The 144,179-nt window shown below is 42.6% G+C and overlaps 2 protein-coding genes across 10 annotated transcripts in view; both read right to left on the reverse strand.

Moving 5' to 3' along the window:
- Window positions 1-2,268: 2,268 nt before the first annotated feature.
- On the reverse strand, window positions 2,269-71,986 carry DEPDC1B (DEP domain containing 1B). 4 transcript variants are annotated; one of them, XR_005600409.1, is made up of 12 exons: window positions 71,709-71,856; window positions 58,181-58,449; window positions 36,928-37,063; window positions 33,520-33,647; window positions 32,056-32,186; window positions 30,702-30,749; window positions 23,450-23,590; window positions 12,690-12,856; window positions 10,576-10,752; window positions 5,697-5,882; window positions 4,361-4,999; window positions 2,269-3,555 (listed from the first exon to the last, which is right to left on the reverse strand). XR_005600409.1 is itself a non-coding variant. In XM_039544602.1 (11 exons), exons 1-11 carry the CDS (start codon window positions 71,823-71,825, stop codon window positions 4,838-4,840), a joined length of 1,590 nt encoding a protein of 529 aa, XP_039400536.1. In that variant the 5' UTR covers window positions 71,826-71,934; the 3' UTR covers window positions 3,669-4,837. The 4 variants fall into 4 exon arrangements, 3 of the variants coding, with proteins under 3 accessions (XP_039400536.1, XP_039400535.1, XP_039400537.1); XM_039544602.1 differs by lacking the exon at window positions 2,269-3,555 and having other exon boundaries at window positions 3,669-4,999; window positions 58,181-58,446; window positions 71,778-71,934; XM_039544601.1 differs by lacking the exon at window positions 2,269-3,555 and having other exon boundaries at window positions 3,669-4,999.
- An 18,684-nt stretch (window positions 71,987-90,670) lies between these two features.
- The window catches only part of ELOVL7 (ELOVL fatty acid elongase 7), a 61,245-nt gene continuing 7,736 nt past the window's right edge, over window positions 90,671-144,179 (reverse strand). Inside the window, exons 1-10 of one of the 6 annotated variants that reach the window (XM_039544609.1) lie at window positions 140,010-140,360; window positions 135,980-136,088; window positions 113,482-113,577; window positions 109,447-109,543; window positions 104,714-104,904; window positions 101,595-101,675; window positions 100,744-100,800; window positions 97,449-97,554; window positions 93,928-94,064; window positions 90,671-92,625 (exon numbers count right to left, since the gene is read on the reverse strand). In XM_039544609.1, coding sequence (XP_039400543.1) covers window positions 92,416-92,625; window positions 93,928-94,064; window positions 97,449-97,554; window positions 100,744-100,800; window positions 101,595-101,675; window positions 104,714-104,904; window positions 109,447-109,516 — 852 coding nt within the window. In that variant the 5' untranslated portion in view covers window positions 109,517-109,543; window positions 113,482-113,577; window positions 135,980-136,088; window positions 140,010-140,360 and the 3' untranslated portion in view covers window positions 90,671-92,415. Of the gene's footprint in view, window positions 92,626-93,927; window positions 94,065-95,338; window positions 95,416-97,448; window positions 97,555-100,743; window positions 100,801-101,594; window positions 101,676-104,713; window positions 104,905-109,446; window positions 109,546-113,481; window positions 113,578-135,159; window positions 135,267-135,979; window positions 136,089-139,613; window positions 139,750-140,009; window positions 140,361-144,179 lie in introns of those variants that run through there. The other 5 variants (XM_039544608.1, XM_039544604.1, XM_039544607.1 and 2 more) reach the window with 5 other exon arrangements.

Consider the following 144,179-nt stretch of genomic DNA (forward strand, 5'->3'; position numbering starts at 1 on the left):
TTTACAAATGTCCTAGTAGATTACATCTCTACAGGCACCTTTTATCAGCTTGTATGGTTTTCCATAAAGCCATCTTGACTGGCATTAATTATATTCCTATCCTTTAATTCATTCCCACATCAGGTTTTTCATTATTTTGCCCAGGATTGATGTCAGTGATCTGGCTCATCCCCCTTTACCCATTTTGAATAGTGGCATAACTTTAGTGCTCATCTAGTCTCCTGAAATTTCCCTAGTATTCCAAAATGTATTAAAAATTAACATTAGCAAGCCCCAGGTCTCCGCAGTCAGCTCCTTTAAGACTCTTGGGTGCAAGTTATCCAGGCCTGCTCTTTTTAAAACATTTGTTTATCCCTAGTAGACATTTAACATCCTTCCTGATTACAAATGGAATGAAAAATACTTCATCATCCTTGGGTGATACAAGCACATGATCCTGCTCCTTTCTCATGACAGACGGTTAAGGGGGGCCTTGTCTGTGTTATTTAATTTTCACAACAAAGCTTTATTTTGAATAGACACTCACTTCTTTTGTCAGAATCAAAAAAGCAGCAAGAGTTCATTTTAAAAATTCATGTGAAATAAGTGAATGGCAAGTACTTGAGTATGAGGTTCAGAAGCAGGTTCCCTAGGATTCTCATCCCATCTCCATCACTTTGCATTGTGGAAAGTGCACACTCCTGCTTCCCTATCTTCATATCCAAATTGACCGATAGTAACATACTGGCATACATTGCAAGGACCGTAAAGCACTTTAGCTGTTCAGTACAAAATATTTTAATTTGGCAAATGCATGTGCATTCACACCCCTGGAGGGGTTGCCTGTGGGGATTAAACTAACCATCTGAATTGAAGGACCAGTGCCATAAACTTGGAGGCAATAGCAGATAAATCTCTGTGATCTACTCACTAGGTGGGAGAATGAGCCCAGTGTGTTAGCATGGGTTACAGATAGAAAAAAAGATGACCTGTAATAAAAAGGAGTTTATACTTTATGGTAAAATTGATCTTTAGAAGAAAGATGAAGACCACTGCCAATCTATCTCAGCAACAATTTCTTTTTTTTTTTTAATGGCCAGTTAGGCTGTTGACACTCCCTTCTTTAAGATGGAAAAAAGAGAAAAGCCAGTAAAAACTGGGAAAGGAGTGGGAAGTGGTGCTTTGCCCAAGCCTTGTTGTTAAGACTATTGTGAGATTAAAAAGCAAAATTGTTTCTGAAACAAGTTTCAGAAAACAAGTCCTAAGTGTCTCAGTAACTGAACCTCTGACTGATCTGTGGTTTCCTTGGGGGTACCTCACATCTCAGATCTTGAGCAGTCACCCTGCCTGGGATGGAATCATACAATCCACTCCTGCCTGACCAGGGATTTAGGGCAGGCTACACTTGCATATGTAGAGCGCTTTGAGTTAAACCAGCCTTCGTAGAGCATAGTAGGGAAAGAGCTGCAATCTGTCCACACTGACAGCTGCAAGCGCACTGGCGTGGCCACATTAGCAGCTCTTGCAACGGCCACAGAGAGCAGTGCATTGTGGTACCTATCCCCACATGCAAGTGGCTGCAACATGCTTTTCAAATGAGGGGGTGGAGTGGAGTGTGTATGTGGGGGGAGAGAGAAAGTGGGTTTTGGGGGAGCTGAGAGCATGTCAGCATGCTGTCTTGTAAGTTCCGACAGCAACAGACCTCTCTCTTACACACAGCATTCCACAGTAATGGTTGCTTTGTCTCAGAGCAGATAAGCATGCCGGCTGTCAGAAACAGAGCTTCCAAAGGGCATATATCGGCATGCAGTGATTCCAAAACAATGACAGGAGTGGCCACTTGACTTAAGGGCATTATGGGACATTTCCAGAGGCTGATCAGAGTGCAGTAATGCAACACCTCGTTCACACTGACACCTAGGTGTTTCATCCAAAGCGCACCAAGTGTTAATCTTCTCACCGAGGTGGAGTGCCAGGAGCGCTCTAGCCATGGAGTCAGAGTGCTCTATGTGCCTTGCCAGTGTGGACGGACGCCCTAGTGAGCTAGGGCGCCCAGGGCTGCTTTAATGCGCTGTAACTCGCAAGTGTAGCCAAGCCCTTATGCTGCAGACTCCTACAATTCACAGGGAACACCCTCAGGTCTGGTTATAGTTCACCAGCTACAGCTCTGCTCTCTCAGGAGCAATGACAAGATTAGCGAATGACCAGCCAGCCTTCATAAAGCAAAGTACTATTTATTCAGAACAAAAGCATTACAGAGAAAATATTTCTTGAAACCAGCTTATATGCAGGTCTTATTTAACAGGCAATCATCTTTCATGGATAGAGAGGCAGGCTTAAAAGTATTTCAGGTTGTCTTGCAGGCTAAGTCCCTCTGGATCACAGTCTCATGTCAGTTTGTGAATTAGGTGAGAGTAACCTCCCTTCCTCTGGCAGGCTGGTCACATCATACGATTCTTAGTTCTTTGTTTGCTATGCTTTTTTAAACCACATCATACCTCTCTGTGCAATTTTCCCTAAGGTGAGAGGCTTCTCCAGGCTTGCTACCAGTCTACAGATTTGCATTAATTGCCTCCAGTGATTTTAGTTCCTGCAGGAAACCCATAAAACTTTCCTGTGGAACCATAACACAATCCCTTAGCCCATAAAGAGGCATATAACATTTACCAAGTAGATGAAATTGTCTTTGAATATTCTTTGTGTCCATCATACCTCTCAAATAATAGCACTCTGCATTCAGGATAAATGAAAGAACTAGTACATGTTCCTTTGTACAGGGATAAATGAAACAGAAACCACCGTGCCACGGTACTGGCCACCATAGCAAAGCATGAGCTGAAGTTTAAGCTATATAAAGTTTAACCTCATTTTCTTTTTCTAATGGAAACAACCTGACAGGCCCTCAATATTGGCTGACTGCTCATGCCAAGGGGAAAATCAGGGCAATACACAGCTCTATAAGAAAACCCATAGGACAATGGCACAGAGCTATCCCTGCTGCCAAGGGAATAAGGCATCTACATTACATATGGAATGATTTCTGCTCCGCCAAGGTTACCCACAAACCCTTATAATGTGTTTCTACTATCCCTGAAAAGTATTCTGTCCAACTGGATAAGTGGAATAATCACCTGGGCTTGGGCCTTATACTTAGTGGATTACTCAGTATTTGAAGAGGGAAGAACAGACCAATGGAAATTTTATAGAAGACTATAGTTGTATCTTCCAAGTTCATCATTTGCATGTAAGCTTTAGAGAATATGGCAAATTAAAAACGTTACATGTTAATCTGTCCAAGTTTATGGGGAAGGAGAAGAAATTACTCCAAGATGCTTGAATAGTAAAACGAGATTAACTACAGCTAAAATTGATACATTTTTGTTTCAGACAGGGAAAGTCCACTCTCTAAATAACCTTGATTGATCGGGCCTTCAGCCCTCATATAGATTGTGCCAATCATAACATGTCTTCCATTCTTCTCTTATCCTGGCCTTTCTCCTCCATGTGTGACCATGCCTTTTCATGATAAAAATCTTCCTATCTCTTTGGAAGTCAGCTGAGTGGTTGTTTCAGTTCCTGTCCAAGAATGATTAATGCATGAGACAAAGGAGAAAGGAAAGAGAGCTTGTGGGATCACATAGTGTTGAAGCAAAAACACAAAGCCAGAAAAAAAAATGTTTTTGACTCTGTTAAACCAATAACCTTTTAATGCACATCCTGGTATGAATTTGATTAATTAGCACATTTGCAAAGCAAGAGAGTGTTGTGAAGGCTAGATTACAGCCAACCATTTTATATTCCTTGTAACTTCAAAGTGGGAAATTGATCAAGGTTTTTAAACCACCCTCAAACCTGCAATAGAGTCCACTGTGGAGATTCAGACTCAACTCTTTCACTTTGAAATGTTTCAGAACTGTGGCTCATTACAGATATGAAGGCTATGATGAAACCCACTGCCTCCAGAGAATTACCTTAAAAAGTTTTGTTTTAATAACTGAAAACATTAGAAGTGCTGCAGTTCAAGTACAACCAAAATGTATACAGTAGAACAGTAGAATTCATTACTGAGAACAAATGCATCCTCATTAAAAATAAAATCTATACTTATTTAATTTTTGACCTTGCCATAAATACCTCCCTTTTCACAGAAAATATAAGGCATTTGATTTTCATATAAAAATGTGTAACTTCCATCCTGTTAGTAACTAATTTTGTACAGCTATATTTAGCAAGATCATGCGAGTTTTCAAAGGTCTGGCCACGCATCAATGAAGTCAATGGAACTTCAATAGGAGCTGGATCAGGCCCCAGTGCAGCATGTGAATGAGGAAACAAAGGGAACTGTTGAAATCAGCATTATAAAATATATCAAGGCAACTACCTGAGACAGAGTCAGCAATTCAGTACAAGATCCAGTGTTTCAAGTTCATTCAAGTATGTACAATGTTTTAATCCCTCCGGCATGCCAGCTATAAACAAATATAATACTCCTTTTCAGAAAAAATGCTGTTGACCAGTGACAAACAAGACAGTGAAATATACACATAAAAATACATCTAAGACTTGAAATGACAACTAGAAGTATGAAAGCAAAGAATTTTTTCCGTATCAATCATTATGAATGATTACCCATCTTGTACTTAAAAATAACAAAATCATTAAAAATAGCCAATGACAAAAATACTGATAATGGTTCAATATAACATCCCCTCCAAAATGTTTTGCCATTACAACCTTTTCCCGCTGTTTCAGTAGTTAAAGTTTTTCCAGTAGTTAAATGCTGTTTAGGTTCCATTTGCACAAGATCTATCCTATCACTAATATACTGAGATACAGTTCACTAATGACTCTGGAAATGTTACATTCGAAAACTTCTGGTTCTTTGAAATGGTTGAAAAGGCTTTTTCAATGCCCACATCAGCAGTTGTGGTTTCTGTTTATTTTTTTCCGGAAACAGCACTGCCTCGCTTTCAGGAGTAGGAAATCGTTCTTTATACACTTCAGGGTAGGATTTCTGAAACTAAAAAAAGAAATACAGTTTAAACAAAACTTCACAGCAAAAGCTTGACATTACTAATTCAACTACTTACAAAACAAACAAAGCAAATCTCAGCTATACAAGTCAGTAAAAATATGCTTTCCTGTGTCACGCAGTCTAGAACTATGCATTTAAAACTTGGTAGTCTTTTCCAATAGGATGTGTTTTACTGTAAAGCCCCTACTGTGAGAAATTAAAGTAAAAATAAACTACAATTATTCCATCTACAAGAGAGTGTCTACAGTTTAAGTCTTAATGCCAGCCTCCTTTTCCTTTTGAGAACCGGAAGCTTAAAATTCGATACTTTTTTTTATGAAAACGCCTCAAAATCTCAAACTACACAGAAAAACATTTCCATCTTTTAACTTCATTAATCTAAAGCCATGTCTACCCAGGGACACTCAGAAAAGTAAAAGGAAATCAACCGAAAGTGCAAAGTCAATTTGCATACATAAAAGTATGTTGACGCCCTTTCCTCCTCTCCCTCCCCGCCATAAGGATGTTCTCAGTCAGGATTTAATGTGTCTTTAGTTCACTGTGACTTAATCCTCAAGGATTAAACAACTATGAAACTGATCTTTATACAGATGTAAAAGATGAGAAGCAAATATATCAAATCCTTCACATACGCAAGGTTGAAAAGAAACCACGAGCAATGATTTTTGAGAATTTTCTTTACCTGCTTCAGCTTCTTCTTCTTGTCTTTGACAGATATTTCTTTATTCATTGTAATTTCTTCCAACAGAGCTGCCAGTGGTTCTTGAGAGCCATTTACTCTTTGGTATTCAAATTCATCTGTACTGATTTGGCGACAAAATGATGGAGCAGGAAGAGTTGTATCAGTATCAGTGTCTGCATATTTTATCTGAAGGAGAAAGAGGGTGAAAGAAAGGACTAATTTCAAGAATAAATTTGGAAAAATTGGCTTGATTAAAGAGAGGGCCTGTGTGATTCACTGACCACTGTGTGACCTTGATCAAATCAAGAAACATGTTGATGCTTCAGTTCACCCAGGCCATTTCTTGTAGAAATACAGAATCACTAAAGCACTTCATCATAAGTTAAGGACAGGAGGAGGAGGAGGAGAGAGAACCCTGGCACCTGTGGAAAGAAGGTAAATAAACAGAGGTGTTAGGAAACAGACAGACAGTGTGGAGGAGAGGCTGGGAGAGTGCAGTGATAGGATCTGGGTAAGTGAGGATGGCACCAAGAAGCAGCTAGCTGGCAGAAGGAGAATGACCAGCTATTATTTGGCTTCTCCCTCTCCCCTCCATACTGCCCCAGGGATACAAGACCACCCTCCATGGGGAAATTGCAAAGTCTGCCAAAAGGGGGGAGAGAGAGAGAGTGTGCGCGTGCACACAGAAATCCACAACCCTTTGATTGGTCCTCTACTGTTTCCAACACCACTTTATTGGTGGGGAGGGGTGGATTATATTTCCCAAAATCCCTGTAAAGCAAAGATTAGAAAGTTGACTGAGATCCTTGGTTGAAAGATGTCAGAGAGGGGCAGAGTACTATTATGACCACTAAAAAAAAAAAACCCTTGAAACCATGCAAAACATGTCCCAGAATCTTAACATGGACAGTTTCATAGATAGGACACCCTGCAATCTTAACTCAGTTGCAGAACACCACAATAGAATTTGCTGTGCTGATTTAGATAAACAAGCATTTACTCCAAATTAATGAATTTAATCTTACACTTTTTCCTTGTTACTCAGTTCTACATTATTACAGAATAATTGGGAGCAAGATGATAACCTTCACGTGATGCTTCTGTTAAGTGCTGGTGTTTTTTGTGCTCTGCGTTTTGTGCAAATCCACCAGCACACCAATGTCATCAATTGGCCACTGGACGTTGTTTTACCGATCTCCCAGTGAACATAGCAATGATTATACTTGCCCAAATCACCCTTTTCAGGACCAATAAAGAACAGTTGGGCCAGTCCTCCGAATATACCAATTTAATGTAGACGGGATGTCCAGGGGAAAGTGGATTACCTCTCAAGGACCATCAAAAGACCATCACATTGATACTGTGGCCCTCCAAGAAACACACGTGAAAGAAGAAGATAAAGCTGCCAGACATAAAATCTATGGCTACACCAAAATCGCTGCCATCAACCATCCAAAACATGGACTAGCAGTGTATATGTGAAACGGATTAGAGGATGTGGAAGTTTGGAAGATTTATTGACCATGATCCGAAGCAACCTGGATCTTTTTGGTCTGCGAGGTGGACATCGGATCACACCCTGACCTGTGTTTTGTGACCTAGCTGTTCAGCATACAAGCTGTTCAGCTGCACCCTAACCCGAGATCGTAGCACAATGGTTGATTATTTCCAATGCTGGAAACTTAGGCCTAATGCAAAAAAACCCATGGTAACTGCTTTTCATCTGAACAATAAAATAGCTAATACCAAACTTGATGTACAGTTCTGCGGTGAGAGCATCAGCCACGAAGCTAATCCAAAGTATCTTGGCGTTACACTGGACCAGAGTTTGACCTTTTGACAACATCTCAAGATAAGGTCAGGTCCCGTGTTGCACTTGTCAGAAAACTGGCCGGAACATCCTGGGGCTCCAGTCAGGGACTTTACGAACCACAACAATTGCCTTGGTATATTCTGCAGCTGAATATTGTGCACCAGTGTGGTCTCATAGCACTCACACTAAACTCCTTGACAATCAACTCAATAATGCTATGCGCATAGTGTCGGGGATGCTCAAATCTACTCCAGTTGACTGGCCCCTGATCCTATCGCACATCCAGCCTCCACAGATTAGAAGAGCTGCTCAGACATCTCACTTTCTTAATCATGTCAATGCAAATATGAGGATCCCACTGCACCATGACTTGCAGAACCCACCAAAGACTAGATTAAAATTCCGCAACCCTCTATGGAACCGTATTAAGATCCTTACACCCAACTTTGATGCGGAGGCTCAATGGAGAGTCACATGGAGCACTTTGACAGCTCAAAACAAATAGCTTGTCATTGCTCTGTTGAGGAACCATCAGGTTTTGATTTATGTCGGAAAGACTGGTGCAGATTGAATCACATCAGGACATCTCATGGGAGATGTGGACAAACCCTCTTTAAATGGAAAATGAGGCAAGCACCTGTATGCAACTGCAGTCAGCAGGCACATCGTATGAATGTCTCCTTCATTCTTTTGCCAGGGGCCTGAAGGACATTCACCAGCTTACTGCTGTGGCAATGTGCTGGCTATCAAACTTAGATCTAAATTTGTAGTTGTTGCTACCTACCCAAGCCATACAAAAGAAAAAGAAGACGACATAGTAATTGATTATTCAAACAATCTAAGGCACTATAGGCATAGTAAACACACCTAACTGTATTGGTATGGGGGAGGGAGGAAGATTTGCATGTAGTCCAAATGACTGACAATAAAACATTCAACCACTCATTTATGAAACAGAGTAAACAAAACCATAATCCAAACTAATCTAACAGCAGCCGGCATGTTACAGTGTTATAAAATAGCAAACTTCACAGCTCAACAGGGACACCAAAGCTTTGAAAGGCAGAGCAGAAAAGTATTAGAAAGTATGACACTTAAGGCTGCAGTTCCACATGTGTGTTACTGTGAAGATTTTACAAGATAATTCTATCTCTGGCTAAATCAGTCACAAAAAGGACTCGAACTTTGAAGTCATGATTTTAAATTTAGTCACAAAATCAGTCAGAAAATATAAGTAAAGCAGAGAGTGGACTACATTAAACTCCCTCCTATCCTACCTTCAAATAATCCGTGAATGACTTGGGTAAAACACAAACAAACCTCAAACAGTTGAGCGGTTCTGCTAAGTCAGAGCAACACAGTGTCAGCTAATGGTTTATAAAACAGCCCCAGGAAGGAGTTGACCTTGCTTCTCCCCATTGTTCTAGCCTTCTGATCCTTTATGTACTTTCGGTATGAATAAATTGTCCTGATGGTTTTGGGGCAAATGACTCACAAAGGTTTGCCTAACTGAACATGCCCCTACAGATATTCTCAGAAGCTGCACTGGGAGTTATCAGGGGAACTAAATCCTCTCTCACAAAGGCTAATGAAGGATCATTAAGACTCATGTCTATACATGCAGAATTGGAAGAAGGCAAAGAGGATATTGTCCACCGTCCATACCTGGGGAGGGCTGGGGTAAAGGGTGAGGTTGGGAACATGGCAGAGTGGGTAATGCAAATCTTTTAGTGCAAGGGGCACGGTTATTAAGGGAAGGTGGAGGTCTTGAGACAAAGAATCTCATTTTTCTATATTGCAAAATAATTTTCCTGAATTGCAGGAAACACCAATAACCAGGACTGATGGGAAAGTGAAGTTAGGATTATGAAGAACTATTGAACGTAAAAAGGTTGAGTGATGCTAAGTCACTGTGAAGCTTGACTTCCCTTAACAGATTTAACAAAGAGTCAAACACCTTCTCTCTGGGAGGGACTAAAAAAAAGAATTAAAAATAATTTCCTGCACAAGATTACAAGGGTGACACTGTGATTATGGCATCTAATATCCAGATATTTTAAATATAAATATCCTGGCAGACATGTTAGAAGAGAAGACATCCCTTGAAATTCCACAAGGCTTTCCTTTTATATGATATTTTTAGCCCATAATTCTGAAGCAGAACCAGCCCAGGAGGCGAAAAAGGAAATAATTGTTTCCTCTTTAAACTTCAAAATTTGTGAGCCAGCAAATTAAGATCATCTGCTAGAGTTGCTGAATGAGGATCTGTGTTGACCTCTGTCCTGCCAAACTGGAAAAAATACTTCCTGGCTCTAGGTGAACAAGATAGCAATTAGTATTGTAGGTTAGGTATGACTGAATACATTCTGAGAGTTCACTTGCAGTAAGTGGGTAGGGATTTTAATCCCTGACAGAAGAAGCAGTTAAGGATTCATTTAATTGACTGAGTGCCTTCTCGAGAAGGTTCATCTTAGTACAACTGAAAATAGCTTACATGCTATCTATAACTATGGTTCATATTTCTCTGATTTTTTTCTATATGTTTTCCTCTTCATCCTTTTAGAATTGGGATCTCCATGGAGATGAGGGAGAACATTTTATTCTTCTTGAAGTCATGAATCACTAGCTCAGCCACTGCTACAACCCCCAGCCTTCCCCATGTGCAGGTTGGTGTTTTGTCACTGAAAAACTTTCTTTAATGCAACTGGGATTTAGGAATTCAAGTAAGTTAGGAGCTTTTGAAAATTTTACCTTAAGTCAGGTCGCAAATCCCCACCCCGACCATGTTTCATTAGTCAGCCACAAAAAAGCAATGCTTCATGACATGCAGTGGGTATATAGTCTCCCCCTGCACTATTACTTTGCCTTAACTACCCGATATCTACTTAGTGTTTGTATAAATATTCAATGTCTATAACGTGTTGCTGACAGCAGCAATTCATTCATGCTATATGCAACGCCTAAGATATCAGACACACAGCAAAAGCTATAAGACTTGTCTTATTTTTAGGAACAGAAGGGAGAAATTTCATGTGATGACAGAAGAAACACTTCTATTAGCCCCACCTGGACTCTTCGGAGATGTACTACATGCTCCTCTATGACAGTCTGTAAGGAGGAAGGAACATTCAAGATCTCTTGACAATTGTCCATCAGGAATGTTACTAGTTTAGCAGCAAGCAGTTCATCCAAATCCACTTCATCTCTAGAGCAGAGGATGCAATGAGAAAACGCTTGAACCATCTGGAATAAAAATCAGGAAACAACATTGTATACATTTTTCCCTGTTTGCAGGAAAAATTGTAAATAGTGTTGAAGTGCAGACTTCAACAGCAGCAACATGTTTCCAATACACAATACTTCTTTAAATAGTGGTGTAAGTGAAACTGTTAAACCAGACTGACGACTGTATTGTTTGCACTATGTTAGATTCCAGTGGTGCAGTTACATAGTCTAGCCTTTAGTTCAGACCTAAACTATTGGAAATAAATTCTGTTATTCTTAAGACTTGAAAAGATAGCCATTGCACGTGGGATATCAAACCAAATAGAAAATAAAAGTAGTACTTCATTATAATAAATCATGGATTATTATGTAGTGCAAAGTCACAAGGTTATCTGGATTTTCTTATTATTAAATAAAGAAAATGTTTCTGTAATTCTAACTAGATTTCAGAAAGCTGTCCAGCTCATTTTCATGCAGCTCTGGACCCAAACTACCACAGCTGGTTAGACACAGGTGCAAGCTACATTAGTTGTAATAATTGTAGTAATTAATTGCAATAATCTTTTGTCTATTTTCCAGTCATTACTTGCCATTGTTAGCACAGCAGACAAATGGAGTTCTACTTCTTTGCCACATGCAACAGACTAACTTGTCGTCTGCTACATTAAAACACTGTATAGAGTACACACATAGGATAGATTACACTGCTAAAAATAATGGCACTTAGGAGGTTTTAATCAAGTTATCATGTATAGTTAAATTAAATTCTTAATGGCTAAAAAACAAATAGGTGCATGCACTCTGGTTTCATTTTACAGTGAAAGGGACTTGATTAATTTTCTTTTGTGCTTTTATTTGCAATATACTCTTAAAGGCAAGAAAGCCACATTTTCACTATCCTCTTGGTTCTCTGTCACATGGAATCTGCCATTTATATCTAATGGAACAAATGGCAACGTGACTTTGCACTGCCTACTGTACTTCCTTGTTTGCCCTCTACTGTCATTGGTATTAGCAGCAACAAAACACGGGAAACAAGGTTGGAGAGAGGGTCTGAGCATAAACCATGGCTTTGTCAAAATCTAATAAAAATGGCACTAAAACCAACATTTTTATAGCAGAGTGGTGAACAAAAATATTGAGAGTCTGGCAGACATTTTCCAATGGATGAGTACTAAGGAAATCAAATTCTGGGCTCAGTATATACAACAACCTCTCTTTAACCTTTAATCTATGTCTGAAAAAGGCAGTGTCTGAAGCATCTCCCATCACACACCATCCCCCCCAGATGCAATTTCTGTGAAGGAGAGGAAGGAAAGCAGATTACTAGAGGCACCATCCCTCCCACACACACTACCTCCCTCTAGAGCAGCCCATCCAAAATCCTGCTATCTGGGGAAGTGGGAAACTAGCCATTCCTTCCCTTCCCTGAAGAACTCTGCTGCAGTAAAGCCTCATGGCCAAAACTATCATCTTCTATGTATCTGATACTCTATATTAAAACCATAATAATCTTTAAATGGCCCCTAATTGTTCTTTCAAACAGCAGTAACATAGCCATGGAGTTTTTCCTCAACTGTTAGAATACAAAAATTATATATCACTAGAATCTTTTACAAATAAATTGTTTGTCAACATTTCACCCTGAAGGCACCAAAGGTTCTCAAAGTACAGCAGCCTATTCAGTTTAAACAAATTTGATACTGTGGGAGACCAAGTATTTAGGCTACAACTCACAACTGTTATCCATTTCTATGAAAACAGGGAGAACTTCCAACTTCTAAATGGTGCTCTCATCAATCAGTATCTACACGGTTGAAATAATCAACTGAACTTTGTTTGCTATCATCTCCAAAATGTACTATATTTTGTATGTATTAACAAGAATCTTTCATCTATGCTGTTTCAAGGTTTCATAAGCCTTGCTAAGTTTTTCATATTAGAAATATGCATACCAGTGTTCTGGTCCCAGCTGTGTCACAAAGAGGTGGTAGATCTTTGTTGAGGCTAATCCTTGCCATCATCTTCATCAGTAATTGCAGCTTTTTCCGATTTTCCGGAGGCAGCAGAAGACAGGAAACCCGAAGTGCTTCAATGGCCTTTTTGTTTTTCTGCAGCAGACCTGGTTTAAACAAGATTTACATAAGAATAGCCATATTGGGTCAGACCAAAGGTCCATCCAGCCCAGTATCCTGTCTACCCACAGTGGCCAATGCCAGGTGCCCCAGAGGGAGTTAACCTAACAGGTAACGATCAAGTGATCTCTCTCCTGCCATCCATCTCCACCCTCTGACAGATAAAGGCTAGGGACACCACTCCTTACCCATCCTGGCTAATAGCCATTAATGGACTTAACCTCCATGAATGTATCTAGTTTTCTTTTAAACCCTGTTATAGTCCTAGCCTTCACAACCTCCTCAGGCAGGGAGTTCCACAGGTTGACACTGTGCTGTGTGAAGAACTTCCTTTTATTTGTTTTACACCTGCTGCCCATTAATTTCATTTGGTGGCCTCTAGTTCTTATATTATGGGAACAAGTAAATAATTTTTCCTTATTCACTTTCTCCACACCACTCATGATTTTATATACCTCTATCATATCCCCCCTTAGTCTCCTCTTTTCCAAGCTGAAAAGTTCTAGCCTCTTTATCTCTCCTCATATGGGACCCATTCCAAACCCCTAATCATTTTAGTTGCCCTTTTCTGAACTTTTTTCTAATGCCAGTATATCTTTTTTGAGATGAGGAGACCACATCTGTACAATTGAGAGATTTAAAATTAATTACCTTTCCTAGTTACAGTTTTCCCCAAAAAATCTTCACACATCTAAAACCTATTTTCCAAATTTTCCTACCTACTCCTCTGACCCCCTAGCAGAATTCCATCACAAAGTTGGGCAATAATACAATTTAAACTTATATATTTCCCCCTTGTGAATTAGTTCAGGAATTTATGTAACTTCCTTCCAGTAAATTTGAAAATGAAAAAATGTAAACATTATCACAGCCTGGTTATGTGAGAGAGGGGAAAAGTCACTTCATGGTATTTGTGTCTATGAAAGGAGCAGTCACAGTACATCTAATACTTTGCCTCTTCATAGCCATCAGCCCCAGGCATGTTTGCGATTTAACAACAGCAGCCATCAAATGAAAAAGTGAAGATTGGAGCAATATCTGGAAAACCTTACCAAAACAGCATGCCCAAATCAACTGATAACAGCTATAAGAGTCAGCACTGAAACATGGATTATACCCTCTAAAACTATAGACAAACCGATTTGTCAGTCCAGCCAGAGTAAAAAACTCCTGAAAGACAAGGAGTGCAAGGATAAAACATTCATTATTGAGACAACTTGGCAAGAAATATTTTGGGAAAAGCCATTCGTAGGGTATGTCTACACATAAACTGCTGCAGTTATGCCGCTGTAGTGCTGCAGCTGCACTGCTTCAGTGTAGCCACTACCTATGCAGAAAGGAGAGGTTCTCCCATTGGAATTGATAATCCACTTCCCATGAGGCAGTAGCTAGGTCAACAGAAGACTTCTTCTGTCAACCTAGTGCTGCCTACACTGGGGGTCAGGTCAGCATAACTATGTCTCTTGGGGTGTGCATTTTTCACATCCCTGAGATCCATAGCTAGGATCATGTAAGTTCCCAGAGTAGACCAGCTCTGACTCACGTCAACAATTTTAGATATGTTGAATAAACTGCCACTTAGCATGGAGAACATTAGGCTACATGTTGTGTTTATATTATGTCAGGTATGAGCTATGTGGGAGGTGAAATGTGTGGGTGGAAGTGAGTTAGTGATTTGAAACCTCAGGACTCTGTGAGGGCCCATTGGATTGCTAGAAGCCACCCTGGAATGCTTATTTGAAAGTCAGCAATCAGAGGGGGACCACTGAGGCAGAAGTGTGGAGAGTGGCCAGCTGGAGGTGGTTTGGTGCAGGCTTGCTGAAGTTGCCAATAAAAGTCTCCTCAAACTCCAGAGACTGGTTCATCAGCGATGATAGAGGGTCGGACTGCTGAGACTATAGCGGTGAGATCAGATTGGGAGAATGTCAAACTCTATTGCTTACGAAAAGGAAGCCTGAACTGGGGTATGAAATAATATTTTCCAAGGCTTGAAAAGGACACTGGGCACTGAGAGATGTTCAGTACCAGAGTTCATTCATAGGTTTTAATTGCAAGTTTGCTAATTCAGTCTGGAGTGGAGCTGTGGTGAATGGGGATTTCTGCAGCAGCTATGAAGAACATCTACTATACCTATCGAGGTGCCACCACTCCTGAGGACATGGTCCTTGTTACAAGCAAGCAGAGGGAGAGGTACCCTGAGGTAAAATTTCCCAGTGAAAGGCTGGTGGCAGCAGGTATCCGAGACTCACTTGGAGGAAACCTAGGGTTATGACATCTAGCCTGTTCAAAGACAGTTATAGAGTTCTAAAAACCAAAATTAGAAAGTCTAATCTTTTGGAAAGATAATATATGTGCATTTCATCTTCATTCTAAAAATATCATTTAGTATAATAATCAGGCTGCTTTCTGACCAAACTTTCAATGCATTTCTCAATAGCTGTAACAGAACAATGTGTGACAAGAAATAATTTTCACCCTTAATGAGCCGTCAACAAGATAGTGGAATATCCATAGAAAGGTTTACTTTAACGTATGCTACCTCATTAAATAAAATGTTACTTTATCTCCTTATACCCACATTCCTTCATATAACTTCTTGCTTTATTATACCACATAAATTTTTTTTGACTGACAGTGAATCTACATGCAATTGTATCTGATAGCAACGTGATTAAAGAGCCACCATAACAAAGCAATTAAGAGTCTACAGAAGACAATCTATTCTTATGTATAGCTTGAAATATTTTTGTAATATATTGGCAACACTTTTTAGTTAGCTACTATAAACCCAGCTTGACAAATTCAGCGAACAGCTACAAAAAGGTTAGATAGCAGCAGTGTAAGAGTGAATGAAAACAAAGAAATGGTGATAGAAACAAAATAGCAAGTAGCTTGAACTCTCTCATTATGAAATCTTAACGTATTGGTACAGATACCACGCAAGAGTGTTTGAAATTCAATAACCTTGGCTGCATCATCTCACCTTGCCGCACCATGCAGCTTCCCCCGCATTCCTCATAACGTTGCTTTCCATAAAGAAATGGGAGATCAGACACCCCTGCCAAGAGCAGGGTAATGTGAAGTTAGGCATTCTCTCTGACAAGGAATGATTACAGACCCACAAAGGTCCTCACCCTATACATCCAAGTGAACATATGATGTCCATACAAAGGCCCTGGCCTCTGGCACATCCCCAGAGCTTTCCTTCTGCCTTGCACTACCCACAAGTTCCAATTATAGGAGGCAATATTTGCCTGTCAGAAGCTGAGACTCAGATACTTCCTGGAGGGAATTGCTAACAAAAAAAAACAGATGTGGTAGATCCCAGACAGGAAGGTATGACAGCATCACTAGATTCAGTTTCAGGTATTCTGTGATGAATATTGGTGCAACCACACAGACTAAATTCTTAAAAGGTGAGAACAAGCTGGCTTCTCAAGCTGCCAAGGCCCAAATAATGGACACAAAACATAACAAACACAAAACGCTATTAATACAAAAAGGGCCTTTAAATGCTGTGGATTATTTTTAGTATAAATAACCTTATAACTTCCATTTTATGATTCTTTATTTCTGATGCAAATAATTTTCAAATAATAAAAATGAGGTAACTCACTTGTGTGCCACAGTTAATTCTGGGACTAAAATAAATGATGTCCTTTGAAATCAGGGTGTAAGCTTTCTGGACCTCTGGGTTAGGGCACCCTCTGTAGCAGCAGCAGTGGGGGATTGGTATGCCTGCCAGGTGAAGCAGTCGCCGGCCTGGCTTGAGGTTGCACAACTGTGCAATTCCCAGTTCAACCTGCTGGGTGCGGGTTCAGAACATTAAGAGGTAGTCTAATATCTCGGGGCTCCTAGGGTGGGGCTGAGAACTTAAGCAGTTTTGGGTTCTGGCCTCCTGGCTGGAGCAACCAACAAGAGTCTATTGTCCAGGCCTCCTAAAGTAAGGGCTGAGCAAACAGCCAACATTTCTGGCCTAAAGTTTAGCAGGTAACCAGCCCTGCATATGGGGCCAGAGATAGGGAGACCCAGGTCCCTAGAAGTGACTGGCAATCCTGCCACAGGGTCACTAAGGAAACATGCAGTCGCTGCTTCATGTCCCAGCAGCAGAACTGGACCAAAGTCTTGCTTCCCTGGGCTACTTCCTAACAGCTACTACTGGCACTGCTGTGTCGCTGCTGGGACCTGGTTCGCAGTCTCACAGTCATGTGACCCTTCCTCCAGTCTCTCCCTGGGGTCTTCCATCTCCTGGGACAGTCAGGGGCGGCTCTAGGCACCAGCAAAACAAGCTGGTGCCCTAGGCGGCAAAAATAAAATCTAGGGGCTGGCTGGGCTGGGCCCGCCCCCCCGTCCCCTGCTGCCGGGGGGCGGCAGGCTGGGCGCCGGACCTGCGCGTCGGGAGGTCCACGGAGTCCGGGACGCGACTGGACCTGCGACAGGCACACCGCGAGGGGGCGCGCGCCGCGCTCTCGGCTGGCTGGACCCCAGGCATGCATGCGCAGCTCAGCTCAGCGGCCCGCGCGCCCGGCCGAACCCGCCGCGCCGCCGCCGGAGCCGGCAGCCGCGCGCGCCAGCGAGCCTCCCTCCCCTCTGCAGTCATGCCGGTCTGCTACTCGCGCTCGCGCGGCTCCGCCGCGCCGCGGGCGAAGGCCCAGGTAAAAGGGCCCTGGGGACAGTGGTTTGCCTTTTCTCCCCGCTGCCATTTTCAGGAGCAGGCAAGGGCTCGGCTCTCTGGGAGGGACATCTGCCTCCTTCCCTGGTCCAGCCCCAACTGAGCTTCAGGGCCCGGCTCTTATACTTCCTGCCTTGCCCTGCCCTGCATCCCTGCACTTCCTGCAAGGGGGGGTGGGGCGGGTTAGCTGTTCCCACCAGGGGGAGTTAACCCCCTCTGTACTGGAGGAAAGCCACTCTGCTTTACTACATGGGGATAGTTAACAGGTTTAGGAACAAGAATTAGGGAACTCGCAGAAGAGAACAGACTATAGGTGAAATCCTGCCCCTACTGAAGTCAATCCTTGGATTCTGACAATTTAACTCAAGCTTGAAAACCCAGAGCATGTAGGTAATACCATTTGAACTGAGAAAACTAAGTTGATCATGGGGGGAGTTCTTGGATACTATGAAAGAGAACCCAGAAATGGAATAAATGTTTCCTGGAAATGAGGCTGTTAAACAGTTTAGGGAAATCTTTCTAAAATCCTGTAATATAGTGACAAGCTCTACCCATTCTGGAATTTTCCAGGTTATGTATTCCCTGTTATGCATCTATATGCAGATGACAAAAAGGGTCTATACTCTGGTGCATTGGAATAAGTGATACAGTGCTTGTATAAGACAGGGACATGAATGAGGGCTAGTTGTTTGAGACTAAAGGCAAATAAGACTGAGAACATTAGCAGATATGGGATGCAGTTAAAAGACAAGTTCTTAGACTGAAAAACCATTAGGGCAGAGACCATGCCTCATCTATGTTTGTAAAGCACCTAACATAAACAAAGTCCAAGTGTAAGTGGCACAAAAAGAGAGAAGCAGAGAAGGTGCTCTAACCTAACATTTGGGGTCAAATTAAGAGGAGCTCTTCACACAGAGCCAATTTGGAAATTTAAATTGCCGTACCAGAGATATGCGTAGTACTACCAAATTAATAATACTTACAAAAAGAATCGAATAGTCTACATCTTCTCTCCTTAGGTATATCTTCATTGCAGAGTTATTCTGGACTCTTACTTGGGAGTTACCCTAATCCCACACGCAAAAGCCTCTCACCCAGGTTTACTGATCCTTTCAATCCCATAGCTTGCATAGGACTATGGGCTAGAGCTTGGGTGCCACTTTCATATGAGCTGGTAACCCATAGGGTGACCAGATGTCCCAATTTTATAGGGACAGTCCCGATTTTGGGGTCTTTTTTTAAATATAGGCTCCTATTACCCCCATCCTGATTTTTCACATTTGCTGTCTGGTCACCCTAGTAACCCACCACCTTTGCAGTGAGATGCAGGCTAAATCACTTGATTGCTGATAGTCCCCCAATATCTTCCCACAATTCCCCCCTCCATATGACCAGAAGGATAGACAAGATCTTCTACAATTCACTGAGAAAGAATTAGTGGGTCGTCTTACTGCAGCAGTAAGAAGCATGAGACATGCTCCCAGAAGTCTTAGCGCACCCCCCTCCACAGACACACACTTAATCACAGTATCAACAAGGATCCATTAACTCAAGTATGGCTTTGCAGACTAGGATAACCCAGATGTTCAGACCTTGGTGATGTTTACCCAGTTAACTCTGCAGTGAATCAGACCTTTTTATATTATATTTCTAAGGTTCAAAGAAGGGAAATAAAAAACAATTAAACACTCACCTAATTAAGAGAGGTATAAGAACTGAAGGGACAACTCAATAGCCACAAATATATTGCCTGGCAAGATGATTTTCTGATAGTCCTCCTGAACTTATTTAAGAATTTCTTTTAGAAGGAAGAATCAGAAAGAAGAGAACACATGCACTCCAAATTTGCATTGAAAAACTCTGCACACTGCATTACGTGAAAGTTATTTGCTAATAAAACAAAGACAACCAAAGAAATCTACTATTACATTACTCCTAGTCCAAGCATAGCACCCAAAATTGACACCAGAATATTCAAGATAAATTACAGTACTGATCACCCAATTTCACTTTACTGAAAATAGTTTTTGCTAAGCTCAATGGCAAATGTATTCATGCAACACCAAAACTACCCTCTTCCCCCCACCTTTAAATATGATTCCAAGTTAACACATCAAAGATAAATCTTTAAAGCACAAGAATTGCTTATTTGGCACATTGTTACATTGGTACGCACACAACTCAAAAAGTGTCTCGCTGGGTTAAGTCACAGCATGCTTTTATCACTGGTGATTAAATAATACCAACTAGGTAGAGAAGAATCCCTATGAAAACAATCACTGAATTAGGCAGAATGTAAATTTAAGCAATGCATAAAGATCACTGTAGCTTGGGACCTTAGCTCCTCTGTAGTTTGAAAATTATCCTGCACAACATCTTCAAGTTTAGCCACATCTTTCTTCCTAATAAAAGAAAATCCCACAAAAACAAAGGAATAATTTCTGGATAATGTTCATCTTTTCAGGAATTGCAATGAGTGAACCTCCTGTCTCTCTGTGGTTGTAATGGCTAACTGCAAACTGATTTTTCCATGTGTTTCTGCAAATGCAATTTTCCTTATTTTCTGTTCAACTGAAACATTATCAACTGAAGAGGAAAAAAAGGTTATCTTTTCAAGTTACAAGCAACGTACTTGCTTTCTACAGAACAATAAGAATAGAGACCCCAAGGGCAGTGGGCCCACCTTCTTTCCTTCTGCACAGATTGGAACCCGCAATTCCAGCTCCTGAGGATCAGTACTGGGCTCAGTACAGAAGTCTGGGTTGGGCACTGCTTGGTATGACAGAGGAGTCATTCTGACACCACAGAGTAGGAATAGCTAGAAGGAGGGCCAGGCCTTGGCAGAAAACCCCAAGGGTTCCAAAAAGGCCATTGCATTTGCACGGGCCACTGCCCACTGGTCTGGTAGGAATCCCCACTCTGTGATCCACCACCACGTAGGGCAGTCTGGTGAGGCACTGGTAATGGCCCCTCTGCTGGGTGCACAACTCCGCCTCAGACGCTGATGATGAGTCATCTTCGGGAACCACGGAGGTGCGGTACGCATCAGCTCCAAGGGCCAGTGCAGAGTATCCAGGGATTGGTGCTGAAGCAGGGAAGCCCATGTCGACATCAGCAGGGCCAGCTTCTCTCTAGATCAGGGGTCGGCAACCTTTCAGAAGTGGTGTGCTGAGTCTTCACTAATTCACTTTAACTTAAGGTTTCGTGTGCCAGTAATACATTTTAACGTTTTTTAGGAGGTCTCTCTCTGTAAGTCTATAATATATAACTAAACTATTGTTGTATGTAAAGTAAACAAGGTTTTCAAAATGTTTAAGAAGCTTCATTTAAAATTAAATTAAAAAGCTGATCTTATGCCACTGGCCTGCTCAGCCCACTGCTGGTCTGGGGTTCTGTCTGCCGGCTCCTGCCAGCTGGGGTCCCGGCTGCCAGCCCCGCTCAGCCCACTGCTGGTCTGGGGTCCTGGCCCTGCCCACATAGAGAGGGTACCTACCTTCTCCCTGGTTCGAGCCCATTCTCTTCCTCTCTCTCTCTCTCTCTGCACTGAGCTGAGGGTGGGAGTGCACTGAGCACAGGGTTGGGGATGAAGGAGCAGTCTAGGGGGCGTGTCTGGCCAGGAGCTAGAATGAGGGAGGAGGCTCAGGGTTGGGGCAGGAGGTTTGGGTGTGGAGCGCTTACCAGGGACAGCTCCCATTTGGTGTGAGGGCTGCAGGTGGGAATGTGGGGCGGTGTGTGCAGGAGCTCCCGTTTGATGCTCAGGGTGGGGGTGGGGATGTGGAGGGGTGCAAGAGTCAGGACATGGGGTGTGGGATGGCTGGGTATGTGGGGGGTGCAGAAGTCAGGGCTGGGGTTGTGGGGAGGTGCAGGGGTCAAGGCAGAGGGCTGGGGAACTCAGCTCTGGGAGGTGCTCCCAACCCCTTGCCATGAGCAGCTGGAGAGGGATATGCCCTGATTCCCCCCCTTTCTCCAAGGCCCCATCCCCGCCTCTTCTCTGCCTCCTCTCCAGAACAGCAAGCACACTGCGGCTCTGCTTCTCCTCCTCCCCAGGGCGATCAGCTGATCAGCACAGGGAAGAGAGGAGGGGGGGGGCAGGAAAGCAGCACGCTGGGGGAAGAGCGGGGGAGGGGGGAGCTTGGCTGCCGACAGAACCAAACTTCTGCCTCCTGCCCCCGCAGGAGAGAGCTGTGGGTGGGGGGACTGAGTGGTGCTGAGACCCCAGCAGGCGGCAGCGTGCCATTAAAAAAATTGTGCCGCAGATTGCCAACCCCTGCTCTAGATGGTAACAAGGGCTCCAGTATTGAATGAGGGCTCAAGGCAGCATGCTTCCTTCTGTTCACCCTCACCACTGGTGCCGACTCTTGCACTGCCAGCGATGGTGGTACCGAAAGTGCCAGTAAGTCCTTGACCACAATGAATGCCTCCACAGTGGATGGCACCACGATCCTGCTGGTGCCACAATGTTCCCTAGTGCCAACAGCTGGTCCCACAGCAGACTCAATGGAGCCTGCCAACCGGGCAGAGTTGACGGTGCAATCTGCAGAGCAGGAGCAGAAGAGTGGCCAGACCCAGGTTGCACTCCACTCCCTGTGCTTGTCCTCTCTTAGATACAGGGAATGCCCTCTCTTGCACCACTGCTTCTTATGCTTCTTTCTCAGCACCGGTGATAGGGAATGGTGCCAAGAGTCCCATGCAGCAAGAGAAGCACCCTGTATCGACACCAAAGGTACTGTGCCAAGTCCGACCAGCTTAGCTCCGAAGCCAGTCTGAGCACCACTTCCATCAGGAGGGACTTGAAACTGGCCTCCCAGTCCTCCTTCATATGCAGGCTGAACTGGCGGCAGATCTGACAGTGATCTCATATGCAAGTCTCACCCAAGCATTTTAGACAGCTGGAGTGCGGGTCACTCACAGGCATGGGCTTTCTGCAGGAGGCATAAGGTTTGAAGCCTATTTATTCAGATATCCTTAGTAATAACAAGCTTTAAGATTGGCTCCAGTACCATTATTTGTAGAAAACAATATTCCTAATAAACTTTTAAAAACCACACTATAAATTTCTGCCACAAGACAGCATTTTACTTATGCTACATAATCAGTGTGTTTTACTACGGATCAGGTTCTCTTTAGAAGATGGAAATGAAACCTCCTCAATGTTACATATAGGACACAGATTCACCAAAGGCCAGCTACTAATGTTTATGCTCTTGGAGTAAAAATTTTCAGTACTGCCTAAATCTTATTTTCAAAAATGCATAAGCCACTTTTAACTGAAAGTGTGCAAAACTTTTTTCATTTTCACATAAACATTGCTATAGGTGAAGTGGGGGTTTTTTTTGTATTCTATTTGTGAAGATTACTGCAGCTGTGAAATAAAACCCTGTCAATGCCGTGTGAAGTGAAATGCAATGTACAATGGAAAGTAACATGCAAATAAAAAGTATGTGAAAGAACAGGGAAAGATTTTAATTGAATAGGATTTTTTAAACAGATAATTTAATACTAGCTAGTAAAAGCATGCAAGAATAAAACGTATACAGAGTGCACAGAGAGAAAGTCAATAATAGAACTTAAGAGCTGAGTCCCTTTTGAAAATAAGATTTAGCTATCTAAGTCATTCAGGCCTTGCAATGCTGACTGGAGCTACACCTCAATGCCTTTAAAAACCTGGTCCAAGACCTTCAGCCTCATAACACGACTTAAGGTATGCAACAATTGTACTGTATTGTCTTAGTTATCAAAATATATTTACATATTAGAATATTCTATTTATAGTTACAGTGGAAGGAACAGGTAAAAAAACTGAGAGACTTGTTAAATCCTTATAAAAGTTAGATAATTTGTGGCAATGTGGGGGAAGAGTCACAATTGTTCACAATTCTTCCATTTATTATATTACAAGCCAACTTACCTAACACACTGACGAAAACATCAAAAAGATGAAATGTGAGTAGAGGTTCCTTCATCTGGCCATAGTAGTCTGCTATCGTTTTGAAGACATCTCTTTCAAATCCAATGTATGTAGGTTGCTTCAAATCTGAACAACTGGGCCCTAAGAGAAGAAATGAAATCACAAACAGGGTTATCTATTTTCATTTCTAGCCAATACAAGGAAAGTTTCAAAAGGGAAAAATGTAAACTAATTATTCAAAGTAGTAGTTACACACATTGCAACTAATCTAGTGAAAACAGACATAATACACGATAAAAATACCCACACAGTTCTTACTGTCCTTAAAATGAGTCCACTCCTTGCTATTTACTGCTGTACACCAGGCGTTTAAGATTTTTCCAACACACTATAAAAAACTCCATAGCCCACCTGTGCCACAACTAGTTTTCTGCACATAAAAGCCACTGCCAGCATTAGGGGGTAGCAAGCAGTGCAATTGCCTGGGGCCCCCAGGAAGCTAAGTTGCTCAGGCTTCGACTTCAGTCCTAGGTGGGAGGGCTCAGGGCCCCGGGCTTCAGCCCCATGCAGTGGGACTTCGGCTTTCTGCACTGGGCCCCAGCGAGTTTAACACCAGCCCTGCTTGGTGGACCACCTAAAACCTGCTTGCAGCCCCCCAGTGGGCCTCAGACCCCTAGTTGAGAACCACTGCTCTACACAATACCTTCTTTTAATCAAAATATTACTCAAGTTTTACACCCCTTGTTTGAAATGCAGTAGTACTAGAATGCTATGCAATGAGAGATGAATGTTTGAAGTTGTTACTTAATTAGGTTTCAGATAGTATAAGCATTTATCTCCAAATACTAGATGTTCATAGGAATACTAACTATGGCCAATGCAGCTGTGCCCCTGTAAAATCACCCATGTAACTGCTCTATGCCATCAAGAGAGAGCTCTCCCGTTGACATAACTAAACCACCTCCAACAAGCAGCGGTAGCTATGTTGGCAGGAGACGCTCTCCCTTCGACATAGCACTGTCCAAATCAGCGTGTTCTTCAGTGTAACTTATGTCGCTCGGGGTGTGTTTTTTTCACACCTCTGAACAACGTAAGCATGATTAATGTGCATAAGCCTTGTCAAGTAGTGTCAGGCTAAGTACTGTTAGGCCTCAAACTTCCGGAAGCTGTAAGAAGCAAGTACAGTATAATCCTGCAAGCATAAGCATAATCTATCTAGGAAGCTTTATAGACTAAGACGGAAACTTTGTAAAGATTGATACAGGCTTGTGGTTACTATGCTCTGCAACCAGACACCTCTTTAAGCTGATTCGAGCATTTTTGAGTCTAGCAAACTGACCATAATTAACCGCATAGAGAAGAAATGAGCTGGGCACAGGTGCACAGTTCATTAGTTCAAAACAACCGCAAATGCCACCCTAGAATATTTGGCCACCTTGATTGGTTGACTTGTTTTGAAGCACGGCCAGCAAATACTGTATAAATACTGTATAATACTGTATATTACTGTATAAATACGATGCAGAAGTGTGTGTGTGTGTGTACACACACACACACACACCCCTGAAAGAAATCACTCTTTGTCAGGCTCACATACACCCCCTGAACCAAAGGGACTTGCGCTTCACTGACTGACTGTGCCTAGCCAGCGCAGGAAATGGTCAACTGAAGGTAATGTATCTTTGGAAGAATGCAGGGTGAGATTTGAACTAATAAAGGTCTGGTTATGCTCGAGCTGGTTAATCTTAAGTCTGTATTAATAATGTAGGTTAAATTTATTAGTAAATTGTTTAAAAATAGTAGTAGTAAATATATATGTTTTGTGCCTTGCTGAAAGCAGGTACAGTACTGGTGAAGTTAGTTTATAAATCATAGTGGCTTTACAAGTCACTGTGCCTGTCTTCAGTATAAGTTACCATCAAGATTATCATAAAAGTCAGTAAAAGTTTATAAGTTGTTAACTTATTTAACAGGGAGGTTAAAATTAGTAAACTATAGTTGATTAATGTATCAGTATTCCATATGAACTTGTGTTGGTTGGTGATGGTTACAATACACGTAAAGTCATTAGGCACATTCTGTCTGTGTTGCCTTTATAGTCATAAGTCATTAAAAACCTTTCTTAAGGAATAATTAGTTGTTTTAGTTTCTCTTTTGCGGACACTACTCAACCTCATTACATCTGTGTAGGATGGTGGGAAGTAGCGATCACCCAGAGTCCCACTAGGGTCCTAACGTGAGTCCCCCATGGGCTCTGATGTGTGCCTCCTCCTTCCATTGATCTCCACAGTAAGTTATACCAACGAAAGTGCTAGTGTAGACATAGCTTACTAAGATCATTCTGGAATTGAAGGAAAGAGCAAGACATTAATCAATATCATCTAACTGCAACTGATATGATTTTTATTTTCAAAATAAATTCATTAATAGCTGTTACCTATGTAAACACACTCAGTAGTTTCACACACAAAAGTTAAAACACAGTTAATATTTGTACCTCGGCTGTGGTTTCCTCTCCCAGGCTTTTGCAGATGACATATGCAGTTTCTGTTTGAACTTTCAGGTACTATTACAGCCAATTAACTGAAATGGAGGGGGGGAAATTATCGGATTTAAGAAACAGAAAACAAAAAGTTGATATTTTCTTCACTAAATTTAGTTGGCTGTAGTAGTGCTTCTTGAAAATACAAACAGGGACTGCTTATGACAGACATCTGCAAAAATATGGGATTCAGAATGGCTTTGCTAGGAAAAGGAACCACATCAGAGGTAAAAATACCAATTCTGCTTTTAAAGTTTTTTTTATGAAGGTACTGAAACATCTAGATGGGTAATATTCAAACACATAGCAAACATATTTTACTACAATAGGTAACATTCCCTGCTTTAAGATTCAACACTTTAGCAATCAGTACACACACATTCAAAGCAGAAGACTTGTCTAAGCCTTAGTTCTCAAACAGTGAATTGACAGACATTTAAATGATCCTTGATGAGTTACAATGACTAAGTAATTACCACAGCTGTCACTAAATCTGAACCTCAGACACATCATCCATACAAACTGTCAGCATCCTACATAGTATTCATTACAAAGTACCACTTTCAAAACAAGATATTCTGCTTTCAAAAAATATATTAAAAAGATGGTCATCAAACCTCATATATATATTATAGACAGAGCCATAAAGCCATCCTGTAGCTCAGCTTGCCTAACACTTATAATTAAGGGTCTACCAAATTCGTTGTCTTGAATATCACATCCCTGACCATGAAATTTGGTCTCCCCTGTGAAATCCCAGCTCTGAAGGCAGCCCAGAAGTATGGGTGGCAATACCTCAACCCCCCTACAATAGGCTTGCAACCCCCTTTTGAATTACTACCCCCAGTTTGAGAAATGCTGCTAAGAAAGCACACATTTTTCATGGGTTGGTCATGGCATAACACATTCGCAAAATTTGCTATTTATGTGGTGACCAACCCATGAAAAATGTGATTTCTTTGCAATTTAGTACACTCCTAATCATAATCCCCTCATTTTCTGTTGCTTATAACTTTACCAAACTAAGGCCATGTCTACACTATAAAGTTCAGTTGACGCAAGTTACATCAGCATACGCCACCAACCTTTGTGCAAGCACCAACTTGGCTTCTTGCACTGGCGCTTGTGAATACTCACCCCGAATGGTTGCACTGATGTAAAATGCAGCATATCCTAGTATGCCCTCCCATATGCTGCCATCCAGCTCTGTGTCTTGCAGGACATTTTCCACAGTATTTTGTGGGATACCAGCAATTTCTGGCAGCTAGGGGTTAAGTTTCCATCTATGCCACTTTCTCCATCCCATCATTTATGCACCTTTTTAAAAAAAAACTTCCAGAGTCCCACACACCGCTTTTTGGTTTCTGCCATCTCTCTGGAAGAAGTCTGCAGGATCCATGCCTCAGTGCAGTTATAATGACCATTGCTAATACAGGACACATGATTCTCCTGTATTTGCAGAACTTAAATGAGTACTGCTACAACTGAGTATGCAATGAGGAAAATATGGAGATGTTCAAGCACAGCAACAACTGGATGCTGATGGACACAGCAAATAAAATGCCAGGTTGCTGACGGCATTCATGGAGCAGCTCCTCACAGTGAATCACTGCTTCTGAGCCCAAGAAACAAGCACTGATTAGTGGAATCACATTGTAAGGCAGGTTTGGGATGCGACAAAGTCCACATTTCTGGATCTGCATGCCAAGCTCACTCCAGACCTCCACCGCAGGGACACCAAAATAAGAGCTGCGTTGACAGTGGAGAAGCAAAAGGTGATCACGTTCCGGAAGCTTGCAATGCCAGATTGGCTAGTGAGTGATAGCAATCAGTTTGGAGTTGGAAAATCCACATTGGAGGCTGTTGTCATCCAAGTGTATAGGGCTATGAAGTGTACACTGCTGCACAGGACACTGACTCTCAAAAATGTGCAGGAAATGGAAGATAAGATTTGCAGCCATGGGGTTCCAAACGGCAATGGGACAATAGATGGCAAGCACAGCCCTATTCTGGCCTGGGCCCACCTTGCCAGCGAGCAGATCAAGAGAAAGGGATCCTTTTCTGTGGTTGTACAAACACAAGTGGATGACAATGGACACTTAACTGATATCACTGTGAGCTGTCAGGGAAAGCACATGATGCTCACATCACTAAGAACACAGAACTTTTCCAAAAAGCTGCAAGCAGAGACATTCTTCCCTAGCAAGCACATTCACGTTAGTGATACTGAAATGCCAATAGTGATTCTGAGGGACCCAGCCTACTCCTTGCTCCCCTGTCTCATGAAGCCATACAAAGAATACCTTGATACACCAGAGAAAGATTCAACTACCAGCTCAGCTAATGCAGAATAGGTACTGAATGTGCCTTTGGTAGGCTGAAGGGTCAGTGGCATTTTTTACTCACTAGATTGGATCTCAGTGAGGAAAACATGACCAGCAGTATAGCTGCATGTTAAATACTGCTGTGAAGTGAAGGGGGGAAAACTACCACAAGGATGGAGGGGCAAGGTGGACCAGCCGCCTGCTGAATTTAAATAGCCAGACACAAGGGCTATTAGAAGAGCCAACAGCTATACATGAGGGAAGCCTTAAAAAAATATTTTGTCAGACAAGGAAAAGTTGTGTGACACTTTTATGAAATAGTCTGTCTTGTAACAAAGCTTAAATACAGGTCAGTTATTGCCTCCCATTATCAAATTCTGTAATGCATCTATAATGCTTGGTATAAGCTAATATACAGTAAGTTTCCAAAAACAAAAACAAACTTTAATTTTGTTGCCTGTTTTCTGCACACAATAAAGTGCAAACATATAAGGTACAAACCTTTAAGCAACGCTAACAGGATAAACCAACCTTTAAAACCCCCAGTTAAAAAAAAACACAAGCAAACAATGAACATTTATGTTCATATACATAAAAATTATTTCAGCATAAAGCATTGTGGCTGATCCTGGGATTTTCACAGTTGGTGTATAGCTATGGTTCTCCTTGTTGTCTGCTGGTGTGGAGTAATGGGGTAAGGATGTACACCCTGTTGTCATCTTTTATGTTGGGTGTGTAGGGAGCACCAACCATGATTTTGGAAAGGCTACTGAATCATGAATCTTTGGGCACATAGGTCAATAATGCTTTGCAACATCTGAGTTTGTTACCTGAACAAAGCCATGGTGTCCTGGTGCATTTACAAATGCAGGAGAGGAAAAAGGACTGAGAGGTGCAACAACTACTCTCTCCAATCTCGGTCCTTTTTCATGGTCAGGTCATAAGGCTCCTCCAAGCCATGTTCACAGTCAAGAGGCCACAGAGGAAGGGAGGATTTCACAGCACATATCCTTTCTTATCGGCTTCTCTATCTTCCTGACATAGCTCAGATGTTCAGCCGGCATAAAGGGGGTACCTAAAAAGAATGGCTGTGAGGTAGGAATCCCCCTCACATTCTTTGCAGTGAAGACTGATGCAAAGAATTCATTTAGCTTCTCTCCAACGGCCTTGTCTTCCTTGATCGTCTAGTGGATGCTCCGACTGTTTGGCAGGCTTTGGCTTCTGATGTCCTTAATACATTTTTTGCTGTTCACTCTTCTGTCTTTTGCTAGTTGCTCTTCAAATTCCTTTTTGGCCTGCCTAATTATACTTTTACACTTGACTTGCCAGAGTTTGTGCTATTTTCCTTAGTAGGATTTGACTTCCAATTTTTAAAGAATGCTTTTTTGTCTCTGACCGCTTTTTCTCTATTGTTTAGCCATGGCGCTTTTTCTCTTTTTGGTCCTCTTATTGTTTATGTAATTTATTTATTTATTTTGATTTGGGACATACATTTTATTTTAGCCTCTTTTATGGTGTTTTTAAATAATTTCCATGCAGTTTATAGGCATTTCACTTTTGGGACTGTTCTCTTTCATTTCCAATTAACTAGCTTCCTCATTTTTGTGTAGTTCCCCTTTTTTAAGTTAAATGCTAGAGTGCTGGATTTCTTTGGTATTTTCCACCCTACAAGTATGTTGAATTAATTGCATTATTGTCACTGTTACTGAGTGATTCCACTACATTCACCTCTTGGACCAGATGCTGTGCTCCACTTAGGACCAAAACAAGAATTGCCTCTTCCCTTGTGGGTTCTAGGACTAGCTGTTGCAGTCATTAACAGTGTCTAGAAATTTTATCTCTGCATCCCATCCTGATGTGATATATATTCAGCCAATATAGGGATAGTGGAAATCCCCCATTATTATTGTGATTTCTGTTTCTGTAGCCTCCCTATTCTCCCTGAGCATTTAACAATCACCATCACCATCTTGGTCAGGTTGTTTTTTTTTGTTTTGTTTTGTTTTTTAAACTTGATTTATTTTCACTCCAACTGCTGCTTTAGTTTACTAGGGGTGAGCCATCCATGAATAACATGGTTCCTGAATCTCAGTATGCATAAACACCTGCTATAACATTTTATATATATATATAAATGCGCCACATGCCTAAAAAGGTTTTGTCAAATGAAAGCCAAATAGTTAAAAGCAAAACAGCTTCATATACTCCAGGAAATATGTTGCATTGGCAAGAGTATTTACCAGATGACCCTAAAGATCTTTTCATCTCTACTTGCTAGGATATGAATCGGAGGACATAATTCTGACCCTTTAACTAAAATGAATTTGGTGAAGTGAGATAGGAGTTACTTCAATTTTGTTTTTATTAGAATTGTTTATATACTTACAATTTGCTAGACACTTCATTGCTGACAGTACCCAATGAGGTAGCTCTTCTGCTCAGAAGGGGGGTTGTGGAGAAGAGATGAGAATTTAGAACAGTTAATACATTAACAGTCTGGCATAATACAACAGAAGTTTAAATCACATTTACTGAAAGACTTTGGATTACAGTTCTCCAACACCTTAAAATACTGTTGATTGGGTTACTCCAGGGACACACACTGTCTTAGATGCCATTGGCCAAATTTTATACCAGTTATACTACTCCAATCTTATAGAGAAATGTGCAATAAAGTAGTTTATGAATCAGTGGCAAACATATCTACATTTCAATTGAGACATTTCCCCCAGTACATCAAAATATATATTTTTAACAAGTATCAGAGGGGTAGCGTGTTTAGTCTGGTCTGTAAAAAAGCAAGAAAAGAATCCTCACCATAGACTAGACTAAATGTTTGTTGCAGCATGAGCTTTCGTGGGTGAATACCCACTTCTTCGGATGCAAGAAGAATTTTTAACAGTAATTTTAAAATACAAGGTTTGGCTGGAGGTTTCAGTTGAAAATAGGGAAATTGTGGAAGATTTAAGAATATACTGTTTTAATGCTTCAGAGACATTATCAGAACGTAAGAACGGCCATACTGGGTCAGACCAAAGGTCCATCTAGCCCAGTATCCTGTCTTCCAACAGTGGCCAATGCCAGGAGCTTCAGAGGGAAGCCCAAGTACTATAGGGGACTGATGTGACAGTAGGAAAAGGCATAAACTCCTGACACCTAGAGTGAAGGGAGAAGGATGAGGGAGCCCTGACCTTGATGAATGAAAATGTGTTAGTGACAAAATCTTCCACTTTTACTCTCAAGTACCTTTGCATCTTGAAACTTTGAACTGCCTGTGGATAGATCAGGGCAAAAAACAAAGACTGATTCACACTGGTAGGGCTCTTCAAAAGCTGACTTAATCCTGATCAACAAGAAAAGATATACCAGTATAAAGACACTGGTTAGGGTTGTCTTTTTAACCAATATATTTATACTGGTATAAGCCCTAATGTGGATGCAGTTACACTGATATAAAGGTGCCTTATATCAACATAGCCTATTTCGCTTCCTGAACTGGAATAATCGATACTAGTATAAGCACTTTTCTATCGGTATAAATGTGTCCACACTAGGGGAAGGATTTCCACTTTAACAGCACAGGTGTAGTTAAAGCAAAAAAAACCTTCTTGTGTAGACAAGCCTTAAAAGACCCCAAGACAGCCAACAATACAGCCTTAAAAGGAAAAAAAATCACTTAGAAGAGCTATAATCAACTTAGGAAGGTTTAAAAACATAATAAAAATCTCCAGCCCACTCACTTGTTTTGTCTTCCAAAATGACGATGCCCTGTTTATTGACATTGTACACATTGTGGATTATATGCTTTGGGTTCACAAGTTTTGTATCCAATACTTCATCCACAGAATCCAGGCCCAAAACTTTTTGCAAACTGTTAAAATAAATAGTTTACATCATCTGATTTTTGTATATATTAAAACACAAACTGAAATGGGGAACCATTCACTTGTTCAGATCAATTCCTTTCTGTTTGTTTTTGTCGTCTTTGGGGTGTGGAAGCTTGAGGCAGTTTCAAGTACATTATTTGATCATTCATATTTTCATTCTGCACATTTCATTGATGTAGATCCAGTTCATTTTATAAAAATAACATGCCATTTTAACAGTTTACACTGTAAACATTATCAGTTAGGTTCTACCTGCGTTGTCGAACAGCCAGTGTATTTTTTTAATCAGAGGGGAAAAAGTATACGCATACAAAATAGACAGCCCCCTACATTGTGCAGGATATTAAATGTTGGATTACCTATAATAGAATATTGATTAATAGATTTCAAGGTCAGAAGGGACCACTGTGATCATCTAGTCTGAACTCCTATATAAGACAGGCCATAGAATATCTCCAGAATAATTCCTTTTGAACTAGAGCAGAGGTCCCCAAACTGTGGGGTGCACACCCCCTTGGGGGGTGCTGAGGAAAGTTTGGCGGGCATAGCTGGGGCCCGGGCCAGCCCCATGGAGGGCAGGGAGGGAGCGCCATTCAGCTTTGCTCCTGGCCCCGCACCCAGGGCCTGGCCCCCAGCCCCAGCTGTGGCCCCAGCCTCAGTCCCCATACCTCTGTCCAACCCCAGCTGGCCCCCCACCCTCAGCTCCTGTGGGGCAGAGGGTGCAGACAGGTGTAAGGAGGGTGCAAGGTAAAAAAAGTTTGGGGACTACTGAACTAGAGCATATCATTTTTAAAAGAAAAATCCAATACTGATTATAACATTGCCAGTGATAAACTGTCCCAATGGTTAATTACTCTCACTGTTAAAATTTTACAGCTTATTTCTATATGTAGGAAGCCTGTAGAATTGTTTTCATCCAGCTGATCAGATCTTCCATTTCCTGTGTCCTCAAACTAAATACTGCACTTATTAAAGATTTTTAGGATTTCATGCTCCCAGAAGAGCTGTTTGAATTTTACCATTGTGGAAAGAGAAGGGAGGAAAAAGATTCCACCACACTACACAACACAACACAACCCCAAACAGAAAAATTAGCTATATACTGTCATAGAAAGAGGAATTGTTAAAGCTGCTAAATACAAAAGATTATTCACAAATCACAGGCTGATAGTCAAATAATAAGTAAGTCTAATTAGTCTAGCAAGCATAGGCCTAATGGCAGTATAGCAGTAAAGAATGGGTGACATTATGAGAAGGTGAGACTATTACCCAGTATACACATTAGCCTAAAGGTGGAGGACTCACAAATACACTTACTGTGATAGCATCATGGATTTCCATATCTCTTCTATATTTGCCTGTGTTAATTCTTGGCGGTGCACAAGTCTGCAAGCTGGTACTTCTCCTATTGCTATACTGTGACGTTTGAACCACATTTCAGAATTCTGGATTACAAAAGAAAAAAGGAGCACATTCCTTTACCTATCAATTTTTTCAATGATAAAATAGTATAGCATTTGCACAGTATGGCATGCTTCCTCTGCCAAGCATTTTATGAACATTAACAAATGCTCGTAAAATCCAAGAACAGTAAGTATTACACGGCTACCCCGATATAACACGACCCGATATAACGCGGGTTCACATACAACACAGTAAAGCTCTGCTCAGAGCAGCGTGTTAAGGGTGTCGGGCCAGGCCGGGGCTGAGGGGTTCGATAAGGGGCAGACGGTCTTGGGGATGGTCAGGGGCACCCCCCCTCAGAGTCTGGGGGGCAGGAGCTGTGGGAGGGTACTTTTGGGGGGCCCACAGTTCCAGAGTGGCCCAGGGGATTAGCAGGGGGCTGGGAGCAGTCCGCTCTGCTTCCCTCATCCCAGTCCCAGCTGTGTTACTAGGGGGAGGGGGCTTGAGGGAAGGGATCCTCCTGCACCCACCAGCAGTGGTGGAAGCGGAGCAGCCCGGCCCCAGCCCACTCCACCAGCTCCCAGCCGCGGCGCTCCGCTTCCTGCCACAGGTGAGTGCAGGGCCTTTCCCCAGCAGCCCCCCAGCAGCACGGCTGGGGCCGGGGCAAGGAAAGCAGAGCGGGCTGGGGCCACGTTGCGCCGCTTCTCGCCACAGGTGAGTGCGGGGGGGCATCCTTTCCCCAACCTCTCTGCACTCACCAACGGCAGGAAGCGGAGCGCCGCAGCTGGGAGCTGGAAGGGTGGAGTGGACTGGGGCTGGGCTGCTCCGCTTCCCGCCGCTGCCAGTGAGTGCCTGTCAGGGGGCGTGGGGTGTGGATAGGGATCAGAGCAGTCAGGGGACAGGGAGCAGGGGGCTTGGGGGGTCTCTGGAGGGGGCGGTCAGGGAACAAGGAACAGGGGGGGCCCAAAGCAAGTTCGATATAACGCGGTCTCACCTACAACACGGTGAGATTTTTTGTCTCCCGAGGACCGTGTTATATCGGGGTAGAAGAAGTGTATGTACCTAGGATCTCAAGCAGGGCTGTGCTTGGGCAGCTAGCCTGCACTGCCATGGCCACACTGCATTGGTTGAACTCTCTTAGCTTTTTGGCTATGTTTGCACTGCAGCTGGGAGAAGTAATTTCCAGCTTGAGAAGATGTACACCTGCTAACTCTGCCTGAACTAACATGCTAAAAATAGCAGAGATCTCTGACTGTGTTTACAAAATCCTGAAACAATAGCTCTGAGGTCTGAACTGTGCCATTAATTTCAAAGGATGATCATTTAGATGCCAACAATAGTTGAAATATCAAGTGTTAACAATTTCACTGATCAAAGCACGTAAGAAAGACATTTTCATATTATCAAAATCTACACCTATTTCCAAAGAGTGCATGGGGAGCATGTGCTTTAACAAACACACAGGATTAGCCCAGAGGAGGGTTGGTGATATGAAGATGTATAAATTAAAATGCTCAGGCCTTTAAACAACATATGTCAGGGATGCAGGCAGGAGCACAATTGGTTTCATGTTTATGATGTGGGGTGGGGAAGGCAGTCTGGGAAATGCTGGGATCAGGTAAGGATTAAAACAGAGATATCCTCCAAGTTCACACAGCAAAACAATCCAACACAACCTTTCTCTGTAACTGCAGCACATTTTACTCATGGGGGAAATTCTGCGCCTAAAAATTCTGTGCATAATATTTGAAAATTCTGGAAAATTCTGCATGTTTTATTTATCAAAACATAATATAATCACTCCACTTTCAATTATTTCGGTAATTTATTTCATGATACCTGTCAACAAGTATGTCAATAATACAGACAACAGCAACAAAGATTTCCCCCAAGAGTAGAGAGTTAAAGAAAGCCCTACAACAACCCGGTTCCAGTTGGAAGGTACTGGAAGGAGCTGTGTGTGGCCCCCAGAGCCCAGACACCTGCACTCCCATCCCCCCCGGAGCCCAGCTGCAGGACAGCCCCTGGCTCAGACACCAGGATCCCCAAAGCCTTTACTCCCCCCGCAACTTCTTTACTGTCCCACCAGGGGACATGGTGTGGTACAGCCCTGTCTTTCCTTTGCCAGAGCTGCCCTTCCTTTGCCCTTCCTTCCTCTTCCTTTGCCAGAGCTGGCTGGGTCTCCCACCCCTGGGAGAATGAGGATCAAAGAGCGTGCAGCCTCCAGCCCAGCCAGTCTGGGTGCTCGACTCACTGCAAGCTGGGATCCGCAGAGTCCAGCGGCCCCTAATTGCGGCCAGAAATTCTTTGGGGAAAACAAAGAATTATGCAAAATTCTGCATTTCACAGTGGTGCAGAATTCCCCCAGGAGTAACATTTATTGTGAGTGAGTATGTGGAAGCCATAAAAACTGTAGCTTTATGAGAGTTAAAAAAACTGGTCAGGACCATGTGCAACATTCAAGTGAAACAATCATGCAATACGATTCCAATACAATGACCATTTTATCCTGGAATGAAACAAATTTGTTGTTGTTTTACAGTACATTGGTACATAAATTAAATGCCAAATATATAGATTCATACATTCCAAAGCCAGAAAGAAGGGACCATTGTGTCCTGTATAACACAGGACATAGAACTTCCACAAAATAATTCCTAGCATCTCATTTAGAAAAACATCCACTCTTTATTTTAAAATGGTCAGTGATAAGAATTCACCACAACCCTGGTAAATTGTTACAATGGTTAATTACTCTCACTGTAAAAAATGTATGCCATATTTCCAGTCTGAATTTGTCTAGCTTCAACTTAAAGCCATTGGATCATGTTATACCTTTCTCTGCTAGACTGAAGAGCTCATTATTAACTATTTGCTTCCAATGTAGATACTTATGGACTCAGCCCTCTTTGTTAAGCTAAAAAGATTGAGCTCTTTGAGTCTATCACTATAAGGCATGTTTTCTACTCCTTTAATCATTCTTGTAGCTCTTCTCTGAACCCTCTCAAATTTATGAATTTATCCTTTACAGAATTTACCAAATACAGAATTTAATGTAATTTGTGAACATAAAAATAATCAAATGAGAAAGCAACCCATTTGAGAGAGAAAATCAAAACAACCAATGAACAATAATTAAAAATGAAAGAACAATGGCTTACTATAAGCAAAAACTCAACATAGCAAAAATCTTTATTTCTTTTAATTTTTCTTCAGCCAAACACTATACATCAAAAAAGAAGAGATCGCTAGTTTATTTTATCCCTTTATTTTCCTTTCAGAATATCCAATATTTTAGAAACTGGAAACAAGAAATCTTACCATCATGAGAGGCTTCACTGGGATGTGTTCTTGGGAAGTGCCTGCTTCAGGAACATTCCAGTCTGGAATTTTAATTACTTCCTTTCTATATGGAGGCCTTGTTGGATATGGTTTCAGTGGTGAAGAAGGAGGAAACCTAAACAACATTAACGATAACACTTCAAAAAAAGCTTCTAAATATTGTGCACTTTTATACACCTCTACCCTGATATAACGCAACCCAATATAACACAAATTTGATATAACGCAGTAAAGCAGTGCTCCAGGGGGGCGAGGCTGCGCACTCTGGTGGATCAAAGCAAATTCAATATAAGACGGTTTCACCTATAACACGGTAAGATTTTTTTGGCTCCCGAGGACAGCATTATATCAAGGTAGAGGTGTATTTACTATTTTCAACCTGTGTCTTTCTATACTACTTAATATGTGGGTGCGCATATATACATCTAGTATGCCTGATTACTTCTCCACATTAGGAGATGTTGATCCTGCTAGGAAATGTTTAAGTGGATTCTGCTTTCTCACTGAATCAGGTGGGTTGTCACTCATTTGGACCTCTTAGATTACATCTTCACTGAAGAGATAATTTGGGCTCCTCCTTGGATGTTACCCCTCAGATCCTTCTCATTCACATACCAAACACTTTCTCTCTAGGTTAGTGGTGCTTTCATCATGAGCTAGCTAGCTGGCTATCTGGGGCTAGAGCAGGGGTTCAGGACCCCTCAGGCAGTCACATGGTTCTTACATAGGTGGTTGCAAGCCTCTTACCCCAAACCCTGCTTTGCCTCCAGCATTTATAATGGTGTTAAATATATAAAAATATTTTTAATTGATGGGAGGGTCACACTCAGAGGCTTGCTATGTGAAAGGGGTCACCAGTAAAAAAGTTTGAGACTCGCTGGGCTACAGTCTAAAAGGATTTCACATGAGCTGGTAACCCACTCCCTTTGCAGTGAGGCCACAAGGCAAGTCATTTGAATGCTGACAGTCCTCCAACGATTTCCCAAATCCCTCTGTGTTCCCAGAAGGAAAAACAAGTTTTCCCACAATTCACTGGGAAACAATCAGAGCAGCTTATCATACAGCAGTACAAAGAACCATGGATTATGTTCCCAGTGATCCACATAGATCAACGAAGCACCAGTCAGAACATAGTAACTTGAGTGTGACCTTGCAGTGGCTGCTCACACCTGAGCTAAGGTAACCCAGGTGCTCAGATGCAGCTGCTGATGACCCAAGTTCCCTCTAAGCTGTGCAGCAGCCTATTAAGCACAGTGCAAGCATTCAGAGCTGCAGCGGAGAGAGATGCCTCTCCCCCAGCCCTGGAACTGCCATGGTGGGGACTGGCGCCCCAACTCAGCCTGGACAATACCAGGTTTATAATGGCACCAGGCCCACGCTCAGCAGGGGTCCTGCTGGCCCAGCCCTCCACTTCACTTATGCTGTGGCCCTGCGGCCACAGCGCTGGCTCCTCTACTCTCCGGCCCCTCCCCTGCGCTTTTCTAAGCCCGCCAGCCCAGGACTTCTCCCTGCTTCCTCCTTCCCCTCCCCCACACCTATTCACTCCTCTCAGCTGGCTGGCAAATGTCTCCTCTTTCTGCCTCCACCCTCTGTCACTGGCAGGCAGCAGCCACCGGCTGCCTGGCAGTGACGGGGAGGGAGGAGGGGACAGAAAGGAGACCACAGCTGCTCCTACTCCTCTGGGCCACCACTGAGGGACAGGAAGCCCGAAGCGGCGGACTGTCACGGTCGGCCCGGACTGTGGACAGATCTGCTGCAGCCGGGGAAGAGGGGCCCCTCCCCTGGCCACAACCCAGCCCGGCCAAGACCTGCCACAAATGGAGAAGAGGTGTCCCTACCCAGCCCTGGCCCAAACCTGCCACAGGTTGAGAAGAGGCGCTCTAACCCAGCCCAGCCCCAGACCTGCCACAGCCAGCAGAGAGGTGCCATGGCCCCAGCCTCGGAGCTGCCACGGTGGGGAGAGGTACCTCTCCCCTCCAGCCCAAGTGCTGCTATGGGGAGAGAGAACTGGGGGGAGTCCTCTCTTCCTGCTGTGGCCCCAGGGCAGCCTGCACCCCAAACCCTCATCCCCAGCCCCACCCTAGAGCCCGCACTCCCACCCAGAGAGCTCAGCCCCTCGTGCACTCCAACCCTCTGCCTCAGCCCTGAGCCCCTCATCTTTGGCCCCACCCCAGAGCCTGCACCCCCAGCCAGAGTCCTCACCCCCCTGCACCCCAACCCTCTGTCCCAGTCCTGAGCCCCCTCCCACACTCCGAACCCATCAGCCCCACCCCCGCCTCATTAATTTTGTTACGTGCACCTATATAGAGATGATGTGGGGCCACGTCCGGCCTTTCAGACGTTTTAATCCGGCCCTCGAGCTCCTGCCGGGGAGCAGGGTCCGGGACGTGCCCCGCTCCAGCACTTCAGCCAGGGGCTTGCTCCGCTATGTGTCTGCTGTGGCACCACGCAGCTCCCGGAAGCAGCAGCATGTCCCCCAATCCGGCTCCTATCCATAGGGTCAGCCAAGGGGCTCCGAAGCTCCCATTGACCGGGAACCATGGCCAATGGGAGCTGAAGGGGCGGTGCCTGCAGACGGGGCAGTGTGCAGAGCCGCCTGGCTGCGCCTCTGTATAGGAGCTGGAGAGGGGACACGCTGCTGCTTCCGGGAGCTGCTTGAGGTAAGTGCTGCCTGGAGCCTGCACCCCCAGCCAGAGCTCTCAGCCCCTCCTGCACTCTAGCTCCCAATTTCATGAGTTTTCATGGCCTACCATACAATTTCTATTCCCAGATGTGGCCCTCAGGCCAAAAAGTTTGCCCACTCCTGCTCTAGTGTATGCACTTTGTTTTACGGCAGCTTGGGAAAGGTGCCTGCTCATCCAGTCTGGATGTGTTTTACTTTCAAAACACAAAGATTAAAGAAAAATAATAAATTAAGTCAACTGTATGATTTACTATTTGTGTCACAACCATGCAACTAAACAATGAGCTGTTCATAACATCTGGAAATCTGAATTTAAAAAAGGCTTGTTACAATAATGATCAAATAAAATCAAATCTTAAAACATGAAACTCATGTAAAAAGAGCCTAGGAGGTAAGACTAATTCTCTGTGGAGGACTTTCTCCTGAGGGTAGAAGAGCTGGAGAAACTTGAAGCATTCAGGAAGAAAGTCTAGATTCCAACTCCTTCTGGGTAAGGAGAAAGCTGTAGCTAATACAAAAGAGCGATCCACTCTGGGCAACACAGGGTTAATGAGCTAATATGGGTTTAGGTAGCCCCATCCCACCACACCTGTAAGAAATGTCAGATTTGGAGGAACTTAAAAGGGAAAGAGATAGTATTGTTGGTGGCAGACCAGAAAGGAGAGCAGAACTCCAGTCTCCAGCTCCTGGAGAAAGGGTTGACTGAAGGCAAGAGCATTTCAGATGACCACTGCCCAGCAGCACCTCCCTAGAGGAAGAGAGGGCTTGATGCTGATCCAGCTATTTGAGGGGACTATTTTCCCTATATTAATCTATGGGACCACAGCTTAACAGGAACATGTTTGGTATGGTGCTCTTTCTTCAGATGGCAGGACTATTCATTTGTGTTTCTTTTTTGTGTTCATTGATAACCCCGGAAGGAGCAGACTGTCCAGGGCTCAGCCAGAGGCCGAGTCCCTTACAACTAGACTAGTGTGATGGAATGCCCAGCCCTGCAAAGCAGAGGCCTTGGTGAGTGCAGGGGCCTAGTCCAGGGGGCACTCCAGGGAAGGAGCCTGGTGACAATGTGATGAAGAATAGGGGCATTATCTTCTTACTCCTGGGGGAGGCTTGAGTGACCGGGACTGCCAAATACAGTAGGCCTAAAGATGTGACATGACATGGATTTGGAACATCTTCTAAAATGAATGACCAAGAACCAGCAACAGTGGGTCCAGCAGAAACAGCTCCTGCAACAGATGGCTGCCCATCAGCAACAGCTAGTCCAGGACTTAGGGGCACAACAGCAGCAGCAGTTGGTCCAACAGATAGTGGCTCTGATGTAGCCTCTAGGGCCTGACTGACAGCCCCTGGAGGTGTGGCTGTGCCAATGAGATTTGCAATAACTTGGACATGTTCCTGAGGACATTCAAGAAACAGGCAAAGGCAGCCCAGTAGCCAACCGAGCAGTGGGCCATCTTGTTAGCACCTTACTGACCAGGCCAGCACAGGTTATGTACCATGGGCTAAACTCAGCAGCAGCACAAGACTACACCCAGGAGAAAGCAGCTATACTGGACTACCTTGATATCACAGTGGAGACCTTTTAACTGTGGGTTCGGTGAGGAGAATACCTGCAGGCAGCCAAGGCTCCAAGTAGTGGCCCAGAGATTGCCAACAAAAGTCTCTCAATCATTGAACCCAGAGACTTAGACTGGGGTCCAAATTGCTGAGCTCATCTTGGTGGTACAATTCACCCATATACTCCAACCTCGGGGGTCAGGATTAGGTATTTAAACACTGAGCAGAGACCATTGCCAATGCAGTCCAACTTATGGAGTACCATCTGACTGCAGAAGCTTCATCGATGTCACATGCGGGCCACCTAAGATAAAAAGGCAGCTCTCGAGTTGAAAGAGAACCTAACTGGAAGGATCAGAGGCCTGATGGCCTGGTTCCAGACCTGAGGCACCAACCTCTAAGGGCCCCAGGCTGGTCCCCATTGGAAAATCCAGACACTCTAGGCCCAGACTCAGATGAACCTGAAGTCCTCTTGCCAGGAAAAACACAGAGCGGGAGCAGGTGAACTGCACAGGGAGAGGCTACCTCAGGCATTAGGCCATGGGCTACAGTCCACCTGGCAAGCTGTGGGAGTCTACTTTTCACATGGGCAGCCATGACACCTGTATCATGAATGCCCCCATGGTGGAAAGCCAAGCCCATAAGATAACACCAGCTAAACTAACTGTCCCTATCAGTGTAAATGGGACAGAGGTGATGAGCCTGGTGGATTCCAGGTGTGGTCCCGAACCTTGAGAGAAACTGTTTTCTTACAATGTATTTGTGAAGGTATTGAGCACTATCCTAGTGCACATGCACAATTAACTGTAGGGGAATACACAAACTGGTTGAGTGGGCAACAAAAAGGCAGCTGAAGTTCAATGTTGATAAATGCAAAGTAATGCACATTGGAAAACATAATCCCAACTATACATATAAAATGATGGGGTCCTAAATTAGCTGTTACCACCCCCAGAAAGAGAGATCTTGGAGTCATTGTGGATAATTCTCTGAAAAACATCCACTCAATGTGCAAAACAGCTAACAGAACGTTGGGAATCATTAAGAAAGGGATAGATAATACAGAAAATATCATATTGCCTCTATATACACATATGGTATGCCCTCATCTTGAGTAATGAGTGTAGATGTGGTCGCCCCATCTCAAAAAAAGATATATTGGAATTGAGAAAAGAAAAGAGCAACAAAAGTGATTAGGGGTAGGGAACGGCTGCCATATGAGGAAAGATTAACAAGACTGGGACTTTTCAGCTTGGAAAAGAGATGACTAAGGGGGGATATGATTGAGGTCTATAAAATCATGACTGGTGTGGAGAAAGTGTTATTTACTCCTCATAGCACAAGAACTAGGGGTCACCAAGTGAAATTAATAGGCAGGTTTAAAAACAAACAAAAGGAAATATTGCGTCACACAATGTACAGTCAACCTGTGGAACTCCTTGCCAGAGGATGTTGGGAAGACTATAACAGGACGATAACAGGGTTCAAAAAAAGAACTAGATCAGTTCACGGAGGATAGGTCCATCAATGGTTATTAGCCAGGATGGGCAGGAATGATGTCCCTAGCCTCTGTTTGCCAGGGGATGGATCACTTGACGGTTACCTGTTCTGTTCATTCCCTCTGAGGCACCTGGCATTGGCCACTGTCGGAAGACCAGATACTGGGCTAGACAGACCTTTGGTCTGACCCACTATGGCTGTTCTTATGATCCTGGTAGTGGGGCTGGTATCAACACTGGCCTATCCCATTATCTTAGGACAGAATTGGGAGTACTCTCAGAGGCAGGGGGTGGAGTTAATATGGGCCTACAAACCCCAGAAGGGCTAACTCAAGAGTCCCTTGGAACTGGGGACTCAATTCCCTGGCCAGCGTAGGTAAGGAACTGGACCCTGTATGTCTCCAGCTAATGTGAGAGATCATGGGCTTGAACCCAGGCCTACAGGTCCCCAGGCAGTGCTCAGCACATGGCCACCGCCTAGCAGCTCACCTGAATAACTAGAGAAGGGAGCCAGAGAAGCACTAGCTCATAACGGTTCCCACCCTCAAAGTTCCTCACTGGGAGAAACATCCAGCACCACCAATTAGCTGGAAAGCTCTATTTAAACCAGAATGAGTCACAGGAAGTTGCATGAGCAACTAAAGGAATCCCTGGCTGGCTGCTACTATAGACTCTGCCTATCTACATGATTCCTGAGCCCTGCTTTCCTGCCTCTCTGGCTGTTTCTGGTTCTTGTCCTTCTTAACCCAGACAAGGGTGACCAGAAGTCCCGATAAAATCGGGACTGTCCTGATATTTAGGTGTTTGTCCCGCGTCCTGACCGATCTTTGGTCGGGATAAAATTCATCCCAATATTTTGCTCCGCCAGTAGCACTGGGGTTTGTTTGTTTGGGTTTTTTTGCGCTCTGCCGGTGGACACCGCCCCCTCCCATGTGTCCCGATATTTTCTTCCTCTCATCTGGTCACCCTAACCCAGACTCCCATCTATTCCTGGTACCTGCCTCACTCCAGGTCCCTGCTCCTACATCCTACCCAACACTTTGACCCCGGGCTTGACATCTGACTCTGTCTCTCACCTTTGGCTTGGAACCTGACTAATCATTAAGCCTGACTGCCCATGCACAGTCCCTACAACCAAGAGGAAGCTCCCACAGAAGTGCCAGCCAACAAGGAACTTAAAATGTCCCCCTCCTGTAGGGGGCAGGCCTAACTAGAGGGACTGAGAAATTTTCCCCAAAATTCACTACCTTCTCCCCAACTGATCAAACATTTTCATTGATTTTCAAAGGGATTTTCACACGCATACACCGCTGCAATCAGACTGAAGTCAGCTCTGTGTAAGAGGACTTGCTCAGCACTCACGTGCACACCCCTTTTGGGAGATAGTGCAAGACAAACACAAAATAATACTGTGTAGAAAAATCTGCACAGCGCAAGCTCATAAAAATCCAACCTCTTCCTCAGTGTGAAGAGAGATGTGCATGACTTCTTGCCCTCCCAGGTAGAAATTACATAAACTGGGTTTTATTATAAACAAGAAATAAGTTTATTAACTATAAAAGGTGAATTTTAAGTGGTTAAAGAGATTGCAAAAAGAATAAAGCAGATTACCTTCATCAATAAACAAAAGCCACAGACTGAGCTTAACACATTAGATAGGAAAGATACAAATTAACAAATTCTCGTCCTGAGTGATAAACAGGCTGGCAGATTCTTAAGGCACAAGTTGCCTTGGCTTTCCCAGGTTTTCATACACAGGCTAAAGATCTTAGCATGGGACCATCAATTCTCACCGTTCTGTCTTTTTTCCTCAGGTATTTCAGGTGTGTTGTTGTAGGGAGAGTAAGGACCCTTCATGTTGTCATTGTCCCTATTTTATATCTTCCCCCCACTTGCTCGGAAGCATTTCTTTAATAAGCCACTAACATTGTTTGGCTTCATCCAGTGTAGCACATTTGAAATACAGAGACATGGTCAATATTCCCAGCTTCAGATACAAAAATGATACATGCATACAAATTGGATAAACACATTCAGTAAGTCATGATCTAAAAAATAAAAAGGAGTCATATAAAAAATGGAAACTAGGTCAGATTACAAAGGATGAATATAGGCAAACAACACAGGAATGCAGGGGCAAGATTAAAAAGGCAAAAGGCACAAAATGAGCTCAAACTAGCTATGGGAATAAAGGGAAACAAGACGACTTTTTATCAATACATTAGAAGCAAGAGGAAGACCAAGGACAGGGTAGGCCCACTGCTCAGTGAGGAGAGAGAAACAGTAACAGGAAACTTGGAAATGGCAGAGAGCTTAATGACTTCTTTGTTTCAGTCTTCACTGAGAAGTCTGAAGGAATGCCTAACATAGTGAATGCTTATGGGAAGAGGGTAGGTTTAGAAGATAAAATAAAAAAAGAACAAGTTAAAAATCACTTAGAAAAGTTAGATGCCTGCAAGTCACCAGGGCCTGATGAAATGCATCCTAGAATACTCAAGGAGCTAATAGAGGAGGTATCTGAGCCTCTAGCTATTATCTTTGGAAAATCATGGGAAACAGGAGAGATTCCAGAAGACTGGAAAAGGGCAAATATAGTGCCCATCTATAAAAAGGGAAATAAAAACAACCCAGGAAACTGCAGACCAGTTAGTTTAACTTCTGTGCCAGGGAAGATAATGGAGCAAGTAATTAAGGAAATCATCTGCAAACACTTGGAAGGTGGTAAGGTGATAGGGAATAGCCAGCATGGATTTGTAAAGAACAAATCGTGTCAAACCAATCTGATAGCTTTCTTTGATAGGATAATGAGTCTTGTGGATAAGGGAGAAACGGTGGATGTGGTATACCTAGACTTTAGTAAGGCATTTGATACGGTCTCGCATGATATTCTTATCGATAAACTATGCAAATACAATTTAGATGGGGCTACTATAAGGTGGGTGCATAACTGGCTGGATAACCCTACTCAGAGTAGTTATTAATCCCAATCCTGCTGGAAAGGTATAACAAGTGGGGTTCTGCAGGGGTCTGTTTTGGGACCGGCTCTGTTCAATATCTTCATCAACGACTTAGATGTTGGCATAGAAAGTACGCTTATTAAGTTTGCGGACGATACCAAACTGGGAGGGATTGCAACTGCTTTGGAGGACAGGGTCATAATTCAAAATGATCTGGACAAATTGGAGAAATGGTCTGAGGTAAACCGGATGAAGTTTAATAAAGACAAATGCAAAGGATTCTAGGATGCATTAACAAGTGTGTTGTGAGCAAGACACGAGAAGTCATTCTTCCGCTCTACTCTGCGCTGGTTAGGCCTCAGCTGGAGTATTGTGTCCAGTTCTGGGCACCGCATTTCAAGAAAGATGTGGAGAAATTGGAGAGGGTCCAGGGAAGAGCAACAAGAATGATTAAAGGTCTTGAGAACATGACCTACGAAGGAAGGCTGAAAGAATTGGGTGTGTTTAGTGGGTGTTGGGTGAAAACAGAAGACTGAGAGGGGACATGATAGCAGTTTTCAGATATCTAAAAGAGTGTCATCAGGAGGAGGGAGAAAACTTGTTCACCTTAGCCTCTAATGATAGAACAAGAAGCAATGGGCTTAAACTGCAGCAAGGGAGATTTATGTTGGACATTAGGAAAAAGTTCCTAACTGTCAGGGTGGTTAAACACTGGAATAAATTGCCTAGGGAGGTTGTGGAATCTCCATCTCTGGAGATATTTAAGAGTAGGTTAGATAAATGTCTATCAGGGATGGTCTACACAGTATTTGGTCCTGCCGTGAGGGCAAGGGACTGGACTCGATGACCTCTCGAGGTCCCTTCCAGTCCTAGAGTCTATGAATCTATTAATCTATAACCTTTCCAATGATACCTTACATAAGCCATCTTGCATAAAGTATCTCTTAGTCATACCATATTCACATCACAACCATATTTCCGTGAAGAATATGGGGTTTAATGTCACAACCACCATCACCAAAATCCCTCTTCAAAAGAATCTTTATGATCCAGAGACATAGCAAAGCCTTGGCAGGGATGGTTTAGCACAGGGGTCGGCAACCTTTCAGAAGTGATGTGCTGAGTCTTCATTTATTCACTCTAATTTAAGGTTTTGCGTGCCAGTAATACATTTTAACCTTTTTTAGAAGGTCTCTTTCTATAAGTCTATAATATATAACTAAACTATTGTTGTATGTAAAGTAAATAAGGTTTTTAAAATGTTTAAGCAGCTTCATTTAAAATTAAATTAAAATGCAGAGCTCCCCGGGCCAGTGGCCAGGACCCGGGCAGTGTGAGTGCCACTGAAAATCAGCATGTGTGCTACCTTTGGCACGCGTGCCATAGGTTGCCTACCCTTGGTTTAGCAGTATCCGAAGAAGGGCACCAACTCTCACTACAGACAACAAAAGCCTCCTCCACACAAATTTCACAACTCTAGTTGTATGTCTTACAAGCAATATAGTTAATACCCTCACTACTAATGTAACATTTTGGTATTTCAACTACTACATCATTTTTTGAATTTTAAATTACCATGCCTGCGGTACTTTTCTTACTGTCTTTGTCTAATTCTCTCCCTCCTTTCTTCCAAGGAACCTCCATTTCATCTCCATTGTTTCAGCAATCCCACTTCTGCCCTTCCTACAGTCCCTGCTGCCCTCCCTGCTGAAGCCATAGATTCAGGAAGAGTGATCAATAGGCAGAAGCACTGGCTATGAGGAAATGAAACAGACTGCCAGGAGTTGGCTCTATCAATGAATAAACAATGGTACCAGCATTTTGTACAGTGAGGGAAGATTGTCACACCCCAGTTCTAACCTCTTCCCCACTGGAAGGAGGATAAAGTAGGCTATCATACCTCTCTCACAGTAAGAGGTACTAGTGGGCTTGTTCACTTCCTCTTGATAGCACTGAGATCAGCTTTCGGCAAAGTCACCCGTTGGGGTTGTGGAACCAACAGACGGACCACCGCAGGCTTTGAGATGGTTATGGTTAATCTGATTAATTACCGATATTCATAGAAAGCACCCTAGATACAGCAAACCAAGGCTGACCTTTGGGGCTAGTGAAGCCTTCAGCTGAGAGTATTGGGTGGGGGAGGGGGTGGGAAAGAGGGAAACAACACCCCAGAGCAGTTTATGGCTGAAGTGATGACTGGGGACAGTGCCAGCCACACTGCCACCAGTAGTGAAAGGGCTGCCACAATCCTCTCAGATGCCAGCCAGCCATCTATCTGAGGTGCTGGTCTTTTTTCTGAGCAGCTTTAAATGCAACTTCCCAGATTCCAGAAACTGCAAAACCTACAGGTGTCAATGCTTTTATACATCACACTGAAATATTACACCCAACAGCACTGAAGCCTCAAGTTGTGCCAACCAGTGAGGACATACTGATGTATAAACCATAGGGTATTTGCCAATACAGAAAGATAAGTATTCTCTTGCATTAGGCTGTACTTAATATTCAGATTTTTGGTGGCTTAATTTCATGAGCAATTTAGGGATTTGACCATGTGCCTGGAAGTTTTAGTCAGAGTTTACTCACTTATTTTCTCCACTCCTATAAAACAGAAATGGAAGACTACCCTTTACATCTTTCCATAATGGTCTTACATACTGTATCATTGAAAGTCACCACAAAAAGGATCAATTTAACAGTTTATATAAAAAGTATAAAAGTGAATACTGCCCCCCAAATTTGTGTAGTATTTGTTGATTCAATTAAAAAAAGGAACATCGGTACATCCACCTCTTTTTCACCCCTACCTACACCATTATAGCTGAAGATATATAGTTGCAAAGCAGCATTAAGACAAGTCCACCAGAGGGAGCTCCCAGGATATTAAATATACTGAAAAATAAAGATGGAAAGCTAAAGTTGGTTTAGTGCATATTGAGCATGGTTGGGTACTTGAAATCCAAACTCCACAGTCATAAATGGCTTAAAACAAGTCAAAAAATATATATCAAGCATATTTGAAGAAAGATTGTGTCTATTCAAGAAGAAATCATGCAAAATTCTTGATTTCACTCAAAAATTGCCTAGCTGATGTTTTCCTCTCTGCAAATATTAAGCAGAAAACACAAAATATATTGGGCACTTAAGGATAAGAACTGAATACCCACTAGAGCCAAGAGAGTGCCATCAATATTTCACAGAGTTTAAGGCTAGAAGGGATCATTAGTTTAACTAGGCCAGTAGTTCTCAAACTTTTGTACTGGTGACCCCTTTCACATAGCAAGCCTCTGAGTGCACCCGCCCCCATATAAAATAAAAACACTTTTTTATATATTTAACACCATTATAAATGCTGAAGCAAAATGGGGTTTGAGGTGGAGGCTGACATCTTACAACCCCCCATGTAATAACCTCGCAACCCCCAAGAGGTCTGCACCCCCAGTTTGAGAACCCCTGAACTAGGCTGACCTACCACATATCACAAGCCACCACATGTCACCCAAATACCCCTATATTGAGCCCAAAGACTTTAGTTAGAGCAAAGCATTTCAGTCCTCGGGAGACTAAGTTGTTGTGTATCACAAGCAGAAAACAGGATAAACTAAGTTGCCATCAATCACTGAGGCATTCACAATGGCATGGAATTGATTAGCTGAGATATGACCAGATGACCATCGCACAAGGGTAATTAATTTATTTTTTTAAAGGTCCAAATTTCTTGGTCAAGGTATAGTCAAGGTCCAGAGTCCACAGAAAAATAATAAATAATAAAATAATAATAAGTACTACATAAAAAGACTTTGGGGTCAATTAAAAAAACATCTGGCAGTCCGGATTTGGCCCTCAGTCCACCTATTGACTACCCCTACCCTAGCCAGGTGATCCGCGCCCCATGCTACAGGGGAAGGTGGAAAAAATCCAAGGTCCCTGCCAATGTGACCTGGGAAAAATCTCTCCCCAACCCCAAATCTGATGAATAATTCTGAGTATATCTGGTCAATTGCAGGAAATAAAATTCCTTCCTGCCCAGTGCAGGTGGCCAGTTGAAGCCCTGAAGTATAAAACTTGACAGTCATGGTCTTTAATGCAATGCTGCAAGGGTTATGAGCATGCTGAGGGCCATGCAAGCATTCCTGTACTCCCCATGAAGAGGAGGCTCAGGAAGGAAGGAGATGAACTGGGGGATTCATAGAGTTACAGATTCCAAGGCCAGAGGAGACCATCACAACTATCTGGCTCAACTGCTTGCACACCCAGGCTGAGGAATTTCCCCTAGAAAATGCATTAGAGTTTATCTTTTTAAAAGATTCCTAATCTTGTCTAAGGGTATGTCTACAATTCAACACCCCCAGCTGGCTCATGTCAGATGACTCTGGCTTGGGCTATGGGGCTGTAAAATTGCAGTGCAAAATTTTAGGCTACAGCTGGAGTCCAAGTTCTGTGACTCTCCACCCTTGCAGGGTCCAGAGCTTGGGCTCCAGCTTTAACATCTACACCACAATTTTACAGCTCTGTAGCCTGAGGCCCCAAATGTTTAACTGCAGTGTAGACATATCATCACAACCACCCAAAAGACTCCAATTGATTGTACCACTTCCACTGGTAAGGTTTTCCAATGTCTGATTGCCCTAATAGTTAGGAAATTGCATCTTATTTCAAGACTAAATTTGTTCAGCTTCTAGACATTAATTTTTCTTATGCCTCTGTCAGCAAGATTTGAAACCCCTTACTACCAAAATGTTTTCCATGTGTAAGTACCTAAAACATAGCAATGAGGTAACCTCTCAAAAAAATTTTTCCCCCAATAAGCTGAATAAGTTGAACTCCTTAAGCCTCAAATCATATGTTTTCCAGCTCTAGGATCATTTTTGTGGCCCCTCCTTTGAACTCTCTCCAGCATTTCCACATCCTTCTTGAAGCCCAGACACCAGATCAGCACATAGTATCCTAGCAGCAATCTTACCAATGCTGCATACTGAGACAAAATATCAATTCCCTTCTTCTACTTGATATTCCCCTCTATACATGCAAGGATCAGATTAGTCCTTTTTGCCATGACACCACACTGGGAACTCATGCTAAGGCAATTTTCTACAAGTTTTTCTCTGAGGCCTTGTCTACACTACTGCTTAAGTCGAAGTAAGTTACATTACTCAGGGGTGTAAAAAAACCCATCCCCCTGAGTGATGTAACTTACATTGACTTAACACAGTGTCTACACTGCGCTATGTGAGCAGGAGATGCTCTCCTGTCAATTTATAGCGTCTTCACCAGACCCACTAAATCAATGCCGCTGCATCGATCCAGCAGTACCGATTTAGTGCTGTAGTGAAGACAAGCCATGAGTCACTACTTTCTAATACAGCGTCTTGCGCCCTTAAGTATAACCTGAATTCTTGATTCCCAGATATATTACCTTGCATTTAGCTGTACTAAAAATGCATTTTGTTAGATTGTGACCATTTTGCCAGGTGATTCAGATCACTCTACTACAGTAATCTGTCCTCCTTTACAATCCCACTAATCAGTATCATGCACCCACTTTATCAGCAAAGATTTTATACCATCATCTAGATAGCTGATAAAAAAAAGTTTAAAAAAAAAAAAAACCCACAAGTGTTGGACCAAGTAGAAAGCCTTCTAGAAATGGCCCCCTCATTGACACTGAGATTTGTCAGCAAGCCAGTTTTTAATCCCTCTAATGTGTCCACTATTAAATCCATATAATGCAAGATTTTTTTTAATCAGAATGCCATGATGTACCAAGTCAAATGCCTTGGAGAATCCAAGCGTACTATATCAACAGAATTGCATTTATCAAGGAGACTTGTAATCTTGTTTAAAAAAAATCCAACTACAGACAGAATCAAAACTGCTTTAAGATATTTGAAAAGAGGACATGAATGTGAAAGGACAATTTTCAGCACTCAAAAGAAGGTCTTTTCAACAGGGAAAAATGCTTAGGTCACAAAATGTCACAAGATAAATTACATTTAATTAAGAAATGAGTTGAGTGGAGATTAGTTTGTTACAAGAGTATTTGTATATACTTCTGTCACATGTTAAAGTGATACTATAACGAGAGCCCTGCAAATCCATAGATATCCACTTTATATCCGTGGACCATTTTTGCAAATCGGACACAAATACAAATTTTGTATCTATGCAGAGTTCTAAATATAGGGTCTCAAAAGGCAGTGAAACAACTGTCTGAATCTCAGACTATGAGGCTGCCTTTCCCACCTTCCAGATCCCATATTCCCTCACCCTCCATATACAGAGAAAGGGGAAGTGATAGATCAAGACAGGAAGTAAAATCACACATGCTCCTATTGCCACAGTTTAAGCAGCCAAGCAATTTAGAAAACCTTTCCTGACTTCATTGTCATATCAGGTCAGAGAGGGAAGCCATACTGACTTACTTTGAAGAAACAGCTGCCTCCTTCCCCAACTGACCTGATACAGCACAAATTAAGCAGTGTTTGGGCAGCCAGAGAGCACCTTCACCCCCCTCTTGTGACACTACACCCTCCCTCCTGTGCTCCCTTCACTCCTAAACTTTGAACCCCCCTCCTGCACCCACATGGGGAAATTCATGGAATCACAGAGCACCTGTCATTGCTCCTCACTGCCCCCTCTCAATCCCTCTAGGAAGATGACGTGCCAAGCTGAGAGGTGCCAGGGCTCAGCCCTAGGAAGCTGTGGCAAAAATTAAGTACTGTAGCCCTGTGATAGTATAGTGGCTGGTGCAAAGAAACTGGGCTTACTGAGTGCTAAGGGTGATGACTTTATAAATCGATCTAAATAGGCAGGAGACTTATTTTATAGTTCAGTTTGTGATTTTGAGCAATATTGACTGGAGACATTTTATTATTTTTAATGTAAAAGGCTATTTGTTCTGATGCCTGTTGTATAATAAGATTGTTTGTTGTTGTTTTAAACATCAATCAACAATAATAATAGTATGCACAATTATTAAGCCATAAAGGCACTGTGAGACAGTGTGCTGCAGCAGGTATTGTGTGGATGCAGATAGAAGAGAGACTGTGGATCATGGATTGGATACAAGTTGATTCTTGTGGATCAGATGCGGATCCACATTTTTGTATTCATGCAACTATAACATGGATCAATCAATATAGTTATACATTGAAACATGCAGTGTTAGTTAACCTGAACCATTATCATGTATATTATAAGATACAATGTAGAAAAGACATTTCTCAGTATAACTGAGTTTTCATGCAATAAGAAGAAACAAGCTGTGAAGAAGTCACAATCTTACTGCATACTTTAAAATAAAAAGTATTCCAAGTTCATCAGTACATAAGAATAGCCATACTGGGTCAGACCAATGGTCCATCTAGCCCAGTGTCCTGTCTTCCAATAGTGGCCAATGCCAGAGCCTTCAGAGGGATTGAACAGAACAAGGCAATTATCAAGTGATCCATCTCCTGTCATGCAGTCCCAGCATCTGGCCGTCAGAGCCTTAGTAACACCCAGAGTGTAGAGTTGTGTCCCTGACCATCTTGGCTAATAGCCACTGATGGACCTGTCCTCCATGAACTTATCTAATTTTTTTATCCTGATTATAGTTTTGGCCTTCACAACATCCCCTGACAACAAGTTCCTCAGATTGACTGTGTGTTGTGTGAAGAAGTTCAGTACTTTCTTATGTTTGTTTTAAACCTGCTGTGTTCCCTCTAAGATGCACGCCTTCGTGGCCACACACGAGGCCATCAAGGGCTGCGCACCAGCCGGGCAGGCAGCACACAGGTGAGCGTGGAGAATGTGGAGGGTGGGGGCTGTGGGGTGAGGTGATATGGGTTTGGCAAGGCTTGAGGGGTGGGCGGGGTAAGAAGAGGCGCCTCTCTCCCCAACCTCCAAATGGAGGGAGGGATAGCTCCGTGGTTTGAGCATTAGCCTGCTAAACCCAGGGTTGTGAGCTCAATCCTTGAGGGGGCCACTTAGGGATCTGGGGCAAAATCAGTACTTGGTCCTGCTACTGAAGGCAGGGAGCTGGACTCGATAACCTTTCAGGGTCCCTTCCAGCTCTATGAGATAGGAGCCAGGAGAGGCGCCTCTCTTCCCTCCCACTCTCAACTCTGGCTGAGGCCAGGAGAGGCACCTCTCCTCTCAGGGCCGCAGTGGGGATTGTGTGAGAGACACATCTGTCTCACACACACAAAGTCTTTCACACTCACCGCCCAACACATATTTGTGTTGTTACTTCTTGATATATGTGCATTCCAAAAGTAGTCTCTGTAATTTTATTCTTTCAAAGTGCTATTTTATTTTTTGACTGGTTTATGCATTTCATAAATTTTATTTCTCTCTTACACTTAAATTTAACTCTTTGAGTAGTGACTTCTAAAATGCCTAACCTCTCCTGGCTGGAGTAATTATCCCTATGGTAACTTTTTAAAAATATATATTATAGCTAGGTTTTTTGTTTCTACTGGCAGCGCACATCTGCACACATGGGTGGAAAAAAATTAGAGGGAACATTGCTGCTGCCTATTAATTTCATTTGGTGACCCCTGACTGATAATGATGTAATAATTGGGACCTAGCAGGCTTACTTTAATTATGAGCCTAACAGGTGAAAAGTAGGTAAAGGTTAATGAATTGTCACACTGATCTTATAAAAGACTGTTTAAGAAAAGATGTAAGGAGGAGACAAAAAAGACAATTAATTTAAAAACAGAGAGGCTCTACTGATACTACTCAAGGACTTTTAAGATATGACTAGTAAACAAGAGGAGATGGGGACTCGGAAATCAATGGACCAAACTTGGTGCTTAAAAAATTAGGTCTAATTGGTGGACAAAATAAGAAAAGGATAGACAAATCTGCCAATCGCCTCTATTGGGGGCCCTTAAAAAAAAAAACGGTGGTAGAAGTTCCTTTCTTTCCTCCCCCAACTGCACACATAATAGAAGTATCAGAGGGGTAGCCGTGTTAGTCTGGATCTGTAAAAGCAGCAAAGAATCCTGTGGCACCTTATAGACTAACAGACGTTTTGCCGCATGAGCTTTCGTGGGTGAATTCCCACTTCTTCGGCTTGCATCCAAAGAAGTGGGTATTCACCCACGAAAGTTCATGCTGCAAAACGTCTGTTAGTCTATAAGGTGCCACAGGATTCTTTACTGCTTTTACATAATAGAAGGATTTTCATCATGACACCAAGTGGACAACTTTTGACCATCAGCGCTGCACTACCAAGGACTCCAGCCTGATACATGTGAGATCCTGATCTGTCTTCCTCTCCCTCCAGTATCCCTTTTCATCTCCTGCTATCAGCTTTTCCTTGATCCTGAAATGAACTACACTACAAGGCACCAGCATTACACAAGGAGATTGAGTGGAGCTTAGCAGGGAGTTTGAGAAGGACTAGTGAAGGAGAGGACCTGACCAAACCAACAAGGTGAAGGCAAGCAGCAAGCCCAAGAGACTATGTCCACACAGGTTATGAAATGGCGTGGCAAATGAAAAATAGCCTTTACCAAGACAAGAGAGGAAATAAGAACCTGGAACAGGGCTCCCAACCTGCTTTGCCAAATTTAAATATATACCACCACTCCCTGGTGCAGTATTACCAGGGTAGGGGAAAGAGCTTTGCAGATTCATCAGGAAGCCATGGAAACAAAGATACTGAAGAACACTGTCCTGAGAGTGAATCTCCTGGGACTCAGAGAAGGCATGGATGAGAATATTGTCAAAATAAGGGTATAGATATATGCCCTTGCAATACTACCAGGGTCTTGGTGGAAGCCTGAAAAGTAAAAGTGGGAAGAAGAGGGAGACAAACTGAAATATTCTCCTAAGTCAAAGGGAAGGACTGTTAATGCCAGAGATAAATTGAGGCATGAAAGTAGGTGTCTTTCAGGCTGACCAGATAATATAGCATTACCATGGGAGGGAGGGAGTGGTGGGTGGAAGAAAGAAAGAGCGCAATTTGGAAGGTGTTTTCATCCAGAACTTTTTTTCCCCCCAGAGATGGTGACCAAGCTCTGGAGGTCCAGAGTTAGATGGAATCCTGCTGGGCATTGGTACACCAATAAAAATTTTCCAATACAAAGTCTTGCTGCTAACAATAAAAAAAGAAATTAATTTGTCATTTCTGTTTAAAATGTAGAACCTTATTGGAGCATTAAGGAAACTGGTCAGGGGATCTCTCAGAAGCTGGCATTTTGCTATAAGATGAATCTCTTTAATAATTTCCTCCCCAAACCATCTAATTCCTAGACACAACCACACATGTGCAAGTACACCTCTATCCCAATATAACGCTGTCCTCGGGACCCAAAAAAATCTGACCGCGCTATAGGTGAAACCATGTTATGTTGAACTTGCTTTGATCTGCCACAGCACGCCCCCCCGGAGCGCTGCTTTACCGCATTATATCCGAATTCGTGTTATATCAGGGTAGAGGTGTACGTTCCCCTTTCCCTGCAATCCCTCAAACAGAGTGCATCCCTAGTAGAAAAAATATGATGCATCTTAACTGGAGTCAAATGCCATCTACACAGTAATTTATAAAAATTTCATTTTTGAGCTAAGCTAATTGAAGATGTATATCCCCTTTGCCTTATAGAGACCTGCACATCTAGATCAATTTGTCCAAACCCCTCTCCAATCTTTTCATCTGCGTTATTTTCCTATCAACATCTTTTTCAACCAAAATTATATACGTCTTAGAAATTAAATGTTTTGTGATCTTCCAGTTTGCTCTGGAGCTCCTCAAATGTGGTTAAAGGTCAAGATAGAGCAGTCTTATATCCAAATGTCACAATAAAATATTTTATTTGTAAACAATCAAAATATGGGATCTGTATATTATTTATCTCTTGGTATGATTTCAAACCAGGACCAAGGAACAGCTGTCCCCACTGAGTAATCTCAGCCCTTCCACACAACAAATAGACACTTTGATATGTCCTAGAGATAAATCCATGGTTATTAATTTAAGTAGCTAAGGAAGTGGGCCTCAATGATGGGAATTTAAAAAAAAATTGTCCCATCCTCCTAAATGGTCTCAATGAAAGGGTGATTTTTAATGACCTACATTTCTTTTTAACCCAACAATAAATAGTCTCCAGGCTTATTTGAGTTTTACCCAGTGTTTGGACGGTAGTAGCTCTTCTAAGCCACAGTTCTACTAACATGCAACCAGGGACTGCAAGTCTGTCCAGCATAGCAAAGACGACAAAGTTACTAATCAGTTATGAAAAAACAAGTGTAATAAGAACTCCAGAAACTCCCACTCAAGCATTACTTTACAAGGCAAAGCAATACAAGAAGTGAATTAATTCACACACCTTGGCAGGAATGTGAAAGTCAATGGGGGGTGTCCAGAAGGAAATAATATCATGATGAGCAAGCTTGCAGCTGCATTTTCTAGTTTAAACAAGAATTGGTCATTGAAAATCCACCCAAACTACAAACCTTCAATTCCAATGTTACTTCCATCTTACCACACGAATGTGAAAGCTGGAAGCCCATGAAAGGTACAGACAGACATCAAAATGCCTTCAAAAGCAAATGCCTTAGGAAAATACAAGGTAATAAATGGAATGAATTTGTAACAAATGCTGAAAATCAGAGTTCATCAACCCTCTATGTCTAAAGTTATCCAAAAAAGACAATAAAAATATTTGGTACATGGCTTAGGAATGAAGCCAGAACTACCACCAGGGCTGGTACGCTATTGGGCTGCTGGAGGAACACATAAATGGATCAACTAAAAGAATCCCTCCATTGAACACTACTCAGAAAGGGAAAACTTATGGGACTTAGTAAAGAGGCCACACAAAGAGCAATTCAGGATAAACAGGGATGGTGGAGTCTTGTTCACATGCTAAGCGATATCTAACAGTGCAAGAAGGATTCGGATTCAGAAAGCACCTGTCTCTTCTCCCTAAGGTGCTGGAAAAAATGGCCCCTGCAGAAGCTCCTGAACATCAGAGCAGAGTAAGGAATTTAGGGGGCTGAAGGCCAAGAGGTAGAAAGAGACCGAGAAGAAACTCAATGGAGTTATCTCTGGCGTTGATTTTCCCAGATGCCCATGACAAATGAGGACCAAAACTTCCTAGAAGTGTAGTCAGGAGTCCACCAGGGGAAGTACTCAAGCATGTATAATTAATCACATGCATAATCATTAGTCGGTTGGGGACTTTAGTGTATGTTTTGATTTATTTAGTAAAAATATTGGTCACAGTAAGCAAAAAAACAGATTTGTATACTACTGATTATTTGGGAGTGACTAGAAACTGTTTTTATATATGTTGCTCACAAAAAATAAAACTTCAGATACAAGGGTGCTTCAGGTAACATTCCCAATATTAGAATAACATAGTATGTCTGGGTCTACTGAAGAGCAGAACTGTAATAAAAAGATAACTGGTGAGCATGCTTAGAGATAAGAAGATGCACAAAGTAAGTGGGTTTGCAAAACCCCTAACTAATGTCATTAATCCCTTACTTTCATAAGAACTAAAAATTCACCCAGGATACATCATACAATGATTTACCTATATAAATGACTGTCGTCCTCAAAGTCTTCCTTGCCCCATCGTCCTTTGATATCTTCAATAACATGATTTTTCAGAAATTTTTTAAGCAGCTGAATTGTTTGATTACGTGTCACTTCTGGGCCAAAGTTTTGGTTACATCTGAGCAGCTCATGTAACCAGTCTACTGCCTCTGAGGCTTTGAAGCAACACTCATAGTTTTTGAAAAGACTACGATGCCTCCGTAATGGCATCCCTTCACGAAAGAGTTCAATGGTCTCATTCCACTGGAAAAGAGGGGGTTGGGGGAGAGAAAGATACAATTACAGGAGCTCTAAAAATAATCTTTAAGGGTGAAATGATGTATGTGAAATCAATACCAATACAGTTAGAGCATTTTGCAGGCATTGGTTTTAATGGATACAAAATAAAACTGCAAATATTCAGATACTGAAGTTATCAATCATGTCACAACTATTGCCAAAGTTTTGTTGTTAGCCTGAAGACTAAAACCACTAGACAGAATGAAAAATACTTACACTGCTACGTCTCCAATGCCATGGCCCAAGCAAGTTAAATAAATCTGCTGAACATAGTTTACTCCACGCTCTATTTAACAAATATTCTCTATCAACTCCTCATTTAATACATTCTGAAAGTTATACCTTAGGGTACAACTACATGAGAAAGCTACACCAGCTTAACTTAAAATTAGTTTAAAAATCCATGTAGTGAAACTAATGTAAAAGCCTATGAAGGCACTCACTTTCAGAGTGACTTATTCCAGTCAGGCTTAAACTAAAATCAATATAAACGGCCCTTAAACTGAAATAGGAGCAGAGGCATTTGCACCGGTTTAAGTAAATCAGTTTAAAACAAACACACACACACGCATTTTTAGGCCTGGTCTACACTTAAAACTTTGAGTGACGTAGCTATGACACTTGGGTCATCAAAAGTCCAGAGCACCACAGTTATGCCCACCTAAACCCCGCAACATAGAAATTCTTCTATCACCCTTGCTACTATGTCCTGGGGGAGGTGAGCTACTACAGTGACAGACTCTGTGTTCCTTCAGTTGCTGTAGTGTACACTAGCCCTAAGGCCAGGTCTACACTAAAAAGTTAGGTTGACCAAGCTATGTCACATAGGGGTGTGAAAAACCCACACGCCTGTGTAATAGTTAAACTGACCAAACCCCCATCATAGACTCCGCAATGTTGGAAGAACTCCTCCATTGACCTAGCTACTACCTCTCAGGGAGGTGGATTAACTAAAGCGACTTCGATCACTGTAGTGAGTGTCCACACTGAAGCACTACAGCAGCATAGCTGCAGCACTGCAGTTGTGTTGCTATAGACAGCCTTAGTTAAAGTGGTGTAAATTTGTGCATAAGAAAGAGCTCACTATAGGTCACATGCCCGTCTGCTCTTATGAAACCTTGAACATCCTTCTTCGTGTCACTTCCTTTTCTCTCCTGTGTTGCCTGATTTGGGGAGGGTTAGTAGGGACAGTGGAATTTATCCACTTAATTTAGTTTTATTTAATAATTAATTTTTTAATTAATTAAGAATGTTAGTAATAATTAATAGATATTAATAATATGGGTATGGCTCGCCAATATGTGTGATCAGAAGATAAAAGTTCGTTTTGAATCAGGCTTCACAGAATTTAATACCAAGGAGATTGGGGTATAACAGGAATTACACTGAGACAAAGTTTAGTCAAACAAGACCTTTTATTTAAAATCAATGAAACAAGAAGTAAATGTAAAATGTTAAAAGCAGTATGAGATTACAAAGTATCACAATTCTTTAAGAGATATGATATGATATTATACAGTTCTAAATGCACTCTGCAGCAAAGAGTACTAAAGTGAATTTCACACCTCTGCTAGAGGAAGTATAGTTATAAAGAAACTGGTTGTAAATTAAACCCTTCTTAGCATAGATGCTTAGAGGTGAAGTAGAAATTAAGAATTATTTCATACTCACAAAGAATTAATACTACGACTAGCATTGACAGCTTTCGTAGGAGAAGGAGGCTTCGAAGCAGGTTGAGACGACCAGGAAACAGAGAGATGTATCGCCTGCCCTAGTGGTGGATTATCACACCTTTTATAGGTAACAATCCTTCCCTTTATGCCCAAATTTGTCTTTCCCCCATGGAAAGGTGAGGGTACCTGTTTTCATAGGCTGACCTTTGTGTACGTACTAATGACAACTATCTACGTATTTTGTGGTAGACTTGTTATATTTTGTGGGCAGAAATACCCTACTTTTGCACCTAACTAGGTGAAAGGTTAGCAGATATTCAGAAAGTCCCTAGACAATTTGTTTGTTTCCTAGTATCACTTTTCTGAGTAAGGGTCTTAAAGGTTGCTTTCAGCATCACAGAGGAAATAGGCCAGGATGTCTGGTTTAGAAGCTTCTAGGTATCTTGCATTTATAGCTATTGCAAATTTTATTAATCTATGCAGCCTACACACTTTTATCAAAAAGACATTTTATACAGACCAACAGATTAATCCTCAGGGCTACACGCCCCCCTTTGACGGGGTGGTTTACATAAAAAAACCCCGTTACCTAGGACTTAATATTTGTGGGGCCCTTTTTAGTTTTATACCTGGGCAAATTTTGGTATGTATCAGGAATGGGCACCATGTATATATATTTATCTTTATCCCCAGATGGTGCTTGTTTGTGCATTAGTTTAGGGGATTGTTTGGGTGTCTGTCTAGGTCTTTGCCTAGTTTTTGGCTTGGGTTTGTTGCGTTTATACAGCATATAACCTAACATAAGGAAATTAATTACAATTCCAATTCCTTGGATAATTATCCATACTTCTAATCCGAATTTTTCTTTAGAAGTTGTTGCAGGCTTATTTCTTTTATTTATTAATTGGGTAATAACTTGTTGGGCTTCATTCATATTGTTAGTAATTTGAATGAGGTGAGTCTTTTTACGAGTTATTAAGGATTTCAGTTGCAACCCTAATGGTGGAATATAAGCCAGAAAAGTAGGTATACTTTGAATAGTTAAATTTTGGTAATTAGGGTTAGACTGAATAATGGTAATGTTCTCAAAAATAGGAATAGGGGAAATAACTTGATTTCCTATTACCGTGGGTTGCTTTGGGGTAAAACAGAAATTTGGCTCTGTGACAGGACACTCCAAGGGACCATACTGGTACCTCTTTTGGTTGGTAACCACGCAAAATTGGTTTCTTCCAGCATAGGTCACCCTCTCCATTGGAGTCTTTCATGTGGTTAGCCTCACCAGGCATGACGATGATGAATTTTGTGCTTTCTTTCCCTGTAGTTCACACAAAACAGTGTCTGTTTTAAACACATTACACCTACAGATATACTGGGGTCCCTTTTCAGAACAACAGGCCATCTGTGGTACCTTTCAAGTCTGAGTTGGAGTGTGATAGACTACCAGGGGAGGTGCATTAACGCGTTCCCTGTAGATGTCATTTTCGAGGTGACCTATAGAATGGATAGCAGCCAATTGCCTGTACACATCTTTGTCTGGGTCAAACACTGGTAACGAGACCGTGAATGAGACATACAAAGACCGTGCCATTATACAATCTTTTGTAAGAGAACAACTGTCTTGGTTGGGGTGAGGTGTCACAGATCCTATCTCTCTCATAGCACCCACTGACAAATGCTGGCATGCATCCAAACAAGTGGATCTTTCCTTTTTCAGCTTTTGAAAACATTTAGGACAATACCAACTTATTAATTGTTTATCCTTAATTAAGTCAGGGACTTCTCCTAATTTTAAGGATCGTAATGCATCAGTAATTGTGCTTACAACATATTCCCATACACAGAACATATAATTTTTTTTCCCAAATGCTGATTTTTTTTCTGATCATTGTTTAAAGCAATTAACTTTAAAAGCAATTAACACATCTTTTTCCAACCACTAGAGGGTAGTGCAATTACTTTTACTAATTGATATTTAAAAGTAACATCCTTCCCCCGAATTCCCTTAACCTGTTGAATTGGGTTGTTGACCAGTTCTGGATTAAGTATAATAGTCCGTTTCTTCTTTGTTGGTATGTTTTGTTGCTTGGGCTCAGACAACGGAGTACGATCCGGTCGTCTGGTTTCTTGGGGTTGCAATAGTTCGGTTTCAGACTTAATATTTTGGCATAGTTCTACCCTTAGAGCAACAATAAGGGTGTAATAAGTCAAAAATGTCAATGTCAATTTCATGGTTGCAAACTGCTGGGCTCCAATTGTTGCGATTTCGTCTGATCCCTTAAGTCCTGAGGAGGAAGTTGCTTCTGCGACCTGGACGATCGATACAGCTTTAATTGGTTAGCATGATAAATCTTGTCTTTATTATGCTTTCCTTCTGTTATTTTGATTTTATATACTGCTGAACTGAGTTTATCAATGATTTGGAAAGGTCCAATCCATTGATTACATAACCCATGTTTTGGTGACTTATATGACAATAACATTACTTGATCTCCTACCTTCCAAGTATTTTTTCTCTGGTTTTTGTTAAAGTAAGCCTTTGCCTTACGTCTGGATTTTCCCAATTTAGCAGCTACCTGCAAGTGAATGTGATTTAAATGTTTTTGCAGATTTTGCAGGTAGGTATTCATTTTTATTCCTTCTAATTGAGTGCCACTAGCTTGCCAAATTAAATGTTTTGGTAATTTTATTGTTCGGCCTGTCATTACTTTAAAAGGTGTTTTATCAGTAGATGCAGCCGGTGTTGCCCTCAATGCCATTAAAATTAAAGGCATGAGGGTGTCCCAGTTACGTTCATTGGCATTAACCAGTTTCCTCAACATCACTTTTATAGTCCGATTGGTTTGTTCCACCATCCCAGATGACTGTGGTCTGTATGGGATGTGTAGTCTCTGCGGGACTCCCATCAATTTAAGACAATCCCTAAAGAACTGTCCTGTAAAATGTGATTCCTGGTCTGATTCTACCTTTGCAGGGATCCCCCAGCGAGAGAAGACTTGTTCTACCAAGACCTTGGCAGTGGCTTTTGCAGTATTGGCTTTAAGAGGAAATGCCTCTATCCACTTTGAGAAAGGATCGATAATCACCAACAAATATTGGTTACCTCTTTGGGTCCTTGGCAAAGGACCTACAAAGTCAATCTGCAAAGCCATCCACGGACCTTCATACACCTGGGATCTTAGTGGCGCATTTCTTTTGGATGGAGTAGGATTAGCTTGGGCACATGCCAGACAATTTTCACAATATTGTTGCACATCCATCCTAAGAAGTGGCCACCACCCTACAGATGCAAGACGTTGGACAGTTTTGTCCACTCCCTGATGTCCTCCTGTAGGAGTGTCATGGACCATGTACATCATTTCCCTTCGTAGGTGAGCTGGAACTACCCACACAGGGAAAGGACCTTCTGTATACATGAGAACTCCATCTACGACTTGTAACTGCTGTTCATGTCGTTTGTACAAAGGGTCTATTGTTAGTGATCCCTTTTTGTCTATTTTGGAAAGCTCTAAAATTACTTTTATTATGTTCTTATCCAATTTTTGCATGTCTTTTAGATCTGGTATATTGGGTTGTACCAATTTAGTTGCAGCTACAGGACATTTAGGATTAGGGGTAATAACAGAATACTCCTGATCCTTACTTTCCCAAAATTCTTCTGATTGGGCTCCTTTACGGGCCAATTTATCAGCTTTTTCATTTTCTATAGCATAAGGGTCTAATTTCCAGTGAGCTTTTACTTTTTTTATTTTGATTGGCCGCTCTGAAACAGTAACTATTACTGTTAACCAATGGATGTATCTCATCAGTGATGCATACCTAATAGGTGTGCCATCAGAAGATGTAAAATTATTTGTTTCCCAATATGGTAGGAACTCTGTGAGAGAATTGCATACCCATGCAGAGTCTGAAAACAGACAGATATCTTGGTATGTGGTGGTGATGGAGAACTGCACACAGTACTCCAACACACAAGCCACTGCAGCTAATTCTGCATATTGAGCCGAATGTGGAGTGCATGAATATGCCTTTTTCCAAGGCTCTCCTTTCCCCTCAGGGGGAACTGCATAGATTTCGAACCCAGTATAGGGTTTGCCTTGATGGTAATAACTAGAACCATCAACAAAGAATTTATACCTATTAATGGGATTTGTCTCCTGGATTAAAGGTTGAAAGAGCTTTTGTTTTTCCTCCCCCCTTAGATTCAATTGATTAAAGTTGGGACACTTGTGTGGCTCTCCCTGATACAATAGAGCTGTTGGTAACAAGGATGGTGTCCTAATAGGTTTGACTGCAATATTTTTTTCTTGCAGTAATAATGCCCAGTGAGCAAGGCGAGCATTTGAAACTTGCCCATCTTTTACCCTATTGGACAGTAAAAACTGAAGAGGAGTGTGCGATGAGTGTAATATGATCGGGCTGAGGCCAATTAGAAAAGAAAAGTGTTGTATGGCCCAACTGGTTGCCAATAGATACTTTTCACAATTGTCATATTTGAGTTCAATTGATGACATTAAACGTGAGGCATAGGCCACAGGTCTGATTTTCCCATGCCTTTCTTGTGAGGCCACAGCCGCCAACGCATTAACACTCACCGCTACCTCCAGATGATAGGGTATTTCAGGATTTGGTGTGATCAACACCGGAGCCTTGATAATGGCCTGTTTTAGTTGGGATACTGCCTCCGTGTGTTGCTCAGACCATTCCCACTGTACACCTTTCTTTAGAAGTTGGTACAAAGGACCTGCAATAGAAGCAAAATTAGGGATGAAATCCCTGTGGTACCCAGTTAAACCTAGGAAAGCTTTTAAAGCCGTAGGTTCCTGTGGTAAAGGCAATGTTTGGATTGCATCCACCTTCTGTTGCGCTGGGGTTCTACCCCATTTTGTTAGGGTGAGGCCCAAGAAAGAGACACAATTAGCCATTAGCTGAGCCTTGGCTGGATTGCACTTTAACCCTGCTTCTTTTAGAATTTGCAGGAGCTCGTTAAGTCTTTTTAAATGCTCCTCTTTCGTCTGTGTTGCTAAACACAGATCATCTACATATTGAAATAGAACATTTGGTTTAGAAAATGATGACAGTATTTGTCTCATTTGTGCATGGAATAAAGCTGGAGAGTTTTTATATCCCTGGGGCAAACGTGTCCAAGAATATTGCACTCCCTGAAAACTAAATGCAAAACGGTACTGTGAAATGTGTGCCAATGGTAATGTTCAAAAGCTGTTACTGATATTTAATACAGTAAACCATACAGCCTCTGGATCAAAGGATTTGATTAGATTTGGCATTTTGGCCACTGTAGGGGCACAAGTTGGTGTGACTTGGTTTAGGCGTCTGTAATCTATTGTGAGACGCCATGAACCATCCGGTTTCTTAACAGGCCAAATAGGTGAATTTGCAGTGGAAGTACATTTTTGTAGTACTTCCTGTGTCAGCAAGGATTTAATAGTTTTTTCTATGTATGGATTTGCTTGTTTTGGGTAAGGATACTGTTTTTGGGCTGAAATTTCTTCTTCTTCCACAACAATAGTGACGGCCATGCATCCACAGTCATGTTTGTGTTTAGCAAAGGCATCTGCATGTTTGTACAGTAATGCCTGTAACTTAGGTTGGTCTGCATGTTTAGCCACTATTTTGTCCAAATCATACCCTTCAGGTTCAGAGTCCTCCACTGGAGATACCATGCCACACTCAGGTATGACTTCTGGAGAGTCATCCTTTTCCTGTTCTACTGAAAGACACAATAATTGGTTACACAAATCAAGAACACATCCCTGTTTGTATAAGAAATCAGTTCCCAATAAGGAATTCTTTGGGTCTGCTAACTTCATTAATGCAAAAGTATGATTTTTTTTTAGGTGACCTATTTGTACTTTAAGGGGTGTAGAAAGTGTGGTAGTAACCTGATTACTTGCAAAGGTTGCAAGTGTCTTGGTACATCCTGATGATAGAGGAGAGGATCTAGGATCCTCGACATGGAGAATACTGATTGCTGCTCCAGTATTTATAATGAGATTCCTGTCTAGTCCCTTTATCACTGCAGATATTGTGGGTCTTCCACTTGTATCTCTGCCTAACGGGGTTATGACTACACTCGGGGTTGTTTGTAGTCATGCAGCATATGCTGTCAGATAATTAAGGGGTTCCTCCTCTATCTCCTCAGAGGCAGCCAATTCTGGAGGAGTGGCTGTCCACTGGGGAAAAGGGGATGGATCGACGGAGGCCACTGGACGGTTCAAGGTTGCTGAGCCTTGGCCTTCCATTATCATCAGCTCATTCACACGGGCATGAAGTTCTCGGATAGCCCGTCGTTGAGCCTCAAGCGTCTGTTGCACTGTCTTAAACATTTTTACAACTGAGTCCTCAGTTTTGTGCAAAGGCGGTGATTTAGGTCTCTGCAGACGTGAACTGTTCTGTGCAGCATCTGAAAAGAAAGGAACACGATCCCGGGCTCCTGCATAGGATCCAAACGCATAACCCTGTCGAGGGGCCTGGCCACTCGAAGGTCCAGGGTTATTACGTGGGTTAGGGTCATTTTGCCAACGTTGATACTTAGGGAATTTAGGAACTCCTCGTCCTAATCCTGGCTGAGGTTGAGGTCCCTCAATCCTCACCGTAGGATTAGTTTGTGGTTCCTGAAGTACTGCAACCGGGGCTCCACGCCGACCTAATTTAGAGCCTCCCTGTGCATGTGCTTTAGCCAATAAGGCTAATGTTCTTTTTAAAGAAATATTATCAGTGATATGCATATTAACCATTTCTCTTAACTGAGGAAGAGAATTATTAACTAGCAAACTGATGTATGGCAGTTCATCTGTTTCCTCTTTGATATGACTCCGCCAAGCTGCACTTAACCGCAAATGAAACTGATGTGGAGTTTCATTAGGTTTCTGCTTTAAGTTAGACAGAATTGCTACTCCAGCTTGCCCTGGGTGCTGGTTATGTTCCAGTAGGGCTACTGTCTTTTGAAAACTTTTCTCCCCTACCCTAAACTTAAGTGGCAAAGTACTCCACAATGCTCGATTTACTGTGAGTTGTAAGATTTTAACCCAATCTTTCCTTGGTAAGCCAAACACTTTTGCTGTCTCCTGCACACGTTGTGCATGCATAGCAACTGAAGAATCCTCCATCATTCCTACTTGCTTAGCTACCAGGTCTAAGGTTTTAATATCTGTAACAACTGCTACAGGACAATCAGAATTGGAACCTGCAGTTCCTTCTTTTGGATCTGAATCTGAGCTTTCATTTGAGCTTTCATTTGAGCTTAAATCTACAATTTTTATTCCTTGCCTCCTTCTACCTGGATTTACATTTTCCTCATCTGAACCATCAAAACTTTCCACTGGAGATAATCCTGGGTATCTAGGATAATTTTCCATGAAATGTCTATGGGTTACATTCAAAGTGTCTCCACACTGACGCAGGACATCCCTTAGTCCACTAAAATCTGGCGTGGTAGGGCGTTTTACCGATACACTAGGTGATACCAGCATATACCACGGGGGTGTAGAGGACCCACGAAATTCCTGGGGTCTAGGCAATGTTGATTGCCCGAATGCCAATAAATGTCCACCCAAAGGGACTGGATTTTCTACTCTATATGGTGCTAATGTAACATTGGGTGGAGGAGCAGGAATTCTATTCCCTGCTTGTTGTTGTAGCTCTTTTTGTAACTTAGAGATCACTACATCACATGCATTAGCTACCTGTGTTACCTGTGATACGGCCTCTTTTAACCCTTGAACAATGACCGATTGTAAAGGTATCGCTTTTTCACTCACAGAAGCTGTCTTTACAGAAGTAGAGATCTTTTCCTCTTTCTCTGCTTTTCTGTTTGTGTCACTAACTGCTTTACTGACTGTGACACTTGTTTTCGCCTCCTGAACTGTTACTTCAGAACTTCCGTCTCTTATCGGCAGACTGTTAGTTTTCTCTGCACTGCCAATTTTTGACTTCACAGATTTAACTTGCAAATTCGCTTCTGAAGGTACTGTGTTTGCTAATTCTTTTGTTTTACTTCTAGTTACTGGTCCAATAAGATTTTTTACCTTTGTTGGGTCCACCATACCAATAGGAATGGGAATCAATTCTTCAACTTCCTCTGCTCTATTTTTTCCATTTTTTAGTTTTTTAATTTTTTTCAACAGCCGACCACGGTTCACTTTATAGGCTACCAGCATCTGCTGAACTTCCCTGAGTAACTTCATCTTTTTATCCAATTTTTTTTTCAATGAACTACAAGCTACAAGCAAGCATTTAACAGCTATTCCCTTTACCACCTTAGCTTTTTTTTTTTTTTGCTCTGTTTTATTCTTAAATACATTACTTACAAAACCCCATGGGTTTCTCTGCTCAGAAATTATTTTACTATTTCTCAGCTGCTTTAAACCTTCACCATGTTCCTGAATATATTTTCTAGCAAAGTTTTCCAAAGCTAAACTACTAGAAATTTCAACACACTCCACTCCTGTGCTATCTTTACTTTTAACACTTTTACTACGAAATAGAGAATTCATCTCTTTCTTTTCCTAGTATATTCACTAGAATCTAGTATTGTTTAGTATATTCACTAGAATCAATTTTTTGTTGATTTACTTTGATATAGAAGGCGTTCCTTCACAGAAACAACAGGATAATACCCCTTGTACACCGGTTTAAACACTGTATCATAAAAGTCCCAAGTAAACAGAGGGAGTGGGGGATACTCTCTTCTCTTTTCTCTCGATGGCTTATAGCAGATCGAGAGGTCTTTCCCCTCTGTCGGGACCTGCCAAATATCGGGGAATACTGAGGCAGACGGATCAGAGGTGCAGTCCGGAAGAGTTAATGGGACTAAGATAAGGTATCTTTGAACTATTCAAGTTCTGACTGATTGCGGCCTTTCTGGCGGCTATGAATACCTTGCTTTATTAACTTTCCGCCACCACTAGTGTGGGTCATCGGATCCAGATGCTACTGCGAATTATTTTATTTGGTACCATTTATTAACTTCTTTAACATATAAAAACCCCTTTCTGTGCGCGCTTATCACTTTAAAACAATATTACTTTAATATTCAGTTATCAATACAATTAACCTTTAGGCAAAAGTGAAAGTAAAGACCTTAAGATTGCTTAACCACAATACAAAACGGAAATACTGGGCGTGCTGCCAGCAGCAATAACCACAGTTGATTCTGACTTTGGTTTAAGAATAAGATTTCAGAATTGTACTGAAATTAACTATTTACTTACGGTTCAAAGAAATTCCCTGAAATTCCTGTCACACTCCTTAAATCTCCTCCTGGCTGGCTCGCCAGTCTGTTGCCTGATTTGGGGAGGGTTAGTAGGGACAGTGGAATTTATCCACTTAATTTAGTTTTATTTAATAATTAATTTTCTAATTAATTAAGAATGTTAGTAATAATTAATAGATATTAATAATATGGGTATGGCTCGCCAATATGTGTGATCAGAAGATAAAAGTTCGTCTTGAATCAGGCTTCACAGAATTTAATACCAAGGAGATTGGGGTATAACAGGAATTACACTGAGACAAAGTTTAGTCAAACAAGACCTTTTATTTAAAATCAATGAAACAAGAAGTAAATGTAAAATGTTAAAAGCAGTATGAGATTACAAAGTATCACAATTCTTTAAGAGATATGATATGATATTATACAGTTCTAAATGCACTCTGCAGCAAAGAGTACTAAAGTGAATTTCACACCTCTGCTAGAGGAAGTATAGTTATAAAGAAACTGGTTGTAAATTAAACCCTTCTTAGCATAGATGCTTAGAGGTGAAGTAGAAATTAAGAATTATTTCATACTCACAAAGAATTAATACTACGACTAGCATTGACAGCTTTCGTAGAAGAAGGAGGCTTCGAAGCAGGTTGAGACGACCAGGAAACAGAGAGATGTATCGCCTGCCCTAGTGGTGGATTATCACACCTTTTATAGGTAACAATCCTTCCCTTTATGCCCAAATTTGTCTTTCCCCCATGGAAAGGTGAGGGTACCTGTTTTCATAGGCTGACCTTTGTGTACGTACTAATGACAACTATCTACGTATTTTGTGGTAGACTTGTTATATTTTGTGGGCAGAAATACCCTACTTTTGCACCTAACTAGGTGAAAGGTTAGCAGATATTCAGAAAGTCCCTAGACAATTTGCGTAGGTTTGTTTCCTAGTATCACTTTTCTGAGTAAGGGTCTTAAAGGTTGCTTTCAGCATCACAGAGGAAATAGGCCAGGATGTCTGGTTTAGAAGCTTCTAGGTATCTTGCATTTATAGCTATTGCAAATTTTATTAATCTATGCAGCCTACACACTTTTATCAAAAAGACATTTTATACAGACCAACAGATTAATCCTCAGGGCTACACCTGTAAGAGCTCACAGTCCAACAGATCCCGTGGAAGAGGAATGGGTATGGGCTGTGATCTAGGCAGCAAAGCAGGGTGTGAGTGTACAAGCGTGTATCAAGTATCAGAGGGGTAGCCGTGTTAGTCTGGATCTGTAAAAGCAGCAAAGAGTCCTGTGGCACCTTATAGACTAACAGACGTATTGGAGCATGAGCTTTCGTGGGTGAATACCCACTTCATCGGATGCAACTGTGTAACAGTTAAACTGACCTAACCCCCAGCATAGATTCCACAATGTTGGAAGAACTCCTCCATTGACCTAGCATCTGACGAAGTGGGTATTCACCCAGGAAAGCTCATGCTCCAATACGTCTGTTAGTCTATAAGGTGCAGGACTCTTTAAGTGTGTGTCAGTATTTTGGGGCTCAGTGCCAGGAGATGAAGCTACTGGGCTATGATCCAGCTAGCCCTGAGATGCCATTTGGGGGCTGGGATAGCAGGGGGCAGAAATAAGGCTCCAGGTAGAGGAAGGGACCAAGGAGACTCCAAATAGCAGCCCTGGAACTGGTGGGGAGGTGGCCAAGATATGGCAGAAGCGGGGCGACTGAAGACAGACTAGAGAGGGAAAGAGGCAGACGGCGGAGGGCCACTAGAGAGGGCTTCGGGGACCAGACCGAAGGACTGGGGGTGGGGAGCTCCCTCAGGAGGTATCTGCAACTGCGGACCGCTGGGGAGGGGCGAGGCCGGGGGCCAGTCAGGGTCCGGGGCCGCTCGGGGACAGGGGCGAGGCCGGGGGCCAGTCTCCGGGGACCGCTCGGGGAGGGGCGAGGCCGGGGGCCAGTCTCCGGGGACCGCTCGGGGAGGGGCGAGGCCGGGGCCAGTCTCCGGGGACCGCTCGGGGGAGGGGCGAGGCCGGGGGCCGCTCGGGGGGCAGGGGCGAGGCCGGGGCCGCTCGGGGACTGCTCGGGGGCGGGATCAGGGGCCAATCTCCGGGGCCGCTCGGGAGGGGGCGAGGCCGGGGGGCCAGTCTCCGGGGACCGCTCGGGGAGGGGAGGGGCGAGGCCGGGGGCAGTCTCCGGGGACCGCTCGGGGGCCGGCGGCGAGGCCGGGGGGGCTCGGGGGACTGCTCGGGGGGGCGGGATCGGGGGGCTCTGGGGAGCGGTCCGAGGCAGGCGAACTGGGGGGCGCGAGGCCGGAGCGCAGCTGCGAGGGGGGCTGTGCCGAGCTCGATGCCCTGGCACGACCAGACGCTGCGGGACCCGGCCGGGCACTTACCAGCCGGGTTGCCCGGTAGGGCCCGGGGCCCACCAGTCGCGGCTCCATGGCCCGGTAGGCCCCGCTGTCTCCACGGAAACCCGACAATACACAGGAGAAGGCGGAGCCGAAGAAGAGTTTGAATTAGGGCCCCCACGGTGCTGCCCTCTCATTGGGCTGCAGAGGGAGCACGTGACACCGCATCGCTCCCTGATTGGAGGGGCAAGGGCAGGACGTAGGGACCCATGCATCGCCTTGGCTCCCAGCACAACGCCGGGGCAGCCTGGGGGGAGTGTAGTGGGAGGGGGCCCTATGCATAAGAGGGGGGTTACGGCACAACACGTCACACGTAGCCGTGCACTGTCCCAAGTACAAATGGAGCCCGGGGGGAGCAGCTCGCGCTGAAGGCAGAGCGGAGCAGGAGTGAACTCGAGCCGCTCAGCTGAGTTAGAAGCCCCGTTGCTGAGTTTTCTGGTAGGGGTATTTTAATTTAACCCCTGTTAGAAGCACACTGCCCTCGCCCTCCGAAACGACATAGCCTCCCCTTGTCTCACCCAGGTTAGAAAGGTGCTAACAGCTGCTCACCCAGTGCCTGGTCTATCTATGTTAGATTTTGTCAGTGTCTGATATAACATGTGCTTGGCTGTTCCTGGTGGGTCTATTCTAACTGGGCCTACAAATTTACCCGACTTGTGAGCCTAACTGTGGGGAAATGGACAAAAGTTTGTAAAGTGTTACCATAAATTAAAACAAATGAGGCTGAAGTTAGTTCCTTATTCCCAGTACATTATTCATGGTGCCAGCTCCTTAGTAGTGGTTCCTAGCTCCTTATGCAATGGCCAAAATTATTTAAACACATCAGTGTAAGATTAATTTGATATTTCCAAAAGAAGTAATGTGATTGAAGGTGATCACATTTAAATTCTTTATGATTAATGAAACAAACACAAAGAGCTGGGTTTTGACTTGCTGTATATGACAAGGTCAGTCTCAGGTCACCCCTCACAAGGGGGGTGAAGTTTCTTAACTAGAGATTAGCTGGAGCAGCTAGGAGGGTATTAAATTACTAACAAACACAGTGGGAGAGTGTTAAGGAGGCAAAACCTCAAAGCATCATAGAACAAATTGTATTGATGTGGCAAAGAATGCCAAGAGGAGAAGTTTTTCAGTTGCTTGTATATCAATGCTAGCAGTCTGGGTAACAAGAGGAATCAAATTCTCCTTGATGAGGGAAAAACATAACATAAAAAGAGCCATACTGGGTCAGACCAAAGATCCATCCAGCCCAGTATCCAGTCCTCTGACAGTGGCCAATGGCAGGTGCCCCAAAGGAAATGAACAGACAGGTTATCAAGTGATCCATGCCCTGTCACCCAGTGCCAGCTTCTAGCAAACAGAGGCTAGGGACACTATTCCTGCCCATCTTGGCTAATAGATTCATGGAAGATAGATCCATCAACGGCTATCTAGCTCTAGCTCTAGCTCCCCGTTATACTATTGGCCTTCACAACACCCTCTGGCAAGGAGTTCCAGAGGCTGACAGTGCATTGTGCAAAGAAATACATTGTGTTTGTTTTAAACCTGCTACCTATTAATTTCATTTTGTGGCTCCTTGTTCTTGTATTAGGAGGAGTAAACAACATTTACTTTCTCTATACCACTTATGATTTTCTAGACCTCTATCATATCCCCCCTTAGTCACCTCTTTTTCAAGCTGATATATACTTATCCTTGGCATGACTGAAACCATTTGCTATAACCTCTTCAGGAAAAAAGTGGGTAGAAGAAGTGTGAGAGGTGGTATGCCCACAGCATGAGTTCCTTGTTGCAGACAGATGAGTAAGGTGTTAAAAGAAAATCATGTTATGGGGAAAGATGGATTTGGGGGACATATGCTAGAGGTCTCACACTGCCAGTAACAAAACTTCAGTCCAGTTATTAAAAAAGTGTCTACTGTAGAAGGTACTGTATCCAACATTAGGGAATGCTACTCTGATCCTCATTACAGGAGATCAATCAATCACTGGACTAGATGTTGGTGTTTGGGTAGGGACCAAGATGAGGAAAATTGTGTGATGTCAATTGGGAGAGAAAAAGGTAGAGAGAAACTGGGAGTTCTTTAAGAAGAGTTTATTGGATGGATAAAGATTCCACAATCAAGAAAGGAAAACTTTTTGGTTAAAAGTCCATCCTGATTCAGTGTCGAAGTGGAGTAGGCAATTAGAGATACAGATAGATAGCAATCAATAGAAATTAGAAGTTATGAAGTGTAGAAAAGTGATAAGGGAAGGGAAGACAGGGAAAAATCCATAGCTGGGAGGGCTAAGCACAATAAAAAGGGTTGTTGTTTTTTTAAAAAAAGAATATTAGGAACTAAAGAAGTTCTAGAAATGGTGTAGGGATATAAGCACATTACCAGACGGAGATGGTCAAATTGTTACTAATGAGTCAGAAAATTTCAATAAATATTTCCTTTTTGAGTTTGGAAAGAAGCAGGATGATGTATTGTCACATTCTGAGATTCAATCCAGACCATGAAGGGTTGTGTCACTATCTGTCCTGTAATTTGGGTGCCTCCCAATGCTTTGCTGTTGTAGCTCCCAAGCTGGGCTGCTCACAACCGGCCTACCAGCATGCAGGTTGCACCCCCTGAGTGTGTCTGTGTGCTCACAGCCCTGCTTCAGCAGCTCTGACCCCAGCAGCCTGTCTACAGCCCCACTCTGGCTTCTACCAGCCTTGGTTACTACTTGCTGTGTGATCCTGACATAATCCCAGGCCCTGATTTTTCCAAAACCATGTGCTCTGCAGTGTCCAGCTCTCTCCTGGAGAGTTCAGAGATACAATTTGGTTGATTTGTTCCTCTAAAGCTGGTGTGGGCAAACTTTTTGGCCCAAGGGCCACATCAGGGTTGCAAAACTGTATGGAGGGCTGGGTAGGGAAGGCTGTGCCTCCACAAACAGCCTGTTTCCCCCACCCCTTGACTGCCCTCCTCAGAACCCCTGACCCATCCAACTCCCCCCCCACCCCTATCCTCACTTCCACCATCCCCTAACAAACCCGCCGAGGACTCCCACACACTTATCCAACCCCTCCCCCCCCACACACACACACCCAGAACCTCTGCCCCATCCACCCCCACCCCACTCCCTGTCCCCTGAATGCACCCTGGGATCCCCCACCCCTTATCCAATCCCCCAGCCCCCTTACCATGTCGCTCAGAGCAGCATGTTTGGTAGCCGTGCCTCCCAGCCAGAGCCAGACATGCTGCCTCACTGCCCTGCAGGAGCACGCAGCCCCACTGCCCAGAGCACTGCCTGTGCAGTGGCCTGACTGCAGGGGAGGGGCTGGGCTGGGGGCTAACCTCCCCAGCTGGGAGATCAAGGGCCAGGCAGAACAGATGTGGCCTGTGGGCCATAGTTTACCCACCTCTGCTCTAAAGACACAAAAATACACCACAGCTTATTAACTTAACTGAGTAAATACAGCCTTCCCTTGAAAAACAGCACTGAGCTGGTTTATTGTAAAAATGAAATACATTTGTTAATGAATATATACATAATTAAGTGAATTCAAGTATAAGGAATGAAGATAGAAAGAGTTACAAGTAAAACAAAATACACTTCTAAGAGTTTGCAACTTAATCTAGGAAGATACAGGCTTTATTCAAGATTGACTGGTGAGAGAAACCTTCTTCCCAGCCATGGCTGACTTTCCCTCAGTCAAGATCTTCCACAAAAGTACAAAGGTGTTGGCTTCCCTTGTCTTCCTGTGTGAAAGAACTTTGCCTACTCAGGTTTCTCACCTATATTCAGTTCTAGAGACTTCAACCCCCCCCTTGGTTGAAGGACCCATCTTTCTCAGGTTGCAAGAACTCTGGCCTCTTGTGCCTGTCTAGTAATGGATACCAAAGATGGTTCCTGCCCTTCCTTGTATCTTCCAAAGTTCAATTAACTTGTTGCAAGAGGTAGAATGACCTCATGATGTTCTTCCCTTCCTGTGGGCTTCCTATGCATGTGTATGATTTCTATGTAAATGGGGCTTCCATTATTTCTGATTCCACCCTGCTTAATTTACATATGAGATAGGTAGCCATTCTTGTCCTCCTGTGATTGGTGATACATGAGACAGGGGAGAGCTGGGACCCAGTGACCTAAGTCACAGACCCTTCAACCCTTTTCAGAGTCACTGTTTTCCAGTCTCCCATTTGGTAGGTATGGCCTGTATTTCTTGTTCCTAAATATGTTTTATTTGAATCCAGATCTCTCTGTAAGACTGCTCTCTCCTCATCATTATTTACCACTCTGCCAAGCATTGGGTGATCCACAATTCTATCAACAGTGCATTTATATAAATATATAATGACTTACTGTTGTGCTGTGTAGCACTTAGGTCACTGGGTCCCAGCTCTCCCGTGTCTTGTGTATCCCTTGCCAGCACTCACTCCAGCTCTGTGGCAATCCCTCTTCCCATAGGGAATGACTTGGACCTACAGCCAGGTCCCCAATTGAGTCAACTCCCTTCCAGAGTAACAGAATCCAACAAGATATAGATGGCCAATGTACCCCCAAAACAAAGACTTCAGCCTACCTCCAAGTTCCTGTGGGCTGAGTGCCCTTGCCTCAGATCTCACAACATCTGTATTCCCCCGTAGTCTGGAGAAGGGTTTGTTCTTGTTCATGAGAGAGGTTTGCCAGAGGAACCAGGGTCCTCCCTCTCCACTAGGCACTGACCAAGGGCTCTACAAGTGGCAGCAATATCAAGCACCCAGGGTGCTCCAAGGCTGTCTCTCTGGGACACTTCCTACTACTTACTTTCCCAGGGCATGATGGCAGTACTAAATCCAAATGAAGGCTTCCTTAATCCTTAGGGATAAAGGAATCCCTGCTCTGGGATCAGGGGTAGCTGCTGCTTGTGAACCCACTTTTCCTGGAGCAAGGGCTTCTGCTGTATGCTTGCACATGAGCTATTGGGCTATTCCACTAGCTTCTGTGCTACTTCCCCTAACTGAGCTGCCTGGCTCTCTTTTAAACTCCTCTTCTAGCTAGTGCAGGCTTTGCAGTGGTGTGGGAGCCCAAAACTGCTTAACCCAGTTCTATCCCAATGTGGGGTATATACACCCCAACATGGGAACATAGAATGATAGAAATATAGGGCTGGAAAGGTCTAGCCCCCCTCCTCCTAACGCAGAACCAAGTAAACCTAGACCCTCCCTGACAGCTGTTTGGAGGTTTTTAAGAACAGGTTGGACAATGATGGGGATTCCACAACTTCCCTTAGTAGCCTACTCTAGTAAGTAACTATCCTGATAGAAAGTTTTTTGTAATAGCCAACAGTCATAGGGTAACTGCTCTCTGGGGACAGACTGAACCTAGTGCCTCTGCACTGGAACAGCTGACCCTAATCCAGCTAATTAAAGAGGGCTGGGGAGCAAAGTCATGTTGGAGTAGAGTGAATGCTGGTGGTGGGTCCCTGGAGCAAGGTTGGCCAGGAGCTCAAGGAAACAATCCTGTGGCTGCAGCGTCAAGAGAGGAGCAGAGCTGGCAGAGGTGAGGAAGCTGCCAGGAGCTAGAGTACCTGAAGCCTGGGTAATGAGTTAAGACTGCCTTCTGTTTGTTTTGTTATAAAAAACTAAATAAACAAACCTCCTTGACTGAGACTGAATGTGGCAGCATGTGCTTTGAGCCAGGGAGTAGTGGTGGCTTACATGGTGACACTTACCTAAATCTCCCTTGCTGTAGATTAAACCCATTGTTTCTTGACCTATCTTCAGTGGACATGGAGTACAACTGGACACTGTCCTCTTTGTAGCAGCCCTTAACATATTTGAAGGCTGTTATAAGGTTCCACTGCCACCTCTCTCCAGTTTGTCCACATCTTAGCTGAAGTGTGGCACCTAGAATTGGACACCTTACTCCAGTTGAGGCCTCACCAGTGCCCAGTAGAATGGGCCAATTACCTCCCATAGTTTATATAGGATGCTCTTGTTAATACACCTCAGAATATTTGTCTTTTTTGCCATTGCATCACATGGTTAGCTCATTCAGTTTGTGATCCATTATTCTCCCCAGATCCTTTTTTGCAGTAGTACTGTCTAGCCAGTTATTCCCCATTTTGTAGTTGTGCATTTGATTTTTCCTTCCTAAGTGTAGTACTTTGCACTTGTCTTCACTGATTTTCATCTTGATTGCAGATGGTTATGTAAAGCCTCTGCTCAAATGTGATTGTGAGATCTGTAACTTGTATCATTAAGTTCTGCAGACTCTAACTTCAGTTATTGTTAACATAGCCTTTTAAGTTTTGTAACCTTTGCAAGTTACCACTTGTATGAACTTCCAAGCTGTGTAATATCCCATCACACAATCAGAGAGAGTGTGAACAAGGGAGTGTGTGAGGAAGATAAGGGAGTGTATGTGGGACTGGGCGGCAAGGAACTGCAAGGAGAAAGGAGCCAGGTCTAATATATTCTGCCCTGAGAAGGCAATGATGGAGTGCTGTAAAGAAAAGAAGAACCTGGTATGCATGAAAGGAACTGGTCTGGGAATGCTTCTCGGTGACAGACATAGAAAGGAAACTCCGTGTATGTGACAGGAGAGGTAGGTACTGGAGCTATTTGTGGCGTGCGAGGGATAAGATAGACTTTTTTTTTTTTAATGGCTGAAAAAGGAATAGAACACTGGAGATATTCACCGCTAGCCTGGAAGGTAGGGGGAGAGGTATAGTGGTGTGGAGATGCCCTCTACTGACAGCATCTTGGACACCATATGGCAGTAGTACAAGAAAGATTCTCTCATCCAGTAGCTAAGGGGTGTTGTTTCAAACTTAGCAGACACCCACTAGACATAGGGTGATATGAAATATGTAAAAGATGGACACATATGCAGTGTTCCAGGGCAGCACCCTGCTAAGATTCTCAGATCCTGCCAAATTCACAGCCATGAAAAATGCATCACAGAGCGTGAAATCTGGCCTCCCACCATGAAATGTCGTCTTGTGTGCTTTTACTCTACACTATGCAAATTTCATAGGGGAGACCAGCATTTCTCAAACTGAGAGTCCTGACCCAAAAGGAGATTGTAAGGTTATTTTAGGAGGGCCATGGTGTTGTGACCCTTACTCCTGCACTGCCTTCAGAGGTGGGTGGTCAGAGAGTGGCAGCGGCTGACCAAGGGCTCAGCTCTGAAGGCAGCAGTGCAGAAGTAAGGGTGGCAATACCATACCATGCCATGTTTACTTCTGCGTTGGTGCTGGCAGTGACTCTGCCTTCAGACCTGGGCTCCTGGCCAGCAGCTGCCATTCTGTGGCCACCCAGATCTGAAGACAGTGCAGAAGTAGGGACGTTGCAGTACTGCAACCCCCTCTCCCCAGCAACTCCTTTTTAGGTCAGGACCCTACAGATACACCGCCATGAAATTTCATGATTTCAGCAATTTAAATCTAAGATTTTTAAAATCCTATGACCGTGAAATTGACCAAAATGGGCCATGAGTTTGGTAGGGCTCTATCTATATCATAAGAACGGCCATACCGGGTCAGACCAAAGGTCCATCTAGCCCAGTATCTGTCTACCGACAGTGGCCAATGCCAGGTGCCCCAGAGGGAGTGAACCTAACAGGCAATGATCAAGTGATCTCTCTCCTGCCATCCATCTCCATCCTCTGACGAACAGAGGCTAGGGACACCATTCCTTACCCATCCTGGCTAATAGCCATTTATGGACTTAGCCACCATGAATTTATCCAGTCCCCTTTTAAACATTGTTATAGTCCTAGCCTTCACAACCTCCTCAGGTAAGGAGTTCCACAAGTTGACTGTGCGCTGCGTGAAGAAGAACTTCCTTTTATTTGTTTTAAACCTGCTGCCTATTAATTTCATTTGGTGACCCCTACTTCTTGTATTATGGGAATAAGTAAATAACTTTTCCTTATCCACTTTCTCAACATCACTCATGATTTTATATACCTCTATCATATCCCCCTTAGTCTTCTCTTTTCCAAGCTGAAGAGTCTTAGCCTCTTTAATCTTTCCTCATATGGGACCCTCTCTAAACCCCTAATCATTTTAGTTGCCCTTTTCTGAACCTTTTCTAGTGCTTTGCAGGAGCTAATGTCAGTGGTAAGCACTGGACTTTTCATCACAGTGTCTTAGATCTTACTAGTTAGAGCCTCCTCACCAACACATTTTTCATATCAGCTCTGACTAGTAGGTGTGTGGTAAAATGGTAATGCCCTGTGTTAATCCCATATGTTCTACCGTTTCAGTAAGGATGTTATCAAATGGCTTTTTCTCCTCCATGTAATAACTTCAAAATGCAAGTGATGCTCTTTTTCTGAAGTTTGACTTAGCTTTCATGGTAGTTGTTCTAATTTCATACTATCATCCAATATCTAAACAAGCTCATCCAGCCTGGAAGTAACTGAAGTTTTGTTGAAGTGAGTAGTTTACTGCAATAAGTGCAAAAGACAGTTTAAATCACATCTATTATTTTTTGATCATCAAATCACACACAAGGCCCTGCAAACCAAAAAGGCCACACTCCCCTGAGCAGGAAAAGTACTTAACAGCCCCACCACAAGTTTGGAAAACATGAGAAATCATGGAATCGTGTTTGGACCGATGTCTGGCAAAATGTTGGAATTTCAATCAAGGGAGAGGAAGACAAAAAGTGTTTGGTGACCAGGGTAAAATTTAAAACCAAGCAACTTCATTCTGTACTCAAGCAGTGGAGCAAGAAAACACCTTCCAGCTGAACCACAGAAGCTAAAGTGGTGCCAACAACTTTTTTCCCCAATTAACAGGGAAATTAAAAGAAGGTTTTCTGAGGAAACAATAGAGCTTGCCAGAAGTGTAAATGCCATTCTGACTTGTGAACCTCTCACAGTTGACAAGGTGCTGGAAATCTATGGGAAGATCATAGCAATCAATGCCAGTTTAGCAAAAATCCAAAATGTAGATTGCACATACCGATACTGAATCTCATGGACAAGGTGTAATGTTAGAAAATCTGAGAAGAGATCCAAGCTAACAGCCTCAGAGTACCCCAATTTCTGTAAACTGGTTCAGTTAGCTCTTCACTGTATGTTGGCTCAGTAAAGTCTTAACCATCCTTCTCGGCAATGCATCGAATTGAAACATACTTGAGAATAATGAGCCAGGAGAGGTTTTCAGCTTTGGCAATCGCTAAAAACATTGATTCTTCAGAAGCTGTGAAAATGTATGCTTCCAAGGGAAACAGACAACTTCTACTGGAATCAGAAGGTAAGAGCAAGGTTTTTATTTGTGTTCTTGATGTGTTTTATTACCAATGTAAGTGGACTAAACACAAGATAAACAGATTGGCCACTGGCTGGTGGCCAAATGTTGTATACAGTAAACAAGCAATGTTTCTATTTGCAGCTTGAATATATACACTATTATACACCAAAACCACTGCTGTTGGAATCACACAATTCTGAATGTCACAACATGTACCTGAGTACAGTTGCTATTAAGTTTCATTCAGTCCCTCAAAGAACATTTTCACCAGTCACCTATGCTTGCTGGAATGTGAGACTTTGTTCTCCTTTCCCTGCCCCACCAAGTTTCCTCCCCACCCCCACATCTGATTTCTACTTCTTATCCTGCTCCTTTTTCCTTCTGTCTAATAAAAGTCTGGCTCAGCTTGCCAACACTACATATTTTACAATACTGCAGTGAGCCTGTGACCAGAAAGCCAAGCAAAACATTGCCCTACACAGCCCATCGCTGGAACAAGTTTGCCAGGTTTTGGCAAGGCTGAAAGGCTGTGCCTGTGTTTTTCCAGCAGAGAGGTTAGCACGTGAAGCTTTCACTTGCTGTGTTTACTTTCTTCTCTGGTGTTGACTGTTCTTTTCTTTCCCCTTTTGTATGTGTTTGTCATGTTTTGTCTTCTAGGAAACAGCTTCAGCCCATATTAACTAGCATTTTCTCTTCTCCCCAGTTATTACCAGTGATTTACTGCTACATTTTATATTACAGGAGCCCTGCAGAAATGATCTCACACTGGTAATTCTGTGACACATGAGAGAGAGATTTTTTGAAACTATGATGATGTCACACACAAAAGTACCCATATTCAAAACCTAACATTTTACCAGTACATTTTATCTAACTGAAAATCTGTGCCACAGCAATTATGAGACTTCACACGTTAGTAATATATACACATCTCATCAATATAAAAAAAAAACCACACACACACATCACATAACTCAGCTTTTATATACACCAAACAGTAAACTAAGTAGCAAGGCACTTACAAAGCACATGGCATTTAGTCAAAAAGCTCATTGGCGATACATGTAATATACTTGTTTTACAATATTAATATTCTCTACAAACTTCAAATAAAGCATTTAAGTTTTCAAAAGAGTAATTTACACTGATCTCAAACTTTACAGGGATTTTAAGTTTTGAGTCTGCAAATTTGAAATGGTATCAGGTGATTTACTTTATGATCAAGGATTATACACTTCTCTCCTAGAGCAGGATTATGAACAAAGGTGCACAATGAGACAGTTTGTCTGCTTAATGTCAGAGAGCTAATAATGAGAATTACCACTTTTCCTTAGGGCTTGGCTACACTTGCAAGTTGCAGCGCTGGTAGAGGCTTTCCAGCGCTGCAATTAGTAACCGTCCACACCTGCAAGGCACATCCAGCGCTGCAACTCTCTGGCTGCAGCGCTGGCTGTACACCTGGCCAGGTTGGGGTGTAGCGATTGCAGCACTGGTGATCCAGCGCTGCTCATCAAGTGTGGACACACACCAGCGCTTTTATTGGCCTCCAGGGAATAAGGAGATATCCCAGAATGCGTTTAACTAAATTACTCTCTTTGTTTTGTTATGCAGCCTCTCTTTGTTTTGTTGTGAACTCCGATTGGAGCTCCGTTGAACTGCTTATCTAAAAAACAAACACTGATCACAGCAAACAGGAGCTATCTGTACCTGGCTGTGAACGATCAAATGAGAGGCAAGCAGTTTGCTTGACAGAGAAACAGCGTTGGATGCAGGCTGTTTGCAATTAAGACGAAGGGTTCCCGAACATTTTGTGATTTTTCAATCCAGGGAAGCTAACACACAGTGTTGGCTCCAAAAAATCCACTCTCTCTATCTTCCCCGCTCCCTGTCACAGTACACCACAGGGAGTGAGTGAAACAGCGGGGAGTCCGTGTTGGAGGCAGGCTGTTTGCAATTAAGAGTTAAGACTAAGGGCTCGCGAACATTTTGTGATTTTTAAATCCAAGAAGCTAACACACAGTGTTGGCTCCAAAAATCCACTCTCTCTATCTTCCCCGCTCCCTGTCACAGTACACCACCCTCCACCCCCCTCTTTTGAAAAGCACGTTGTTGCCACTTGAATGCTGGGATAGCTGCCCATAATGCAGCACTCCCAACAGCGCTGTAAATGCTGCAAATGTGGCCACACACCAGCGCTGGCCCTGCACAGCTGCATGACCAGCGCTGTAACTTTCAAGTGTAGCCAAGCCCTTAGTAATTTCACAAATGCTCATGGGCCTCTGTGGCATGTGAATTTATGCTCAATTGGCTGAATTTTCAAAAGGTTCTCACCAAGTTCTTGAGTCACCATTGTGTTACTTCAGTTTCAAGTTGGTGTAACTCTACTGGAACTAAATGAATGGAATTACACCCCAGTAAAAGCAGAGTAATTCAACAGAGAATCAGGCCCCTTTATATCTGAACCCACAATTTTGCCCATGGAAAAACTTGTAATTTGAGCACAAACAGCATTTGTTTGGCATTCCCCAGTCATGTAGGTGGGCACCAAATGCAAACAAGTGGTCATCAAATATATATCCTGTTTTTGAAAATGTGCTCTGTGTCACAGAAATCAAACACTAGGATCCATATAGCCATACAATTAAAAAAAAACAAACTATTAAACAAACAAAAAACACAGAAGTTCCACAGTCAAACCTTACTTTATGCTCAAATCAGTCTGAATTGTTCATGGAATGCTGAGAGAACTAGGAACACTCATATTTGGTTTAAATTAGGGCTGTCAATTAATTGCAGGTAACTCACACAGTTAACTCAAAAATTAATAGCGATTAATTACACTTAACAGTAGAATACTGAAATTTATTAAATATTTTTGGAAGGTTTTCATGTGCCAGATATGCTAAACATTCATATGCCCCTTCCATGCTTTGGCCACCATTCTAGAGGACATGCTTCCATGCTGATGGGAAGAAAAAAAACAACCAAGCATCAGTTTAACGTGACTGTAGTCCTTGGAGGGAGAATTGTATGTCTCCTGCTCTGTTTTATCCACATTCTGCATATATTTCATGTTATAGCCATCTTGGATGAAGACCCAGCACATGTCATTTTAAGAACACTTTCACAGTAGATTTGACAAAACGCAAGGAAGGTACTGATGTGAGATCTCTAAAAATAGCTACAGCACTCAACCTATGGTTTAAGAATCTGAAGTGCCTTCCAAAAGCTGAGTGGGACAAGGTTTGGCGCATGCTTTTAGAAGTCTTAAAAGAGCAATACACTGACGTGGAAACCTGTTGTCTCCCAGTCTCAGTGATTAATCAGGGGACAAAGGGGGGAGAGCCCAGACCCACCCTCTACTCCAGGCTCCAGCCCAGGAACCCTAATAGTATCAGCTATGGTAGCTGACCTTTTAAGGAACAGGACATGTACAATTCCCTGGTCTACTTCCCCAAGCTCTACTTCACCCTTATCTCAGGGTCTCCTTCCTTGTGCCTAGTATGGTGTGAACAGCCCAGTCTCTCCAACAGCACAACTTCCTCTCTCAGCTCCCGACATACACACCCACCTGATTAACTAGGAGGCTTTTAATTAGTTTCAGCCAGCCCCCGATTGGCTTCAGGTGTCCCAATCAACCTAGCATCCTCCCCACCCTCTGGAAAGCTCTTAATTGGCCCTAGGTATCTTAATTGACCTGGAACAGCTGCCATTTACTTATCCTGGTACCAGGGATTTGTTTAGCCAGGGGCTAATATATCTGTCTCCCACTACTTCTCTATAGCTATCTGGCCTTGTCCTGTCACAGTAGATATACATAATTCCTTACACAACGCCCCTACGTATATTTTGCAGTGATTATGATGACCAGTGTGACACAGACTTTAAGTAGAGACCTTACAAGATGTTCTTTTGGTGGACTCAGGGGATCCCTGTACCCCTATCTCCTGCACCATACCAGCCCACTTTCACCCCTGATTTTATCCTAATCTAGATAAGGCCTAGGAGAGCAGTATAGCGCCTGCTGCCTCCTTAGGAGAGGAGTGGAGGAGAGCACGAGTTAATATGACCACCACAGGGAGAAATGTAAGAGAGAGAATAGGAAGTCTCCACTTTCAGCAGGCAGCAGCCTTTCCCAGCAGCCTAGAGAAGTGTCTTTATCTAAAAGAAGTAGTTACAGAAAGAGGCCAGGCTCTCAGGCACCTAGAGTTCATGAGAGGTATTTACAGTGCTAGCTAGAACCAGCACTGTAAATATCACTATCACTGCCAAGCTTCATGCAACTCCATGTGACATTTTATGCAAATTGGCTCATCATCAAATTTGTATACAGCTTCAAGTCAATACACTTTTCTCCAAGCAGGGCCAGGGGTAGGACAAGGAACAGCACAAAACATGGCAGCTGCTGTTGGTGAGTGAGTGCCAAAGGGTATTTTAGGAGCAGCTGCAAGGCTATCAAGGGCAAGAACCAGGGCAGTTGGGCTTAGGTGAGAGTCTGAGTAGAACTAGTGATAACGGAGGGATGGTGGAGGGGAAGGTAGAGGATAGGTGAGGGAAACCAAGGGAAAAAGATGTGGGGGGATATGGAAATATGTGGGTGTAGGAATATGTCCATAGGTGGTTAGCTGAATGGCTGTGTATAGCTGTTGCTTCTACTTTCTACTGGTTGCTGTCTCCAGGCCATCTGCTTAGCAAGCCCAACCTAACATGTGAATCATTTGCAGGAACCTGGAAATGTGCCTCCATTGAAGGCTAACTCCAGTAAGGCCCAGATCCACAGAGGTACCTACACACCTAAGTCCCAGTTTTAGGCACCCCTGTGATCCACAAAACACCATGCAGCTGCTGCCTACCACTGTAGATGCGTAAACTCACGCAGCACCTAAATTTCTACTGTAAAAGTTCCCTAGGTGCCTATGGCTACATCTATATGTCCCTGCCAGCAGGTAGGGGATCTTGGGGGACAATTACTGCACTGGTGGGGTGCAAAATAAACTTTATTAAGAAAATGCAAAAACAGGGAAAATTCAATAGTGAGGGGTATGGGGTTTGTTAAGGTAGACAGTTGGGGAGGGGTTTCTTTTGGTGAACAGTATAGGGGGTTTCAATAGTGGGGTATAATACAGTAGGATACAATACAGTGGGTAACCAATTAACACAGAAATATATGATGTAACAGGTAGCTAACAATTTTCTATGTACAGGGTGTGTCACAGCAGCATATAACCAACTAACAGTTATGGATAAAATATGTTAAGTAGCAAACCATTCTAGGTAAAAATGTGTCACAGTGGTGTAAATGTAGAATGTGAGGTGTATCAGAGAGAAAAAGTAACCAATGGGGTTTTATGCTAGACTTTAGCAATACAATTCAGGTTTGGCAGCAGTAGGAGCAGGGTGAACATGTGAGGGAAGGAATTAAAAGAGAGAGAGCATGAGGTGGAGGGAGATTTAAACTTAGGGAGACACAAAGAACAAACAGACTGTAAGTAGCTGGGGAAGCCTGAGGGCGGGGGGGGGGGGGGGCTGACAGTGGGAAAGACAGACTTAATCACAATTATACAGAACACAGCAAAATCTTATCTATGATCTAACTTAACCAAGACTACACAAATTAGCAAGTAACAAAACACAATGCAACAATTCTCTAAGCCTAACTTAGAGTACAATGCTAAACCTAACTTAACCACAGCTATGCAAAATGAAATTACAATTTATCTAAACTAAAGGCTAAACCTAACCTAATGGGTGCACCTTATGCTAAGGATAGTTTCAGAGGGCAGAGTGGTGTGTGCCCAGTGGTGGCTGCAGCCGTGGGACGGCTGCAAGCTAGAAGCAGATTACAGATACAGACCAAGGAATTAGCTTGGGTCTGTCTGCTGGGGAAAGAAAGCCAGCAGCCAGGACAGGGGGAGTTTGCAAGAGGGAGTTCTTACCAATCCCCAGGACAGCAGCAAGCACAGCAGTTTCAGCATCAGAGGACACAGAGAGGACTCAAATCGCTTACAATAATCAGGATATCTCCAGGCAAAATTTGTTGTTCGTGGGAGGGGAGTTAAAAAATGGGGGTACGGTCAAAAATAAAACAAGAGTGGAGAAAGGACCCTCCAGAACCCCTGGCTGATCAGACCAGGCAGCAATGCAGGAACCTTTCTGAGGTCTGATCAGAAAATGTCTGGTTATAAAGGCCAATTTAGGCAGTTTCCCGCCAGTAACTTTGATTGGTTCCCCTTCTTACAGGGGAGGAGAGAAGACTTCAGGTGAGCACAGACATGTCCGGGCAAGTTCTAAGCCACAGGCATGACTCATATGCTCAGCTATTTGGCCATTTTAGGTCTTGCATACCTGGGCAGAGCACCCTACAGCGAGCCCAGGTCTGGACAAAGGAGCCAAAAGCCCCCCTCCCTGAGCAGAGCAATGGCTCCAGTTAGTCTGCACAAGCCATTTCCATGAGCAGGGCCAGGCTGTGACTTTTGTTAGCCCATGGCTGGGAGGGGCGGCCACACAGAACAAGCAGAAAGGAGAGGGAGAAAAAAAAGTGCAGCAGGGAGACAGCTGTAACAGACACTATACAGCAAGCAGAAAACCTGAGCAGCAAGTCTCAGAGCCTAGGTCTACAGAGTTGGGCTTGAAGGGCTCATGCTGTGAAGATGTTCAGGCTCAGAAGCCTCAGAGGGGGATGGAGTTCACAGCCTGAGCTCAAACCTCCACACAGCTATTTTTAGCACCATAGCATGAGCCAAGTGTGCAGACCTGGGCTACGAGACTCTACCATTGGTTTTTTTTTTTTTATTGCTATGTTGAGATACCCTAAGTTTCTGCCCCTGGGCATGTGCGCTGCTGACTCATTCTGAGTATCCAGATGTCTATCTCACACCTAAGTCCTTGTGTTATCCACGAACCCAGGCCAGATAGGCTAAGGAGCACCTAGCTCACCTGTGAGACCCAGTCCAGTAGGTGTGCTCAGAAGCTGCTTTCAGGCCTGGGTCTCACTCACAAGCTGGCTGCCAGAGGAGGCAGGGGTGCTGCTGCCACCTCATAACTTTTAATTCAGTGATTAGAGCACTCATCTGGATTGTAGGAAACCCAGGTTCAATTTCCCTCTCTGCCTGCTGCTGGGGAGAAAGGGTTTGAACATGGGTCTCCCACACATCTCAGTTGAGTGTTCTAATCACTGAACTATGGGCTGCTCTGATGCACAGCTCCCACAGCATCCCTGTTGAAGCTGTTCCAATGTGTATAACTAAATAGAATCACTGGAGTAGGGGGACTGGACCTGGCCTGTCTCCCCTCCTGCCAGGGGTGACCTGTCAGGCTGTAGGGTTATTCTCTCTGACACACTGACTACTTAAATATTTATACAGCCGTGCTCCTAAAGGTGGTTGATACCATTTTTCCCTCACTCAGTAATGCTGACAAACAGGAAATTTTACTGACATTTTAGTTACTACAATATTTGTACCTTCAAGCAGTACATGTCCAAATCTCATTGGTAACAGCCCTATATATTGGGAAGAAAGGGTAGTATATGGCTCTGTTATAGGCATGGCTTACGGACCAAAATTTAAAATTGAATTTGGCTCTCACAAGGAAATGACTTATAGAGTAGTGCTTGAGGGGGCTTTTTTGTTTTTTGTTTTCCCAGCCAGAAGAATAGTAACTTTTTTCTTAATGATACTAAAGCTACATTAAAATTCTCTGCTTATACTTTAAGAAAATTAATGGGTTCACACACCATAGAGCCACTTTTGAGCTACCACTGGTGCACGCTATATTAGAGAATTTTCAGTCTTGTGAAAAGTTTGCTACAGCTGATAATCTTGGCAATGGGAAATTGACTGTTTAAGGATAACATGGCATCTACAAATTCTTGCTGATTTCTCCCCCACCCATCTTTTCAATCAAATTTTTTTCTTGGTCACTTTTTCCTAATACTTCTATTACAGGTAGCCAGCTCTGGCCTCCCAGACATCCACCTTTCTACCCCGGAGCTGTCCAAAATAATCTCCCCTCACCAGCCAAACTCCTTTCAATGATTTTCTCCCCATTGTCTGAGTCATATTTAAACTAGGCCTAATTTACTGCCCTCTATGCCTTCCCCTCTCTTCTAAATTGCTCTCAGTAACACCTTTCTTCCAGGAGACCAATAAACCCTAAACCATGCCTTGCTTAGCTTCACTAATGAACAGGATTGTTTTACTTGTTCTTTCTCTCACTTCCCTATTTGGATATTATCTAGGTAAGTTTGTAAACGCTTCAGCACCGGAGCTTGGTCTTCATATATGTCTAGAAAGCATCCGTCCCAATAAAAACATTAAACCTGCTTACTGATTTTAGCCACTATTTTATAAAGTGAAGGCATCATGTACACTATGTAATACAGACAGTGAGCACTGAGTTTTCAGGAAACATCCAGCAGAGGGCTCTAATACCTCAGCTAAACCTCTGAAATGAGACTCAAACCAATTTCCCTCAGTATCTGTAGACACCCATTCATACTGATTGTTCCATTTTCTCTACCCACTTATTCTGACCTAAAACATAGAGAGTGGGTCTGAGTTTTTCCAAGCATGGTTTGGGCACAGAGACAAACTGATCCATTTTATACAAAAATGTATTAGCCTTAGGGAGAAGCCTCTAGTTATTAAAGAGGAGTGACTAAAAGTGCTACATTAGGCTCTGTGGTTTTGAGTGGCCAAAGGTTTTGTGCAAGGTAGTGAATTTGAGAATAATTTGGTGGTACTTAAATGATTACCACATACTACACATGCATATAGACCTACAGGATGAATCAGGACCACCCCTCTGAAAGGATTAGTTTCCCTTCAACTGTTACCAACTCAGATGTTTACTTTCCAACAACATTGAGGTGGAGAGAAGTAGGTCAAAGGACTTGTGAAACTAAAGTTGCTCTTTCTCTTCTTGCATGGGGGTGAGCTAGGCGTGTATACTATGATGGAAATAAAGGTGAGTAGTGATGCATAGAATTGTTTTAAGAAAAGAGTATTGCTGACCTATTTCTGGATGTCTACCTATTCTTTTGTTTGCTGGTTAAATAAGGCTTCATAGGGCAAAAGAGGGCTGACTACAAAAGTATGACCTGGCCACATAAGATGTGGAAAAATAATCCAGTATGTGGATAAGGAATTACTGAAGTAGAGAATGTTTGCTCTTCAGGGGTCTGTTAGAACAGCAGTGCTTTTACTGTAAGAAAACTAAGCAGTAGCAGCCTCTCCTCAGCCCACCTACACAGAAGGAAAATGTTGCTTCATCTCCCTTTCCCTACCTCCATCACCTCCTGAAAATGTTTTCTAGAAATTACCAGGCATGAGGAGTAATTTTTGGAAACCTGGTATTCCATGTAAATAGTGACTGTACATACATTACTCTCATAGAAAGATGGTCAGTGCTAGCACAAGGGTGTATCTTGGTCTTCTCCAAGATTTGTTTGCTAATTCATCTAAAAAAGAAATCCACCAAAACAGTAAAAATCAAACTTCACTCACCCAGCAAGTTTGGAAATACGAGTTATAAAACACTCATTTAAGATATTAATCATTATATGCTGGAAGATGATGGGTATAAATCTTAGTTCTTTAATATCTTCTTACAGTATATCAAAACAACTTCGATGGAGTTTTTTCATCATGTTATTAAAAGACAGCTCATTGGGGGTATTAGGTCTTACACACAGATTAAGATAAAATTAAAGAAGAAATTCAAACTAAGCATTGCAGCATTATCATCTATTTTGTTACAAGAAAACAGTATTAGACATATATATATCTAATAGTCTTCAAATAGCAACCAAGTCCCCATATGCCACTTTAACATTTAACAAGGCGGAAAAACAAGAAGCAAATTTGTGTTTATTAGTTCAGAAAGGAAGACTCAGATATGTTATTTTATAAGAAGTCACTTGCAACACTATTCTGGTAATCCTGTACATATAACAACAAAACATGCCTTTTTGGAGTTCTCCAACCACTAATGCAAAAATGGGTGAGTCAGAAGACATTTTAGAGAACATCACAACTCCAGCAGATCGGAACAGAGTACAAGATAGATTTCAGCCCATCACTAGTAAGAGTTGTCACAAAAACAAAATCAATCAATGCTGTATGGTGTGCATCTCAAGGCAGAATATATTTTAGCTTAGTTCTGCATAATACAGTCATTCTTTGACCATTTCACAGAAGCAGAGAGATATTATCTGCATATAGCTATAGGTCCTATAAATTGCTACTAAGCCAGCTGACATGTCCCTCTGATCAGTCCCTTATCAGTTCATTCTGCATAGTTTGGAGTTAACTAGTACATGTTTATCTGCCCCTTCTCCCTCTCCATAAATCTGTGTAGTTTGCAGTCTCTTTGAACAGTTCATTTAGTACCACATGGCAAAAACAAGGCACTTCTGCTATTAACAGAGAAACTTAGCCATGAATTTTACAAAACAATTTCTCATTAGGCACCGTTCATTTCCACAGGCAGTGGAAAGGAGAAAGAATACAGCAAAATAATGAAACTGCCATTTGTATTTTTACACAAAACCTATTCTAAAAATGTAATATGGTTTTGGTTGTTGAATTGCATGATATTTTTTCCAGTAAACATTCCTGTTTGCTGATATCAAAATACAGCTACAGACAATTTTGAATAGTATGAGGTAAGATTGTTATTCTACTTCAATGAATCAAATCACTTTTTTTTGACTGGATGTTAAATCAAAAGTTTTTATGATTATAATGTTCAATTAAGTAAAAAACATTAACTTAAATCATTTTAGTAAAAGACTTTATAATCCAAAAATCCATCTTTGTTTTTTTAAACACACTAATCTGCCAAGGTTTTATTTAACTTATATTATTTAAAATGGTACATTTTGTACAAAAAATATGAATGTTTACAGGTATTAACTATATTAACAATGTGTTTTAGTCTATAAATTATGAATGTAACAATGATTTTTCATGGTTATTTCATTAAAATTAAACTACAATTTCAACAGCTTATGATTTCAGTTAAAATGAATGCTCTTTATACCTTTTTGTAGTGCTCAAAGTATTCTGTACTTATCATACACTTTCTTAAAGAAGATCTTTTTATTTATATGCATCTCACCTATAAGAATGCAATTAAATAGTCATTTCTTCTCGGCACAAAGAGAAAATTTCTCTAGATATGTGCAGCAAGTCACTGAAAACCTGCAAATCTTTAATCAGAAAATTACCCCTCCCCCCGACCCTGCAACATCAGAAACCCAAATAACTTATTGTAAAAATACAAGCTCTGTTTTGGAAAAACATGTAAAATGTACACAGTGTAGTGCGCACCTAAATATCTTGATTGTCAAGTAGTACAAATTACTGGTCTGAGATGTACACATTTATATAGATGAGACATTGCTTCAGTGATCTTTGCTTTTGCTGATTCCGTTTTTCATAGTCTTTGGTGGTCTCTGTCCCCTGGTGTAAGCATGATACCAGAAGTGGAGAAACAGGATTAAAAACATAGAACCATAGAGCCAAATAACGAATATGAAAACTGGATACTGATATGGACAATCATCCATAAAGTAGATTTGTCCTATGTGAACTGTAACCATAAGAAACTGAACCTGGAGGAAACAGACAAGGAAAAATATGCTCAGTTATACAGTATGATTTTAAAAAATGTAAAAAGATTACTTGAGAGAAGTTTAAATAGTGGTCAGCATAATGTGCGCACACACAAAAAGAGAAGGTTGGTGAGAAATAGGATTTGTGTAGTCCTGCAAAACTCCACTCTCCTACTTGGCCAGGGAGAGGTGGTTTTTTGATGAAGTAATTTTTTTTTTTAAGTTATAAACATCATCATGGTACAAGGATAGGAGAGTAGATCCATATCAGGGAGACCAAGGAAGGAACTCTTCCTACCAGTCAGAGGGGAAGGCCTGGCTGGAGCTATTTTCAAGGTGGCACATTCTCAGAGGGATTGATTTTGCCACCCCTTAAAGTTGACTAGTTCCATTGACTACTTGCATAATAATGTGGTAAACTAAAAGTATTAGGCCATTGAGCAGAGGCATAAACAAACTATCAAAATCTTCTATAGGAAGAGAAGTTAGGGATTACATCTGATTAGTTTAGTTTAGATAGGAAACAAAAATGGTAGCACATCTAAAGTATATAAAACAAAATGGCAGCCAAAGAAATTTAAAAGGTAACCAAATTGATAATGGTTTAAAAAAAAAAAATTCCCTTGCTTTCCCCTTACCACACTACAATTTATTTGGCGAACTCAGGGCCACACAATATTGAAGCACAGAATTTAGAAGGGTTTTTTAAGAAAGATTGTCATATGAAAATCGTAATGCTCAATTACAATAGCTATGATAAAAATGCTTCAGATAATTCAGTTGTTTCTTAATAAGGCCAAATCCAAATTAAAGAGATGATATCAGCTTCTGTAGACCCAAATGTTTACCTTACTTTAAAGGAAGATAAATCTTTAAAAAAAAAAAAAAGGTTACAAGGACTATTTCTTAATTTAATACCGTTTTGCAAATTTCTTTTTAAAAAACAAACACACACTTTGTTTCTAGTGAGAGTTCATACTCCAGTAGTTCTTAAATGGACAAACAGTTCTTTAATCAATACACTTAGAGTACAAAGCAATTAAATACACTGAGTACCTACAACTCCCACTGACTTCAAAGATAACTGTGGGTTCTCAGAACCTCCGGAAATCAGTTCAACAGATTTTATTTACACGGTTGACTGGTCTCATGATTTCTACTGAACTCAGTTGAAAAATTAAGGTAAAACTCTTTTGTGCCATAGTAAAAATAATTCTTAACTACGTTCATAGAAGTGACATTAAGAACTCACTCACAAACAACTTGACTGTCTGCAAAAAGTCTGGCTCAGGGAATACTCACAAGCTGTATAGAGGTCATGTGTTTTTTCCACCACAAGTATTTATAATAGGCTGGTCCCAGTGAACAGAGCCCATAGTAGCTGTACATGATGACGTGCACAATGCAGTTTAACAGAGCATGGAATGTTCCTAACCCACCTGTAGAATAATAAGATTGTTACACCAGCGATCCTAAAAAAAAACAATCCTGTGTCTAGCTACCACGCAAGGTTTTTGCCTTGTGTTAGTTAAGTAGAAAACTAGATAAAAGCATGAGGCTCTGTGTGGAGGGGTCTCCGACTTTCACTAGCGCATAAAATACAAAGATTCAAGTTAAGCTCTGTAGTTGCCAACTCTGAAAGATTTCAGCAGTTCCCTTTCTTCTCAGCAAATGCTTATGTAACTATTTTAGCCAACACCCTAGTAAAATGTTGCAATGTTTGTAAGTCAGTTTTCCAAAGCTGTAATAAAAGTGTAATTAGTCTAACTGAATGCAAACAAGTTTTTTGTTAGTGTGTTATATGAAGGGGGCTCAAACACCTCTGCGACATCACCCCTCCTGCTCTACCTCTTTCCTAGATCCTATGATTGGCTTTTCATGAGTCCAGGGGCCGAAACTATATAGCAATCCTACCTCTAGCCCTTAGAGGTTCCCAGTAAAGGTACTACAGCTCAAGGCTCTACTCTCTATCCTTTTGAGTCACTCTCTGGGGACAGTTCCAGAGGATCCATGTTCCCAGGACCAGGGAAGACCCAAGGGGCAGAAGTGTGGGACCTCAAGATATGTGACCTTAACCACCCATGCAACCCTCAAGTTTGGGACCAAATCCATTAAATGGAATGATAATGAAGGAACTCGTCATTGAGGGGAACCATGCAGATATTTCCTTCTCTAGAACCCTCTCTCCTGCTCAGTTTCCAATAGGGTTAAATTATCTTGGCCGTAGTAGTAATATTTAAGAAGTGAATTGAGTTTTAAATATAGCTGGTCAAAAATGGTTGAGAGAGAGAGGGAGAGAAAATCCATGAAAACACTTTTAGCAAAAAAAATAATTTGGTTGAAAGCCCAATTATGTATCAAAAACAGTTTCAACTAGCCCTAATTTTAAAAATAAATGTTTCCTTTATTAATGATTAGAGCAGTTAGTGGAGCTTTCCCCTTCCACTGATGACCATCATCAGTTTTAATTGAAAATTCTCTCTAAAATGTTGTGTTTCTAGGTCACATATTCCCAAACAATTTGACTGCTTTTCTGAGACTAATTTATTTACTTTTTTAGGCTGCATAATGAAAATTCATGGAAGAAGCCTCAAAATGAGTTACCGTACATTAGAAAAAAGCTACCTAGGCAACATTACAAAAATACTGTTACACAAGAAAGTGACTGCACTGCATAAAAATGGTTTTCAATTCTCTGTCAGGTCATAAGAAGAAGATCCCCATCTCTTTACAAACTTATTTGGATGATTTGGACTAAGAACAAGGTCAGAGGGCTGGGCAGCAGACAACCTAATATTATTTAAAAGGAAAAAATAATTAGGAAATGAAATACAAGATAAACATCAATTGTACTGAAATTCTTGGAATTTATTTTAAGGTGTCAAAGAGAACATTTGGAAAGATTAGTTTAAAAGATAGGCAATAAAGCTTTGAGAAAGAAACAATACTCTAAGGTTACATGAGGGAATATTTGACTTGAGTCAGTAAATGGATCTCTCACTTTGTGGAAAGCATTTGCCAGATTACCACATAGGAGATTTAAGTCTGAGATGCCTTGTCTTGGAACAAGTACACAGCTGGTATACCATTCTGAAGCCCAGCTAAAGGGCAGGAAATTAACAGTATGGGTAATGTAATCTTTTTGAGGGGAGGTACTGTTAAGTGCTGGGGATACCAGATTAATGTGTTTTATATTAACAGATCTAAAATGGTCTGAAAACGGAGGAAGGTAACTCCAATTTTAGTACTACAGTACCACTGATTTGGGGAAAAGGATGCAGTTCAAAACATGAGAGTTTCTTTATATATTAGAAATTGGACTCAAACACAGTGAAAATATAGCAGTCTCCTTCATTAGCTAACTGCACATTAGACAACTTTCCATGGAATCCATGCAAAGCTTTTGTACCTCTTTCAGGATATATTTTTGTATGCATGCAACTAATATACACAGGAGGGATTAGGTAGGCAAAGGTTCTCTCCTTCAATTAAGCATCAAAGCTGTGGGGAAAAAAACAATGTCAAGGAAGATGGGTGAAATGTTACAGAAAAGGAAACTATGCCCAGACAAGAACTTCTGTTGTCTCCACTGATTTTTCAACTAGTAACCCCTTCCAGACACCCCCACCAGGAATAAAATCCCCCACCAGGAGTTCTAATAGGCTTGAATTTGCTCTGCAGGTTGCAGGCTATGTCTACACTACAAGCAAGGGGTATGATTCCCCAGCTCACGTACACATTTGCAGTAGCTTGATGAAAGCTGGCACAAGTATAAATAGTAGCATCACTGTGGTACAATGGGCAGCAGCACAACTTAGCTAGCATGTACCCACTATTTTCAGGATTCTTATACTCTTCATGGCAAGCCATGCCTGACACTGCATGTCTGGCCACAGTAAGGTTACTATTTATATGTGCACTAACGTTCATCAAGCTACTGCAGGTATACATATGTGAGCTGGGGAACCATGCTCCTAGCTCAAGATGCAGCCTTAAGTCCGTTACACCGTAAAGCGCCAGGTTAGAAAGACCATGCATTCTACAAGCTTCTGATGCAAGGATCTCTCTGGATTTTTGTCATTTCTGCTCTGTGGAGAGATTGTTGAGGCGAGCGGAGGGATTTATAAGATTAAGGTAACAAGAGAGTATAAAGACCGAGATGAGGGAAAAACAGCAGGTGGTTTCCCAGTTTCCAAACATTTGGATGCTATCTTTTAAGTTGCTGGCCCTTCACAGACAGATATCACTATATCTAACTAGCTCTGGAAAAGTTACAGCATTATCTCTGGCTACAGTTCTGCTCCCAAAGGCCAGTCAGAAATAACTGCAACAAAAACTAGAATAATTTCTAAATAAAATTAAGGCTATAGAGAGAAAGAATGATGAGAAAAAAAACCTCTCTCGTCTGATTAGATTTGTGTGTTCCAAGGGACAATGTCAACATGAAATCTACTCAATTATTTTTTGTAGTAGTTTCAGTAATAAAGTACCTGCCCCATAATTCCCCTGCTGGGTTTTACAAACCACAGCCTCCCCATTGGTATGCCATCCTCCTGCCCCTAGCTGCCCCCCACCTCCACCCGCAGCAAGAGGGGAAAATGACTATACACAATGTGTTGCCAAATGGAAGATTTCGCCCTCCCTTATAATCTAGTTCAGGTACAGTAATCTTTGGGCACTGCTTGTAACTCTAGCAGATACAAATTATGACCAAGTGATTTTTTTTTTTAAATTGACAGTGTCCATTTGAACATGTTTTTCATTTATAGAGTATGGAGGTTTTACTACAACACATATAGTATAATTTTAGCTGTCTTGACTACCTGCAGCAAATTTGACTCCGAACCACCAGGTCCACGGCATGATTGAGTGATGCAAGACATGCAGGAATGTAATCTGGCCCTCTTTCTTTCGCAGAACAAAAAAGATCTGAAATAGTTTTAAGAATAAGAGATTAGAAAAGTCACATGTGAAAGTAGTTTGCAGTTAGTTGTACGCACAAACGTAGGTTGCTCAACACAGTACATTAAAATTCTTTGCACTTATGTTCATTTTATGTATGTGGAAATTGAGTGACAGATTGAGGGGCTGATTTTCAAAGGCACTGAATAATCTAAACTTCTGTTACAAATAATGCAAGCTGCAGAAGATCAGCATTTCTGATCATCAGTTCAGATGTCTCAACTCCTAGCTCCATGCTCAAGCCACTATACTACAACCACCTCTCCTTTGAGGACTCTTCATCCACAGTACAGTAACTCCTCACCTAAAGTCATCCTGGTTAACGTTGTTTCATTGCTAAGCAATTAGAGAACCTGCTCATTTAAAGTTGTGCAATGCTCCACTATTATGTTGTTTGGCTGCCTGCTTTCTCCACAACTGGCAGCCTCCCTATGGCCTCCCCTCCCTCCAGCACCTCTCGCCTGCCAGCAGACCCTGCAGATCAGCGCCTTCCCCTTCCTCCCTCCGCCTCCTGCCCGCGGCAATCAACTGGCTTGCAGCATTCAGAAGGGAGGGGGGAGGAGCGAGGACACAGCATGCAAAGTAAAGAAGGAGGAGGTGGGGGGGAGAAGAGGCGGGTCAAGGGTGGAGGCTTGGGGGAAGGGGTGGAGTGGATGAGCAGAGGGTTGAGCCCCCTGCCCCCGGCAGGGTCAGTGCCTGTGCTTGCAAGAACAGCAAGAGGAGCAGCCGGACAATCCCTCCTCTTCCACTCTCTGACTCCAACACCTAAACCAAGCTTCATACTCAGCAATGGTGATTCTAGTATTACATTGTTTCTTTAAAACTGTTTAAAGCTTATACAGTACCTGTATTAAATTGCTTGTTTAAAATGGTTTAAAATGTATATAATGCCTTTTGAATGGAAAAAAAAATTTCCCCTGGAACCTAGCGCCCTCCCCCCCCCCATTTACATTAATTCTTATGGGGAAATTGGATTCACTTAACATTATTTCACTTAAAGTCACATTTTTCAGGAACATAACTACAACGTTAAGCGAGGAGTTACTGTAGTACAAAAAACTGTCTATAAGATATTTCCAAAAATATATTCATACTGGTTCAGTGTTTCGTCATTGTAGTGAGGGTCTGAAAATCAGGCCCAGGTACCCCTCCCATGCTTCAATTTCTGATCTGTATAAGGGTTATAATGGCACTTCACCTTTTTAAAGCCCTTAAGATGTATGAATAAAACATTAAGTGCAAAATTGGCAAGCTCATAGGCAAGGTTTAGAAAGAATTGAAAGCAAGAGAAGTGTGGTTTTCAACATATTTAGTGAGGAAGTCAATTCCAGATGCAGCAATCTAAAAGAAAGTGACACCCATTTTATGGTGGCCAATTACTGGGAAGTAACTTAAGAGTCCACGACCTGAGAATGAGAGTGTGGAGGATGAAGAGGTGGATAGGAAATCAGAGGGTGGAATTAAATAAATCTACAGAGTCCTGAAAGGCACTTTTAATACATTCAGGGATGGCTATGAAGCCAGTGAAAGTAATGGAGGATGCAGGAAAGATGGCCCCAATTCCAGGACTGAACTGTCCAGCCAGAGTATTTTAGACCTCTTGAAGTTCTGAGTATAACAGGTTGAGATGAGTATTGGAGGCAACTGAAAAGACAGGATGATTTAAAGATCTGACTTTAAGGCACAGAAAAGGTACACAGAAGGCAGAAAAGATTAAATCAGAACCATCATGTAACTAAAGACAGACAGACTATCTAGCACTTGCCATGTTAAAAGCACTACAGAGACAATAACTGCCCAAAGATGTGAAAAGGAAGGTGGGATAGTATTGAGAGGGTTGAAGGTGGATATTTTCTATGGACAAAGTGCTGCCATAGTAAATGTCCATCAATCTGCCAAGGAAAACTGTTAAGGGAGCAAAGGGCAAAACCATTCTAAAAGCAGAATACAATAGATTGGAATAAATGTGGGAATGAGAAGAGTAGAGTCGGATAGCAAGAGCAGGTAGAAGATGGCACCCAGAAAGAGGGGAATAGAGTGGTCACATGGGACAGAGAAAACATGCATACACGCAGGGGCGGCTCTAGGATTTCCGCTGCCCCAAGCATGGCGGCATGCCACGGGGGGGCGCTCTGGCGGTCGCCGGTCCCGCGGCTGCGGTGAACCTCCCGCAGACGTGCCTGCGGAGGGTCTGCTGGTCCCGTGGCTCCAGCGGACCTCCCGCAGGCATGCCTGCGGGAGGTCCACCGGAGCCGCCTGCCGTGGGACGCTGCCCCAAGCGCGCGCTTGGCCCACTGGGGTCTGGAGCCGGCCCTGCATACACGACTGTTTTCATGTGGCTAGAAATAGTAAATTAAGCAGCACAATAGTAACACCAAAGTATGTTGCCAAAGTTTCAAGCAATTAAACTTTCACAATCAAACTGAAAAGAAGCTGAGATATATGTACCTAAACAAACAAGAAGGCACAAGGGCAACTATACAACTAGAAGGATTCAGATGAAGAAAATAACTTTTCAGATCCAGGACCAATTGAAGATCACCAGTCAGTAGATAGTAGAAAAGAGAGGGAGGTCACCCAACTTCCATTTCCAGCATTCCTGGTCCCTCCAACAGGAGATCTGAGATCTAGTTAGTTGGGCCTTAGAAACAGTCCAGAGTGTCAGGTGAACGTTGTGTAACTACTCATGACTGCCAGGATGGGTACTTTAAATTGAGGCAGGTGGGTACAGTTGGCTGTGCCAAACCCCCCCAACTGCCAATGTTTGAGAAACAGGAGGGAAAGTTGTTGGGGGAGGAAATGAAGGAAGACTTGAAGCATAACCAGCACTTGTTTCCAGCCAATCTACCCTAACTGAGTACTTCCCAGGATAGTTTGAAAGAACCATAGCATGCTATCATTTTTAGAGACTTCCCATTGTAACTAATGGGGAGATATGCTTAAAAGTTTGTGGTATAGAAAAGCCTGAAATGTTTCTCCGCTCTTAATAAAGAGCTGTTATCCTTTACTAACAGATTCTGTTGATTGAATAGATGAGGTCTGATTAGTGAGCAAACAGAGTAAAGCTACTGTATGATCCAACTGCTATAAACTCTAATGTCCCTTTTTCTGTATGGAGATCACAGTATTTACCAGGTTGGGTCACTACATACTTACAGTGTCTAATAATTCAATGAATTTGGAGAAGTAGTACAGCCAACAAGTCCGAACCATCTAAAAAAAATAATCCAAAAAATACACAGGGTCAAGTCTAATGAAGTCATTAGAACATCAGTCTAATTTTTGTTTCTTTTCTTTAAAAATAAGGAAGCAAAACAAATGCCTTTTCAGCCTCAGGGAACTTTAAAATGTTGAACTGAATAAGCAAACACACTGGATATATATATAAATAAAATAAACCATTTTAATGAAATCTGAATGTCACACAAGGTATGTCAAGTCTACACTTTATTTTTTTATTCAAATGTTTTAAGAAATTATATAAATATGCTGAATCCATGAGTCTCTATCAAAACCTTTGAGTTAAAAGCTGCTTTTCCATAAAAAGAAACAATCTGGGGAAATATATTTGATTTTGAGGTCAAGCTTTATAAATATAGCACAATATATCATGTATTGTATTAAGGGCTTGTTTTATTTACAAATGTATGTACTCCTAAATAGAAAAAGATATACCAAATCTAGCATAAAGGTTCTATTTCATTGCAAATCAACATGTTTGAAGGGTTATATGAAGCAATGAAAATGTACCTTTCTTTAGAAAAGAACTGAAGAACAATAGAAAAGTTGATTAATATTGAAGATTTAAATCAAGGTTTCCAATTGGTGATTTAAGTCACTGATTTAAATCAATCCACCCTGCTAGCACATGTTGCTGCCAACATCCCTTTCATCACCCTTTATAGTCACTTATGTGCTCTTCATTATGCATCAAGGCATTTTCATTAAAAGCATTCCAAAAATATAAAAAGTTAATGTAGCATAATTAGCTTCATTTGGTTACTTACTCTCAGAGCTGTAGGTGACCTGGAGTAGTCAACAAGGTCACATCGGAATGAATAACCTGTGGCCCAACCAGACATAAGAAACTGTAACAAGGAGAAGCGGGAGAGGAAAGATTTACTTTATCACTTGAGAAAATTCATTAATTTCAGTTAACCTTAATAATCACATAATGATTTAAAAAAAGCCTGTGCATTCAGTCAGCTTGTCAGCCATTATCTACCTCAATGTGGAATGGCAACACTCTTAAACTCTGCTGCTGTAGCACTGTAGAGAGATTTGAATCTCATAACTTGACAATATGGATGAGAACGCCAACTATATCCACATCAGTGCTCCTAAGCCTCAGTGCCACAAGAGAAGAAATAGCTGCTCCCCCGAACAGACATTAGATCAGTGTCTCTCTTCTCACTATGGGAAGCAGGTGATTGAAACAAAAACTATCCCCCCAAAAAAGTGAGTATTGGTATTGAATCCAGGCATTTCGATACATAAGATACTTTTAACGAGTCAAGTACTAACACAGAACCACATTTTTATTATTTAGAAGTTAAGTAACTCAGTTCTTCACAGATTTTCTACAAATGGAAATACAGTACATGCAGGACCAGGGAATTCAGCTAATTAAGTCTTTGTATTACAATTTAGCCTGTTCAGCATGTACTTGTGACTGGCCAACAGTGTAATAAAATAATATCACACCATGATGAGGAAATCCTAGTAACAAGAATTAGCATCCAAAAGTTACTATGTCCACATAGAATTTGAACTGCAATTTGTACATTTGTCAGATGTCCCCCATGCACTTAATGATTTTGGCCAATCACATGCTAGGTTGAACTGCACATAGTTTCTTAGATCTATTTGCAACAAGTTCATAATAGGGGACCCACAAAAAAAAAACAAAAAGGCAATCCAAAAATCCAAAAAAAAGTTTTTATCCAAGTAAATAATGTTCTGCCGTGGGTTTCCCCCCTCCATTTACAACATCCAGCTGAACTTCAGTTTATAGATACAACCTCTGTTTCAGCAACTGTTTTAGTGAGTTTGGTTGTCTGTAGCCAACAGAAGGGGCTTGAGGCTAGAGAAAAATCAGCGCTGGACTTCTTTTATTTGGTACTACAAGTATCTCAAGTTCTTGTCTCACAAAGTAAATAAATATTTTTGACAAGTTAGACTATAATTGTCAGAAGATATGGGGAGCGGTCTTGAGATCACATGCAGATGTACAGTATCAGTGTAACACGTGTCACATCCAATACTCCTTCTATTACTACATTAAAACTCAGCTAAGAGCAGCACTGTAAATATTACACTTTATTCGTGTCTTCTCTCTTCCTAACCCCCTGAATCCCAGCCATTACTATAAAAACTCCAATTGTGTTGAATGAATATTCATTAATTAATCATAATTATCCATGCATGTATAATAGGAAAATACCAAGTTTTCCTGGTAGGTGAAGAGTTGTAGTTTCAATCAAACATGACTTGAATAAGACAAGTAAAAGATTACCCATTTAACAAACCAGACGCTGAAACCAACAGGATTTCAAACATTGTAAGTGAACATAATACCAAACACACCCACAAAATGGCTTATAGCCAGTGAGGAAAAGAATTAATTCAATCTGGTATACAGTATCTATGCATTCTTTTGTGACATTTTAAATAAAGGCTTAATGATAGGCAAATCAAATATCACGTTAGCGTCAAAAGTGAAAGAGGCAAGTGTTTATTTTTTAAAATACGCCTAAAAACAGGACAACCCTAACAAGATCTGTGGAAGCATGCTTTTCAACCTTCTTTGCATTTATGGTATTTGGCACAACAATTATTAACCAACGTTATCAGTTTCTTTTTGAAAGATAAACGTAAAGACTTTGGAGCACTGTTTTTAAAAGCAAAAACTCAGTCTAACACATCATGACGGTTATGGGAACTGGGTTAACTGAAGTACAGCCAATTTGGCAGCAGTATCTGAAAAATTCCATAACCAGTATGCCAAAGATGAAAATAGCTACCACAATAGTATTGTTTCAGCTGGCCAGTTGTAGAAAACTATCAGGCAGCTGCTTGTAGTATTGCTGAGTAGCCACACTGGTTTACTGTCCCAGTTTAGTCTCTTTAAACTGGCATTTCTTTAAGTGTGAGAGAGTTAACTCTAAATGACTATTTGTAGGTGCACATCATGCACATATAGAAATGTATTTTCTCGGTCATTAAACCCAGTGCATCTCACTTAATCACGGTCTAATAAAAATTTTCTTTTCTCCTAAAAAGCCTAGCTTTTTGCTGAGCCACAGGTCAAACACCCCAGAACTCCTCTAGGAAAGGTTTTATTGATTATTCTAAAAACCTTGTTTTATATGGATTGAGACCCTAGACTAAATTTTGTAAATAAAAGGATAATTTACAACATTAGGAAAGTGTGATTGTGCAATTTGAAAACCAAAAACTAATTGAAGAGGATCTTGAACTTAAACATTCCCTGTGCAGTGTGGAAAATCTCAACTTATTCTATCATGTGACAGCCACAAAAAGTAAGACTATAAACAAAGCATGCAACCTGCCAGTCTAGTTCTACCTTCCTCACCCAAAGAAGTTCAAAAACTAAAAATCTAAATACTTTCCAGGTTTTAAATCAAGGGTTCTCAAACTGGGGGGTTGGGACCCCTCAGGGGTCACAAGGTTATTACAGGGAGGGTCGTGAGATGTCAGCCTCCACTCCAAACCCTGCTTTGCCTCCAGCATTTATATTGGCATTAAATATATTTTAAAAAGGTGTTTTTAATTTATAAAGGGGTGGGGGTTGCATTCAGTGGCTTGCTATGTAAAAGAGGTCACCAGTACAAAAAAGTTTGAGGACCACTGTTTTGAAGTGTTCTATTATGGTCTAATATAAAATATGCAATCACCCTCTTGACTGTGTGTTTAACTTTCATTTACAGTCATTGTTAAATTTCTATACTTTGTCCTAAGAAAAATGCCAAATGATTTTTCTTGAGGAGGTTCTCTCTCATCTATTATGCTAATTGTCACAATTGCGGTATCCAAAAAATTACATAATAGTAGCTGAGCTAGCGGAAGAAAAAGGTTAAACAAGTAATTATAGAGAAATACTTACTTCATAAGTCATATACACTGAAAGGGCTACCACACCAAAATTGTAAAATGCCATTATCTGCCTGAGTTCAAAAGGTTTTCGGTTTTCCATGAGTTTTGGTCCCAAAGAAGTGACAAAATAAATATAGGCTCCAATGATAATAGTCTGTGGCACAGGTGAAGACATGAGTAGGAAGCCTTCCACTCTTGGATCTAGAAGAGAAAAAAAAATCCACAGGTTATAATGCTTTTTACATCTACATTAACTTAACATCAAGGATATTCTTTTGTTAAATTCTTGATTAAATTCTTTTCTTAAATTGTTTCTGCTTTCACTGCTCAGGTTTTAGAATCACTATTAGCTTCGGGTTTTTATAACTTGCTTTAACAAGATTTAGTAGCTCCAGGGTTGTTAGCCTCTTCATAAACCAACATTGGTCCTTGCCAGATTCTTTGGAATACCACTCAAGGTAAGTGATTAAAGCCACTGCTGCCCTTGACCACATAATCTCTGGAGACCAGAGGTCAGTTTCTTTCCATTCATCACCTGGCAGTGATTTATTCACAGTTTAAGTCTTCACATTCAACTCACATTAAAAAAGGACATTTTATTGGCAATGTAGAGAAAAATGTTAATATTAACTCAACTACACTAATACTATAAATTGCACCACTAACCAGGCACAAAAGTCTTACAATTAAAGTTTACACATGTGCTCGCCTTTATGGCACACCACATCATCCTCAGGTACAACTGGCTGTTCTGTCCCACACACTAGTACAAATAGTCATTAAAGGATATTGCCTAATTCCCCACTTCCAATCTCATATGCGTTGTCAGGCAATTCTCTGTCCACACCTTGAAGAAAATTCTGGGCATGCTGGCTAAGCAAACCTTGCCTAACAGACTCATATGTAATTCTAAAGTTATTTGCCCAGATAGAGTCATCCTTCACATACTCCTCCCTCGCCAAGATAAAAACCAACAGAAATCTATTAACAGGTACACTTTGCAGATTTATTCATCCATAGATGGTAAGCAGAGTTCACACTCCCTCTCCCCCTTGGTCTATGGAGTTTGTTTCATTCAAGTTACCCCTTAAACTCATCTGGCACTGAGAGTTAGGTCCGCTGCACATATGATATTTGTAGCGTTCCTTCTAAGACATTTCTGATGCCCACTATTGGTGCGACTGAGTCTTCCCAGCAAAGGTTTTGGTTAGTGGCAATTAATCTGGCTATGGAGTGACTTTCAAGGTTGTTTGCTGGATGTCTTTGGTATGAAAACTCCAGTTATTGGATGTTGTCAATTGGAGCCCAAGTTTTGACAAAAACTTTGGAAGCAGAGTTTTCACGCTGAGAAAAGTGTGTGTCATATCATCATACTCCTTCAACATCCATTCAGACACATGTCCTAGATTGGATCTGACGCCCCCCACTTGCATCAATCTCCACCCCATGGAAAGTATGCATTGTCACAAGACAATGTAGTTCACAAGCAAAAAAAGGAAGAGGTCTTGCAAGCAACTGATCCAGGCTGCGTATGAGTGAAATTAAACTCTTCTGGGAAAATGTGACCATTCTTAAAGAACTTCAAATTGGGAAAAGCCCCTATTTTTAAGAACTTTGTCCCTTCTTGTGTTTAATCATACTTGGTTTACTAGTTTGGAGAATGGCTTTAAACCTGGAAGTTTTAACCAGATGATTTGATCCACTACCTACCACTTGTAGAGCCATAACATAGTGCCTGTTAAATCTTGCAATTCCTGAAAGTTGTCCCCACCCCTCTCTCAGAAATATCTGGTTTTGTGCAGGGATTGGTGGGCCCAGAGCTGAGTCTGCACGGTAAACGGAGAATTCACATTAAAATTATCCATATGGAGAAAATTCTGTGAATCCCTCCCCAGGTAGCTTACAAGGATGTTACGTGCTGTGTCTAGAGTTGCTCCATACAAGCCCCGTTTCCCTCATTGACATCGGCTGGAGCTACATTCAAGCTTTTGACAGTGACATCATCTTTTTTAAATTCTGGATCATCATGGGGATCTGGAAGGCTTGACTATTTCTTCTTCACTAGGAAGTGTAGTGACTTGGTTAGTTGTTTTGGACCCCTGCTTTTACCAATTACCTTTTGGGGCGGGTTGTTAGGTTTTTTAACAATACCAACGTGGCTTTTGAATTAGTATTCTGCTGCTTTTGTGGCTTGCTGTCATATTACTGGGGTGGAGTCACGAATCCAGATCGTCAACTTACTGTTGCAATGTTTTAAAAGAACTGCTCAATTCTCCAATTTATTTGCTCACATTTACAAAGCATTAGTCAAGTGCTCTAGGAACTATAAACACACACACACACACACACACACACACACACACACACACACACACACACACACGGCAAGTAATCAGAACTGTAAGAGCATCACCACACCCTCACAACAAGCCACTCCCTTCCACCCACTCCACCAGCTCCTTCCCAATAATCCCTCTGCCCCTGCCGGGAAGAACAAATGTCTTCATCACATCATGATGCAAGACACCATATCCAAGCTCTGGCAGGCTATGGGGTGAGCAACTCAAGTTCCAGTCAAGGATTCTTCAGCAAGAGTGCCCTGCCACCAGATCCATTCCATTTTAACCAAAGAGCTGTTATCTTGAGCACTTATCTGATCCTAGCTTCTATGATGCTGCACAAGGAGAGAAGTGGCTTTCAGGTCATCTGTCCAAAACCCAACTATGTAATGTGTTTATGGGTCAAAAATAGCACCTCAATTAAATGCAACTCCTCCTGGGATCAATTAACTCCTTAGTGTACCTCTATTCCAGTGATGGGCAGCAGAACAAAACCCTAACACAAGCAGCATACAACATTAGCATGGAGACCTTGTCTCTGTCATTTCCTTCTGGGACCCACACAACCACTTGTTAAAGAGCTCAAGTATTTTATTTGGTCTTGTTTCCTAAAAAAGCAGTTTTAAATTTTAATACACACAATCAGAACCTGACAAACCGTATACACTCTTAAAACCTTACTACTCAAAAGAGAATTAGAAGTCTCCACCAGGGGCGGCTCTACCTTTTTGGCCGCCCCAAGCAGTCATGCGCCGGAGGCGCCCCGGAGCCGCGGGAACAGCGGACCTCCCGTGGGCATGACTGCAGAGGGTCCGCTGGTCGCGCAGCTCAGCTGGACCTTCCGCAGCTCCGGACGGTTCGCAGGTCCAGCGGCTCCGGTTGAGCTGCCGCAGGCGTGCCTGCGGGAGGTCCAGCCGAGCCGCGGGACCAGCGAACCGTCCGCAGTCATGCCTGCGGGAGGTCCACTGGAGCCGCGGGACGAGCGCCCCCTCTGCAGTCATGCCTGCGGCAGGTCCGGTCCTCCCGGGGCTCCGGTGGACCTCCCGCAGGCATGACTGCGGCAGGTCCGCCGGCCCAATCTGCCGCCCCCCCCGGGAAAGGGCCGCCCCACGCGCGTGCTTACCGCGCTGGGGTCTGGAGCCGGCCCTGGTCTCCACTAACCCACCCAAAATCCTGCATAAGGCTGCTATCTTCACATTGCAGAAGTCAGAGTGTTAGATGAGAAGCTTCCATGTTAGCTTACCAGGCTATTAGGTTCTCTTGGTGCGGTATTTGCATCTTCACTTCATGGTGTATTTTTAGGCTGAAGAACTCCTCACTATGACACCCCTGGCTCCAAATGAAGTTTCTCCCACTCCAGGTCTGTAGTCTTACAGCTGCTCTGCCTACATTGCCCTTATCAACTCCTTGTTCTCATCCTCATCTGCTTCTGGAGATTCATCCTCCTCCTCTGGTCCATCAGAGCTTTCCTCTGGGCTAGCATCTCCATTCACTTTTAACTTGCCCCCTGGCACCAGCTGTGCCTAATTCCCACTGATGATGGGGAAAAAGCTTTCAGCTATGGTATTAATCTGAACTCATTCGTCCCAGTCCCAGATGTACAGCATCTTTCAGCCATTCATATTTACAGTGAATTTCTGTTCAGATTTCACCATATTTGTCCAGTTCAAGGCAACATATGCTTTACAGCCATGGTATTTTCCATTGCCTGCATCTAATTCCATAGCTATGGAATTATGAAAAGCCAGGACATTCAACACATATAAGTTCAGAAGAGGAACTAAGCAGATATACAGCACTATAAAACTTTCACAGTAAACCACAGAATGATTTATATACTTATTCCTGAACTTTGTTAGAGTATGAATACTCCCTTTCAAAACAGGAACTTGATGCAGTGAATCACTTACAGGAGTTTTCAACATACAACGAGAAATCAAAGTTTACATTTTCTTTCACTTGCTACTTTAGTACCAGGAAGAGCAAAATACATCACTTTGTAACAGAATACTTTAATTCAGTTAACTAAGAAAATGTAACTCCATTTATAATTAAATAAAATTAAAGTTTTAGACTGTCCCAGTACAATTTCAAAATGTAAAGTGCAATTCTGCTGATAGTAGAGATCTTTTTAGGAGAGCCATTCTGTACACACAGTTTCTGAAGTTTTAAATCCTTAGCAAATCAACTTTTGTAATTGCAAAAAAGTTACACCTCTAAAGTCTGCATGACATTATACTACTTTTCTTTACAGTTAGGCATGTGAACATTTAGCTTGACAACTTAGGTGCCATTAGAGGAAGACAATGCTATTTTAAGTTAGCAATACAAAATTATGCTTAACACAGCTCCACATCTGTTGAAAAGCCTTAAAGTTAGTGGACATTAAGATTTATTGACTCACCAGCATGTTTAATCCATCCATCATAAAGCAGTGCAGCTTTTGATGTCAAATTGCTAAAGGCCATTTTCATTGGGATAAGTGGATATTATGACTTCTCCTGCAAAAACACAAACAAACTTTTTTTAATCTATGCTGGCAAAGATCAAGTATTCTTGGTGGAAGATTTTCAAAGGCAGCCCTGAAAAGAATGTAAGAGGGAAAGTCAGCAGTACACTGAATATTAATTAGACTAGTAAGCATTACTTAGCTAACTGCATTATACTCTGCTTGATGCAACTTGTAACCTATTCAGCTAGTACAACCATATTATTTGTTAATCTCCGCATACCGAAGTGTTACAATGCCACAAGGCTCCACAGTTGAAGAAGCCATGTGGTGGTTAATCATTACAGGTAATGAGGAGCAGGTGATCTTACTCACACTTATCACAGTCTTCATTTTAAAATCCAACACAATGATGCTATGAGAGCAGAGTTGCAAAATTACTCCCATACATTTGCCAGCTGGAAAATGAAGATGTAAGAGATGGCAGGAGAGGAGCTGGTACCTCCCCACACTTCATTTAGATGTGCATTTATAACTAGTATGTAAATTACAGTCTGCCAATGCAGATTTAATCACTGTTTTTACTGCAAGGTTCTGTCCTGGGATTAGCTCCATTAAAACATGCTTCTTACCCAGTCAGAATGAGGCAGGAGAATCATACACACACAAACTATATTAATTTAAAATGTTAGACTATAGATAGATTTCTACACATCTGGAGAAAGGCAGTGTGCAAATACACATCCAAACCGGGGTACATAAAAATCAAAAAAAAAATTTCTGGGTGGGGAGGAAAAGGAATCTGATTTTATTTAAAATTGGAGGTTTTTTATTCTGTTAGTTAAATTATAAAAAGTATTTCCTTTAAAAAAAACAAACCTGTTTAAAAAGAAAATCTGAATTTACTACAAAATATGCTAAGACCTAAATTTATAAGCAGCTCTTAAAACATTTAAATAAAAAATAAATATGCTGAATTCATAAGCCTCTAACAAAAGACTGAATTAAAGGCTGCTTTTCTATATAAAGAAATAATAAGGGAAAAAACATCTAACTTCAGAGGTCAAATTTTCTAAATATAGTACTATAGATCATACACTGTATTAAGAGCTTGATCCTGTAGGGGATCTAGGGGCTGTGTACTGGGTGCAACAGTCTGGCAAACTCATCACAGTTGTTGGAACCAGGCCTCTGCTTCCAGAAGACACCATCAGCTATCTCATCAGGATCATCCATAGAGCCCACCTGGGCAGGATGACCACGTTTTCAAAATGAAAGAACAGGACACATGCAGGAGCCTTGCCCGCATCTGTGATCCCACTCCTGCTTCTCCTCCTTCCCCCTCTTGGACATTATTCAGTCATTACAACCAGATTACACTCCACCCAGTGAAGTAGACATTGCTGGAAGGTTGCTGGATACAGTGTCTGATAAGGAAATTGAACAGTGTACAAAAACCCCCAATGATAGGAAATTTATTAATAGGAGTCTTGATGGGTAGAGCAATGTACACAACAATCCAATAATAAGTGCTTGTGTAACAGCAGAAGATGGGGTTGTCTATCTTACAGAAACAATTGATACACCTCCACCCTGATATAACGCTGTCCTCGGGAGCCAAAATAAAAAATCTTTCCACGTTATAGGTGAAACCGTGTTATACTGAACTTGCTTTGATCCACCAGTGTGTGCAGCCCCCCGCCCCCTGAGCACTGCTTTACCGCGTTATATCTAAATTCGTGTTATATCAGGTCGCGTTATATCGGGGTAGAGGTGTATATCTGGAGATGCCCATACAGAATACTTAAAAGTAGCTGCAGTAAAAGCTGTAACAAACTAAACAAAAATTCAAGTGTCAAGTATGTAGCTTTGTCACAGACAAAGCTGCAAATGTAGCAAAGATGAGAAGAAATCTAGAATAAGGTAACAAAGGGAAACCTGAAACTTACAACATATGGGCACAGTGCTCATTTGATGCATATTTTAGACAAAGACCTCTTAAGTACAACTCCATGAATAAAGAAAAATACTGAAATTGCTAAATACTTCTGGTAACAACCACTTTGCTTCACTGTATAGAAAAGGAAGATGCAAACTAATTCTCTTCCAAAGACGTATGATGGAATTCAGTGGCTGACCGTTTTGAGCTATTTATTAAGAACTGGCCTATTCTGATAAGCTGTGAAAAAAATCATGACAAAACAGATGAAATTATCACAGCCAAAGTAGTCAAACACTGGAGTAAAGAGAAATGTAGAAGAGGACAATGAATATACTGAAACCTATTTCCATAGCCTTGGACAAACTGCAGAAAGATTATTGCTGTTGCTGCTGAAATTTCAAAAGAATTGCCAGACCATTCAAGAGTCACCCAACAACAACATTAAATTGCAGGCAGTTAAGCAGCAGATGGATCAAGCACATACTCCACCTCATTTTCTAAATATTCTCAACCCAAAGTACCGGGATAGATGCCTCATTGTTACAGAAGATGCTGCTATGACATGGCAATCTAATAATCATCCATCAATCATAATACATTTCAGGACTGGAGGTCAACCATTCAAGTAGTACATGTTTGCTGATGTTGTTTTAAAGAAAGTCACACCCCTGAACCAATGGAAATCAATAGCTAAGCACCTGGAACCAGAGTTTGTTAGATGGCTAAACCAGCTATTTACAGAAGTAACCTCTTCTGAAGGTACAGAAAGATCATTTTCTTCTTTTGGACTAATTCATTCAAAGTTGAGAAATTGACTGGAAGTGGAAAAAGCAGCAAAACTTACATTTAAGCAATTATGTAATAGTTATAGTACACATGCCCACTTAGGAAAAAGATATACCAAATCTTGTATAAAGGCTCTATTTCGTTGTAAATCAACATGTTTTAATGGTTATATCAACCAATGAGAATGCACCTTGCTTTCAGAAAATAATTGAAATACAAAGAGAAAAGTTTATTAAAATTCTCTAGACTATGCTGAGTGCCACTTCTGAAAGTGATTTCTCTGCCATCACTCTGACCCTGTCTCAAATTACTCTTTACTGGTTTCCTCTCATACCTCTGCCCCCTCCTTCAATGTCCTACAAAACGTCACTTCCGTCTACATCTCTGCTTTAATTTTCCTCCCAGTTCCTCATATCCAATATTGATTTTTGAGCACCTGGAAGCATGCTAGGTTCTTCATCACAGGAAGCAGAACTGACACATCTCTTCCCCCAGAGACCTTACAACATACCTTCCTCTCAACTCTTCTCATACTGCTGGCTTACTCTTCTTTGCACTTCCAGTTTTGTATCTTCTATCACATTGCTTCCTATGCATAAAACTACCTCAAATTTCTTGTTTCGCAAGAATTCTCCCTTTGCAAATTTCTCCTCAAAAGCCCAGAAATACCCCCTCTGCCTTCTCCTCTTCCCCAAATCTCTCCATAATCTACCCTTTCCAGAATCACTGACCAATATCACGTCTTATCTTTTTCTTGTCCATGTTCTTTAGTGTCATCTTTGGTGCAGGGATTATTTTAATCTATCTTTTTAAAGTACCATGTTTATTTACAGTTACATAAGTAACATTTAATAAAAATGTCTAAAAATAAGTGTAATGATATTTAATTGTGTAAGTGCCTTATTTATTCATAGCAGCCATTTGAGAGAGTACGTCTATGCAGTAGAAGCTGCGCATGGGCTACCCTACCCAAGCTAGCTTGAATCCAGGTAGCACAGGTAATGATAGCAGCAAAGACAGCGCAGCATGGACTCCAGAGTGGGCTAGACAGTTGAATATGCACCCAGAATCCATGCCAGGCTTGTATGACCTGCACTGAAGCTACTGTACTCTGTGCTAGATTCAAGCTAGCTCAAACAGGCTAGCTGTACACAGCTTTCACTGTGCAGACATGCTCTAAGACATTATACATTAGATATTTCTTGCACCTTAAAGATCCTGCAAGCTTATTCTTTGGATGCATCTGTAACATGAATGCTTACCCAACAAGACTGTTGTTACTGGCAACAGAGATTATCAGTCTAATATTGGAGATCACTTTAAAGAAGACACGGTGAAGATATTTTTCCTTCTCGTTTCTAGACAAACCAACAAAAATAGTCATCAGGGTAAAAGTTCTGCATATTGCTGTAAACCACGTACTGTACTGAGCCACTGATCATAATTATAGTTAGACTGACTCCCAACTGCTCACCCCAAAAAAGCAAAACAAAAAAGACACACAGAGAGACTACAAAGCAGAGGATTGTCTCACAAATCCCTAGGAAAGGCTGTTCATCATACTGCTGAGTTCACAAAAGTAACTTTCTATTGTAGCGCTGAACTGAACTCTGATGTCAATTTAGTCTCCCAGGCAAATAACTTGTATATGGAGAACTGCAGAGATAGTTCAGAGCGTGTAAATCTTTTAAACTCAAGACTCATCTCACCGAACACCACTAAATGTCACAGTTTTGCTTTTGTCTGCATGTGTAGATCAGTCAATTATTAGGTAAATTCTACCGCCACCATTGATCTCTACTAGGCTCTTAATATTTATATGACATCTTCAGTGCACTGTGACTCTAAGCATATTGCTCCACTTATGTAAATATGGTTTGCTTATGTGGACAAAACAGTACAAAACCCTAACCAAAAAACAAATGTGATATACACCAGGGGATAGAACCAAGTGAAGATTCCCCTTACTACATTACAGGTCAAGTATAAGCATCTGCTGCCCTCAGCAAACTACTATATGTACATCCTCCACAATTGTAGCTGCTCTCACCAAGCCCCAACTGCTGCATTCATTCACAGCTGTAATGCATGCACATACATCTATACACACAATCAGGTTTGAGTTTATCTTACCTAGAATTCTATCATGTCCAACACATTCACAAAGTGCATATATTTTCAGATCAGTATGCTCTGTTCTCAATCTTTTAAGAAGTACGATGTTTTACAAAGCATTCTATACTATTATAAAGGTGACCGTTATGAGAAGGATAGGGACATGAAAGTGGTAAGGGGTAAAAGCCATCTTCTTCCTACTCCTCACAAAGGAGGAAGAACAATGGTTTCTTCCTCTTTGGCACTGGCTACCCAGGCACGGGAACAGAATTTTCCTACCAGAGACACATTACAAAATGTGAACATCCCTGCTGTCTTGTCTGTAGTTTTGCTGGGTACAGCAACACCCAACACAAACCCTATCTCTTCTGAACAGGGCCGCCCGGGGGGCGGGCAAGTGGGGCAATTTGCCCCAGACCCCGGGCTCCGCAGGGGCCCCCACAAGCATGGCTGAGGCTCCCTCCCCGGCCCCGTCTCCCAGAGCCTCAGCCCACCCAGCAGCATCCCAGACAGCTGCAGTGTGGCTCTGGCGGGGCCCCTGAGCCCAGCCCCACTCAGAGCCGTGTGGTGAGGGGGTGGGGCTGTGAGCTCCAGGCTGAGCAGAAGGAGCTGAGCTTAGCGTGGAACTCCCAGCCCCGCCCCCTGACCACATGGCTCCGAGCAGGGAGGAGCTCAGGCCCCACCCCCTGACCACATGGCTCCGAGCAGGGAGGAGCTCGGGCCCCACCCCCTGACCACGCGGCTCCGAGCAGGGAGGAGCTCGGGCCCCGCCCCCTGACCACGCGGCTCCGAGCAGGGAGGCGCTCGGGCCCCGCCCCCTGACCACGCGGCTCCGAGCAGGGAGGCGCTCGGGCCCCGCCCCCTGACCACGCGGCTCCGAGCAGGGAGGAGCTCGGGCCCCACCCCCTGACCACGCGGCTCCGAGCAGGGAGGAGCTCAGGCCCCACCCCCTGACCACATGGCTCCGAGCAGGGAGGAGCTCAGGCCGCGCCCCCTGACCACGCGGCTCCGAGCAGGAGGAGCTCGGGCGCGCCCCTGACCACGCGGCCCGAGCAGGAGGAGCTCGGGCCCCACCCCTGACCACATGGCTCCGAGCAGGAGGAGCTCCGGCCCCCCCCCCTGACCACGCGGCTCCGAGCAGGGAGGAGCTCGGGCCCCGCCCCCTGACCACGCGGCTCCGAGCAGGGAGGCGCTCGGGCCCCGCCCCCTGACCACATGGCTCCGAGCAGGGAGGAGCTTGGGCCCCACCCCCTGACCACGCGGCTCTGAGCGGGACAGAGCTCAGGCCCCGCTGGAGACACACTGCAGCTGTTAAGCGAAGCTCCTGGATGCGCTGAGGCGCCGGGTTAGAGGGGAGCCCGGGGTAAGGGGCCAGGGCTGGGGGGGGGTTGGCTAAGGGGCAGGGAGTCCTGGGGACATGGAGGGGGCAGAGGTTGTGGGGGGGGCGGTCAGGGGACAGGGAACGGGAGGGTTGGATTGTGGGCGTTCCAGGGGTCTGTCATGACTCAGCGGGGGGTGGGGGGGGTGAATAGGGGTCGGGGCAGTCAGGGGACAGGGAGCAGGGGTGGGGTCCTGGGATGGTAATGGAGGGTCTCTAGAGAACGGTGAAGGGGCAAGGAGCAGGATGGATCGGGGATTCTGAGGGGGCAGGCAGTTGGGGGGCAGGAAGTGGGTGGGGATCAGATAGGGGGCAGGGCCAGGTTGTTTGGGAGGCACAGCCTTCCCTACCCTAAAGCTCATTCAGCAGTTTGAGGCTTGCAGAAGAGCCAAGCTATTAGTTTTTCCATTAGGGCTACCGTCCCTTTCACTTCTCAAATGCCAAATTATAGTCTATATTTTATTTCAGTGCCATAGGGAGATTCATGTCAGGGGAGGGTAGCTTAATTTAAAATTAGCCACTGGGGGAGGGATCATATGATAAGAGCAATATCCTACACCACCTACCCCCTTCCCAACCCTACCAAGGGAGACCCACCCCCTACATTTCTTGAGGCTCCAGAGATGTTAATTCAGTGGTTCTCAAACTTTTGTACTGGTGACCCCTTTCACATAGTAAACCTGTGAGTGTGACCCCCCCCATATAAACTGAAAACACTTTTTTATATATTTAACACTATTATAAATGCTGGAGGCAAAGCAGGGTTTGAGGTGGAGGCTGACAGCTTGCAGCCCCCAGTAATAACCTCGTGACCCCCTGAGGGGTAATGTAATTTTAACACCCTATGTCCATTCACATGCATGTGCTATTTTGAGCATTTCAGTTTTCACAACATAGGCTCATCCCAGATTCTGGAACAAGCTCAAATGCTCAGTTCGTGGAGTATGTACATAAGGTATACTAAAGACAAACCCACAGTAACCGTCTCCAGTTTGTGAGGGACCCCATGGAGCCAGTCTCTAGGAAACAGATAAATGCATGGAGGTTAAGTCCATCAATGCCTATTAGCCAGGATGGGTAAGGAATGGTGTCCCTAGCTTCTGTTTGTCAGGCCTGGTCTATACTACGCGTTTAAACCGGTTTTAGGAGCGTTAAACCGATTTAACACCACACCCGTCCACACTAAGAGGCCCCTTATATCGATTTTAATGGCTCTTTAAATTGGTTTCTGTACTCCTCCCCGACGAGAGGAGTAGCGCTAATATCGGGATTAACATATCAGAATAGGGTTAGTGTGGCCGCAAATTGACGGCATTGGCCTCCGGGCGGTATCCCACAGTGCACCACTGTGACCGCTCTGGACAGCATTCTGAACTCTGATGCACTGGCCAGATAAACAGGAAAAGCCCCACGAACTTTTGAAATTCATTTCCTGCTTCCCCAGCGTGGAGAGCTCATCAGCACAGGTGACCACGCACAGCTCATCTGCACAGGTAACAATGCAGTCTCCTGAGAATCGAAAAAGAGCCCCAGCATGGACTGCACGGGAGGTACTGGATCTGATCGCTATCTGGGGAGAGGATTCAGTGCTAACAGAACTGCGTTCAAAAAGACGAAATGAAAAAATATTTGAAAGAATTGCAAGGTCTATGACGGATAAAGGCCACACCAGGGACTCACTGCAGTGCAGAGTGAAAGTCAAGGAGCTCAGACAAGCCTACCAGAAAACCAAAGAAGCAAATGGAAGGTCCGGGGCAGGGCCAAAAACATGCCGCTTCTACGCTGAGCTGCATGCAATTTTAGGGGGCTGTGCCACAAGTACCCCACCCCTGTCCGTGGATTCTGAGGTGGGGGTTGTAATCTCTGCCATGGCTGAGGATTATGCGGACAGGGAAGATGACGATGAAGAAGGTGAGGAGGACGACCTTGCAGAGAGCACACAGCACTCCGTGAGCCCCAACAGCCAGAAGCTTTTTCTCACCCTGACGGAATTACCCTCCCAACCCACTACCCCAGACAATGAAGCTATGGAAGGGACCTCTGGTGAGTGTACCTTTGCAAATATCAAAGATTGATTTGCCCTGAGGACTTGGGATGCATTCGCTGACAGTATAGTTAATTAGAAAAGTTTGTTAACATGTCTGGGGATTGAGCGGAAATCCTCCAGGGACATCTCGATGAAGTGCTCCTGGGAGGTACTCCAGAAGCCTTTGCAGAAGGTTTCTGGGCAAGGCAGTGAAATGCTGATGATCTTTTTCGTGTTTGGTCAGCGGGGATCTTCCCCAAGCTACCAGACAGGCAGTGGGGGTGGGGGAAGGGTGTTGATTAGCAGGGAGCTAGCATGGTATTAGCCATGCGTTGGGGGGACGGGTAAATCACTGCAGAAGCCGAAAGACAGTGGCTTACTATGGCCGCATGCAAGCTGAATTCTGATGCCCGGGCCTGTGTCTGTGAGATCTGTAACCCCAGAGCTGCAGGCACTCAGTATTAAGATGAAAAATGCGACCTTGTAGGGAAATCACATGTGCTATGTAAGGTGAATAGTGCTGTTCACTGTGAAAGAGTATAACCATTGTTCTGTAAAATGTATCTTTTTAAATACTTCTCTCCCTCATGCAGCTGCAAATTTTTCAAGCCTCCCTACTCCATCCCAAAGGCTAGCCCAGATAAGGCGGAGGAAAAAGAAGACGCGCGATGAAATGTTCTCGGATATTATGGAAGTTACACGCAAGGAAAGAGCTCATCTGAATGAGTGGAAGGACGTGGTATCAAATTACAGGAAAGATGCCAGTGAACGCGAGGACAGGAGAGACACCCGAGATGAGAGGTGGCGGCAGGAAGACTGGCAGGAAAATCAGCGGTGGCGGCAGGAAGATCAGCAGTGGCGGGATGCAACTCTGGGGCTGCTGCGTGATCAAACTGACATGCTCCGGCGTCTGATGGAGCTTCAGGAACGGCAGCAGGATCACAGAGTGCCACTGCAGCCCCTGTATAACCACCCTCACCATGTTCCACATCCTCCTCACCCAGACGTGTAAGAATGCGTGGGGGGAGGCTTCGTGCACCCGCCCACTCCACCCCTGTGGACAGCCCAACCAGAAGGATGTCATTAATGTGAAATTTTTTTACTGCCCTTCTCCATCCCTCCTATCCTCCTCCCAAACCACACCCTTACTTCTCTCCCTCTTTTTATAATGAATTAATGAATTAATAAATAAATCATGATTTTTAAAATATAGTGCCTTTATTTGCATAAGTAAGCTGTACTCGAAGGGGGAGGGTGAGTTGCTTACAGGGAATGAGTCAATCAAGGGGGGGGTGGGTGTTCATCAACAAACACAGCAGTCACACTGTACCCTGGCCATTGATGAAGCTCGTTTTCAAAGCTTCTCTGATGCGCACCGCTTCCTGGTGTGCTCTTCTAATCTCCCTGGTGTCTGGATGCGCGTAATCAGCGTCCAGGTGATTTGCCTCAGCCTCCCACCCCGCCATAAAGGTCTCACCCTTACTCTCACAGAGATTGTGGAGAATACAGCAAGCAGCAATAACATAGGGGACATTGGTTTGGCTGAGGTCTGAGCGAGCCAGTAATGTGCGCCAGCGCACCTTTAAATGGCCAAATGCACATTCCACCACCATTCTGCACTTGCTCAGCCTGTAATTGAACAGATCCTGACCACTGTCCAGGCTGCCTGTGTATGGCTTCATGAGACATGGCATCAAGGGGTAGGCTGGGTCCCCCACGATAACGACAGGCATTTCAACATCCCCAACTGTTATTTTCTGGTCTGGGAAGTAATTCCCTTGCTGCAGCCGTTTAAACAGGAGTAGTGTTTCTGAATACGCGAGTGTCATGAACCCTCCCTGGCCATCCCACGTGGATGTTGGTGAAACATCCCTTGTGATCCACCACCGCTTGCAGCACCATTGAAAAGTACCCCTTCCGGTTTACGTACTGGGTGCCCTGGTGCTCCGGTGCCAAGATAGGGATATGGGTTCCATCTATCGCCCCCCCACAGTTAGGGAATCCCAGTGCAGCAAAGCCATCCACTATGGCCTGCACGTTTCCCAGAGTCACAACCTTTCGTAGCAGCAGCTACTTGCATCACAGCAGCCCCCACAGTAGATTTTCCAACTCCAAATTGATTCCCGACTGACCGGTAGCTGTCTGGCGTTGCAAGCTTCCACAGGGCTGTCGCCACTCGCTTCTCTACTGTGAGGGCTGCTCTCATCTTGGTATTATGGCGTTTCAGGGCAGGGGCAAGCAAGTCACAAAGTTCCATGAAAGTGCCCTTACGCATGCGAAAGTTTCGCAGCCACTGGGAATCGTCCCACACCTGCAACACAATGCGGTCCCACCAGTCAGTGCTTGTTTCCCGGGCCCAAAATCGGCGTTCAATGGATAGAATCTGCCCCATTACCATCAGGATCTCCAAAGCGCAGGGGCCCGCGGTTTGAGAGAATTCTGTGTCTACGTCCTCATCACTGTCATCGCCGCGCTGCCGTATCCGCCTCCTCCTCGCCTCGGTTTGAAGGTCCTGGTTCACCATATACTGCATGAGCGTGCGTGAGGTGTTTAAAACATCCACGATTGCGGTATTGAGCTGAGCAGGGTCCATGCTTGCTGTGTTATGGCGTCTGCACAGTTCACAAAGCAAAAAAGGCGCGAAATGGTTGTCTGCTGCTTTCAGGGAGGGAGGGGTGAGGCTGTACCTAGAACCACCCGCGACAATGATTTTTGCCCCATCAGGCACTGGGATCTCAACCCGGAAATTCCAAGGGGCGGGGGAGGCTGCGGGAACTATGGGATAGCTACCCACAGTGCAACGCTCCAGAAATCGACGCTAGCCTCGGACCGTGGATGCACACCACCGATTTAATGTGTTTAGTGTGGCCGCGCGCACTCGATTTTATACAATCTGTTTTGCTAAACCGGTTTATGTAAAATTGGAATAATCCCGTAACGTAGACGTACCCTCAGAGGGTGGAGATGGATGGCAGGAGAGAGATCACTTGATCATTACCTGTTAGGTTTACTCCCTCTGGGGCACTTGGCATTGGCCATTGTCGGTAGACAGGATACTGGGCTGGATGGATCTTAGGTTTGACCCAGTATGGCTGTTCTTATATTCTAACCTAAATGAACCCAAAGTTATGGAGACAGATATGAGTCAAGGAAGCCAGCAGAGTATCAGAAACCTGGAAAAATCTCTGACTGGATGGGCTCAGGCGTTTGGTCACAAGCTGAGGTGGGTTCAAAAAGTTTTGGATTTATTTTTAAGCAGAATTTTTTTATTGTTTCTTTAAACAAATCAAACACAGCAAGCAGCAGATATTTGGCCACACACTTCTGAAACCCCAAGCCATATTCAGGTTATGGCAGACTAATTTCAGCTTTTCAATTAAAAAAACCACAACAAATTTTAAAGGAAAGCAAACATTGTCCGTCATTTTTTTCTGCTTTTTAAAAACCCATAGTTTTCAATCCAGAAACAGTTTTGACGGCACACATTTGTCCAACCCTTTTAATGAGCTTTAGTGCCTTTTAGCACTAGCTGATGCTGAGAACCAGTGATACCTTGTAAAGAAGTTTTCTCAAAACTGGATTTGTGCCGAGATGCAGAAGGTTTATTTTTCCCAGGGCCGCCATGGGGGGTGGGGGAAGCAAGTGGGGCAATTTGCACCGGGCCCTGCAGGGGCCCCCCACGAGAATATAGTATTGTAATTTTTTTTTAAATGGAAGGGGCCCCTGAAATTGCTTTGCCCCAGGCCTCCTGAATCCTCTGGGTGGCCCTGCTTCTGAAGCACTGAGCCCACTACAAAATTCTTGAAGACTCTAGTAAAAACACAAATTTGTGTGTGTTCTTGTTTTCTCTCTCTCGGGGGGGTGGGGAAAAGGAGGGTAGGGAGAAGAATTGCAATGACTTTTATACTATTTACATTAATTAAGATTATTAAAAAGCTTAAGTGAATACTCATCCATTTCCATTTTATCTGAGCACTATATTAATAGGCAAGTGAAGGATACCTGCATTAGTAATATGGCAGATAACTATTTGTGCTTCTATTAAAACAAATGCTATCTTTTTTGGTACCCAATGAACATGGTTTAAACAAACATAAAAATATGTTACTCAAAATCACGGTACATTTAAATTTAGCAATGCCTTAAAGAAAGAAAGAAAAAAAAAGTCACTCATGCATACTGAATTCATAGCATATCCATAGGCTATCTGACACAATGGAAATAGAAACTTTATTGCAACACAGATTCACTGACAGTCATTAATTCGTATAACATTTTAGTAAATTAACAAAGATTTCAATTACTTTAAATGGGAACTTAAGAAGCCATAGCACTTGGGAAACAGCTGCCGCTGCCAAAGTGGTTGCCATTTATACAGTATTATTTTTGCACTAATAGAAACACCTCTCATTCCAACAATTGCATTGTAAGCGCACACATCATTTATATTCATCTTGTCAACACTGTTTTAGTTATGTGTTGGGAGCTAGTGAAATAGCATGTCTAGATTTAAATGGTCTTCTATATGCCTGCCAAACACTGCAGCTAAGAGCAAGGGTTTGGTTTTTTTAACCTGGAAACATCAACCTCAGAGTGCTTTTAATATATACCCTCTCACCTACACAACGAACGTGCAGTGGATGAAAACATCTTTCCCACCCTCTTCAGTCCATTCCAATGGCAAAGTGTCTCTTTCCTGGCCCTGGCCCTGGCCCTCCCGCAATGCTGGATTGAACTCTGTCCTTCCCTCTGGTTCCATAATTTAAGAACACTTGGGTAGAACTCAACGCTGCTGGATCCCTGGGGGAGAGACTGAACCAGGGCTCCTCTCATTCAAAGTCCACTTTGTTTCTAGCCTAGCAAACAGGCAGGGATGTGTCCAGAGCAGCTGCTTAGCTATTTGGAAGGCAGCAGCCTGACAATTCAACTACTCTCCAGAAGGGAAGGAGAGGCCAGTTGGAGAGCAGCCAGCTGCCCAGAGGGTGGGCTCAGCTCCAGAGCAGAAGAAAGGAAGAAACTGTTCAGCAGCAGGTGGGTGAGCTGCTAAATGGTTGAGCAACTAGGGTTGACCCAGATGTCGAGAAATGGTAATTGGCTGAGTTTAAGATGTCATATCACATGAAAAATTGTAATTAACAAAATATAACATTGGGACTGAAACAGAGTTACGTTTTCCTTAACGAGTCAAACAAGGTCAGCAAACCACCTTGCAGGTTAAAGGGCTAAAACAACTCAATTTTATCAGATCGTAACTACCTACCCAGATTCAAGGGATTCTCTGTAGTATTACAAGGGAAAGGAAATCATTGTCTGCCTAGGCTACTAGTGGTCACTTATTGTTGGAGGAGTTGAAACAGTGAATTTCATATAATGATAGCAATGAAACCAAGACTGTGAATTAAAATTACATGGCAGAAATGGGTTTGAATGGAAGTTGGATTGCAATGCGGATTCAACATCAAGACGAACTATGAATAGGTCAGGGAGAGAGAGAGAGAACGAACACACCTGGCAGCAGTGCAACAGGTTTAGGCTCAAAAACATCCAAATATTCTTTTGCTTAAATTTAGAAAGGCTTTTAGGTAGACCTTAGATTTCATAATGCGTAGCTTTAATTTCTCTCTAGATTTTTTAAATAAGGTAATGGTTATTTTAAAGGTGACTTTGGAGCTAGGCAGTCACTAGAGATAATCAATGAGAGTAATGGTAAAAAACATGAGGTAAATCAACTTCTGACCTTTAGTAAGGAACAGAAGTTTGGGCAAGAAGTACCTGGCCTGCATCTCCTGGTCAAAAGGCACAGGCCAGTATAATACCCATTCCCAAAAGGTGATGCTAGGACAAGAGGTGAGATAATTTGGGTGCACAAGAAAAGCCTAGCAATCATCAGGAATAATAGGAATGGGTAATCTGAAGGTCAGATCAAGTAGCATGAGATTGGAGCAAAATCTTTCAGTGTTATAGACTTCAAAGCAAAGCTGAAGAAGTTTTACCCAGCAGTAAACTTAAAATTGCTGGAACAGGTGGGAGATATTACAAAGAGATGCTACAGTATGAGGCAGAAAAAATACATTAACACTATATTCAAAAGACTAAATCTTCACAGAAAAAATCAGTTTGCACGTATGTATCACTTCTAAGCTGCCAATGGACGACTTGCTAAGTGTTGAATGAAAATAAGGAAAAAAAAACCACCTCAGATTACTGCCTCTTCTGTTTTTTAACTAGTCTGTGTCCAGTTTCAGAGTGGTAGCCGTGTTAGTCTGTATCAGCAAAAAGAATGAGGAGTCCTTATGGCACCTTAGAGACTAACAAATTTATTTGGGCATAAGCTTCCGTGGCCTAAAACCCAGTGTAATTGTGACATTTTAGCAGCACAGCCAAAACTGTCAGCAGATATTTTCAGAGCTCTGTAAAGCTGGCTAGCTGGAGGCAAGGGAGCAACTCCTACACAATGCTTTTCTCTAAAGCTTCTTATGTAGGAATTGCACTCCCTGCCTGATACTACAAAGATTGCTAGCATGACACCACCTTTTTATTATTGAGCCTTATGTGGCACTAATTTGCCTGTCTTTTCTATTTAAAAAGGTATTCAAGGTAACCAGCTCTCTATCCCATGCAGGGGTTGACCTCAACTTTAGTTTTACTACAAGTAAAGTGCCTAGTCTTTGCTGAGTCTTTACCTCAGGATAGCTCAGACCCACTAGTTACCCCAAGGTAATAAAACTTTTTTTTTTAAAGCAGTGAAGATGAGGCTTGTGTAACATTAGTGCTCTGTGTTACTATCACAGGCAGCAGAATACATGTGCACAATAGCCCTATGACAGCAGCCTGCATATACAGCATGAAGGGTACTGAGATAGTAGTCAGTGCATAATTACTGTAATATAAGTCACATTTAAATTATCTTATGAGTTATCTTTTACAACTTATGCCATAGATATAAACCCTTATATCTTGATCTCAAAATGTAAGTTTATTTTTAATAAGGCTATTTAATTAATTGATAACTGGATCTATTCTACACCTTAAAAGGTGCTAATTACATCAGAATTTACTAATGAATTTTAGGAATAAGAGAAATGTCTGTATAGTGCTTTAGAAGAAAGGTTAAAATAATTACTTTTTAAAAATTAAAGCATTGGGAGTTTTATTTAAATTGATTTTTCTGTATATGTTGCTAGTTCTTCACTTTCACCCCATTTTCAGTTCAAAATTACTGAAGTCTATGTCTTGTACTTGTTTACTACTTGTTAGCAGAACTGCAATTTTTTACACAGAGATTTGAAAATTCAATATATCACAAGGTGGTATTGGTTGCAAATATAGCACGAGCTATTTGCTTATCAGATTTGTGTGTATTTATGTTCTTCTAATAAGAATATTAATAAGGCCCTCGGTTTGCTTTGTTAAGCATAGATTAGTATCTTAAATGTGAAACACCTTTACAAAAAAAAAAAAATCTCTGTGAATAATATGATCACAGTTGTTCAAACCAGTAAGTAAAATGTACATACATGACCTGAACAAGCTACAAATGGCAAAGCAAACCTTAGTTAGGAGGTCATCTTCTGATGGAAGTTCCCATCTAAGTGCAATTATTATAGTTCAATTAGCACGATGAAACTTAGCAAAGATTATTGTAATTAGAATCATTGGCATGCATAGATTGCTCCCTTTTTAAAAAGCATTAGCTAAGAATTTCTGACATTCTTTATTTAAATAACCCACGTGAAAAATATTTGTCATTCTTTATCCTCCTTTATTCCCCCTACATAACATTTAGTGGAAAAGGGCTACTAAAAATATATCTTTTTTTAAATAAATTAAAAATACCCCACCAAGGGAATTTAAACATAAATATTTGCATCCCCATAATAAATGGGGCTTTTTTTACAATCCAATTGTTGGGGGGGGGGGAAAATTCCTCTGCTCTGTTGAGTGAAAGATCAACACAAGCAGCAAAACTTACTATACAAAGCAGACACACACTTTTATCATCTCTTTCAATGTCAAATATTTGTATTACCATAGTGTTTAAAGGCCCTAACAAGGATCAGTGCCTCAATGTGTTCAATGCCATACAAAATGAAAGATGCTTTCTCTGTTCTTGAGAATTTAGAATCCGACGCCCTGATCCTGCAGACCCACATGGGCCCAGATAGAGCCCAACAGAATTCAATGGCTTTTGCAAAACCACAAGATCAGGGCCTAAGGGCAGCAATAATACTTAAGTGTTATGACACAGGTGCAAATTCTGATGTTGACAGTGTCACTTCAACGAAAGAGCATAGTCATATGCAAAGGACAAAGGTCAAAAGGCAATTACATCTAGACACTTCAAACATTCTCAACATTACGCAAAAATATTAACTTCACCTTTCTGTCTTACAAGGTCAAGTTGTAACACTATTTTTAACAGCAGCAAAGAGTCCTGTGGCATCTTATAGACTAACAGACGTATTGGAGCATGAGCTTTCATGGGTGAATATCCACTTCCTCGGATGCATGTTCTATTTTTAACTGTATTATCACCTCATCACAGAGCACACAAATGCAGATTATCTGCAATATGTAGACTAGCCATATGTATTATTTGTACTATGTAAGTGGTTCTAAATTTCAATTGGGTGCTGGCTGTAACTGCTGGTTTTATTGAGAAGAGTTCAGTTTTCCCTCTGATAGTCTTTTTTCTAATTCTGGAATATTTCAACTCTTGGCCAAGTTGGCTAGTGTCTCTTCAGTTACATTTTTTAGTTCTGGTTAACTTAGTTAAGTGTAGAAAAAGTAAAGCTAAGAGAGGAAAGACAACAACAAATTTTATCTCAGTGCTTCCATGGCCTCCCCCCCACTAGTGTAGCCAAGCACTCAGGAGAACTGAAGAACTCCAGGCTTACTTCTAAATTAAATGGTTTGCAATTAAGAGTCATAACTAGAGCAGGTCAGGACTTTTCCCAGAACAGTTTTTCATCTGAAAATGCCAATTCATCAAAACCAGAGTGTTTCAGTGTGGTTCCAACGAACTCTAAATGAAATACAGACAGTGCTTTGACAGAAACCTGCATGGTTTCCCACCAGCTTACCTGCTGGGCCACTGGAGACCCCAGGACTTCCAGCTCCCTGCCACAGAGCCACTGTAATCAACATGGCAGCTAAACACTGCACTGGTGTGAGAACTTGTGGAAAGAAACTAGACGACTGCCTAATGTCATCCCAAAATGGGCAGCAGAGCTGTGATTCTGAGACTAGAGGTCCTGAATATGATTGACTTGTCCAAACAACTAGCCAGTGAAGTAAACATCAGAGACTGACCTTTTCTATTCTCCATCTCTTCCTCCTGTATGAGTTTATCGCACCTGACCCCACCTCCCCTTATCCAAGAAGCACATTTGGTATTATCCAGAGAGTATGGGAAAAATCCAGATAGAGAAACACTCAACGCAAAAGAGGAAGGAATTTCTCCAAAACTGATATTCCTTTAACTTTTGATTTCCAGGTATTTTTGTTATAATTGCTTTTATTTAGAGCATGTTTAATAATTTTAGAGGATTTTTTGATTTGGTTGCTTATAAATGAACAAAAGTCCATTTAAAAACCTTCCACCTAAAATGATTAAGTGTTATGGTAGTAAATAGGTGACTAATTACATCTTTGAGTACATCCAATCAACACAACAGCAAGAACTGTTTGTTATTGAGAACAGGCGGAATCCTTAGTTTCTGTTTACTCATCATTTAGCAGAAGAATGAAAGAGATAGTCTTCAAGTTGTTACTACAAGGGTGCTGCAGTCCTTACAAGCCAAACAGTGAGAGATATGCAAACCTGGGATACACCTATGGGCAGAGATTACTTATCAGTGATTCCTACGATGGGGTAAAGATGAATGGCTTAATTTTCAAAACTATCTTGTACCCACAAATTTCACTAATGTCAATGGGATCTCTGGGTACCCAGCACTTCTGAAAATCATGCCATAAATCTTCATAAACTGGTTTTGGGGAAGGTTATGTAATGTGTAAGAACTCTTCCGTAGCTGCCAAGATATAGGATGAGTAGCAGCTGTAGGGAGAACAAAAACAAAAACAAAAATACAATTGCCATAAAAAAGACGGAATCTCTTGGGATGGAGGAGGTAGATGTAGTGTCAGAAACAGATGCCAACACCCACGTGAGAGGAATTATAAGTGACTTTATGTTAAGACCTTGTCTGCAATGTGGATTTGACCCACTACAACCATTGGTGGCCAGCAACCACTGCAGCTTCACAGTCTAAACCAAATGTAAACAGGGTAAAGTGTTATAAACTATGATTTGCACCAATTCAGCTTATGCTGACTTCAAGCTGGGTTAAGCAGCAGCGCAAATTAACAGCTTAGTTTGTCTACACTAAGCTGTTAATTTGCGCTGCTGGTCTTAACATAAAGTCACTTATAATTCCATGCCATAGACTAACGTTAATAAATATCACTAGGTGGGCTAGAAAGTTTCTAGTGTTGCACTTTCTCAAAATCTAGGCCATTGCATCAGTTCAGCTACACTGGTAGCTGGACAGAGATGGCGGAGATCAAGACAAGTTCTTTATAGGATTTTGAGAAAGTGCAACACTAGAAACTTTCTAGCCCACCTAGTGATATTTATTAACGTTAGTCTATGGCATGTTTATGCTCGTCTCTATTTATTTCTAATAAAAAACAATCAAGAAACTGAGCAGGATTCTGCCGAGTTAAACTTGAGTTCACCATTGCTAGACCTTCCTGAACAAACAAAACTCACTTCTCATCTTTAGGAAGGTGAAATGTCGATAAGGCATAGTCACTAAAGACCCATTACTCCACTGCTCAAAGAGTTCTGTGAAGATGCTTGGAGTTGGTTACAGGGAGCACAGAACTGGAACATCAAAAGTTGAAATACAGATCAAGATTGCCTTGACATGACTGGTGCATCTAGTCAGCCTGAAGACAAGGGCCCTCAGCCAGTTCTCTACTAAATCCTCTCCCCTAGCCACATTTGACATGCATTATCACTACATCTCACAATCAGATCAAGTTGTGAATAGAGCTGTATGTCTAGTGAATGCACTGTAACTAAAATAGAATCAACTGGAAAAAAACCTAAACAAATGCAATCTCATGGCTGATGTTATACAGTCACAGAAGGTAAACTTTAAGTTATATTTCTTCCCAGCTAGAAAATTCAGATTGAGTTCCTGGTTCTAGTCAAACATTCCCTGTCCATTATTTTCCCCAGACGCTCATAACTTCCTTGAACAATTCTTTTGGGACTGAAATTTCCCATGTTTGGTTTCACTCCAAATGATTTTTTTCCATGCCAGTTTGATCAGAAGTAGTTTAATTCTGGGAGTTAAAAAACAAAGATCATGCACTTTGCCCATATGTTCCAATCATAATGACATTCTGATCACTCCATTTGAATCCAACTTCGCTTGCTTTGTGATCTCATGTACTGAAGTCCACTCAAATGTGAATAAAATCAGTTCAGTAGTTTTAAAGTTACAAATGTTTGAAGTACAGAATTGTGCATGCACATGAGTCTTTTTGCAGGAGAAGTGAAGCAGAGGAATGTATTTTCAGGATCAGAATACAGCCAAGCCTACCATGAATTCAGGCATTATACAAGGTACCGTATGTGCTCAAGGGAGAAAGTTTTTGCTTCACAAAACAAAGCTGCAACCTGACTTGAGCATGTAAAATGTAAAACAATATTACATTTAAAAAAACTGGTTCTCACTATACTAATTCAACTGTAAACAACAATGCCTGCTATCATGGTCAATGAATATGCAGTGGTTAGTTTAAAGCAAAATGCAAAATAGATGGTGTTGAGGAGGGGGAAGGGCTTTCTAGAGAACAAAAAGTAGGTGTACCAAAAGGAAAATATTATATTATATTATATTATATTATATATGCATGCATGACTGTATGCAACTGTAAATGAACTAACAGGACAAACTATGTAGTAATAAACTATATTTAGTGTAAATATGAATCAGAGAAAGGTATCAGATATTTTCCATTTCAGAATACAATCCTCAAGAGCACACAGTTGGAATTTAAATTTTTATGCTCTTGCTAAGCACTTAAATGCCACAAAAGGACTGTGTCTATGTTTCCACAGTTTAAACAGATCAATTTAGATTAACATAATACAAGGACAAACCTGGTAGATCTGGCCACACAGAAACACTGCATTTCCTAGGATATACTGCACTGTTATTTCCCTTCCCCATCCCCCAAGATGGACAAGTACAAATAGCTCAAGAAATTCATCCAAATAAAGTATACCAGGAGATGGATATGTCATGCTATCAGAATATTACAGACAACGGCTATATTTCCAAAACACAGATCCTTGATGAGAGGACACACTTAAGTTGGTATTGGGCACTGCAATACAAGTCTATATTGTTGAAATCAAATACATTCAGTAAAAATATCAATATTTACGTGCTAGAAACAGAGCCTGCTGGGCAAGTGTTTAAGTATGGTTAATCCCACTGTTCCCTAATTTGTTACGACACTGCGATTCCACAACAGATATTTTAAATCTTGAGTGATGCCCTACAACCAAATACTTTTTCTTTTTTTTTTTTAAAATGGACTCATGTCACTAGAGTCGAGAGTTCAGGACACTAGATTCAAGAAGGACATGAGTTTTTCTGACTATTCAATTCCATGCAGTTTAATATTATAATAGTAATATAATCATATATTCTAATCTAATCCAGGGTTTTAAACTATAATTTGAGAACATGGATTTTTTTGCATGTTCAGATACAGTCTAAGATTCTAGTGAGAAGAATGGGCCTGTTTCGAAATGCATAGTTTTGTAATGTTTGGTTGAATCTGATATTGCTGGAGTTTAAATTGTTTTCCCAAGTTTAAACCATTTTTATGTTTAGTTTTCACAGAAATCATTGCTGAAAAGCCAGACTCTGGGTTGGCTGGAAGCACACTGAAACAATGTGTATTCACTACCTGAGATTTTATAACATTAACAACAATCCAGGGCCTTATGTACTTCAGGATGCAATTTATTTGATACCACAGCTTAGCAATAAACCATGCAATGTTTCCAAATTGCTGTTGACTCTTTTCTTCACTCACAAACCCCACTGTTCTTTCAGGTCATGGTTACTGACCCTACAGTGTGTAGCCCCAAATACGCAGACCTTCATCCACTATGAATTTATCAAGGATCTTGAATATTTCTTCACCGGCTGTTTGGACTCAGATTGCTTTGCCAAATACAAGTGTTTCAGTGACTGTACCTTCTTTGACAAATATCAGGTAACACAGAAGCTGAACCAGGTTGGCTAGATCTGTGAAATCATCAAGCTGCAGTGCAAAATATTGGCTCTCAAACACATTCTACTCATTTTCTGCAAGGTCAACAGTGCTCCTATTTGCAACAGGAATGGTTTTCAGTGCCATAGCTGCTCATTTCCCAGTCATCATTCTACATACCTATTGCCACTGAAATTAGGATCTCATCAATAGTGAGGGTTTGTTTGCCTTTTTCCAATTTGCTTGACCACAACATAAGATGCTTTTAAGGCTTGTCTTTAGACATGACTTATTGCCACTTTTAACTCTTTTTGTTTCTGAAGGAAAAGCCATCACAGTTCTCATTTAAAAAGTCCAGGTGTTTGGTTTCTAAATGTCTCTGTAGTTTCCCTGGCCTCATACTTCACAAATGACAAGTTTGGCTATGTATTTTCTGCCATAGTATCAAGACACAAAAATCCACGCATAAGGAACCTGCCATGTCTGCTAGTGCTCGTGCTGCCACTGGGAACGTTCTTGTCCTTTCGCTCCAGCAGGAGGCTTTTAGCAGAAAACCTTCCTGCTGAATGTTTCCTCCTGCAGGAAGCCTCTCTGCTGAAGGTCCCCTGCAGGAACAGAGGGCAGAGAGAGCCTCCCAGCCCCAGCAGCAGCTTAAGGCTCAGACCCATGGATAAGATGCAGGTGATTTTTAAGCCTAGTTTAATAGCCTCATATTTAGAAAAGAACAGAAACAGGTGTATGGATTAAATTTTACCCCAGCCACTTGTGGCTCCCCCATGACCCCTTCAGAGCTCCCCAAGGGAGTTTGAGAAGCACTGGTCTAATCACCAGTGATCAGGTGGGGCAAAGAGGCAAACACTAGAATCTTTCTAATACAGTGGAAGACAAAGACAAAGAATTTGTCAATATACTTTATTTTAATTATCAGGTTTTCACTATCATATACAGCATCTACCTCTTATATACACCTTTTCATCCACAAACCTCAGTGCTTTACAAAGGAGGTCAGTATCCTTATTTTACATGCGGGGAAACTGAGGCACAGAAAGTTACTTGCCCAGGGTCACTGAGCAAGTGAACCCAGGTTTCCCAAGTCCCAGTCCAGTTGTCTAACCACTAGGCAACACTGCCTCTCTACATAGGACTGTCTGAACCAAGAATGGCACCACCGCCTTCATCATTTTACTCCAATGTGACGCTTTTGAGCATGGTAACAGCTATTGCTCTGGTCACTACATCACTGCAAGACAACTTCAGAGGAGGCCTTGGAATCTATTAATCTAAAGCATAAGCCCTTAAATATTAGCCATTGCAAAAAGGAGACTTCTGAACTACATTAGTGAAAAAACCATCCACCTACTGAAGTATCTAGAAGAAAATTTAAAAACAAAAACACAAAAACCACCACCACTAACAAAAAACCCACAACTCTCTTTCCCAAGACTGAAAAAAGTAATTTTCAAGGCAAATATGAACACAAGTCTAGTATCAGTTCACAATTTGTAATAGATATTTTAACAACTAACTCACTCTGACATTGTGCTTCTCATCAGTAGATCTCAAAGCAGTTCACTGAGGTCCATATCATCATCTCCATTTTTTAAATAGGGAAACTGAGGTAGAGAGAGGTAGAGAGAGAAGTGACTTGCTCAAGGTCACATAACAGTAAGTGGCAGAGCCAGGAACAGAACCCAGGTCTCCTGAATCCCAGTCCAGTCTATCCATTCAGCTATACAGTATGACTGTCCAAGTAATTGCCAGTTTCTTCACTGTCAAATCAAGGTAACAGAAACTGTACTGCTTTGCAAAGTACAGAAATTCTTATATTTTGGGATATAAAATATGTAATCTCCATGCCTTCTCATTAAAAAAAGGACCTGTGGCAACAAATTCATCTCTTCTGGCCTGAGTGACTCAGATCCAGAAAGATCTTCCCATTTTCAAGCATTATTATTTGTGCAGCGTGAGCATCAGGAGCCGGCCAACAGGGCTGCTAACAGGGGAGTTTGAGTGGGAGTTCCCATTGGAGGAGCCAGGTATTTTGTGTTTGCATCTGTCTTTGGGGTGCTTGTGTCTCTCTGTCGGGGCAGACTGTTGAGCCCTGATTAGGGGGGCGGAGCTAGGCGGAGGAGGGGGCCTATAAAAGCGGCCGCCCAGCCAGGTGTCAATCCTTAAGGCAGAATCATCCAATGATTAGAGTAAAGTGCACTTTAAAAGGAGTTCAACTTGAAAAATATTTTCAGCATTCAATTTTCAATATTCACCTTAAAAAATACACTATCATTGTTCCCACATAATTACCAATGACCTATTCACAGCACCCTTGGGATGGAACAAATACATGTCAGACAGCATAAAAATTAGCAGGTCTTAACTGTAACCCCATATTTTGATGTTTGCACTAGCACCTTTCCAATAGGCAAAGCTTGTTTAAGAAAAGAAAACAGGAAAAATGGCTGAAAATAGGTGATGGCTGACTAAGGGCTGCATGAAGTGTATAAATGCACATTAGAGGGTGGAAAATGTATTTCAAACTTTAACAAAAAGTAGGGATAAGTTTTTCCACAAACTTTTTCATGAAAAATATCCCTCCCCCCCTCTCCCAACCAGCTCCAATGGTAATATTTCAAGATCTTTTTTTAATTGGGTGTCCTGTATTCCTAACAGTTACAAGTCACAAAGCATCAATTCTGGCCACTTATAAACACTTTCAGTTTTTCATTCTCCAAGTGACAAGACAAAAATAAATAAAATAAATAAAATAAAATCTAAAAATTCACTTACATGAAGATTAATTCTTAGAGAGAAAAAAATATGAACACAAGCAAATGGAGGGCTCCAACATGGAATATATCAAAGCCAAAAAAGAACACATTAAAATACTAAATCAAATTAATCTGGCATTAGTTTAAGACATTTTTGGATTTTCACTTTATAATCCAAGTTATTGCCAAGTCAACAACAAATCAATCCTTGGTGTTTCAGACCTTGCAATGGGGACTGCTTATTCCTTTTTTCTGTTAGAAGACAAGAATAACAGGGAGGGAATTCTTCAATGTAGCTGTGTTCTTGTCTTGGAGATATTCATAGAGTACAGTAAACAGTAATGGTAAAAGTAGTATTTTCTTAAGGCCCAGTCCTGAAACGACTCACATATATATTTAATTGTATGCACTGTGAGTTGCCCTATTCACTTCAATGCAGATGTTAAGCATATACATAAACCTTGCAAGATTATAACCTCACTCAACGCATCTATTCTCTGGTTTTTCAGAATCATTTATTTTCTAGTAGTGCCTCGAGATCCCTATCAGGGATCAAGGTCTCATTTTATTAGGTAGTGTACACACATAAGAAAGATAGTGCATGCCCCAATAACACACACCTATAAAACAAATGGACAAAACATAAGAGATAAGAGGAGGACAAAGTAGCAGTTATATTACATGAGCTGCATGACCACTGTCAAGTGATTTGCAGACATAGCAAACTTGAGTGTAAAATCAGTGTAAAAATCTATAGAGCCACTACAAAGTGCTCCTCTCAAGTGCAGAGGGGCCAGACCAGGCGGGCGGGATGAGGGAGGACTAGAGGGCCATGTCCCCATTAATTTTTTCCTGCCTTAAGGGTGAGCAACAGGGTGGGGCAGAGAGGAGTAAGCAGTGGGCAGCACCCTGGGGGGGAAAGCAGAACGAGGGTGTGGGGGGCCACGGTTTAGGCACCGGTGGGCCCCCACACACACACACTTCTCATGAGCTTCCAGCATTCCTGACAAGTTGAGGGAAAGTTAAACTAATGTGCAGTAATGGTAGCATTGTTTCCACAGAGGAGACAGGGGTTTTTTTGGTTGGTTGGGGGTTTTTTTTTGTTTTTTTTTAATTAAAAAAAGGTACATTTTTACTGCTTTGTACTTTTGTTAACTGCATTAGCTCTGCATAGTCTTGATTCCACTCCTTCTTGTGAATCATCAGAACAGTTTACCGAGTTCCATTCACTGACACCTGAGTTTGAACAGTTATTGTAATGAGAACCATAGGGCTGCAAAGTTGGAACCAAGGGATTCATTGGCCTGGATAACCTTTATTATGAGTAATAGTACATGAAGAGAGACCATACCTTGTGTTTGCTTCAGTGGCATTTAAATGAATATCTTGCTGGGGATCCTCAGAGGAGCCTAAGCAAGTTAGGCACCCAAATCCCACTGAATTCAACCCGTTGGTATTCTGAGCACAATTACAAGAAAATTAAGATAATTGAAAATCAATGCTATTTTTACAGAGCTGCTTTTCAGAGCAGAACAAAACTAAGCTTTGCTAGTTACAGGCTTTAAAACATAATGGTCATTTTTCATTAAAAAAACATTAATATCACTTAAAATGTGCATGTATCTTAGCCCATGTTTGACCTTCATCTTCATAAGCAACCAAGATGTAGCTAACAAAGTTGCATCAGCATATGAAACCAATAAAATCCCATTCCAGATATACTCCAGCAGTGCACACAGAACAGCTTTTACTATATTAAACATGATTTTAGTAAAACAATACTACCTCTGCAGCAGGTAAAGTTATATTCTGAAACCAAAGAATGCTCAAACAAGACGACAGCATTCAGACAGACTAGTGGCATGATCTGGATGAAAAACTGCAGGTTTTGTATTATCTTAAATAATCTCTATTATTCTTGGATTTTACCTCAATTTTTCTCCCCCTTTGTTATTTAATTATTATATCATTCAGTTCCGTAAAGCACTTTGAGTACAGCATGCATGACAGAGAATATGCAAAATAAAGTTGTCTTGTATTACCTTTCTTGGCTTCTATTTTCTTGTTCAAAAGAAACATGAGTTTTACAAAATAAATTCTCTTATTTATTTCAATAATCCAATAATACTAAAAAATGAAAGTTTAATTTTCACCATTAATGTTGCATTTACCTTTTTTAAATCACACTCAAGTTTGGACAATAAAAGTAAGTTGGCTGGTCAGTTTCACTTTCCCCTCCTCATGCACAAGTACAATGATGTCACGTTCTGATTTCCAGGGCTGTAAGGGAATGCAGAATAACTTAGTTTTTAAGTGACACAAAATGATTTTATTTAAAAAACTTGACAGAAACTATTAACGTTAAATGTAAAATAATAATGAGACTTGGACATATTTTAGATCTGTTTCATAACAACAGTATCAGAGGGGTAGCCATGTTAGTTTGGATCTGTAAAAAGTGACACAGTCCTGTGGCACCTTATAGACTAACAGACGTATTGGAGCATAAGCTTTTGTGGGTGAAAACTTCAGTGTTGTCAGTTTTCACTGTTTTTCAGATCCCCACCATAGTAAAACTGACAAATTTTAATATCAATTCTACTCTGCTGCAGCTTTAAAACAGAGAGAGAGAGAGAGAGAGAGAGAGAGGACTTCCAGCAATAGCAGACTAGAGCAGCTGTTAAAGCTGAGTGGGAAAGGTAGAGTAGCAGAACCTCCCTTCTCATTGCAGTAGCCAGGAGGAGGTGTAAGACAGTGAAAAACCCCACCTCCAAATCATTTAATGGGCTCTGAGGTGGGGGAAACCCTATGAGACACCTTGGTCCTTCTCCCGTTTTTTGTAGAGTTGAATAGAGAGGCTGTAAATTTATCAGGCACCTACTAGCTCTGGAGGCTGATATGAAAGTTAGAGTACCCAGGGGTGGCTCTAGACATTTTGCCGCCCCAAGCACAGCAGCATGCCACGGGGGGAGCTCTGCCCGTCGCCAGTCCCGCGGCTCCGGTGGACCTCCTGCAGGCGTACCTGCGGAGGGTCCACTGGTCCCACGGCTCCACCGAAGTCGCGGGACCAGCGGACCCTCCGCAGGTATGCCGCCGAAGGCTGCCTGCCTGCCGCCCTCCCAGCGACCGGCAGAGCGCCCCCCGTGGCATGCCGCCCCAAGCACGCGCTTGGCATGCTGGGGCCTGGAGCCACCCCGAGAGTACCTAAGCAAAGTTCAGGGTAAGGATCCCAGCACTCTGCTGCTTCCTACACATAGAAAGGGCATCGGCTCTAGGGTGACCAGATGTCCTGATTTTACAGGGACAGTCCTGATTTTGGGGTCTTTTTCTTATATAGGCTCCTATTACCCCCCACCCCTTCCCGATTTTTCACATTTGCTGTCTGGTCACCCTAATCGCACGGATTTCATCTCTGCTGTTTCCCCTCCCCACCCCCACACTCTGTATCAATCTATGGCTGTTTACGGTGACCAGATGAGAGGAAAAAAATATCGGGACACGGGGGGGGGGGCGGGGAGGGGGTCCGCTGGCAGAGCAAAAACAAACAAACAAACAAAAAAAACCAGTGCTGCCGGCAGAGTGAAATATCGGGATGAATTGCGTCCCAACCAAAGATCGGTCAGGACACGGGACAAACGCCTAAATATCAGGACGGTCCCAATTTTATTGGGACGTCTGGTCACCCTAGGCTCATATAGTTCGTTCTCTGGCTTTTAGGCAAATTTCAAAATCCTATGTGTGAGTGCACAAATGGAGATGAGCAGGAGTGATTAGGTAAGTTAGAGAAAGGAAGCGGTGCACAGAAAGAGGGTTTGAAAGAAGAAAAGAAAGATAAGAGATGAAAAAAATATATCAGAGCGGTAGCCGTGTTAGTCTGGTTCTGTAGAAGCAGCAAAGAGTCCTGTGGCATCTTATAGACTAACAGACGTTTTAGTCTATTAGTCTAACGTCTGTTAGTCTATAAGGTGCCACAGGACTCTTTGCTGCTTCTTGAAAAAAATATAGTAATGGAGCAAGGGGAAAAAAGAAGGAAAGACACTGAAGACAACTCACAAAAGCAAATACAATAGATTACTGTAGCAAAAAGAGTAGAGTGAAGCCAAGAAGGAAAAGGTGATAAGAAAAAAAATAAAAATCAGGGAAATGTACTAAGTAGAGCTGGTCACATAGTGCTTAGAAAAAAAATCTATTTAGTTACTTTTACTGATACTTGTTGACTACCTTGATTAATACTTTGTGGTATGCAGCTACCTTACTTGCTGACTAGCATTTAACCAGCTATAATTAGTATATTAATACCAAAGGAATTTTTTAAATACATTCCATGCATTTCCTGCTATTCAACCTGCCCTACTGTACTAATAAAACGTAAGCATTCAATATAAGCTTGATTGACAATGGTACAATGAAATAACATACAATTGTTTTGTTCCTTTCTGTTGCAATGGATGCAGCCTTTGAGGAGCATAGCAGGCACAGGTTTCAGTTTTAGACCCTGGATTTGTCTATACAGGGACACTCAGGAAAGTTAATACAAATAAACTAAAGGTGCAAAGCTAGCTGTCAAAAGTTAAAGTGCATTAAACTCCCATGTGCGCACTAATTCAGAAGTGAAATGGCATTAGTTTGCTGTAGCTTAGGTCTGGCATACACTAGAAAAATAAGTCAGTTTAACTGTGTAACTCAGGGATATGAAAAATCCATAGCTCCGAGCAGCCTAGTTAAGCCAACCTAACACCTAGTGCTGACACTGCTATGTCAACAGAATAATTCTTCTCATCAACCTAGATACCGCCTCTCAAGTACTCCCCTCCTGTTGGTGTAGGTAGTGTCTATGCTGAAGCGGTGCAAATATACCATTATAACATTTTAAGTGTAGACATAGCCTTAATATTCCTTGGATTAAGGCCATTTCACTTCTTTAATGTATGCCAATTAACTTTATACCTTTAGTTAATTCATTTTAATTCCCCCATATAGAGAAGTCTGGTCTAGCTAATAGGTAGAGTCCTCAGTCTATTAAGTGTCAAGTATATTTTTCAAGCCCTGATCTAGTTAGTCCTATGTTAGTGCAGGCGAAAGGAGGCAGAGAAGCTAAGTGATTTGTCCAACAGCATCAGACAAAGTCTACAGCAAATCCAAGTGTACAGACTCTCAGTACCTTAACCATCCAGACATCCTCTTCTTCCCTCCCCATTTTAGCCTATTGAGGAGTCTTGAATCTACAGTCCCTCCCTTGAGTCTCTCTCTCTCTTTGGGCGGGGTGTGGAGTTTTTAAAAGCCAACCACACATTTCCCAGCAGATAAAGACACTGATGCAGTCTCTTGCACAATACAAATGTGTTCTGTTCCCCTCTCCCATCCTCGGCATGACTTGTTCTGCAAGTTGGGCTTATTATCTCAATGCACGCAGCAGTTTGGAGGAAAGAGAATGAGTTAGGGATCTTGTCAAGCAAGCCCAACCCACAGTTTATACCAACTTCATAAGCACAAGTGTCGTAGGAGCGTGGGGGAATGGAAAGAGATATGAAGAATTCAGACCAGTACCGGGTAGGAGTGGGACGGATTCACTCAGGAAAGAGCTCTGCTCAGTTCCAGTGAAAGTCACACATTACTCAGCGGGGAGGAGGGCTTGCGACCTGAAACTGAACCGTGAACAAACACACCCCCTGCACCTGTCTCTCCTCTCCTGCCCTCCCGGACAGGGAAACCAGCGCGCATTCCCCGAGGAGGCGATTTTAGCTGCAGGCAGCCATGCTGCCGCGCCTTTGTAGGTCAGCCTAGAAACACCTTTTTGTCCCTTACGTTCAGCCTGCAGCCGCTGAGGCTTTAATCCCATCAGTCAGCAACCATTTGTTAGAGCAGGGCCCGGGCAACGAGCGGGGCCAGCTGAGTGGCTGCAGCGCCCCCGCCCCTCTTCCCGGAGCCGGACGTGGGTCTCACCTCGCCCAAAGCCTGAAGGGGGATGGGAAACGAGCAGCGTTTTTCCCCAAACCCCCCTCCTGTTAGACCTGCCACCCACCGCAGCCCCTAACTCCCTTCCCCACCGCAGCCCCTAAGATCCCCCCCTTCCCCAGCCTCCCTCCTCCGCACCCTGCCTGCCCCCCAGCCCAGCCACCTTCTCCCGCCCTTGGAGACCCAGCCTCACGCCCCGGCCCGAAAGTTTCCGGGAAGTTGCCCGGAGCCCCCGCGGCCACTCACCAGCGGCGAGACCCGAGCGCGGACCGCACCTGCCCGGCAGCCAGCAAGCGCTAGTGGCAGCGGCGCCGGCCACACACACGCTCCCCGCTGGGAGGGGAGGGGGAGCCCTGAGTCACCTTCCCCCCGGCCCCGCCCATGTAACCGGCTGGGCCGGGCTGCACCCTGCTGGGCCAGCCCAGCGCCCGCCCCTCCGGCTGAGCCGCACTGGCTGCGGCAGGTGGGAGTCGCCGCTCGCGGGCTGGGGGGCCCTGCCGGAGGCGCCCGGAGGGGCGAGCGCAGAGTCCGAAGCCCCTAGGCAGCCACTCCGGCGCCCTCTGGCTGCGCCCTGGTCCCAGGAGCCAGCTCACCCATCCGTTCCTCTCCTTTGCACAGCCCCCCCACCCCACCCCCTTTTATAGAAGCCCTGGGACTTGTAAATGGCTGGACATGACCCGGTCGCCTCCCAAGAGCTCTCCGAAATCATCTTCCTCTGAAGCATCAGGGATGGCCCTGGTTGGAGATGGGACATTGGACCCAGACAGCCAGAGCCCTGCTGTGGCATGGAGTACACCACCCCCACCCCCACCTTTCAGGTGTTTGGTTCAACCCTCACAGGCTCAGGGTCTAACTGCTGGCCAGATGTTGGGTCAGAAGGAATTTTCTCCCAGCTCCGATTGGCAGTGACCACAGGGTTTTTTACAACTTCCTCTGCAGCATGCAGGTCACTTGCCAGGATTATCTGGGTGTATCTCACTTAATAATTTCCTGCCACTATGGGTCTCTCAGGCACTGGTGCACTGGTTCAGTCTAGTCTCTTCCTGTGGCACATAATAGTCAAGCTGTAATATCGTGTTATAGTTGGGGTTAGCTATCAATAAACCCTCAACGTTGTCAGGTATGAAAACCGTGGGATTGCACATTAGGGTTACCAGAAGCAGTGCTACTGGGATTCTCCAAGCATGAGCTACCAGAATTCAGTTTGCTAGGAGGATCATTAGCTTTCCCAGACTGTGCTAGGTACTGACAGGAGATGTGATGAGAATGTTGATCCATTGCCACCCAGAGTATCGTATGCCAGCATGGAGTCACTCAGCACACACCAGATTTGTTGACGTGAAACTCAACAATGCAAGTCATCACAAGAACTCTCTGACCAACTCATCTTCCATGATTTCCAGTTCTGAGCCACATTGCTACCCCTTACATCAGTAGGGAAACTGCAGCTGGCAAGCTCCATGAGAAGCTGCATGCCAAACCAAGCTTGCCCTTGTTCAGCTACATGTCTTTCATCATGACACCCACTGTGGTTGAGGCTGCCACCAGGACATGACAGTACAGTCCTTGTGGCAGGAAGACTGGCGCTTAACATCAACCACCAATCAGTTCCTTGTCACAGACCCTACTGCTCACCTGCCCAGCTTCAACCTGCCACATCATCAGTGGGCCCTTCTTAACCAATTCCAGCCCTGCACTGTTAGGGTCTTTGAGACAATCCAAGCTGTAGCACAGATCAAACAATGATACACATTGTCGAGGAGTGTCCACCATCCAAATTCAGAGGCGGACTCAGACAGTTCTACTTGGACACTGAGAATGCTATTGCTTGGCTCAGTGAATATGCAAATGTTAAATAAAATTAATTGGGGTTGTGCGGCTTAGTGTGCAGGTGGTGTTGGTGTCCTGTGATATACAGAGGTCAGATTAGATGATCTGGCAGTTCCTACTAGCCTTAATCTCTAGGACTACCACTTTACGGAGAATAAACAAGAGATGGACACTTTTTCTGGGACAAAGAGAAGTGGATCTTTTCTTTGAGCATGTTCTTGCTGGGTGGATAGCTGTGTCCAAAGGGGTTGTTAGCCTAGCCAGAAAGAATAAGCACTAAGAAGGACAACATATATATATTAATAATTGGGCAAAGGGAACCTAGGTCTTTTCAGGTGCAAGTAGGTCAGGCATGGAGGTGCAGTATAAAAGATAGTAGGCCCAGGGGGAGATAGTTCCCATTTAGACTTCCATAGAGTGCTAAGTCATCCCCTACAGCTTAGAAAAGAGCAGGGAACACAGAGGCCTGGTCTACACTATGCGTTTAAACCGATTTTAGGAGCGTTAAACTGATTTAACGCCCCACCCCTCCACACTAAGAGACCCTTTATATCGATATAAAGGGCTCTTTAAACCGGTTTCTGTACTCCTCCCCAACGAGAGGAGTAGCGCTAATATCGGTATTACCATATCGGATTAGGGTTAGTGTGGCCACAAATCGACGGAATTGGCCTCCGGGCGGTATCCCACAGTGCACCACTGACCGCTCTGGACAGCAAACAGAACTCGGATGCAGTGGCCAGGTAGACAGGAAAAGCCCCGCGAACTTTTGAATATCATTTTCTGTTTGCGTAGCGTGGAGCTCCGATCAGCACGGGTGGCGATGCAGTCCAAAATCAAAATCCAAAAAGAGCGCCAGCATGGATCGTACGGATGTGATTGCTGTATGGGCAGGCAAATCTGTTCTATCAGAGCTCCATTACAGAAGACAAACTTCCAAAGCATTTTTAAAAAAATCTCCAGACAGAAGCCACAGCAGGGACTCAGCACACTGCTGCGTGACAAACGTAATGGAAAGCCAAAGAATCAAATGGACGCTCATGGAGGGAGGGAGGGGGGACTGAGGACTCAAGCTATCCCACAGTTCCTGCAGTCTCCGAAAAGCATTTGCATTCTTGGCTGAGCTCCCAATGCCTGTAGTGTCAAACACATTGTCCGCGGTGGTTCAGGACATAGCTCGTCAATTTACCCCCCTCACCGAGCCCCAGAAGTAAAAGGGAAAAAAATCCTCTCTTGACTCTTTTAAATGTCACCCTATGTTTACTGAATGCTGCTGATAGACGCGATACTGCAGCAGTCAACGGCAGCATCCTCGCCCCCTCTCATGGCTGATGGTACAATATGGCTGATATCCATCGTCATCATCAGCCTTGTAGCAGATGGTGCAGTACAAAAGGACTGGTATCTGTCCTCATCATCAGCCCGTGAGTGCTCCTGGCTGGCCTCTGGTGAGGTCGGCTGGGGGCGCCTGGGTAAAAAACTCCTGATCATTCCCAGTAGATGGTACAGTACGGCTGGTAACCATCTTCATCATAGCAACAGGGGGCTGAGCTCCATCAGCCCCCGCCTTTTATGTGTAAAGAAAAGATTCTGTTCTGCCTGGACTATCATAGCAGCGGGATGCTGGGCTCCTCTCCCCTACACTGCTTAATGTCCTGTCTGGACTATCATAGCAGCTGGAGGCTGCTTTCCCCTCATATCTCACTAACAAGTCACTGTTTCTTATTCCTGCATTCTTTATTACTTCATCACACAAATGGGGGATACTGCAACGGTAGCCCAGGAAGGCTGGGGGAGGAGGGAATCAACAGGTGGGGTTGTTGCAGGGGCACCCCCTGTGAATGGCATGCAGCTCATCATTTCTGCGGGATCTGACACGGAGCGGCTGTGCTCTCTGGTTCTCTGATACACTGGTTCTCTAGTACACTTGCCCCATATTCTAGGCAGGACTGATTCTATTTTTAGATACCATAAAGGAGGGATTGACTTGGGGAGTCATTCCCATTTTTGTCTTTTGCGCCCCCAGCTGATCTCAGCCAGGGGCACCTATGACAGCAGCAGATGGTGCAGCACAAAAGGACTGGTAACCGTCATCTCATTGCCAATTTACAATGGCATGGTAGATGGTACAGAACGGCTGATAACCATCTCTGCTATCATGCAAAAGCAAATGAATGCTGCTGTGTAGCGCTGCTGAATTGCCTCTGTCAGCGGCATCTAGTACACATACGGTGACAGTGACAAGAGGCAAAACAGGCTCCATGGTTGCCATGATATGGCGTCTGTCAGGGCAATCCAGGGGAAAAGGGCGCGAAATGATTGTCTGCCGTTGCTTCCCTGGAGGAAGAAATGACTGACGACATTTACCCAGAACCACCCGCAACAATGATTTTTGCCCCATCAGGCACTGGGATCTCAACCCAGAATTCCAAGGGGTGGGGGAGACTGCGGGAACTATGGGATAGCTACGGAATACAGTGCAACACTCCAGAAATCGATGCTAGCCTCGGACCGTGGACACACACCACCGATTTAATGTGCTTAGTGTGGCCGCGTGCACTCGATTTTATACAATCTGTTTTACTA

This window comes from Mauremys reevesii, linkage group 6 (genome assembly GCF_016161935.1).
Source record: "Mauremys reevesii isolate NIE-2019 linkage group 6, ASM1616193v1, whole genome shotgun sequence".
Lineage (NCBI taxonomy): Eukaryota > Metazoa > Chordata > Testudines > Geoemydidae > Mauremys > Mauremys reevesii.

Coding starts and splice junctions, on each gene's coding strand:
- DEPDC1B (XM_039544601.1), bottom strand. CDS start 71,825: ATGGAGCCGCGACTGGTGGGCCCCGGGCCCTACCGGGCAACCCGGCTG. Junction 30,750..32,055: donor CATTTTGGAAGACAAAACAA/GTGAGTGGGCTG, acceptor CCTTCTGAGCAG/AAGAGCTACCTCATTGGGTA. Junction 12,857..23,449: donor TGTTTTCGTCAGTGTGTTAG/GTAAGTTGGCTT, acceptor TGTTTAAACCAG/GTCTGCTGCAGAAAAACAAA.